General features: G+C 46.1%; 2 protein-coding genes across 4 annotated transcripts in view; both read right to left on the bottom strand.

Moving 5' to 3' along the window:
• Positions 1-23,015: 23,015 nt before the first annotated feature.
• PFKFB3 (6-phosphofructo-2-kinase/fructose-2,6-biphosphatase 3) lies at positions 23,016-60,502 on the bottom strand. 2 transcript variants are annotated; one of them, XM_054988361.1, is made up of 16 exons: positions 60,047-60,502; positions 48,275-48,400; positions 47,081-47,177; positions 46,514-46,580; positions 44,100-44,174; positions 43,240-43,296; positions 42,127-42,251; positions 40,871-41,078; positions 40,280-40,426; positions 39,601-39,705; positions 37,742-37,871; positions 36,906-36,968; positions 36,235-36,299; positions 32,608-32,784; positions 30,902-30,924; positions 23,016-26,426 (listed from the first exon to the last, which is right to left on the bottom strand). In XM_054988361.1, exons 1-16 carry the CDS (start codon positions 60,123-60,125, stop codon positions 26,420-26,422), a joined length of 1,551 nt encoding a protein of 516 aa, XP_054844336.1. In that variant the 5' UTR covers positions 60,126-60,502; the 3' UTR covers positions 23,016-26,419. The 2 variants fall into 2 exon arrangements, with proteins under 2 accessions (XP_054844336.1, XP_054844337.1); XM_054988362.1 differs by lacking the exon at positions 30,902-30,924.
• Positions 60,503-120,987: 60,485 nt separating this feature from the next.
• RBM17 (RNA binding motif protein 17) overlaps positions 120,988-122,040 on the bottom strand; it is an 18,297-nt gene continuing 17,244 nt past the window's right edge. For both annotated transcript variants that reach the window (XM_054989384.1, XM_054989385.1), the window contains exon 12: positions 120,988-121,290. In XM_054989384.1, coding sequence (XP_054845359.1) covers positions 121,187-121,290 — 104 coding nt within the window. In that variant the 3' untranslated portion in view covers positions 120,988-121,186. The remainder of the gene's footprint in view (positions 121,291-122,040) is intronic.

The raw sequence follows: 122,040 nt of genomic DNA, 5'->3' as shown, positions 1-122,040 counted from the left end.
AAGGTGGCGACGGCATTACCCTGGGTGTGTAAGAAGGGGCCACAAGAACAAAGCACTGAGAGCCAAGCTACAAGCGACGCCTGACACAGGTTGGACACTTGTCAGCTTCCCTCATGTTTTGATGGGAAATGTAGGCATCCTGGTCTTGCAGCTGTAATGGAGAGCCAAGCTGTAAAACCAGGACGCCTACATTTCCCATCAAAACTTGAGGGAAGCTGACAAGCGTCCAACCTGTGTCAGGCGTCACTTGTAGCTTGGCTCTGAGGTACCCCTTCCTGCCCTCCCTCTCATGATCTGCCCAGGTTCACAGAATCAGCATTGCTGTCAGATGGCCATCTAGCCTCTGCTTAAACACCTCCAAAGAAGGAGATCCCACCACCTCCCGAGGAAGCCTGTTCCACTGAGGGACTGCTCTGTCAGGAGGTTCTTTCTAATGTTTAGCTGAAAACTGTTTTGATTTAATTTCAATCCATTGGTTCTGATCCCACCTTCTGGGGCAACGGAAAACAACTCCACCCCATCCTCTATATGCTAGCCCTTCAAATACTTGAAGGTGGTTATCATATCACCTCTCAGTTATCTCCTCTCCAGGCTAAACGTACCCAGCTCCTTCAACCTTTCCTCATAGGAGTTGGTCTCCAGACCCCTCACCATCTTTGTTGCCCTCCTCTGGACTTGCTCCAGCTTGTCTATATCCTTCTTAAGTTGTGGTGCCCAAAACTGAACACAGCACTCTAGGTGAGGTCTAACCAAAGCAGATTAGAGCAATACCATCACTTCACATGATCTGGACACTATGCTTCTTGATACAGCTGAAAACTGCATTTGCCTTTTTAGCTGCCATATCACACTGCTGACTCATGTTCAGTGTATGGTCTACCAAGACCCCTAGATCCTTTTTGCACTCACTACTGCCAAGACATTTCCCTCATCCTCTAATTATGGATTTGATTTTTCCTACCTAAATGCAGAACTTTACATTTATCCCTGTTGCAATTCATTTTACGTGTTTCAGCCCAGAGCCAAGCTACAAGTGACTCCTGACACAGGTTGGACACTTGTCAGCTTCCCTCAAGTTTTGATGGGAAATGTAGGCGCCCTGGTCTTACAGCTTAGCTCTCTATTTATTTGAAGTTTACAGAAACCCACACACACACACCCAGCGGAGGGGGAGGGGAAGGGGGCACCCATGCCTGCACTCCCCTCCTGACCGCATGTTCTCCCTCCCATAGACTGCCGCTCTGTAAACTTCAATTAAATGGAGAGCCAAGCTGCAAGACCAGGACGCCTACATTTCCCGTCGAAACTTGAGGGAAGCTGACAAGTGTCCAACCTGTGTCAGGTGTCACTTGTAGCTTGGCTCTCCGTTTTCCAGCCTGTCAAGATCATCCTGTATACTGTCTTCTACCGTATTTGCTACCCCTCCCAATTTAGTATCATCTGCAAATTTAATAAGCATTCCTTCTATTCCTTCATCCAAATCATTTATAAAAATATTGAACAGAACAGGTCCTAGGACTGATTGTAGCCAGACTTCCTTTTGTGCAGTAGCTTTTCTGTCTTGAAAGGGAATTTCTGTCTCTCTCTCAACTGATGAAAATTTCCCTTTTTGTTATATTATTATGTTGTTTTAATACTTTGTTACATATTTTTTTTGTTTTCGATATTATGTTTACTGTCTAATGTCACTTTCTGTTATATATTCTGCTTTGGATATTTTTTCTACAGTTCAATGCTATTTTCTGTTTTAATAAAATAATTTTAGAAGGAGAAGAAAAAAGAAGAAGATACCCCCGTGCTCTGTTTTTTTGTCACAACAGCCCTGTGAGGGAATTTATGCTTCAACAGAGCAATCGATCCAAGCTGCACAGAAGAGTGAGGATCTAAACTGTAGTGGATTTTAACTTTAAATCACCATTTAGGATGTTTCGAGACAGTAGGCATGACAGTTTTTAGGTTGTTGTGAAAATCTGTAAATATGTGTTTTTTCACTGCTGTAGCCAACTTACAGCCTTAAGAAAGATAACTGACGAGTCGATGGCTTTCTGTCCAGAATAAACCCCAGAACAAGTGGAACAGAGTCTGCTGCAATTGCCCTTTGAGACGTTCAGAGGTGTCTAAAATCAAGTCTTTAGAGAAAATGAATTAGATGGTTTAATAAAGTCCTGTGAGGCTGACATAACTGTGTCTAGATAAGATAGCCACACCTAAAACCTACAAATCTCTCAAATCTGGGTTGTGGTGAGACTATCTTATCTTTTCTGAAAAGCCTTGATAAGAACTTTAGAAACTGCATTTTATCATTAAATGCAAGGTAGGAGAAAGGGTGACAGACTTTTTTTTGTTTATTTACATATGCTTGTGTTTTCTGTGTGAATTTGTGACTCTCCTTTATTTAATCTGTTCAAGAGTAATTAGATGGAATTGAAATGGAGGTTTTAAAAGACTTCATTGAGTGATCCCTGAATAAACAGGTGACCTCTCCAGTTAGAAGATTGAAACCTGTACTGAAGAATGATTGACGAGACTGATCATTCTTCATACAGCCTTGTGTTTTCATGGTTAATACATTACTTTAAAACAGTCCAAGGGATTTTTTAGAGCTGCTGTAGAATAGTGATTACATGATATTATCCCCATAATACAGCTGGGGCTGAGAGGAGTGGCTTACCCAAGCCCATCTGGAGAGCTCAGGACCGTAGTAGAATTCGAACTCCTCTCAGCCCCAGCTCCCCAGCTGTGTTGTGGGGATAATAATAACACAGACTTTGTTCACTGCTCTGAGTGGGGCACTAATCTGTCTAGAAGAGTGGTATATGACTGCAGTTATTGTGGTTGTTGTTATTTACCTGTTTTTTAAGTAATGCTCCCCAACCATCAATGGGATTAACTCCCTAAGAACTTGGGTCTCCCAGATCTAACCAAACACTCTTGCTTAGTCAATATCTCTCAGCCTAATCTACCTCACAGGGTTGTTGTGAGGATAAAATGGAGAAGAGCAGGGCTTTTTTTCTGGGAAAAGAGGTGGTGGAACTCAGTGGGTTGCCCTCGGAGAAAACAGTCACATGGCTGGTGGCCCCGCCCCCTGATCTCCAGACAGAGGGGAGTTTAGATCGCCCTCCGCGCCGCTCGGCAGCGCAGAGGGAAATCTCAACTCCCCTCTGTCTGGAGATCAGGGGGCGGGGCCACCAGCCACGTGACCATTTTCAAGAGGTCCCGGAACGCCGTTCCACCACGTTCCAGCTGAAAAAAAGCCCTGGAGAAGAGAGAGCCAGGTATGCTGCTCTGAGCTCCTTCAGTGAAATAAAAGCATGTAAGATAGCGAGATACTAACTACTACACTACACTGCCTCATTGGGCTGATATTTTAGACCTCTTGTCTGAAGATGCCAAGGAGGTGGCTAATTTCAGGTCAAACCTTCACATCATATCACATTAAGCTGCTTTACCCTGAGTTAGAGTAATAGTTTATCAATGTCAGTGTTGTCTATTCTGACCGGCAGGCACTCTTCAAAGTCCAGGCAGAGGTCTTTCACACTATCTACTTACTACTAGAGATGGGCATGAACCCATACAAACCAAAGTTCATCACAAACCGAGCCGTTTTTTGGTTCGCGAACCGGTGGTTCATAGGAGGGCATTTCTGATGAACCACAACAAATCACTATGATTTTTAGAGCGGTTCATATGGTTCGTTTTTTGGTTCGTCGCTGCAGATAGCCTGGTGCCAATCAATCGGTTTCCTAGGCAATGGGGAGATGGGCTTTCTGCAGACCTTCTGTTGTCCTGGAAGTGATTTATTCACGAACCAACCAAACTGGTTCATGAACCGGGCAATTTCATGCCGGTTCGTGGTTTGTGAAATGTGACAAACCACAAACCGCAATGGACCACCATTTTCCTGGTTCATGTCCATCTCTACTTACTACCATTTAATTGAAAATGCCAGGGACTGAACCTGAGCCCTGCATGCTAGCTATTTTTTATTTATTTATTTATTTATTTATTTATTCATTCATTCATTCATTCCCCACCTTTCACCCCAATGGGAACTCAAGGTGGATTTCATAATTCTATTCTCCTTCATTTTATCCCCACAACAACCCTGTGAGGTAGGTTAGGCTGAGATTGTGTGACTGGCCCAAGGTCACCCAGCGAGCTTCTGTGACAGAGTGGGGATTCGAACCTAGGTCTCCCACATCCTCTTCCAACACCCTAACCACTTCACCCCTCTGGCAAAGCAGATGCTATAACACCCACATCCCGGGCCACCTCAATCTCGAGCCATCATCAAATAGAGGAACCAGAAATCCTCCGGCTGCCCAACCTGGAAAGAGCCCCTAGGACCTTGAACGCATGAAATTTGACATTTATTGATTTTGTTGATTTATATGAGCTTTCCTCAGAAGGAGGTGCAGGCTGTCGCTACTGCCTCTTCACTAACCAGACTCCTCCCTGTTAGATTCCCGTCAGCCCGTTTGCCCCTTGTGAGGCTTGTTTCCCAGGGGAGAAAAAGGCCGCTGTGACTGAAGTCAGGTTTTGCATGCTGCTCGTTCTTCTGCGGCCTTGGAGATGAGTCAGAGACAGCTGATGTGCTTGGCAGCACACAGGGAGGGTGGCAGAGAAAGTATGCTCCCCCCCCCTCCCCAGGCTTCTCTCGCCTGCAGATTGAGGGGGAAATAACCCAAAGGCTCTTCAGCCTCTTTCCTCTCCCTGGCCATGATGTCCATCTTTGAGGTTTCCAAAGTCTCTTCTCGAAAGCAGTATGGTTTTTCTTACCCCAGAAATTAGCATCTTTTTGCCCCGTTAGGATACAGCTGCCCTGGCCCACATTCGACTTACATCACCCATTTTCATCACTTCCTTGTGTCTGGCTTTTCCCATGATCGAGGCCGTTTCCACACGTCTTCTCCCCCTCCCGAAAAATGGCACAAAACTTACAGCACGACGTGCCTTCATGGCGCGATTTCCTGACATGACTTTGCTTCGTGGCACGATGACATCAGAAAACGTGCCATAAATCAAATTCATGATGGAAAATCGTACTGTGAAGGCGTGCTGTTCTGTAAGTTTTGCGCCATTTTTCGGGAGGGGGGGACGTCTATAAACGGCCCTGCTATAAGTCTGAAAACTTCTAAGGGGCATGTTTTTTTCTCTAAGATACTCCATTCTAAGAACTGATAGCCAGCATGGTGTAAGGGTTGGAGTGCCGGACAAGGAGCTGGGAGGTTCGAATCCCCACCCTGCCATAGAAGCTTGCTGAGTGAATTCGGGCCAGTCATATACTCTCAGCCTGATCTACATCACAGGCAATGTGAAATAGGAAGGGCAATACTGTGTGGTAACCAGAATACAAACAGAAAAACAAACCCACAGTAATAAGGTCTACAGACTCATACAATAATTATGCAGTCACACAAATGTAACAAAATAAGCCAAAACACTTTATATATATCTCTATCTCTATCTCTATCTCTATCTCTATCTCTATCTCTATCTCTATCTCTATCTCTATCTCTATCTCTATCTCTATCTATCTATCTATCTATCTATCTATCTATATGTCTAAGTTCAGGCTGCTGTTCACAGCTATTAAGTAAGCACTATAGAGAATGCACAAACCAAACGTCCTCCCCTGACAGGGTGTAAACGTCTCAAAAATCACTTTCAAATGTTGTGGAAGGTATTCCTTTCTTCTTGTATACAGTGGTCTATTCTGGAAACGTTCCTGAGACCAATTCCCCACCGGGAGAGACCACAGCTGAGACATCCAGCCCTCAGGGAAGATAACAGACCACCATGCGCTCAACAGGGCGCAAGCTGAACTCCTGTTTCGTAATCTCTTTTTCAAGAGCGCAGTGCAATTGGTGGTTACATTCACTCCTCCAATTCCATGTGGATCCCATATAACAGCTGTGAACAGCAGCCTGAACTTAGACATATATATATAAAGTGTTTTGGCTTATTTTGTTACATTTGTGTGACTGCATAATTATTGTATGAGTCTGTAGACCTTATTACTGTGGGTTTGTTTTTCTGTCTGATCTACATCACAGGGCTATTGTGAGGATCTTAATATAAGTAAGTATCATTGTATTTCACAGGAAGTATCTTTGGAAGTTTAATGAAGGGGATGGTGGGGAGAAATACTTTGTGTTTTATATATTCCGTTATAATATAACCGTCTTTGATTCACACAACTATGTTATACAATCTCTTTTTTCTTTCTATGTCCCTTTTATTATTATTTTGTTTTTCAAAATAAAAATATATTCTCAGTGTTATGATCTAAATCCACTTCAGCTTCCCTCCAACCGTATGTTTTTTGAAGCTACACTATACATCGAGGGGTCCAAACACGGATAGTTTAGCTCTACTCCAAAACAAGAAAAATGCTCCACCAGGTGTGGCTTCTCTTTGAAGTTATCACAAGAATGAGAAAACCAGCCAACCCTGACAGCGCTTGTTTTGCACTCATACTTTCTTAACTGTTGACGAAAACAAAATGTGTGGAAGGTGCGTCTTGCTCCAGGCATTTGGGCAAAATGGTTGTTGTGTCTACAACAGAGATGCAGTTGGGTTTCCAGAGCAGATAGGCATCTGCCAGCAGCGTCTCGTAGTTTGCAACCACTTTGCATTTTTGATCATAAGATCCTCACTTGCGCACTCAGGGCTGCAAAATTGGGATTGCCAACTTCCAAGTGGGGCCTGGAGATCTCCAGGAAGTGCAACATCAGACAACAATGATCAGTTCCTCTGGAGAAAATGGCTGCTTTGGAGGGGGGGGCTCAATAATGATGACGACGACAACAACATTTGATTTATATACTGTCCTTCAGTACAACTTAACACCCACTCAGAGAAGTTTACAAAGTATGTCATTATTATCCCCACAACAATCACCCTGTGAGGTGGGTGGAGAGAGCTCTGACAGAGCTGTGACTGACCCAAGGTCACCCGGTTGGCTTCAAGTGGAGGAGTGGGGAATCAAACTCTGCTCTCCAGATTAGAGTCCTGCCGCTCTTAACCACTGCACCAAACTGATTCTCTCTATGGCATACGTTCCTAATGGCTTCCCTCTAGGGTTACCATAGCCCCGGTGGGGGCAGGGGATCCCCTCACACCCCTCACCCCTCACACCCCGCACCCACTTACTTGGCCGGCGGGGGGACGCGCACCTTCTGTGTGCGCTCCCTTGTGGTGCTGCGCGCTCCCCTGCACAGCAGCCGCCTGGATCGGCCCAGTTTGGCCCGGATCAGGGCCTCTGCGGAGCACAGAAGCACTCCTACACTCTGCAGCGGCTCAAAACGGGCCCAATCCATGCCCAAATGGGGCCATTTTCAGTGGTTCAAAATGGGCCTGAAACGAGCCCATTTTGGCCCGGATCAGGACTGTTTTGGGCTGCTGTGGAGGTCCTGCCCTCCGCAGCGGCCCCGATCTAAGCCCCTGAAGAACGTGGGCGCACTCCAAGGGGGGGGCACTGCATGATGATGTCACTTCCCGAAAGTGATGTCATCACGCTTGCGGGAACACACGCTTTGCGCGCGGGGGAACCCCCCCCCCGAAAGGTGAGTGCCAGGCCCCAATCACCCCGCTGGGAGGTTGCTAGCGCAACTCTAGTTCCCTCCCCTCATCAACTCTACCCTTCCAGGAAATCTCCAGGAATTTTCCAACCCAGCGTTAGCCACTCTACACAAAATCCAAATAGATTTTTAATTTTCTTCTAAGGTCACAGAGTTACTTACATCCTCTACCTGTGCCTGTTCATTTGTATCCATATGTGCAGAATTCTCCATTGTTCTTTGGCTCTGTTACTGTGCTTTTGACAGCAACCTCGTGCTGAGATAGTCAGCAGATGAAAACTTACCTAGCGGGAAAAACTGCCTGCTCAATTTCAGTGTGTTCAAAGAACAGAATCAGTCCCTTTGTTTGCCACAACCCTCTAAGCCACGTACTGGGGCCTGGAAGACTGCATGCATTTCTGGTTATATGCTTCCTGGTTATAAAGCTATAAAGTATAGCGTTATCTTAGGGTTGCCAGCCTCCAGGTTGGGGCTGGAGATCTCCTGGAATTACAACTGATCTCCAGGCCACAGAGACAAGTTCCCCTGAAAAAAAATGGCTGTTTTGGAAAGTGGACTCTATGATATTATATCCTACTGAGGTCCCTCCCTTCCCCCAAACGCCGCCATCTCCAGGCTCCACCCCCAAAATCTCCAGGAATTTCCCAAGCTGGAGCTGGCAACCCTACTTTAGCTGCTTGGTGGATTTTTTAAAGATATTTTGCCATCTGACTTTTGGAACCTAAAGACTCAGACACCGTTCTGCTTGCTTAGTGTTAGCTAGAGCAAAGGTAGGAGGAAGGGGTCTTTGGAAGATCCTGTCCTCACTGGAGCCTTGAAGTAGGGCTGCTAAAAGGGGAGGCTGGGGACACAATTCAGGAGGGAGGTATAGAAAAGATCCATAAGTGTAAAGAAGCAGTACTGCTGGAGGCCAGGATAATCCACACTATGGTGACTATGTATGGATGTGAAAGATGGACAATGAAGAAAGCGGTCAGGAATAAAATGTGATTCATTTGAAATGTGTTGCTGGAGGAGAGTTTTACAGATACCACAGATGGCCCAAAAGACAAAAAAAAGCACGTTCTAAATCAAATCAAAAAAGCACATTCTAAATCAAATCAAGTTTGAATTCTCCATAGAAGCTAAAACACTAAACGGAAACTATCATACTTTGGTCACATCATGAGAAGACAAGACTCACTTGAAAAGACAACGATGCTAGGAAAAGTTGGACTGACTCCATAAAGGAAAACACGGCCTTCAGTTTGCAGGATCTAAGCAAGTCTGTTAATGATAGGACATTTTGGAGGGTATTAATTCATAGGGTCGTCAGAAGGGACTTGAGGGCACATAAGAAACATATGGTTACCCATAGGGTTACCCATATGAGCTCCAGTTTGGTTTAGCGGTTAAGAGCAACAGGACTCTAATTTGGAAAACTGGGTTTAATTCCCCCACCCTCCTCCACTTGAGGATAGCTGGGTGACCTTGGGTCAGTCACAGCTCTCTCAGCCCCACCCACCTCACAGGGTGATTGTTGTGGGGATAATAATGACATACTTTGTAAACTGCTCTGAGTGGGTGTTAAGTTGTCCTGAAGGATGGTATATAAATCGAATGTTGTTGTTGTTGTTACCCTAACCCTGGGCATATTTTCAGATGCCGTTTGGATTGGGTCTGGGTGCAAGGTGTGGCCCAGAGGGGATTTTCACGGCTCTTGTCTTAAATGCTGTTAATGGCCCCTGCATTAAAAACCCTGAGATGTGTCGTTTTCAGCCCCCAGATTGACAATGCACTAAAAACTGTTTTTGAGAACGATCTTTTTTCCATAATTTAATGACGTTTTTTCCCATTCCAGTGAAGTCCAGCGGAGCAAGAAGTGACTTTGTGACCGAAGATCACAAAGCCCCTGGGGATTATCTGGTTTCTTTGGAAGCTGAAAAGAAGTAAAGTGTAAGTTCTTCAAAACAAGGCCTTTTCAAAAAATGTCATTTCTTGTTACCTTAGAAGATACTCGCTAAATTATTCCCCCACCCTTAGGCATCTTTCTTTTCTGATCTGCGAGAATCAATGTGAGTCAGGAACACGACCAAAGCCTCCGAGTCCTGACTGTACGATGACAATGTTCTCATTCATTTCAGATAATGCTTATTGAAATGGGCTGCCTTTTACGGGAAACACTTGCACTTTTTGGCAGGGCTCCGGAGAGCAACAAACAGTGCATTCCTATGCAGAATTACTCCACTTGGTCCAATGAAGTCAATAGGCTTACGCTGGCATAACTCTGCATAGGATTGCACTGAAAACATTGTAGGTTCAAAGTCAAAACACCATAGGGGTAACCATCATGGTACTTAACAATGTGCCAAGGTTCCCGGCTTGGGTTTTGAGATGTTCAGGGGAAAGGTGCTCACAGCAACATTTAACATAAATAAAGCAGGGCTTTTTTTCAGTGGGAACGTGGTGGAACGGAGTTCCAGCACCTCTTGAAAATGGTCACATGGCCAGTGGCCCCGCCCCCTGATCTCCAGACAGAGAAGAGTTTAGATTGCCCTCCGCACCGCCAAGCGGCACGGAGGGCAATCTAATCTCCCCTCTGTCTGGAGATCAGGGGGCGGGGCCACCGGCCATGTGACCATTTTCGCCTAGGGCGATTTAAACTTTAAAAAACTCCCCCCTTGTTCCAGCTGACCCAAAGTGACATCATTGTGCGGTCCTGAGTTCCACCACTGAGTTCCACCTCCTCTTTTCCCAGAAAAAAAGCCCTGAAATAAAGTATTTCCTTGGTCAAGGAGAGGTAGAAGTGGGTAGTCTAACTCATCTCCCCATTTCAAAATCAGTAGCTAACACTTGAAAAAATCCTAGGGAGTGACGAATCATTTGCCATTTTTAAAATCCAAAACCAAACCACAGTCCACATCATACCTTTTATTAAAATCACCTGCACTGGCATAAAACAGCATGCAAGCTTTTGAGTTCTCCGGAAGTCTTCTTCAGGCTGATTGCTACAATAGAAATTTTTAAAAGGTGGGAGAGAAAAACAGATGTTTGCAGCCATGATTTTGAAGGCCTCTTTTCTCTAGTAGGCAAGTAGATGTACATTTGGGTTCTTTGGTATCGCGTTGCATTCTAGTTCCTCGGGGCAAGAAAAATAAAAGGTGTCTCTCCACCGGAATTACAAAGCCCGGCAGTTTTCCATGTATCTTTCAGACACCAGAATTCATTTTTCCCCTATAGCAGCTTAATCTTCATAGCTAATTAAGTAAAGGTGCTGAGAATTAGAGTGCCAGCTTTTTTTTTGGCCCAGCTTCCTGTTTCTTTAAGAACATTGGTTTTATGAAAAGCTTCCCTTGCTCATTTCCTTATAGGAAAATAATAGCATGATGGGCCAGAGTATTTTGCTCCAACGACAACCCCTAGAAATGTCTGTTTAACAGAGCCCTACACCCCATACACAGGTCTACAATTCCCATCATGCTCTGGGCTGAAGGAATGACCATGAAACTCATTTATAACAATACTAACTGCACTAATATACTGCTCTTCTAAACAGATTAGTGCCCCACTCAGAGTAGTGAACAAAGTCAGAGTTATAATTATCCCCATAATACAGCTGGGGAGCTGGGGCAGTAGTGGGATTTGAACCAGCAGTTTTGATTCACAACCTAACCACTTACCCAAGGCCACCTGCAGAGCTCATGGCAGTAGTGGGAGTTGAACCAGAAGAGTGCTGATTCACAGACCAGCCACTTAACGACTATGCTACAGCAGCAAATGTTGTATGCATGCTACAGATACAAATAGGTCCCCATGACAGGTACCTTTCATTTTCCAACCCTGCCAAGATTCTGCATTTTTCCTGGGGTAGATTTCAGGATTTCAACCTTCACAACATGTTTCATAGACATGTGCACCATGCCAAATGCCAATGCTGTGTGCCTGTTTGGTGCCTGATGAAATGTTAAGAAGAGACTTGAAAGGTTACCAATTGCCTGGAGGGTGAAAAAATGCCCTTTCCCTTTAACAGAGACAAAGTGCAGTGTTATTTACCAGGTAACGGTATTTACCCAGAGGCCATGAATAGCATCAGCTGCTGATCTCCCAGTATTAAGCCTCTGTTAAAGGGAACAGGGCTTTTCCCCCAGGCTGGTTGGCAACCTTACCTGGAGCTAAGCTGTCCCTGCTTGCCTTTTGCAAGCAAGCCAGAAATGGATTTCCCAGCTCTCCTCTTTTTGCATTTTGATCCTGTCCCGAGTCCTGATTGCATTCTACCCGCTTAACAGATGAGGGAGAGCGCATGAGTAAGATGCTACCTCTTTGGAAAATTGCTCTTGCAACCCACGTAATTCACTCCTGCTTCTCCATCCAAGCAACTACCCTCACCCCCCCCCTTCCACTGCAGCAGGCCATCTCCTGATCTCTCAAGATCCAATTAGAAATCAGCGGCTGACTTCAGCTTTGGCAAAAGGCGAGCCCTGAATTCTCCTCATTGGCTTGGCATAGCCTTGCAGCAGCCAGTCTCCGGGGCAACAGAGCACCGGCACAGCCCACGCTCGTCTCCTGTGGTCCTTCCTCCCTTAAGGTTGCTTGAGCATCCTTAACCCCTTTGTCACTTGCTACAAGTTAGCGGCCGCTTGGGGAAAGGGGGAGTTCTTTTTCTAACAACTAGTTCTTGGGTAACAAATCCTTGTGGGTGCCTGGCAAACCGAGAAAGACTAGATCCAGGTCCAGTAGCACCTTAAAGAACAACTAGATTTCTAGGGTATGAGCTTTTGAGAGTCAGAGTTCCCTTCATCAGAAAAAACTAGTTTCAGGTGGGTACCTGTGTTGGTCTAGAAGAGCAAGATTACGGTCCAGTAACACATTAAAGACCAACTAGAATTCCTAGGTATTTTCCAGAGAGTCAAAGCTCCCTTCTTTAGATACATTTAGAAAAGAGCAAGAGTTCAGTAGCACCTATAAGACTAACAACATTTGTGGTATGAGCTTTTGTGAGTCACAGCTCACTTCTTCAGATACTTCTTTAGAGAAGTGGAAGTGCGTAGGGTTTTATCCAGCCAAAAGATGGGAAGGAAATTTAAATGAAAGGTGTAAAGTAAAGTATTGTAATTAGCTTGATAGAGTAGGGGTGTGAAAAGCAGAAAAGCAGGATATGTTATGAACAAGCTGACAAAATCATTTCTCTCCGGAGTCCATTCCCCCATCCCCAATTCCTTTTCCAGATGAACTTATATCTCTATGAAATTGGTACAGCCAACTTTCTTTCTTTCTTTCTTTCTTTCTTTCTTTCTTTCTTTCTTTCTTTATTTATTTATTTATTTATTTATTTATTTATTTATTTATTTATTTCACAAACAACTCTTTTCTGCCTATAATCCAGAGGAGTTAGCTGTGTTAGTCTGTAGTAGCAAAATAGTAAAGAGTCCAGTAGCACCTTTAAGACTAACCGACTTTATTGTAGCATAAGCTTTCGAGAGCCACAGCTCTCTTCATCAGATGCATTCATCTGATGAAGAGAGCTGTGGCTCTCGAAAGCTTATGCTACAATAAAGTCGGTTAGTCTTAAAGGTGCTACTGGACTCTTTACTATTTCTGCCTATAATAGCTGCAGGACAGAATTAAAGGATGTAAAGTTTCCCTTACCACTTGATCTGCCTGCCTGGAGTGGGGCAGGGAGAAAGCATTGCCTTGAAATTTCTGCATGTCACACACATGGGTTCTTATCCATGGCTTGAAGACCACAGATCTAAGCTGAAAACCATTGTTGCGCCTTATGGCAAATACATATGAATGTGTCCTGTTCTCACGCTGTTGGTCTGTCTTGCACAGAATCACCTATCCTGATTAGCTGCAGTTGGCATGAATCTTGGGCAAAAAAAAGGTTTCTTCTGGAACCAACTACCTGTCCGTCTTTTGGAGATGCTGGGGACCGAACCAGGGACTTTCTGAGTGCAAAAGAGATGCTGTACCACTGATTCACAACCCCTTTCATGGAGAGACACCTTCCCTGAACAGTTGTCAATTGGGCAAGGGGGGGGCGGGAAATATTAAAACAAGAGATTCACACCAACACAAGGAGGGGGCAGAGAAAGGACTTTCAAAGCGAGAAAATGAAATTATTTTATTCATATTACAAGAACAGGAAGCAGAAAATGAAAGGAAGTTTATCCCTGATGTAAGACAAAGAGCAGTGGTTTGAAATGCGTCTGGTGATTTTTGCAGTGGTTGTTTTAAATCAGTTGATTTTCCCACCGCACCTGTGGGGTTAAAAAATAAATAATAAAAAAGCTCTGTTACTCACTGAAAGCTTCCAACCTGCTTCCCTAGACCCTGGTAATATGGACAATCTCAAAAGAAAGCGCAGAAGGAGGGACATACTGCAAGACAGACACTCAAGCCCCTTCTGTGTTAACGTGGCATAATGGCTGATGTGTCGGACCAGGATCTGGGAGACCCAGGTTCGAATCCCACTCTGTCATAGAAGGTTGCTGGGTGACTATAGGCCAGTCATGCACTCTCAGCTTAACATGCCTCATAGGGTTGCTGTAAGGATAAAATGGAGAAAAGGAAAATGATATGAGCCATTTGGGGTCCCCGCTGTAGAGAAAGATGGGGTATAAATGAAAATAAATAGATGAGAGGAGATTACTTCTCCATGTAGCACAGAAAGCCTGAATGGATGAGGGGGCACTCTGGTCTTCAGTAAAAAGACAAACCTCTTATATTTTTAATAATTGAGGAGGGTGAAGATGAAATATTATATGCACAAATTCAGGAGCTATGGTTTCAGCCCCCATGTGCCCTCTTTTAACCTTTTGGGTCTGAATTTGTCCTCTGTTACAGCTGCCACTGACCCGCTTCCTGGTTACTGGACAGGGTTATCAAATGTCATTTCTTTTCCCCCCAAAGCAGCTGATCTTAGCATTACATAAGCTGACAGCTCGCAAACACAGTCAAGGGAAAGGAGGGGACAAACACCATTGAACGCAGGCGGGATTTTCTTTCTTCTGTTTTGCTCGCCAGTTATTTTGGAACGCCAGAATGGGACGGGTGAGGCGAGGGCTTGTGACTCTCATAGAGACCAGGGCGGTGAACAGAGGCCAGACCTGTCAGGAACTGGAGTTTGGAAATCCCCCCCACCAATAACAAAAAAACACCCTTTCGTTAATGCCCTAAAACAGTGTTTTCCCAAGGATGTTGTGGGTACCCCTGTGGGCTCGATGAGAAAATCACAAATGGGACGCCAGCGCTTCTGAAAGACAGCAAGATCTGGCTGGCGCTAGCTCCTAAGCATCGCTTTGGCCCACCTGTTCCAGCTTGAGGATTCTGATCTTCCAGACAGTTCCTCTTTCTTGTCTCACACATGGCCGCAAGGGTGCGGGAATGTCGTTCCAGCAGAGGTTCGCTAAACTTCGGTTCTTGCTAGGTTTAGGAGACAGGCTGAAATGCCTTCTCTTTGGTGATCTCCCATCTCCTTTTTATATACTTGATGGGTTTATATGTGTGTGCATGTTATGTGCCGTCACGTCACCTCTGACCTATGGCAACCCTATGAATGAAAGACCTCTGAAACATCCTATCATTAACAGACTTGCTCAGATGCTGCAAACTGGAGGACATGGCTTCTTTTATTGAGTCCACATCTCGTTTTAGGTCTTCCCCTTTTCCTACTGCCTTCTACTTTTCCAAGCATTATTGACTTTCCCAGAGAATCTTGTCTTCTCATGATGTGACTCAAAGAATGATAGCCTCAGTTTTGTCATTTTAGCTTCAAGGGAGAATTCAGGCTTGATGTGATCTAGTACCCACTTATTTCTCCTTTTGGCCATCCATGGTATCCGCAAAACTCTCCTCCAGCACCACATTTCAAATGTTTTATATATGTACATTTTTTTACTCTCGTAAAAATTGATTGCATTTTTATAAATAATGGGATTGTGAGCTGCCTTGCAGAGCTGGAAGGTTGAGAATGCAAGGTACGTTTTAATAAAATAAGTAGCCTCCCTCCTGGGAAGGGGCCGTGGATTCCTGCACAGAAACTTCTAAATTCAGTCCCTTATGTTTCTATTTAAAAGGATTAAGTAGGAGGGGAGGGGAAAGACCTGCTGGAGAGCTGCTTCCAGCCAGAGTTGACCAGGCGGCCTCAACATGGTGCCGATAGGTCCCATAGCACCCACCGACATCTTCCCTGGTGCCCACCGAGCGTTTTTAGAAAGCAGGTGGTGCCAAGTAGAGCTCTTGCCCAGGGTTTCTGATTGATCACTGATAGGGGTGCCAGACCCCCGGTGGGGGCGGGGGATTCCCCGCCATTGCCCCCCACACCTCACCCCCACTTACCTGGCCAGCGGGGGGGGCCGCACACCCTCTGTGTGCGCTCCCCTGCGGAGTTGCACACGCCCGCGGATTGGGCCCGTTTTGAGGCACTGCAGAGTATCTCAAAATGGGCCCGTTTTGGCGCAGATCGGGCCCGTTTGGGGGTGCTGTGACATGCAGGAGCACTCCTGCGCGCCACAGCACCCCAAAATGGGCCCACTCCAGGCCAAAACGGGCCTGTTTTGAGGCGCTGCAGAGCTCAGGAGCGTTCCTGCATGCCGCAGTGCCTCAAAATGGGCCCGATCCGCGGGTGCGTTTTGGGCCGCTGTGGAGTGTAGGAGCATTCCTGTGCTCCACAGCAGCCCCCAATGCGAGCCCCCACAGAGCGTGGGCATGCTGGGGGGCACTGCAGGATGGCACCATTTCCCGGAAGTGATGTCATCACGCTTTGTGGGAGCACGCGTGCGCTTTGTGCGTGTGCACCCCCCATCGCAACCAAGGTAAGAGCCAGCCCCCAATCCCCCGCTGGGAGATTGAGGGGGCCTGGCAACCCTAATCACTGAAGATCTGCTCGGTAGCGTAGATTAAAATAATGTGTTTTCATCAGCAGCTGCCACCAAAATGTTGCTCTTATTCTCTCACACTCCTCTTTCCAAGTGTATTTTAAAAATTCTCCCTTGCACTCGAACTTCCTTTGAGTTTCTGGCTCCGCCTCCTGTGACAGCCATTTGGTGGTTGCCGCCACCTCCCACGGCAGCCATATTGTGGTTGCACCCACCCTCTCGTGTCAAAATTCAAATGGTGGAGACAGGCTCAAAAAGCTTGGGGATCCCTCTAATAGCATTCATGGACCTTGATAGACCAATGGCCTGATTAAATATATGTATGTGTTCGGTGTGCAGAAGAACAGGGGCTATCTTGTTTGTCCACAATCTGTGCCTGCCCTTCTGTGAACTGAGCAGCACAGTCTCCAGTCGGCTTCTGCAGACTGGCTCTATCTGTATCATGGTGAACTAAGGAGACCGTTAGACTGAAGGAGGAAAAAATCCCTCAGTGGCAATTAGCCACAATGACTAAATGTGACTTCCATGTTCAGAAGCAGTAGCCAAGGGGCAATAATAGGGAAAGGCCTAGGGGTGTCAATTGCCTGGGGGGGGGGGGAAACGTCACATCGCTTTAATAGAGGCTTGATGAGATGCTATTCACCGAGACAGATTATTTACCACCATGCCACAAAAAGCTTCACTGCCCATTTTCACAGGGCATTTTTAGGGCTGGTAACCCTAGAAATGTCTTGGCTGCCATGCCCTTCTTGGAGGCCTTCTGCAGATTCCTGATGGGTTGCTGTGTGAAACAGGTTACTGGGTTCGATGAACATTTGGTACCACAGCACAGTGGTTTTAGAGGCAGTGTTGTGTAATGGTTAGAGTGCCTGACTCAGATGTGAGAGACCTGATCTCCACTTTGCCATTGATGATCAGGCCAGTCACACACACTCAGCCGAACCTACCTCACAGAGAGGGTTAAGTCAACATCCACATGAGGTTCTCCTGTAATGACAACTGCTCTCTAGATAGAGTTGCTAGCTTCCAGGGGGTGAAAAGGGGAGGGATGGCAAACCCTGTAACAATCTGGTATGAAAGAAAGGGCAAGCCCACGGGGAATACAATGAAACAATGCTTCACAAAGTGTTCAATTTTTAAAGTGCCAGTGCTGTATAATTTAAACATTCATACATATTTGTGCAGTTCTTTCAGGAACAAGAATGAATCCAATATACAGAAAGTGCATTCAAGATTATTGCAACATGTCCGGGTGTAATAAAGTTTATATAAATTTAAATCCTTGCGTTAGTCTCTTTCCTTCTTTCTGGTGTCCTTTCCATGCACAGAGCAAACGCAGAGGTGGGAGAGATGTAGAAATCCTCCTCAGGCCCAATCTGGGGCCGGCTTAGAAACCACAGATTTCGTGTCCTCTTCTATGGGAGCACTGCCTCTGATTCCTTATGGTCGGAGATTCTCATATTACATCAACCGGATAGGGTGGCCGTGAATGCACTTTCTGTATATTGGATTCATTCTTGTTCCTGAAAGAACTGCACAAATATGTATGAATGTTTAAATTATACAGCACTGGCACTTTAAAAATTTAACACTTTGTGAAGCATTGTTTCATTGTATTCCCCGTGGGCTTGCCCTTTCTTTCATACCAGCTTCCAGGGGGTGGCTGGAGATCTCCCAGAATTACAAGTGATCTCCACGTGACAGAGATCAGTTCCCCTGGAGAAAATGGCTGCCTTAGAAGGTGGACTCTATGGCATTATAACCAGCTGAAGTCCCTCCCCAAACACCAGTCTCCAAGCTCCATCCCCAAACCTCCAGGAATTTCCCAACCTGGAGCTGGCAACCCTATTTTTAGATGACACATAGAGACAGAAATTCCTGTAATGGCTGCTTTGGAGGGTGGACTGTATGGCATTATAGCCCACTGAAGTTCCTCCCCTCCCCAAACCTACCCTCAAATCTGCAGGAATTTCCCTCTCTGGAGTTGGCAGCCCTACAGACCATTTTGGCTCAAGCGCTGTAACCAGACAGGCCAAATGGCTTTGCAAGCTCCCTCAAGCAACCTGTCCCAGGCCCCTCTTGGGGCACACAGCCTTTCTTATCTCACAAACTGGAGCCAGCTATGAAGCCCCAGCCCCTCTCAAAAGCAGGGGCAGATAAGCTTGGCAAGACAAAAGAAGAGATGGGGCGGGATTCACTTCTCAAGACAGAAAACCGCTCCTGCCGTGGGTAACAAGATCCCAAGTAAAAGGAGTCAAGTTAGAGAAGAATACAGCTGGAAGGAGTGGAGGATAGTCTACTAATAAGATTAAGCCGCTACTTTAACTCCTCCAGAAGGCCAGTTGGGCTGCATGGATTTTGAAGACCTTTTTACCATGTCAGCTTCCCCACCCTATTTCTTATTCAGCAGTTTTCCAATGGTACAAATTGCCACGAGATCAGGTCAATCAAAAGCACCAAATGTGCGTGTAGGAAACCCAGAAGACGATCTTGTCACCTGGAGGGAAAACAGAAAGTTGGCCGAAATCAACCAGATCTCTATGAAACGTGGGATTTGCATCTACAGTGTGCATTTTTACATGTACGCAAGAGACCCAAACATTTTGGCCCAGCATCAGTTTAGGTCACATCTACACACTCGGAGTGCATGGCTTAATCGTCCTGGGACTGTACCATTTCAGAATGCTGGCAGCATGTCCCCACATGCTTGAAATCTCCCCTACTCTAGAAAGCTAGCACTTCAGAGTGAAAGAGACAGGATAGTCTTGCAAGTTTATTTTCTACATTCATGCTGCTCTTGAGGTGTTGGGAAACATTCAGATATGCATATCTACTACCTATGGTGGTACAGGGAAGTTTGTTTTATCAATATTCGGAGGTTAGAGAGGGAGATTAGAAGTGGCTTCCCATTACGGACTTTTGAATGAAGAAATGCCACTTAGTCGGGTCTGATCTCCTGCCTGCCGCCTCTGGCCCTGTATGTGCGTTCAGAAATGCTCAAAACTGCCAAGACGGGGGATTAGCAGATACTGCGTCCTGAATCTCTTCTCTTTCACCACCAGTCCCCTCCCCTCTCCCCAAGTTGCGCAGATCCATTGCTTCCTTCAGGATTTAAACATTTCATTTGGAAGAACCTTGCTTTGCGTTTGTTTAAACCGAGGGTCTTTTTACAAACTTGCATACCATATGCTGATAACGTCTCTCCCTCCCCTCCCATCCTTTTCAAATTGATTTTGTTCATTTAAACTCCCCCCTCCTCAGGGGTTGATTCAGGACTGCGGGGTGGGGGAGCTTTTTGCACAGTTCAGAAGTGCCATGGGGAACTCACTGCTACAAGATACAGCAATGGCCTTCGGCTGGATTTAAAAGGGAATTCAATAAATTCTGGAAGCAGCTTATCACTGGCTGGGGCAGTGTGTCTTGTGGCTGGGAGAGGCAACGATGGGGGCGGAGGGGAGGCTTTCTGCCCTAGTTATAGATGTTCACTAGGTGAAACGGTGGAATAGATGGACAGCATAGAGACTCTTCTGATCGTTGCATGGGCCTCTCCTGTGGAATCTCTTGCTCCAACTCAGCGTGAGCTACCATGTAATATCTGCACTAACCCCCTTGTCCTTCCTACAGTCTCTATCAGGATTCCCTTAATAGAACAGGTAACAACAGACCGTATTAGAGAAGCAGCTGTTTGCCATTACTGTTGTTCAGGGCTTTTTTTCTGGGAAAGAGGTGGTGGAACTCAGTGAATTGCCAGCACAGGGTGCAATTCCTGGCGGGAGGTGGTGCCCCTGGTACCACATTCACATGCGCAAAGTGCGCGCATGTTCCCGGGACCGCGCAATGACATCACTTGGGGTCAGCTGGAACAAGGGGGGAGTTTTTTAAACTTTAAGTCACCCTCGGCGAAAATGGTCACATGGCTGGTGGCCCCGCCCCCTGATCTCCAGACAGAGGGGAGTTTAGATCGCCCTCCATGCCGCTGGTGGCCCGGAGGGCAATCTAAGCTCCCCTCTGTCTGGAGATCAGGGGGCGGGGCCACCAGTCACGTGACCATTTTCAAGAGGTGCCGGAACTCCGTTCCACCACGTTCCACCTGAAAAAAAGCCCTGCTGTTGTTCTTTTGTGATGTCCAACCAGAAAGGAGCATACTGAAAGCATTCTGTCGGACAGGGGGCAATACCTGGTCCCACACCAAAGTGCATTCTTTGTCGTCTGTGTCTGGTGGGTAGCTTTGTTGGTTTGTAGTAGAATGGCAGGGTTTGAGTCCAGCTGTAATGGAGAGCCAAGCTGCAAGACCAGGATGCCTACATTTCCCATCAAAAATGAGGGAAGCTGACAAGTGTCCAAACTGTGTAAGGCATCACTTGTAGCTTGGCTCTTAGAGACGAACAAGTGTTTCATGGTATAAGCTTCCACTCCCTTCTTTGTAGGTACAAGGATCTCCAATCCTCCCTGTATCTGAAGAAGGGAGCTTTGACTTTCAAAAGCTTACACCCTAAAGTCTTGTTGGCTTGTAAGGTTCCACTGGACTCAAATCCTGCTGTTCTTTGTAGTCAGGTCACCCCCATAGCAGTCCCCCCCCCCCCGGCAATAGATAGAAAGGTAGGAAAATTACTAGGGGAATAGGAAAGCTTGAAAGCTACTGTCCCAGAGCACAGACTTGTGAAATGAAGCTTTGATAAGGTTCTCTTATTGATAACAATGCTACGTCTATTCTGGAAAAGGACAAAAGAGCCTTGAATTACTTCCTAGGCAGCCAAAGAAAGGCCTAGCTGAGGAATTCGGTAACCTAGTTATAGCCAAATTGCTCTTATCTTCTTCCCCCGTCCTCTCTCCCCTCCCAACAGCCTGGAGAAAGAGAGAGAAGCTACCATTGTCTTCAATGAAAACAACCTTCAGTTCGCATTCTGGTGTTTAGCAACCAAGTGGAAAAGTTGTTTTTCTCCAAAAAGCTGAAATGAATCAGGCCCTGCATTCAAGCCTCAACCCCACCGGATAAGCTTTCTTCCAAACCCCTTCTGCACTGTGTATCTGATTGGGATGATCAAACCAGTTGTTGAGGTCTGTTCTTTTCCAAGGTTTTACCATTCAGGTTGAACTGAAACCATCAACCCAGAGACGGTGAATGGAAAATTCTGTATTTCATTGCCATGAATTCGGGGGTAGTGTGATGGGAGACAGAAAGCCTGAGCTTGGGACTGGCTGAGATACTTACACGGACTCACTACAGAGCCTAATTTTTTCTCCAGACAAATTGCATTGTACTTTTACATCCTGATGTCCTCCCTCGTAACCCTCCTCGCACCATTATATAAAGGCTCTCCATCCCTACTCGGGTCTGAAGGGAACTCGACTCTCAAAAGCGTACACTCTGAAAATCTCTCTAAGTTGCCACTGAATTCAAACCCTGTTGATTGCATGGGGTAGAGTGGACAGATAACTTTTTCTTATACTAGAAGTGGAAGGCATCCAATGAAGTTGAGGGGCAGAAGATTCACCATGAACAAAAGGAAATACTTTACAGGAAGAGTGATTAAATATGTGGAATGCACGGCCAGAGGATGTAGTAATTATCTCAGGCTTTAAAGGGGGATTAGACAGATTCGTGGAGGACAAGTTGATCGGTGGCTACTGGCCATGGTGACTAAAGGGAACCTCCACTTTCCAAGGCAGTCAACCTCTGAAGTCCAGCCCCAGGGGACAACATCAGCGGAAGGCCTCAACCTCTATGCCCTGTTGTTGGCCCTCCATAGCAACTGTTTAGCTACTGTGTGAGATGAGATGTTGGACCAGGGGGACTGCTGGCCTGATCCAGTGAGGCTCTTATGTTCTCTGATGATGTCACAGAAAGGCTGAGCAGGCAGAAGTTTCTCTGGTTGGCACTGGCTGAAGAGTTCACATCCTAGGGAAGGAGGTTTAGAAACAACAGTCTAGCAAAGGAGGTGAGAAGGCAGCAGGTTAAGCCCATCCAAGAATTCCAGGGAAAATGGAATATTTTTAGATTATGTAGTTGAACAATTAAGAACAACTATTATAAAATGTATCGATAGCTGGAGAGATTTAAATAGTAGCAGGAAAATAGGAATATATATGATTTAATTAATGGCAATTTGATTCAATTTACAGTTTATTCAACATTTCATCTCTTATAGGATTTAGATGTGTTTAGATTCATATATAACCCAGACTGAAGTTGTGGATGATTGTAGAGATATGATTTGGGTGACTATATGATGCAGTTATGTTTTTTATGTATATGTTTGAGTTTATTAACTGAAATAAAAACATTGAAAGAGTGAAGGCAGCAGGCCACAGGAAAGGGGGTATTGGAAGAGTTAGAAAAGAGTATACCCCAGACGAGTGAGAAAAAGCGGAGAAGGGCAGAGGGAGCGAGTGCCAGGTCACTCGAGTTCTCTCGGTGATTTGAAATAACCAGCCAGATCTTTGGCTTCTGGCTTCTAGTTATATTTGGAGTCTATATAGCATATGAAACATCGGAGGCAACTGCAACTATGAATCCCTGGGTGGGGAGACTCTTACGAACAAACACAAGACCACCACTTTCTATTTCAAGAAGGTATTTTATTGGTCCAGCAACAGCAAAATATACAAATGTCCAAAAGGCAGACCCGTTATATAAGCTGGCCCAGTTTCATCTCAGGCAAAAAAACCCCTTCCTGATTCGAATATACAGAATTAACATCGCACAAAAAAGTAAAAAGGAAAAAAAAACCTCGCTCCTCTCCCAGTTCTGCAACATTAGTTAAATAAATAATTAGCACTTTGCTATCAAAAATATGATAAAAATATAAATTCAAGTATCAAAGGAAAAAACACAATCAAAAAAGAAATCATTGGTGTGGTTCTAAATGGTGTTCCCCACCCACCCGGCAATATCGGGCAAAACCGCAAAATCAATGCCCCCTCCCCTCTCCTTCATTCAGATTGCCAGAAGCAAGAATAATCCAGTTTCTTCCGGGATTCCTCCCTCGTATGAGTCCGTAATATTTTATCTTTTCCTCCATTCACTTTTATGTAAAAGCAAGTGGAAGAAAGACTGGGTAAAATAGCTTATCGCAGGAGAGGTAGCTAGACATAACGTGCAGTTTGTCAGCCACTGGTTTATCTAGCTGGGGCAGGAGAGGGTGAGAAGTATACGCTATACGCAAGATACAGTCCTTTGCCCTCTAAAAACTTTTCTCTTTAAAGAAAACAAAAAGACAGATAGAACTCTGCAGTTAAGCAGCCGTGTGGGGGGGAGAAAGTAACTATGCACTCACTCAAAAACAAAAAAACCCAACACACAATAAAAATAACTAAAAAAAAAAGTGTTCCTGCAACTGTACACTAATATAAACATAAGCCTCCATTCATGGCACACCACCCCTCCTCGCCCTTGTAAAAAAATTCACTAGTCAGACATGGCCCAAGTATGGTTCACCACAGCAGAGCCTTAATAAAAACCATATGAAAAGTACTTCTTGTGGCATAGCCCTAACACTCAAGGCACTGGTGTTTGCCTTTTGGACTCCGCACTCCTCCAAAGAAGCCACTGCACTGCAACCAAGTGAGTTCGTTCCACCTGTTAAAAGTCTTAACTACTAAACCTTACCTGAAGCAAGAACGTTACAAAAGGGAAAAGGGAGTGGTGTTTTCCCCCCACACCCAAATTCTGTGTTGATGGGGCTGGGAGAGCCTTTCGGTCCCACCACCGAACTAAGAATCGTTCATGACGTATCCCTAGTTGGGGAGGATACCATTTTCGAAAGGCCCTGTAAGCGAAAGGAGATGCAGATGGCTACAGATCACTCCGGCAGGTATCAAAAGAAAGGCAGAGACTCCAGCGCAAATGCCATCTAAGCAAAACCCAAAGAGAAGTTCAAAAAATGGGCTTTCCAAGGGAGCTGATGAGAAATTTCAGCTGATCTCCAGAGTACGTTAGGGACTTCCCTTGGGGTTAACTTCATGGCCTTCTTCAGAGTGTAACATTTGAAAGTCAGGGGCAGATCCACCCCCCCCCTCCCCAAATCAACAAATGAGAAACAGTTAGGAGGAAAACACATGGGTGCAGCTGAGCGAGATCAAACTCTCTGCAATGGTTTTAAGGTATGGAAGCGCCCCAAGAAAAAACAACTATCCATTACAGCCGGCAAGCTTCCACTCCCTGACAGGCTGTGCAACATACAAGGAACGTGGGTGGAAAATGGGCATACTTTTGTCTGACAACAGCACTTGCTTCAGCTCGGCACAAGGACACAAATCTTTATCCAAAGCAGCTCACACCACGCAAAGTGCACAAGAAACCGTTCTGGCATGTCTCATGTGGCTTATATGAGCTTCCCACACCCAGCCCAATTTGTACTGTATGTTACTTTTCTACCAGTGGAAAACCAGTAAAATCTAAAACAGCTGGGGCCAATTCATGTTACAGAGTCCTCGGATCTCCCGTTAGTCTAGAGAGTTAATTCCCAGGCACGGGTTAACCCAGTTTGTATTGGGATCATTGGGACAGGGACAGGAGAGTTACAAGCCCCAATAGAGTAAATTACAATTCCCAACAGGGTAAAACAGCAACTCCCCAGAACCATTTCATTTGGGTGCAGTGGGGAAGCTTAACCTCCATCTTTCCCTGTGTACCCATAGCAGACACATAGGGACACAAAGATACTGCCTGTTAACACATCATCTGCCAAACACATGTCTCCCAGTGAAGCACTGTTTGAAGAAGGGGAGCTTGCATGTTGGGCAAACTAGATGGACATGAGATAAAGCCCTGTGTGAGCTCACACAAGCTCACCCCAACATGGCCACAGTGAGCCCTGGTTACTGCAGCGAGGCCAAGACACACCTGAATTGCCACCTACGTTCCAGAAGTTTTCAGTGGCGTGGGGAAAACGGTCTGCGCTCACTAGCCCTCCCTCAGCTCAGACTGAAAACAAGCCAAAAAGATCCCTGCACCTCACCACACACGAAATCATCACGTGATTGAGTCCCAGCGCAGCCTTAATCGTGCACCTAAAGCAGGTTTGTAACACTAGATTCTGCCTGGGTGGGACATAAAAAGCTTGTAGGAGACAGAGGAGTTAATGGGCAGGGAGGTAATTTATGAACTGAGTGAAATTCAGATGTGTCCCTTAGAGGACTGCCCTTGTGCATACCTGGTGCAAAAAACACAAACTCCTATTCATATAAACTATCACTTCCTCCAGTTTACTGCAACACAAAAGTTATGTTACAAGTTACTGAGTGGTCTTGAAAAACCAGTTATTGGGGGATCTCAAGACAACGCAAATCTACACGATACTCTACATGTCCCTTTAATATTCAGAATGTGATACAAATTTCGTATTTTTTAAATCAATACAGAACTTTTTTTTTTTTTAAGATTTGGCAGGGGGCAAATCCTGACATCAGAGTACAGGATGGTGGTTCATGTGAACGGGTAAGATCTAATGTGTCCGTGTGACAATGCTCTTTTATACTTATTTCTAAACTTCATTTCCCCCACCCCACAGCCCAATATTATCCGTTTATTTATACACTGCAAGAGGAAAAGAGTGTCTTCCTCCCATCTCTCCAAGGCAATGGTGCTACAAATAACCTCCCCACCAGCGCTATTTAGGACGTCTGGCGTGCACAGAAGTACCTTTCAGCCCAGCAATTGTCTATCAAGCTCCAAAGGAAACTAAAATTAATTCAGCCTAAATATCAGATGTTGGATCCACATTTATAATCCAGCGAGACGTTCTCCTTCCTTCCCCTCCCCGTGTCTTTTTTCTCCTGCCTCCGTTCTGTTCCAAGTCCAAACGGGCAGATGATCAGCTACAAAGATGGTCAACAAAAACGGTTGACCCTCAAGTCAAGCGGAGAAGGACCGGAAATGCAAGCTTCAGAGACGGACGACGCAAATGGAGCCAGATTTTCCTCGAGAGGCTTTGGAAGCATCGCCTGAAGAATTTCAAGACTACTTGTGGGAGATATTCAGGTTCTGCAAAGGAAAAAGAAGAAAACGGTGAGCTGATGGTTTAAAACAAAGCACCAAAAAGAACAGAAGCAAAAGATGCTGCTTTGCATGCAGAACAACCAAAAGATAGGTTCCCTTGGGAGGGCAGAAGAGAGAAAGACCGTAATGACCACGTTGAAGGGCAGCCAGGTCACAGCGCAAACCATGAGCAACATTCATAATTGGCCTTCATCTCCTCCCCAGCCCTTGCTCTGAGTGCTAATCTTGGTCTTCTCATCAGGTGAGCTCCTTCCCACATTGAGCTCCTCTTCTTGCTAAACCCCCTGTCAACTTTCATCCCTGCTACTAGGGCTGCAGAACTGGTTCTATCAGCGGCGCTTGGAATTTGGATCTGGACTCAAAAGCAGGTTGAGATTCTGTTGCAGGTGGGTCATGAATGCTAGGAAGGAGGTAAGAAACAGTCAGGGTGCCAACTAACCACGAATACTGCCTGTGGCTCAATGGTGCTTGTGCATAAAGGACTAAACGCCAGCACTTGTTCAGCTCCGAGTCAAGGCTGGATGGGTGCCATGAAAGTGATACCACCATGTGAGAAGAGAACCCTCTCTAGAGTTCTGTGGAACTAATGGCTAAACAGGATTCTTTCGCTGCTCTGGATGACTGGAGGCTGATAGGTATCGGACACGATTTGATTGGGTTAGGGATGGAGAAAAAACAGTCAAGGTGGTTAGAATGTTGAGCACGGAAGAAGATAGGTTTATCTGGGCATCAAGTGCTTGCAGCCGCATTTTGGGATATATATGCTGCGGCTACAGACGAGCATTGTCCGACTCCGGTCTGCTTGAGTTGTATACGTGTTAACACAAGAGGTACTGCAGAAAAAACAAAGCTAATTCTTTTCTTACAGGGGAGTCGGCCTAATAACAAGCGTGCCCATGAATATCCTGCCAAGTCAGGAGGCTCAGATTTTTCCAAGCCATCCCAACTGCCAGAAAAACCAAGGCCCAAGTCAATGCCTAGTTGTAGAACCAACGCGGCTACTGTTGTAACACAGTTGTGTGAAGGAATCCACAAAGCTTGAGGCCAAACGGCTTCAAAGCCCTACAACTGTGGATGGCAACGTCCGCATGCTACAAGCTGCCTCTCCAAGCAGCAATCTTCTAGCACCTCCAGGTTTACTGAGCAAGATCTGGGTCCAACAGCACCTTAAAGACAAGCTAGATTTCCGAGGTTTCAGCTTCCGAGAGCCAAAACTCCTTTCATCAGATTCATATCAGACAAAAGGAGCGTTGACTCTGGAAAGCTGAAACCTTGGAAATCTAGTTGGGCCTTTAAGGTACTATTGGACCCGCATCTTACTCTTTGACAGAATACCAACATGGCTACCCACTTGAAACTATCTCCAGGTTTATTTTGACCCACCACATTTTAAGAAGTGGCTCTAGTCCACATGGCTATATACTGACTGCTGTAGCGCTGGCTATTGAGAAGAAGGATGGATCTATTTTAGGGGCTCAAATATGCCGATGCTTACGGTACATGAGGATGGGATGTTTCAGCCCACACTTCCTCCCTCTTCTAACTCTGACAGACCCAAGTTTAGTCTTTGGCATCACTAATTAAAGAGTCACAAATGGCAAAGCTGGGAAAAGATCTCCGGAGACCTGTGTAGAAAGAACAGATGCATCTGTTGATGGGTGCACCTGAGAGGATGAGAGGAGAAGCCCTGGAAGCTGCCATTTTGAAGTTCTTTTACAGCTGTGAGTTCAAATCACCTTACCTCAAGCACAGTTCATGCACACAGCAGAAGGAATGGCAGAACAAATAGCTCCACTTCAGGTGGTGTGTGTAGGATTGAATTTGGATTCTTCCAACAATGCTAGCTTTTTATTTTTTTTATTCAGTTCATCATTCTGCTGTGGGCATGCACAAGCCAGTCCCAAGTTGCAGCATCACTGAACAACAATTCTGCATAACTCTAAAGACGACACACTTGATACCCAACAAAGAGCTACTCTGCTGAAAGATAAAACAGCACATGATCTAATTTTGCATCTCTTGAAGTTGGCAAAGATAAGCTTGGGGGAAATGGGTTCAATCACAAGACAGCAAAAAGATGCAGAAGGTCTTGGGACAGCAAGCAATAGGGGGATCAATCCCAGTTTTCTAAGAAAGCAATATTTCAGGGAAGGGACAGTCTAAGCAGCAGCTAGAGGTTGGTACAGAAATAAGAAACACGCGCCAAGAAACTCCAGTGCGAGGAAGATGCACAAGCCCAGGCCAAGGTATGCCCGCATACCCCCCTTATGCTCACACGCACGCACACATACACCCAAAATTGTCTTGAGCAGCTGTTATTCCAATGAGATCACACCAGGCTAGGGAAACCACAACACGCACAGTGGCAAGCTGTTTACCTTGAAAATGTTAGTAAAGTGAAAAGTTTGAAAAAGTGGCAAACAGGCCGTCTTTCAGCATGGAAAGTGAAGGGATAGGGAAGACGAAAAAGAAAAGAAAAAGTGGTGAAGGAGGGCAACTTGAATTAGGATGAACTGTAGGATGAACTGTAAGGAGTGCCCCAAAATGGGGTTCTCCACAAGACAAAGTGGCATGCTGGGTTTGAACTGATAAGAGCCTTTTCCACATTCATGTTTCCTTATAGTGCCACTTTTACACCAAAAATTAGATCCCCTCAGTCCATCTAGCCCAGTAAAACCTAGTAGGGCTTCTATCCTGCCCCTTTCTTCAAGGAGCTGATGGTAGCAGGCATAGTTTCCCCATTCTTCTCCATTTTATCCTCACAACAACCATGCAAGGTAGGTTGGACTGGGAAAGAATGACTGGTCCAAGCTCAGCCAGTGAAGTTCACAGCCAATGATGCATTGGAACCCAGAACCTACGTGTCACAGTTGACACTGTAACAACTATACTGTACTGTAGCAGTAGAAAAGCACAAGAGACCAGTAGCACCTATAAGAGTAACAACATTTGTGGTAAGGTATGAACTTCCGTGAGTCACAGCTCACTTCTTCACTATGCCACACTGGCTGTCTATAGGGGGAAAGGGGAAATAGAAGCGATGGCTGCCTGTTAGAAGGTGGACGCCACCAACTGAGTGGCAGGAACACGATGTCCCAGGCTCGCACGTCTAGCCATGCACCAGGGTCACCTCCTAAATGAGAAATAACGGTCATTTTGGCCCTTAACATCTTGCGCCCTTAACAGTTTAATTTCCCCCTGCTCAGTTTATTTGGCTTTTTAGGGAAGCACTTAAGCTAAACAAGAAATACAATAGAGCGACGGGGAGGTTAGCATGGAACCACCATATCATGTTCAGCCAGCATGGTGTAGTGATTAATGTCAGAATAAGAACAGATGTCCAGGTTCAAATCTCCACTCAGCCAAGGAAGCTTGGGCCAGTCAGCATTATCTACCTCTCAGGATGGTTGCTAGCATCTAATGGTGGGGAGGAGAATGAAGCTGCTTTTTGTCCCCCATTGGTGAAACAGGTGGAGTATAAAAGGACTTTTAAAAAATCAAAACATGTTATTGTTGGGAATATGAACTGGCGCACGTTAGGGAGGAATCGGTTTATATACTTTAATATCCCTTTGGATTGGACAAACCAGCCAACCTCTGCGCAAAAGAATAAATGGACACAAATCTGAAATTAAAAATGGCAACATCCAGAAACCAGTGGGAGAACACTTCAATCTACCAGGACATTCCATCAAGGACTTAAAGGTCACTGTAGTTCAACAGAAACCTTTCAAAAACAAAACCCAAGGGAAGCTGCTGAATTGGAATTCATATGTAAATTTGACTCAGTCAGGCTGGGATTGAATAGAGACTATGAATGGTTATCTCATTATCAGAAGTAACTGACTTCCTTAACAGAAGCAAACTGATCTCCATATCAGAAGCTACTGTTTGCATCTACTCCTCCCTCCTCTCTCCACCTATATATCTGACCAGTTTCTTCTTGCCCTCCATGCATCTAATGAAGAGAACTGTGATTGGCGAAAGCTTATGCTACAATAAAGTTGGTTAGTCTTAAAGGTGCTACTGGACTCTTTTTGATTTTGCTACTACAGACTAACACGGCGAACTCCTCTGCATCAATGACCTTTGGATCTGTTATTTCCACCAGAGCTTAGAGGGTTATGGGTGGTTAATGTAGATAAGCCTTCAGTGTAACAGTCTTAAGCAGAAAAATAAGTATTAAATCAGATTCACAAGACATACAGCATTGAGCTTCGCTTCTCTCCCCAATACGTTAGTGTTTGCAGTTGCCAATCTAAAAATCCTCCAGTCAATGAACAGAAGCCATTGTTTCGCTTTTCTACCACGCTCCAGAAAGAAAACGAAGCCCAACTTTGCATGGATATCAATGAAAGAGAAGGAGCCACCCAGGAAAAACTCAAGTGCTCAGGGCAGGAAAGGAAATATCAGGCCAGCCAGGCAATCGAGAAAGGAGTCGCCCCCAAGAAGATACTTACAGGCAGGCCTTCCCCAGTAAAGGCTGTAAAGAAACAAAGAGAAAGAAAGAAACGGAAAAAGAAATCAGTAATGGGGCACAAAGCAGAGGGGGGAGAGACCAAGGAGCAACAGAAAGATCACGCAAAGGGTTAATCGGTTTGCGAGGGAGAGATGAAGAAGGGTGCGAGCCTCCCACTCACGTGGTCATCCATGCCCCCCAAAAACCCCCACACCAAAATGCCAACAGGCCAGCCTTTGGCATCACAGGGCCTAACTACGTGACACAATCTTCTGAGGTCCACTTCCAGGCCCTCTCAAGGAGACACACCTTGGGGAGTCCCCCACTCTGAAAGCTTAGATTCTCAGGAGTGGTGGTTTTAAGCCTTCCCTCCCTGCTCCATTTATCCAACGTGAAATGGCCTGAGGGAGTTGCTATTTGCCCTGTTAGGGAAACTTGCATTAATGGGAGAGCAAGATTGGGATCCAGTAGCACCTTAAAGACCAACTAGATTTCCAAGGTATGAGCTTTCAAGAGTCAAAGCTCCCTTCAAAGATTTCCAAGGTATAAGCTTTTGAGAGTCAAAAAGTATGAGCTTTGATACGCGAAAGCTCATACCCGGGAAATCTCGTTGGTCTTCAAGGTGCTACTGGACCCCAATCTTGCTCTTCCATTACAGACCTAGAGGTCTACTCATCTGAAACTTGTATTGTTGGCTACATTGGAGGACTAGGAAATGGCACAGGCCCCTAATCCACCAGTCCAAATTGCCCCCATATGCCTGAGAGTCTAAACTTCAGCTGGGAACTCCTAGCGTATGCTTGCTTTCCTAGACAGTGTATTGGCAACAAGAATCTGCCTCCCAAGGATTCCTGAAGTCTTATTCTCCCTTACCCATGGGCCAACTGCGAAGTATACGCCTGAGATTTGCTTCAACAAAGTCCAGCAGATATTCATACCAAAAAAAGTGGTAAGAATCTCTGTTTTTAGAAAGATATGGCTGTTTTGTTTTATGTATTTATAACTTGGCTGTAACCTTTCAAAGAAACTTTGAGGTGTACCACAAAAGCTAGTAAGACGAACTATATCTATTAGGTATATCTCCTGCTCAAGGTGCCCTGACAGGAGTGCCAGATGAACACAAGAGCATCACTTTGTGCAATTCCCATTTGCTTCAATAAAGCTTGGGTAAAGAAGTTGCTCAAAGCTGGTTTGTTTTAAATCATGGCCGATCTACAAATTTCTCCTAGACAAGCTTCATTGACCCAAATGATACAAGCACCAAGTTTCTCATAGTCGACCCCAAACCCCAGACATAGAAAGTAACTGCTTTTAAAAGAAAAATCGAATAGGAAGACAGTAATTCTTTAAAAGAGTGGAATGGCCAGACCCAAGAAAGGCTTGGACATGGAGGACAAGCCAGTGTCGCTAAACTGACTGTCGTCAAGGGTTTGAAGCAGTCCAAGCTGATCACGTGCGCCGTTTTTATTCCAACATAAAGCCGCATACTTTCACACAATCACACGCAAAAGTCTGCCCGGCACTCGAGGCCAGCTCTCAAAAGCGCACGAAAGGATGATCTCAGAGGAATAACGCCATTCCGCAATTACGGAAATCCCTCGGAAAGTTTAAAAGCAACGGAACACACAAGCGCGGACAATAAGAGCCACGGCACAGCCTCCACCACCACACGGAAATGAAAACCATCAATGAAAGAATGTAACCAACTTGTCCAGGCAGCTGCGCGGGCACCTCCTCGGGCCCACAGATGGGGAGAGCAGCCGAAGCGGCGGCAGCCACATGCTCCTCAAAGCTGTTGATGCGCGGCTTTTTGGTGGGCTCGGGGCTCGCTAGAGGGGTGACGCTATTGCGTCGCATGAGGGCGTTAGGTCCCTTCTTTGCATCCTAAATTAGAGCGAGACAAAGATAAAAAAAAAGGAAGAAGGCGATAGTTATGAAAAAAAGCAGTTTCTTTTCTTTAAAAAAAAATACAAGATGGGTTAATCGGTTCGCCAAATACACACACAAGAGTGAAGGCCCAGAAGGTGGGATAGAGTTCCCTATTATTGTTATCCTGTCACTATTACTGCAGTTTACACACACATACACACACACACACACACCCCAGAGGCCAGAAATACATTTTCTTTTGGCGGACAAGACTTGGTGCATCATGGGAGATCCCACATCCATCCCCTAAAGCAAGGCGAGGATCCGATTTTCTTTTAAAGCAAAATGGAGAAAGCAGGCAAGAGGAAATTGATCCTGCCCCTTACTGTTTTCTGTCATTTTAAGGTTTTGAGTCCTGTCCCACCCAGCCCTGACTATTGGAAGGGAGCAGAGATGAAAGAAAATTCCAAAAGGCGCTGGAGTTCGGAATACAAGATGAGATCAAAGTTTAGTTCCCATTTTCTCACACATGCTTCTATAAAAGAAAGAGATAAATAAATCCCAGCCCTGCTTTAGACTCTAAAGTGCAGATATGCACATTGTCCATTCCTCAGTCACATCGAATATGGCCTTAAGAAACACTGGGTCAGCAATGAAACCTTAGCCGGTAGCTGAATTTACACTGAAGAATTTATACTCAACTTATACTTTTCTTCTGACTTGCTAGAAGCGAAATCAGGAAGCTAACGTCTCACGTACCTGACTTATTTCTGCTCAGTACAAAAAAAACTACAGAAGCTACACGACCCGACACACTAAGGCAACAGCAAACAAAAAGCCCCAGCCAAACAGCAACAAGTTCAATCGCCCTGACATTCACATCACACCAGAGAATTCAGAGCTGGAAGAGGGGCCTTGGAAATCATCTGATCAGTACAGGAAATCCAAACCTAGCACATCTCCCAAGAGATGGAGGTCTAACCTTTGACTGAACATCTTCCAAGAGGGTGAAGGCAACTCACTGTTAAGGAATTTTCTCCCAATGTTCAACTGAACCGCAGCCTTCCCCTCACTTAAGCTCATTAGCTCTACCCTCGCCATCCGGAAGTCTTGGCCCTCTTTCATGGGTCAGCCTTTCAGGTATCGAAGGAGCTCCATAACATCCTCCCCCATCTCCTCTTCTCCAAGTTAAGCATACTCAGGTCCTTCAACTTCCTCCCACAGGCCTTGTTTTCCAGACCTCTCATCCTCTTCTTCAAAGCCATTCCAATTTCTCCACATCCTTCTTTTAAAAAACCCCGAAACCGGACACAACACTCCAGAGGAGATCTGACTAATGTGGATTAGAAAGGAACGACTGCTTTTCTTCTTATCTAAAACAGGGTATAACTCGTGTTTGTTTACAACTCAACCTATTGACTTGAGGAACCCTCAATGCAGCAAACTTTGATGAACTTATACATAAAGGCCTCACTCATATCCGCGAGGGAACCCAAAGCCAACCAAAACTTTCAAATGCCTTGTTAAATTCTTATAGAAAAAACAAAGCCTTTGATGGCTTTCTGGAAGTTTAAAACAGAGAGGGCATTCCACAGCACCTCAGAAGAAGTTCTAGACAGTCTAGTTTCTGTGAAAGAAAGAACTCGTTTGGTGATCTGAGGACCAAACCAGAATGGGCTTACCCCATTCCTACTCTGTTCCCCAAAGGGTCAAGACGATGGGAGTGCAGGGATTAGAGGTGGGCACAAATTGAAATACGAACCAAAGTTTGTGATGAACTGGGCCGGTTGGTCATGAGTCAGCCTCAGCCTCCACTAGCCACCTTTCCTCTTGCCCCAGAGCGTGACACAGTTCATGGTTCGTGAACCGTTGGTTCGTGGGAGCGCATTTCTGACAAACCGTGACAAACTTTAGATCGGTTGGTTTGGTTCATGGTTTGTCACTTTGTGGGGCTGTAGAATGGCCCCCTTGACAGTCAGATGCCAAACTCACAGGGAGTCTTCAACAGGCTCTTCTCCAGCCACCCTCCCAGTTTGGTTAAGATTGGATTTCAGATGTCCAAATTATACACCCCTAAAGCGGCTGCCCCCAGGAAAATTCCATTGTCAAGTGACTTGCATTGGTGCCACTGAAATACATTGCAGCACCAAGAAGTTGTCATGAAAACATGGGATGGAGTTACAGAATCTTCCTCTGAGGACAGCCCCTGGGAGCAGAAAAACTGTTCTGGGGCTGGAATGACAGCCACCACAGTGGAATGACTTGTATTGGCTCCATTGAAATACACTGCAGCACCAAACGTTGCAATGAAAACATGGGATGGAGTTACAGAATCTTCCTCTCCACCCCAGGTTTTCATTGCAATTTTTTGGTGCTGCAATGTATTTCAATGGAGCCAATGCAAGTCAATTGGCAATGGAACTTTCCTGGGGCAGCCATTTTGGGGGTGTATAACTCTGACATCCGAAATCCAATCTTCACCAAACATGGAGGGTGGCTGGAGGGGAGCCTGCTGAAGACTCCCTGGTATCTCTGACTGTCAAGGGGACCGTTCGACAGTCCCCGGAAGTGACAAACCGTGAACCAAACAAACCGGTTCGCGAACTGGGACAAGTTCGTGAAAGTTCGCGAAATGTGATGAAACATGAACCGCGGTTTGCGGCATTTTCCTAGTTCGTGCTCATCTCTAGCAGGAATAGATTTCTAACTCGAGAAGATGATAAGCCATGACAAAAGATACAAAGCCACCAAGTACGCTGAGCCACAAGTTCAAAACAAGAATCTTTTAAAAGTAAAAACTTAAAAGCTAAAACCTGTTCTAAATATTTCTTTTGTTTCCAGTTAAACTAACGTAAGGTAAAGGTTAAAGGAGACCCCTAAGATAACAACAAACAAGGTAGGCCGGGCCCACCTTCTAAAGTAGCTAGGTAGGCCAAGCCTACTCCAACTTCCACAGGTATTCTAGCCTTGCACATGATCCATCTCCCATGCTTCCACCTGACATCGCAGGGTACACCATTCTTCTTTAATAGATTTTAACCTCACAACAACCCTGTGAAGTAGACTAAGCAGAGACTGATGGCTCAAATGAACTTCGTGAATGTGCAAGGATTTAAACCCAGATCTTCCCAGTCCTGATTTGGCACGCTGGCAGCTTACTGACAAAATATAATGTCACTCGTGTTGGCTTCAATGTCCTCATCAGCTTAAAAACACACTTCCAAAAATGGAGGGAAGACTAAAAGGCAGGAAAAGGAAAACTAAGTGGGTGTCCGGTTATAAGGGTGCCAAAGAGAAGTTTTCTGAAGTCGCTGCTGCATGCAAGGCGATTGAAAATACTCCAATTACCTTCCAAGTGAGAATGACTCTCGGAGACAAATGCCACCTACAACACGGTCATTCGATCTTAGAATGGTTCTCTACAAAACATGGGGGCCTACCCAAGATGGCCAAAAGGCCTCTTACCTCTGGCTTGTCTCGATGGGTGTTCACAGCTTCAATGTTCAAAAAAATAGATTCAACTCTACAACCTTCCGATTGGAAAACAAAACACAAGACAATTATTCACAAAGCTTAGCCGATAAATTCGAAACTAATCAAGTATATTTTTTAAAGTAAGATCTCCTCCCCCCCCCCCCCCGCCCGGTATGTACTACTTGCAGAAATAGGCAGATTTCATTCGTTCAGCCTCTGAGCTTATGGCAGACCCTGCGCTCACCTTTTAGAGAAGCTCTGCAATCCCCCACATGCATACACCACATAGGAACTAGAAACTTGATCTTTTCTATATGAAAAGCAATCCTCAAATTTGATGGATGCCCCCAAAGCAAAATTCTGCAGTTTTGCCAGATCTTGCATGCCAACAGGCCTCCCGGTATATTATGGGAGCTGAAGGGGACATTCCTATTGCTGAGGAAGGAACCAGACCTCCAAGAGGGAAAGGGAGGCTGTCCTCGAGGTGCTATGGAAAATTCCCCCTGAGTTGCAATAGCTGTCTCCAAAACCTCAGGGCATAAGTGTTGCCCCCCCCCCGAACATAGAGGAAGAGGGATCATCTCTATAAAGATCGTGGCAAGGCAGTTCGGGATGGGGATCTCAGACTTCTGTGTGCCCCATAAGAGTTTGGAGAGACTCACCATAGGCCACGGGGGTCAACTTCAGCACTGTGTGGAGGGGGCATTTCAAATAAGGCATCTCCTCTGAAAGAAGCCGAGACAAGGACAGGCGATCAGTGGAACAGCAAAAGGCATTTTAGGCATACCAAAGGAGGGCGGGGGGTGGTGGGGGGAGGTTGGATGTATTAAGGCTGAGTTTGTGGCGGGAAGGCAGCATGGCATAGCCTGATCGCATCAGATCTCAGAAGCTAAGCAGGGTCGGCCTTGGTTAGCAACTGGATGGGAGACCTCCAACAAAGACCAGGGTTGCAGAGGCAGGCAACGGCAGACCACCTGTTAGTCTCTTGCCTTAAAAACCCCAGCAGGGGTCACCATAAGGCAGTTATGACTTGATGGCACTCTCCGCCACCAGCAGCCAAGCAAAAGCCCCTTTCCCTGGGACTTCGCAATTTTACTGCAGTCTACGTTAAACTGAGCTGCTCCCGGCGTCAGCACTTAAAAACTTTACAAATATATTGTAGTTCACAGAAGCTTACAGCACAATAAAACGGTTAACTGTCCCAGTGCCACAAAATTCACAGATGTTAACAACAGTTCCTTCTATACTCTAACAACAACTACTAATCTTGCGGTACCTTAAAAGACTAACAACTTCATTCGGGGACAAGTTTCCTCAAACCACAATACTTTTGTTAGTGTTTAAATGCGCCACATGACTACCGGTTTGGCTGTGGCAATTTACATGGCTAACCCTCTGAAAAAATGAGGACAGGTCAACGGGCCCCTCTCTTGGCTTAAAAGCATACCTATGCATCACACAAACACCTACAAACAAGGGATCAATGCAACCCCCTTACCGGCACTCTTGTCAAGGAAATAGGCCAACAGGCACCTCATCACGGCCTGGTGACAAATGACAAGGACGTTCTCCTGCCGCTCGAGTTCCATGATGACCGGCTCAAGACGCTGCACCAAGTCTTGGTAGGACTGCGAGAGAAACAACCTTGTGAAAAGGCTGCTGGGAAAGAGACGTGGAGCTCACCTAGGCATGGCAGTACCTTCCATGTTGGTTTCAAACAACATGGTTTCCTTTCGCAGATTTAGCTGGCAGGATTGTTTTATTGCAGAGGGGAACTGGATGGCGCAATTTCTTCCCCAGTAACAAACCAGCAGGGGAGGGGTCTCCCCCATAACAAACCAGCAGGTGAAAAAAAAAGGTTCTCATGATATCCCCCCACACAAAGCACTTCTGGCAGCTAAATTCACACAAAAAGGTTCATAATTTAAAACCGCCAAGAAGGAACTTGACTAGCACAACCGTGCTGGGAATGGAATAAAAAGCCTCTCGTTGGCCACCACAGCCCTGATCTAAATTGAATGAGGCAGCATGGGGCTGCAAATTTGCCTTTAAAAGAACAACAGTCACCTGTACCGTCTAATTTGTGCCCAAGCCTGGCTTTCAAAACACGCCCCTGCATGTCACAGATGCTTGTTTTTCTACCAGTTACCAAGCTCTAGAGACTAGAGTAGTATTTTAAGGAGCCCTCAGGAGCTCTGAAAATTCACCAGGGTGAGGAATAAAAGAGGAATGAGGGAGACGCGGTGGCCCAGCTGCTTAGAACGGACTTGAGGCCTTGAATATTCTCTCCCCCCAGCCATTCAGCTGACTTCATTCTTTAGACTGAGGGGTGTTTTTAAATGTTTGCTCAGCTAAACAAGTTCATGAAAAGCATAGAATTTGAAGAAGTTTGTGGAAGCTCCCTGAGCAACACATCCTCACATGAACAAACACCTTCCACACCATGAGATGCAGCTGTAGGTTCGAACCCAGGACCTCAGCAGGTGGCCTTGGGTAAGTGGTTGGGCTGCGAATCAGCATTCTGCTGGTTCGACTCCCACTACTGCCATGAGCACAGCAGGGCGAGCCACTCCTCTCAGCCCCAGCTGTACTGTGGAGATAACAACAGCACTGACTTTGTTCACCGCTTGGAGTGAGGCACTAGTCTGTCTAGAAGAGCGGTACAGAAGTGCAGTTGTTTTAATTAACTGAGGGGAAGCCAAAGGCAGTGCCTCAAGAAATTAGATGCTATTCTTTCAAATTCAATTTTCCAAATCAGGCAGTGCGTTCATGTGTGGTGGCCCACAAGCCCAAGCAGGCCCTGGATGCTCATCTGAGCAGCTGACCCAGGAGGGAGATTCTTAGCCACTGCAGAATGACCTAAGCCCGCCCTGCTATGCATCCTTTTGCCAACATTTGCACAGATAGAAGAAGGAATTGCTCCAGCTAGCAAGATGTGAAAATGAAGTTCAACCATTTCTGCTACCAATTAGACTAGAAAAGCTCAGAAATGTACCCATCTGGGTTCTGCCACTCCGGAAATAATTCCATTCCTAAATTCGGTCATGAAGTAGTTCAATTTTACTTAAAAAAAGACAGAGAGGTAGGAATTGGCCTGGTCTATCCAAGCCAGCAGCAGAACTCCTGGTCTAACCCACAATGTGTCCCTCGGAAGGCACTTGTCCCCAGGGAATCAACCAGCTAATGTCCAGAACGCTTCTGAGCTATACCCAAATTTACTGTAGCTTGGTCCGGTGGCACCTTAAGAAACCAATAACATTTTCAGAACATAAGCCTTTGAGCTCCCACACAAAAAAAAACTATTACAGCAACATCTCTGTTCGCAACGGTTTAGGCACTCCGGTTAACAATACATACCTCCCCGGATGGATAACGATAATAATATTTGTCCTGGTCACGCAAAGCAAACTCTTCTGGGTACTTCTCCTTGATTTCATCGTAAGTCATCTCTTCGCACACCCCCTACAAGAGGGGAAAAAAGCACCTTGCTGCTATTTGTAACAGACTGGAGGGGGAAAGATGCCACACAGGTAGACCCCTTCCCTTCAGCTTCCTGAAATGTGACCAGAGGTTAAATATTGTGGCAAAGCATGGGTATCAAGCTAGTAAAATAAAATTATAAGGTATCTTAGTTTTTTTTACTGTTTCTGTGATTGTTGTATTATAATCCTGATGTTGTTGATGTCAATTGCCAAGGCTGTGAGCTATCATAATAATGATGATATCTTAATAAATGCAACTAATACCCTCCCCCCTACACCGGATAAAAGGATGTTAAGTGGAGACGAAAGAGAAACAAAAACTTTTCCACTCAGTGATCCATGAAAGGTTTCCAAGGAGTTCATGGCAAGTTCCCCCCCCCTTCAAAACTATCTCCACAACCAACCTGTGGGGTAAGTCAGGCTGAGAAAAGAGTGACTGCCCCAAAATCACTGAGCTGTCCAACAAATCAGGGATTCAACCGTGAACCTCTGGTCCTAGTCTGACACTCTAACCACCACACCGGCTTAGTTCAATGTCCAAGCAAAACTCTTACCGCATCAATCTCATTCAGGGCCTTCCACTGTTCATAAGGCAGGTCCAAGGCTTCGGCCGTTTGGATCGTCCTCTTCAGTTGGCTGGTCCACACTTTGAGGTCTTTCAGGTTCTGCTCCTGAACAAACCGGTTCAATGCGAAGGAAAACTAGAACGGGAAAACGAATGAGATAGTTACGGCCTTCCGCTCCATGCCCTGTAACTTTCTGCCAGTTCCCCTTGGAATCTCGGACAGTTGGCATCTCCCCTCAGATGCCACCTTGCGGGGAGGCATCTCCCCTCTCTCCCCATGGGTTGTTTTGATGACTAACAAGAACCCAAAATTCAGTTGGAGATCAACGACTGAATTCAGAATAAAGCATACAAACTTTTCTCTGTTCTTTGCATCCATATGGATTTGGACCGAAATGTGAACGAGTCTAGGAATATTTTTGTCATGATGCAACACGTGCTCGCTGATGAGCCCCCATTCACATTGGCACAAATCCAATCTCAGGCATGCTTCCAACAGAGTTCAATGGGGTTTTCTCCCAAGTAAGGCCACCCAGGATTTCAGCTACAGCCTCTCTAAAAGGGTCTCTTCCACCATTACCTTCTTGCCTCTGCCGGAGAGCCCCGAGTCTCCACCAATCTTCCCTTTGAGGTTGTATTCGCTCTCACCGTGACGGCACAAGTAAATAGTGCGGGGCTGGACGTGGATGTTCATTAGGTAATAGACAATTCGACTTTGGATGTGGTCCTGGACCCTGTTCACCAAGTATCTCCGGCCAACGTCGATCACTTTGATCAGCGACAGCTCTCTGGCGAGTAAGATAACAAACCTCGGTGAAAAATCAAAGCCATCCACCCTATAATACGGCAAACTTTTTTTAGAAGTGCAAAAACGCATGTGGGACTCAACTTGCCCACATTTGTGATTTCACAAAACAAGCAGATAAAGTCCAGAGGTGTTTGGTGGTCACTAGATGTGTATCAGTGTTAAGGGGTGTATGAAATTATACCAAGAACTGACAATAACAGTCCGATCCTATGCAAAAAATGCATGGGTAAGCCATACGACCAAGGATAGCCACGCTGGATCACACTGAATGGTACAGCATCGTTTTCCATACAGTGGCCAGCCAGATGAACCCAGGAAGGCCTATGAATAAGGCACAGGAAAAAGATAAAAACTCCTTGCTGTCCCCAGAACTGGTATACAGAGGATTACTGTCTCATGGCCACTGACAAATTTCTCTGAATTTGTCCAATTTTCTTTTAAAACCAGCAAAGCTAACGGCCCTCACCACATCCAGTGGCAGAGAATTATGCCAGTTAAAGTGCACCAATTTCAATGGGCTCAGGGTATACCGATCTCCGCACACAGGAGCAGAATAAATTCCCTTCCTCCGACTCGGCACTCAGATTTTCAGGTACCACCCGGATCATCTCAATTCCCCAGGGAGTCTTTGAGTGGAAACTGGTAAGGCAGCCCTCCTCCGCAGGCATGGAGGCATTCTTGCAGGCGCACATGCACTCTTGTTGCAAGCTCACAGAAGAAACTCTTAGATCTGCAAACATCCTAAAGATTTGTCGGCTTTATTGTTTTCGATTTCAGTGCATTCCTCTGACACCCAGCAAGCACAGAAGCAGGCTGGTTTTGACAAACTTCTAAGCAAGTACGCATAAGTGACAAAGCATACATTTATCGAGGGGGGGGGGTAGCTTTGTGCATAGGGTTGGACTAGATGACCCTTTGGGTTCCTTCCAGCTCTGTTTTTATCAATTGTTTCTAAAAGGAAACAGAGATGTTCCTGCTGAGCAACTGGCAGGCCAGTGTTTTTGCCTTTTCGGTTTAAGTTCCCTTACCGATCAGAGTCATCTGGGTCCAGAGGTTGGTAGCTCGACTGGTAACAACTGATCCTCTTCATAAAGTCTTCCATTGCATCCGCTGAGTTACAGTCCTTATAATCTGGGCTGGAGAGCTTGACTTCCTAAAGCAAAATGCAAAGAAAAACCCCGCGGGAGCATGATGTCCACTGAAAACCAAGAAGGTTTTATCGCTCTATTTATCAAAATTTACACCCCGCCTTTTTGCCCTTATAAGGGTCCCCAAGGGAATGGCTGACAGTGTGTGCTTAATAAAGTGTCCGAATCATCAGACTATTTCAGGGCCTAACTGGGACTCTCGTTTCAGGGGTGCACATCAGTACCCCAAGCCCTCCAAAATTCTGCTTGGAGATCAGGAGACTCTCACAAAAGAAGTTGAAGGATGAAGAGAGTGTCTGCAGTGGGAGAGGGGAAGTTAGGAAAGAGCACGCAAGGCTCATTCACCAAACGGGCACTTCAGGGTTTCCAACCTTCAGGTAGTGGCTGGAGATCTCCTGCAATTACAACTGATCTCCAGGTGACAGTGATCAATTCCCCTTAAGAAAACAGAAAAGAGTCCAGTAGCACCTTTAAGACTAACCAACTTTACTGTAGCACAAGCTTTCGAGAATCACAGTTCTCTTCGTCAGATGCATCTGACAAAGAGAGGTGTGGTTCTCGATGGCTTATGCTGCAATAAATTTGGTTCGTCTTAAAGGTGCTACTGGACTCTTTTCTATTTTGCTACTACAGACTAACACGGCTAACTCCTCTGAACCTTAAGAAAATAGCTGCCTTGGAAGGTGGACTTTATGGCATTATGCCTAGCTGAGGTCCCTCCCCTCTCCAAATCCTGACATTCACAAGCTCTGCAACCTAAAATCTCCAGTAATTTCCCAACCCTACAGCGCTTCCATCAGCAGAAACAACTTTTATTGCCCTTTTTACCCAGAGAGCGAAGGCCGTACTGAGTCCAGGAAGACTCAGCGCTATGCACGCGGAATGGGCCTGATTTGTGAGAGCATTGTCAGTGAGCCATGCTGGCCTTCAGCTCAAAATGCACTTCTGTGCCGAACAAGACCCTGTCACCGAAGAAAGGCAGTCTGTTCTTACCATAATGTTGGTGGCGACGACATTTGGGTCGTTGCAGATGGATTCGATAAAGAACACCTGAGGGGGCCAAAATAAATGCCCGGTTAAGAATTTTGTCATGGGAAACGAGCAAAGGGTTCTGTGCCCAAAGACACAAAACAATGAACAATTTTTCACATCTGCCATACGAATCGGGTACCAAGGATGGAAGGGTGGCAAACAGGGGTGGGTGGGAAACTAGGGGTGCCAGTTTTTAAACTGGTCTGTTTAGCTGTCCCTTTAATATCAGTTTGATCTGCAGCAATTATCGAGTGACACTGTTGAACTCCATGCCATGAAAAACTTCCATTTCTGCATATTCCATTTTACAGGGACAGGAATGTTTGTCCTAGCCAGCTAGGAACCTTAGGGGAACAAGTACTGAAAAAGACACAAACTCAGGGCCAAGCTACAAGTGACGAATGACACTTGAACGGCAAGTGAACAGGCTCACGTGTATTCCTCCCTGTTCACTTGTGCTCCACTTGCACTCCACTCAGGGCCAAGCTACAAGTGATGAATGACACTTGAACGGCAAGTGAACAGGCTCACGTGTATTCCTCCCTGTTCACTTGCACTCCACTGATCAAGTGGAATGCAAGTGAATGGCAAGTGAACAGGGAGGAATACACGTGAGCCTGTTCACTTGCCGTTCAAGTGTCATTCGTCACTTGTAGCTTGGCTCTCAGTATTCAAACATTTAAATTGCCATTTTTGCTCAAATATGAGTGGGGGAAGAGAATAGATCTATCCCTTGGAGTAAAAATGTCCAGCAACGACTCTGTTGTTTCATTCCTCTGTGAACCACCTCAACACAAGCCAATTATCGTTCAGTTACTCACTTTGAATCCATTTTCTTTGGCAAAATGTAGGATCATTGCTCTTCTGTCCCGTGTTGTATTGGTAGCATCAAAAACCTTTCGGGGGGAAAAAATAGAATGTTAAACAGATTTGCACACTGCTGATTTATAGCTTTAAGTATTTTTTATGTATTGTCCTGGTAAAGAAAGATGAGGTATACATACACTTCAGGAGAAGTTCTCCAGATAAACAGCCCTCAATTCTAATCACTGATACATTTCCCTTTCTCTACTCATTTTATCTAACCCCTTATTAGAGTTTAGAGTACACAAAACACCAAGAAGCAGATCCAAGCATGTACGATTCTTACACCTATTTTTCGCAATTCCAGCACAGCACAAGAAAAGAAAACACATGCACATCTGCTTCAAATCAGATAATATTGACTGCGGCCATCTGTTGCCGGTTATATTGTATGAAATGCTGAATTGCTGATTGTTTTTTACATGCTTTATTGGTTTTATGGAACATGTGATATTTATTATGGTTTTAAATGATGTGATCCGCCCTGAGTCCGCTTGCATGGAGGGCGGAATAAAAGTCCAAAATAAGTATCTAAATAATAAAAACAATGTGAAATGAGCATTCCATAATCAAATCCTTGCTTTGAAAGTTACATCAGAAGTTATACCAGTCAAGGAAGTATTTGATTTTCAGGTAGCCAATGTGGCGTAGCGATTAAAGTGTCAAGACTAGAATCCGGGACACCCAGTTTCGACATCCTGCTCCATCATGGGAGCTTGTTGGGGGACCTTGGGGCAGTCACAGACTCGTGGCTTAACTCACCTTGCAGGGTTGTTAGGAGGATAAAATGCAGGAGAGGGGAACAAAGTAAGCTGCTTTGAGTTCACATTGGGGAGAAAAGCAGGGTATAAATGAAGTAAAATAAGTAAATCATAGGAAGCCTTCCACCGCCTCAGCATTTAAAAACTTTTATTTCAATTTGTCAATTTTCTTCATGGTAGTTTTATAATAATAACAACATTCGATTTATATGCCCTTCAAGACAACTTAACACCCACTCAGAGCAGTTTACAAAGTACGCTATTATTATTATCTCCACAACAATCCCCCTGTGAGGTGGGTGGGGCTGAGAGAGCTCTGAGAGAGCTGTGACTGACCCAAAGTCACCCAGCTGGCTTCCTGCGGATGGAGTGGGGAATCAAACCCGGTTCTCCAGAGTGGAGTCCCGTTCCTCTTAACCACCACACCGAACTGGTGTAGTTCAACTTGCTAGTTTAAAAAAAAATTGTATAGACATATTCATTAGGTTGAAAACAGAATACGTGCAAAGTAATCTCAATCCGTTAAACCTCAGCAAGCGGGAACCAGCCCAAACAAAAGGCCTGTGAAAGTTTTCCAAAAGGAAAATGAAAAGGCCTGTTTTGGGCAAATGTTCTAGAAAAGGGATGAAATGATCTAGTAGGACCTCTTGGTTGACAGGATGGGGATCCAGGGGATAACATCTTCTGCTGTCAGGAGGGTCTAACCAGCTGTGTTTCCTAAGCAACAACCAGCAAGGTTTTAAAAATTAATTTTTGCAACAGGTGAGTATGACCTTGCCAAAGTTAAAAGCATTTGAATCTCACCAATTTCGTTGAGAGTCAAGTGTGTGCCAAACTCTCCCTCCTTGAAATTTAACTTGGGCTGAGCCTTGCCCAACTTATTTTGTTACTTATCCACAGCTGTTCTTCCGCCAAACATTGCAAAAGCATCATTTATATTTACTGAAGTTAAGACTCGGCCTTCCAGTTTGTAAAAACCTTGCAACGGTGCAAATAAGATACCAAATCAAAAAAGTCAGGGAAGTGTTAAATAGACGGTAATTCACAGAGAGAACATTGGCAGAGTTCTATGAGGATCACTGTCCACTTGTTGGCTTCTCACAAATAAAATAAAATTTAATAATGGACTAGGAAATTTCAGTCTGATCCATCAAGGATGTTTGCATACACCTGGGCCGTTTCCAGACGGCTTACCTGGCTCCGGAACGTTGCGCCATCTTGCGGGGAAAACGCGAAATATCACGTTTTCTCGTGCGACGTTTTGCGGCCCCGGAACGGCCCTAGACAAGCATGAACTCTCAGGGTGACTAATCACAGGTGCATCGCAAGTTCACTCAGACGCCTCATGCTCTCACCACGTTAAGATCCTGGATGTGAACTCTTGTTTTGGGCCTCAGCACACGTCAGTGGGCCACGGAATTAAAGCAAACCCAACTTAAAGAGCATGCAAAAATAAAGTTTGCCTACCCAAGTTAATAGATACATAGCAAGGCCTTATCACTTCTCACACAGCTTTGCACATGTGGCCTAATCAGGAAGCAGCACGAACGCTGCAGAAACGGGGCATTGTTTCCCCCACCGGCAGGTCCCTGTCTTAACAAGCCACTTACCGCAATCTGGCCACCTTCCTCGGATAAGTAGAGCTTGACATCTCTCAAAGCAGATAAGGCACATTGCCTACGTGAAGGAGAAAAGCAAAGTAAGGGCATTTTTGAGTGTACTTGGAGGGCACCTTGTACTACCCCCCTCCCAAGAAAACAGAACCATCTCCAAGTCGCCACCAATCTGGATGTTCAAATTTTGACCTGGATTCCAGAATTGGCAATCTGCAGAAGGTTTAAACGGGCTCTGAGCCAGCCATTGAGGTTGTCCCTTTGTCCCCCTACCCTGACTATTCCCACAATGTGACATTTGCCTGGACAGTCATGAGCCCCGAGCTGTTGCGCAACTATTTTTGCCACTGGATCTCAGTCAGAAAAAGTACATTTTGGAGGCTTCTGGCAGTCAACAAGCAAAACAGCGTCCACCGCTATAGCTTACTCCCTCAACCTGTTTGCCCAAGAACAAGGATGTTGACTGAGGCCACCAGGTCAGGGATGGAGGGACAAGCATTGAAATCATATTATATTGTTAGCTTTCAAAATAATTAATTGCCCCAGAAGCAATCAGTCACTCACTTGCGGACTTTCATGGCCTCCTCATTGTCGGGGCGGAAGAAATCATAGGAGCTGTAATGTTTCACTACTTCGCGGCGGTATTCTCCGACATTAAACACTGCAAAGCAATGCGGGGAAAGGAGACAGTCAGTCCTAATGCTCCAGCGAGATCCATATACATACACAAGGCCTTTCTGTCTGAGCACACAAGTTGTATATATTGTAACCTAGGCAGGTTGTGTGTTCTATCATGACCATGCACTCGCCGACTGAACTGAAGCAACTAAGGATATTCTCCGGTTGAGCAGGTAGGAAAGGTTTTGTGAATCGGACTAGTAGTTTTTTTTGGACTTTTACAGTACAGATAAACATATGGACTAGAAACATATTTTTAGACTACTGTGCAAGAACAAACAAGAGACTGTTAAAGATCAGAATAGCTCTCTTACCTGTCACCCCTAGCATTGACTTGTACAAGTCACAGATCTCAAGAGGATCAGGTAAAACGAAAATACAAAACTTCCTTGTTTATCGCCATCCAGCCCATACTGTCTACTTTTTCTGAGCTCCTTGGAGGAAGGGTGTAATGGAAAGGTACCAGACAGATGGAACTGAATGGGGTGGGGACTGAACGTGCCCCGCTCTGCATGCAAAGCAGATGCTCTGTCCCGGAGCTATGCCTTTCTCCTTTGAAGAAACCCACCCTTGCCTGTCCTCTACAGGGGGCATACCTGAAAAAGCCCCCAGAGCCCAAAACCCTGAAATGTGTTATGCCAATTCTAACCTAATCCAGTTATCCCTGAACTCGATACGCAAGTGAGGAGAGATTCTGGGCAAGCATCTGTCATGGATTGAGGTCTTGCGGGTGTCCCCTCCTATCCTATCTAAGATCTCTGCCTCTTCTATGACTGCCCTCGGCTATGCGTTTTACCCACAGCTATGACTTATGCAGGTCTTTTATTAGTATCCAAAGTAGCCTAGGTATAATGGCGGCGGAGTATTTTAATATGTTTTAAATCTGTTTTTAAAGTTGACGATTAATTTATTGTGTTTTAATGATGATGTGAGCCGCCCTGAGCCCATTCGTAGGGAGGGTGGGATATAAAGTCAAATAAAATAAATAAATAAAATAAATAATGGATGCACGATGAACAGTCATCTTCTATAATCCCACAACCGCTGAAAAGGTGGCATGAACTACCCTAGAGCCCTCACCTTTCGTTGGAACGCCAATCCAGTTGAGGTAGCGGGTCAGCTTCTTAGAGATGTAGGTCTTCCCACGAGCTGGGAGGCCCACCATCACAATCACAGTGGGGGAATTGGTCAGCTGAGGGCCACAAACTGCAAGGGGAGACAAGACGACAACGCTCTTAAAAAACCTTCACAACCGTTTCAGCGCTGTGTTATATAAGAGACCAGAGGCAACATGGTGGAGCGGTTAGAGCATTAGGCTAGAACTGGGCAGGCTGAAGTTCATATCCACATTCAACCATAAAGCTCGCTGGGTGACTTTGGACCACTCATTTCCACTGTCTCCCTAACCTTCCACACAGGGTTGCTATGGGAAGGAGGACAGAAAAGGGAGGTGGCCCAGAGACCTATTGGAGGTGGTATAGTATAGTGGTTAGAGCACACAGCTGTCATTACCTCAGTTTAAATCTTGCTTAGGCATGTCTTGGCCATATGGGGATGATAGTAATGCCAGGCCTACCAAGATAATGCACATGAAGTGCAATGCGCATTCAAAAGCATGACTTAAATATTAACGATTATTTATATTTTTCAAAAAGGAAAGAGATTCAGCCCTTTGCAGGTTCTTCGACCGCTCCATCCAAGCCTTGCGACCAAAGAGGTTCCACCAGACGTTTAAAGCTCCACATCTGTCGACAGCCGCTGACTCATCCATGCAATGCGACTGCCACGCAGGCACATGCCAGGCAGAGACCATAGCTGCAGAGCCACTGGGTAAAAAACAAAAAGTACGATGCAGTGGTCCAAATTCTCTGCTGCTTCCCCCCTCCTCCAAACACACCTTACAGTTTGTGAAGGCCTCTCCGCATGTGGCAAGCCTTTCAAACTGATATACCAAGTGCAGATGCTGGTACCTAATCAAGCATCCTTGAAAACTGCCAGAGGGTGGAGGGAAAGCGTTCTTCAACTGGCCCTTTTCCACCTCACAAAGCAACACAAAGTTTAACAAAGCGCTCCAAGGCATTTCCAGAGGGCAAGTGGGCTGATACTCGGAAGAGAACAATGTAAGCTACTACGGGTCCCCATTGAGAAAAAAGGCACAGAATAAATGAAGTAAAATAAAATTGCTAGAGAATGCCCCAATAAGCCTTTATTAAAGAGACAGGACATGTTGCTCCAGCCAGCTGGCAACTCCAGGAATTCCTCAGACTAGAAACATTTCTCAACACAACAAACATTCTTCGCATCTCCTCCTTGAGTGACAACATTCCGACAGGGGGCACGTGAGCTCCTCGTGACCCTCCAAACCAGGCCCTGCCCACGTCTCTGTACCAACAACAAACAGCTCGTGACAGGAGAGCAAACTGGGAGAGGACTGGCTGAGCCCACCTGCTCCGCCAGGTAGGTAGCAAAATAACATAATTCAGGAGGGGTGAGAAAGAGCTGGGCACGTGGCACACCACGATGTTGCCCAGAACGCCAGAGGGAGCGTTAGAACGGAGCCCGAGGCCAATTCCACAAGACTCCCCACCTTTTCTTCGTTGCATTCCAAGCACCTTTTGTAACAGGGCTGGCTCGGGAACAAGGTGTACTAAACATCTCCAAAGGGAAAGCAACCTCTCTTTGATGCAAGGCCCAAGACATCTGCAAGAAGTTTCAGGATGCCGATGCTTTAACACCAAACATCTCCAAGGCTGTAAAGCAGATCAAAGATGGAAGATGCTCATTCCACGGCACCAGGCCTGGTGCATTGTTTTTCAGGATGCGCCTGCAGAAATCGAGCATTAACAGAGCGCCTCACCTAGCGTTTACCAACAGGCTAATTTCCAACAGGTGTGACCAGTTCCTTCCTCTTCTTGCCTGTTGCCATTTGAGGGCTCCCCCCTCCCAAAGAATTGAAGGAAAGGTGAGTTTAAGTGTTTGATGCCTTTTCAAGCAAACGCATTTCCCGTGTTGTGCCTTTTAAGACCTTTGCAGGACTAGGTTTGTAGGCACTTTCCTTTTGTGTGTGTTTGTTTATAAGTCAAATCTGTATCTCTCTGTATTTTATATGTAATTTTAAATGGCCGTTTCCGCACATCTTACCTGCCGCCGGAACATCGCGCAAAATGCCTGGAAGACCGTGAGATGCTTTAGGCTGATCCGGCACTGGGCAGGGGGTTGGACTAGATGGTCTGTATGGCCCCTTCCAACTCTATGATTCTAGGAGTGTCTTCTTGCGCAAAATCACGCCAGGAAGACACAATTTCACGCAAAACTCCCGGATGACAGCGTCTTCCTGGTGCAATTTCATACGAGAAGATGCTGTCTTCCGGATGTTTTGCGCGATGTTCCAGCGGTAGGTAAGACATGTGGAAACGGCCAACGTTTTAATTATCTATTTGCTGCCGCGGGGACCCTATTTTGGGTGGAAAGGCAGCATATAAATTATTGAAATCTTTATTGTTATGCTACCGTGTTTTATCCTGTTTTTGGTGTAATCCGCTCTGAGCTCACTTGCGGGGTGAGCGAACTATAAATCCAATAAATAAATTAAAAAAAATTAAAACAAGTAATATTCATCCAGGGAGGGGTTCTGTGGCTTCAAAGCAGCACCACTGGCGTCCATTTTGCCATCTTTCTCTCCTGAGAAAACTTCAGTCAGAGAAATCTGCACGCCTCAGAGGAATTTTCTATTGGCTCCACCCCCTTGACTTGCTCCACCCCTCGACCCTCTTCGCTTTGCCCCTGAGCAAACAGGTGCTCCCTTCCTTCACCTCAAAGGTCGTGCCCTTGGGTAAGTGGACCCTGGACCAAGCTCTGTTCCTTTGCAGATGTTTCAAGAGTTTGCAATCCTGGCCTTACCCAAGGATAGCTGAGCTCTAAAGGAGTCTGATAATGGAAATCCAGGGCAGGACAGATCACTGGACTTGGACAAAGGCAACCTGGCTTCAGATCTCTGTTCAGCCAGGTAGGCTTACAAAAAAATCTCTCTCTGCCTCACAAGATTGTTGCAGAGATGAAAACAGGGGTTGTGGGCTGGCTTGGAGAACTGGACATATGGGTCTAAGCAAGGCTCATTTCGAGGGGGAATGCACAGAAACACAGTTCTAGCAGTTCCCCCAAGAGGTGACATGTCATGTGGCCCCGCCCACCTGACCCTCAGCCATTTTGGGTCCGTTTCAGGCTGGACTGGGGCAGAAACGGCCCGGATCGGGCCTCTGACGGGTGGTGGATCACTCTCCCACTCAGCAGCGGCCTGATCCTGACCATTTTGGGCCCCTTTTCAGCCATTTTCAGCCCCTTTTTGCCATTTTGGGCTGAATTTCGGCCCTGAATGGCCAGGATTGGGTCCAAAACAGCCAGGATAGGGGATGCGAGGGGGTGTGGCATATGCAAATCAGTTATGCTAATGACACACTTCCGGTGATGGCAAGAAACGTGGCATATGCTAATGAGTTCCTCCAGCTCTTTTTCTATGAAATGACCCCTGCTTCTAAGCCACAGCAGGTCTTTGTTTTTCCCTTGATTCTATACTCTTTTGTTTTCATAGGCACATAGGAAGGCAGGTGTGCACTCCGCTCAAGAGGAACGTTACATAGCATCCTTGAATGTGTACATTGCTCTCTGTGGAGCAGGGAGGAAAAAGAGAAGCGAAGACAAGCCGTCTTGCTCGAGCACACGCCACTCCCCACGTGCCTTTGAGATTTTACCAGGCACTGCCCACTGGACTGCACACCTAATCTTTGGTGGGGCAGGGCTAAGGGCTAGAAACTTGCCTTGGACAGAAAGCTGAAGGTCTTAAGGGTGCCAGATTCTGCATCCAGTTTCAGCACTTGTACATGGCCATTACGGAATCCAAACAGCGCCCTGCATGGAACTTGCGGAACAGGAAGCTTGGAAGGCAGGCAGCTAAACATTCAGGCTACAGCTTTGAGTAAAAGCTGGTCTGCTGCAGATGGAAAACACAACCGCACCTAAAAACCCCAAACACTTTTTTTAGGTCCTTTTGCCCTCCAGCATCACTAGGTTAAGTGGTTTGTTAAGTGAGTCACGCAGATTGAGCTGACGCAAACTACCTAGGCTCAATGAAACGGCATGTAACCTTTTTTAAGGCAGCCAGACAGAAGTTGGAAGGGTTTCTCCCATGATCCCTAACCCCCATCTGTGTGTGCACGTGTGTGCAAGCAGATGTATTTTATTATTTGTGGATGCTTGGGTGAACAGCCCAGAGGAAGTCCCCTAGAAAGAATGGTGAAAGGTGTGAAAAGATTAAGGGCCAAGCTACAAGTGATGAATGACACTTGAACGGCAAGTGTATTTCTCCCTGTTCACTTGCCCTCCACTCAATCCACTTGCCCTTCAAGTGTCATTCGTCACTTGTAGCTTGGCCCTAACTATTAAAACTTAGGAGGCCTCTGAGCATGACCAGAGAGCAATCAGCGATTCCCAAAAGACTGCAGCACATCACCAGCCACTTGAGAGATTAGGGGAAGGGATGGGAAGCCGGAAGGTACATTTTGCCCTTCAGACTTTCTGAAAGGTCCTTTGTATGCATAGCCCATGGTAGCTGCTATTCATTTCTGCATGAATCCAAATTGCACTTATATGCCAAGCACTATGAATACAGCCCAAGGCCTGGCTCCATTTGACCAATCCGCTAGAAAGTAAAATGACGCCTGGGTGCCGGATCAGCACTGACTGGAAACTCCCCTGTGAGAACCTGCTCTACTGGCAGGCCGGCCACGGGCACTCCTGCCAGACCCAAGACTATCTGGAACAGCGTTACGTTGCAATATAGCCAGCATCTGCCCACTGCAATGCCAGCCACAATTAAGACTTTGGGGGCACCTAGAGAGATTCCTAGGTATCTGTCACTAATGCACACAAAGAGTTGTGTGCAACCTTGATGACGAGGAACTGATTCAGCACAAGGAAGCTTCATTTACAACAAGCTATTAATTTATGTTATTTACAGTCTTCCTTTCTCGCTGAGACTCGAGATGGATCACACTGTATGAGGCAGTACAGTACAGTCCGTTTCACAGATTTCAATAAACAACGCAAGACGGTCTTATAAATGCAAATTTGCAAACCAGCAGAAATCCAATAGAGAATTAGAAAAAAAAACATTGAAACAGAACATGAACTATTATGAGGGTCCTCTACACATTTATACAGGAGCTCACTTTTTTTTTTTTTGCAAACACGGTATGTTATTTAATGTGTTTTTCTATATAATTCTAAAATGAATAAAGGAATTGGGAATCTCTTTAAAAAACAGAAGGCTTTCTGGCACCCCAAAAACTAAGTCCCCCCCCCAGCATCCATTGACTGCTAGTCACTTCTTCATACGGCAGGGTCTGTTTGCATATGAGGACCTGAGCTCTATTTCACAAAAGCTTCTGACAGAATACATTTTTATTAGTCTTTAAGGTGCCACAAGTTCCCTGTTTACCTTTGCTGTAACGGACTGACCTCACTAACCTTCTGAGATTCCCCAATTCAACGTACTAGATAAGAGTCTCTTTTTGCAATTAACGATTTTGGAACATCTTTCTACTAATACAGTCTTTGACTACGGGGCTCGTTTTCAGGCAAGGGAGGGCTGCGGGCTGTGTTCAGAAATGCAAACTCTGCAGAATGTAAAATCAAAAAGAGTCCAGTAGCACCTTTAAGACTAACCAATTTTATTGCAGCATAAGCTTTCGAGAAGGAGGGGGGAGAGGGGAGAGAAGGAGAGGAGGGACAAGATGCAACTAGGGGGGAAGCAACCCCCTCTCCCCCCTCCTCTTCTGTATTTGACCAGTTTGTATCATGCATCTGACGAAGAGAACCTGATTCTCGAAAGCTTATGCTGCAATAAAATTGGTTAGTCTTAAAGGTGCTACTGGACTCTTTTTGATTTTGCTACTACAGACTAACACGGCTAACTCCTCGGGATCTGCAGAATGTATACGTCTTTGCACATAGGGACTCGCTCGCCTAAGAGGGAACGCCTCCGACAGACCCCCTCCCCCTTCCCCCGGTCTCTGCCCATTAAGCCAGCATTAGCGTGGCTTTGGAAGACTTGGTAGAACTACGTGGGAGACGTGCCATTCCACAGAAAATGAATGGATCGCCGCTAGGAATCCTGACTAAGGCATCACTCCGCAGCCAGCCAACCTCTCCGAAGGAGGCGGGGCTCGGAACTAGGCACGCTGTATGCCACACACACACACATCCAACTGAAAAGGCATCCCGGGTCAATAATCTGGGGGATGCTTTTTAAGGACAAGTCATTGCCTCCTCCATTCTATTTGCATCCGATAAGAACCCCCCAGCATGAGTCCAAACACACCTTTCCTTCATTATTCTGAGCTGCCTTTGTCTTTATCTGGAAGGGATGCTCCCATTCTTCGGAAGAGGAGGAAGAAAATTAACCCTGCCCTGACTGGCAGATCTGATGAATCAGCAGAGCAGAAAAAGGAAGGAAAATTTCAGGCTTCTCCAGATACAAAAGAAAATGATCTTTTCACTCGAGTGAAGATGTAAAGGGGTGAGGGCTCTATAACCGAACTAGATAGGAACTGGCTATTTAGAAATTGCTGGTAAAATTAGCCTCAAGGGCTCAGAATAGAGACCTTTTGCTGGAAAAAATGTAGCTTTAAGCTAGGAGGGCTACCAAGGGATATCACTGCTCTTCAAAGTAAATGGTAACTAGGATGTCTAGATTTTTAAAAAACGTATCTTTGCTCTCCACACAGCCTGATGGAGACAGTTTCTGGAATGCTCACCCAAGGTTTGAAATATAAAATAACCCAGCAAGCAATCTTATACACCTGCTTCAAGCCCTTTTCCTTCCCCCTCTGCAATTCTTCCCTCTTTTGCAAAAAGCACAGACCCCTTCCAATTTTTTATCTGCAACACACATCAAAAAGCCCCACCTCAAATGGGCAGTTAAGAATGCAAGCCTCAGCAAACATAGCAGGCGGCCAACCTCACGGAACTCCGTGGGACTTGGAGCAACTCCAAACAAAGTCCATGAGAGCTACTTTAGAGTAAGCATGATTAAGCCCTGAGGTGTAATAGGTGTAATAGGTATCTATGAACAAGTCAACTTAAAGAGATTTTCCCAGGATAGAACTGATATCTCAGAGGAAAGGGATTTAGACATCTATTTAAAGTAATGGCTTTCTAATACACATTTTATTCCCTTCCACCCTTCCCAAATTAGATTAAAGAAAAAAAGTAACTTAAAAGACAGTTGACACAACCTAGCCAGAGTTTAAGCACTTTTAAGTTCCATCAGCTTCCGTAAAACAGTACATGTACTCAGAAGTCCCACTCGGTACCTAATAGGATCGTAGCCTATTACTCGTGATTAAAAAGGGATATTTGGCTAAGTTCTGTAGAATTGACAACAGGTGCTAATTATTGCTAACACAAGAGGTTCCCCCTCTCCCCCAGTTAAGAACACCATTCCAGGGCCTGATCAGCATAGGGAGGGGTAACTCTCTCTCCCACACCATTTTCCCAACTTGGAATAGGTCCCATGGAATTGCCATTTGCCCTCCTGGAACAAATTCTGTTTGTATGTTTAGCTCCACAAAGCAAACAACAACACGCACAGAACAGTTTCAGGTCAGGAAAATTGCACCGCGTGGGCAAGGATTACCATCGCCAGCTTCAATAGCAACAGAAAATCTGAACTGGTATCTCAGAAGAGCAGAGCTGAATTTCTCTCTGTCGGGAGACGCAGGCAGTTCTAAGACTCTACCACAATGAGTAACACCATTCTCAAGGACTGCCAGCTCGCACAGAGGCAGGCAATGGCAAACCACCTGTTAGTCTCTTGCCATGAAAACCCCACCAGGGGTTGCCATAAGTCAACTATGACTTGAGGGCAGGGTTTCATTTCAACCAGTACAGCACATGTGCTCCTTCAACTGCAAAAAAAAGAGGATGACAATTGAGTGATTAGCTGTGATTACGCTGGGAATGGTGCAGGGCAGGAGAGACCACACACGCAGAGGAAGCAAAAAAAATCTCAAGAGGACAGGGTGGGCAAAATGCTCAGGGGAAGAGACTGCATCAGGCACACTTGCTCTCTGGACTGTGTGGGAGTGGTTAGAGTATCTGGCTAGCATGTGGGAGACTCAGGTGCGAATCCCCACACCACCAAGACCTTGGAAAAGTCACACACTCTGTGTAGCCTACCTCACAGGGTGGTTGTGTAGATAAAAATAGAAGCAAGGAGACCCATGTGCGGTGCTTTGGGACCCCACGGGGGAGAAAGGTGGGGTATAAAGGAAGTACATAAACAAGCCTGCCTACTCTAGAAGACCATCCACTGCAACTTAAGAACTCTGCCTTAGCTCAATTGGTCCGTGTACCTGAGTATTGTCTACTCTGACTGGCAGCTGTCTGGAGTCTCAGGCAAAGAAAGGTCTTTCCTATCATCTGAGACCTTCTAGCTGGAGAAGTCAGACGACAGACCTTGGTACTTTCTGCATGCAACACACTCCATGCACACTTGCCTGATACAGGGGCAGACTTTCTGGCTGCAAACATCTGAAGCTGCCTCATACCTTCGCTGACCACAGGGCCATAGGACACAATAGAGCCCACTCTGACTATACTGAGAAAAGAAACAACACCCATCCCACTGAAATACTTTTTTATTGCAGACACTGGGGATTGAACCAGCGATCTTGTGTGCTGCCATGGAGCAAATACCCTCTTCTGCTTTTAATGAGGGAGATACCTTCCTTTAAGGCCAACACACCCAGCGGCAAAGCTACGCATGTCAGCTGGGGGAAATCCAATAGACTTCACATGGCTAGCCTTTCTCCAAAAATAATCCTTTCTAAAGTATAAAGGAATAGAGAAGCAAAGAACTTAAGCCCCATTTATCCTTCCTCTTTAATCCAATATGCCTTTCTTTAAAAATATCGTCACGTTGGCAAACAGGCCCTGAGCAAAAGAGAGCCACTTCTTATGTCATTTTCATGCAGGACTATCCCTCCCTCCCGCGCCCCCCGAAAAGTTTACCCACAGCTAAGCACGTCCGTCAATGGAGCCAACGCTAAAAGGCTAGTGGGAAAGGAATGAATGAATGAATGAATGAATGAATGAATGAATGAATTCTGCAGTAATCCTCCGACTCGCATCCCTCAATGAAGTTTGTTTTTTAATACTGATGCTGGAATTGCAACATTTGGGGGTGTTCACACCCCCTCTGGACACTTAACGTTTACATTTATTCATAGCTTTCCAGTCTTACTGAGGCTAAAGACAGATTGCGCAAAAAATGCACAACAGCACATGGCCTCCAATAAACAATGCCATAGGACCGATGAGAAACAACGCAAAGAAAAATAATAAAAGGGTAAACTAGAGGGAGACACAGTGCACAACTTCAGCCACTGAAGTCAGGTCAGGATTTCCACAGGAAACCCCCTAGGACTTTGTTTAATGGAACCAGTAAGGTTCTGAAGTATTACCTGGAGTACTTGCAGCTAACATAATAAGGGATCCAGTGCTGGAGTATAGAGGTGCCCCCCCACCCCGCCCAGCCCAATCTGTTTTAATGAAGATCTCAGGGCACAGGATTTGCTCATGCAACTATACTTGGGTTCAGGAAGGATGGGATTGCCAAAGGGAGTACAGCCAATGGCCTTGGTAGTAGCTGCCAACTCATGCAGCTGGGCTCACTTGTTTGAGACATCTGGTGCTTGCTGCGCTGTGCCTACTTTCTGTTGGTGGCACATGAGGGTCTGGATTACAGAGGGGGTTCAGCAGAAGGGGGTGAGTTCATGGGCAAGAGAGCATGCTTATGTAAAAGGGCCAGATTACGTGATCTCTTGAGATGTCCAAAAAAAGTTTACCAGTACAAAAAAAAGTCAGTGCAATTCCATAGAACCCATTTCCCTTTTTAAAAAGGAAAAACCTATATAGAAAGCAAAAGGTTCTCATTTATCCTCACCACAGCCTTGTGATGCAGTCCAGGTTAATGCTCCATTTCTAAAATCAGAGACCTTCAAGGCTTCCTAAAATCCCTGCCCACATTCCCCTTGTGCACAGGTGTGTGCGGATGGGAGAGGCTAAAAATCAAAAGCCAACTCAAACGCAACAGACACTGGATACAGATGTGTCCCTGTTGCACCAGATACATGCAGACAGGACCTCCACCCTCCCCTGGAGTTACAGCTTCAGGTCTCACTGTCCCCTCCGGGTGTCTTTAAGGGAGAAATTAAGCCCTCCAGGGACTCACAATCCCATGAAAACTACTCCACCTGCTTAATTCCTTGGCTGCAGTTAAAGGCATAAGGCTGGAGCCAGCGAAAAAGGGCCAAGCCCACTCGACCACATCTGAAACTGCCTTATATGGAGGCAGGTCCTTATGCATCCAGAAGAGGAAGGTCTACTCTGTCTAGTGGCAGCAGCTGCCCGATAAAAAGGAAAGGTCTTTCTCCCATCTCTCAATGGAAAGCAAAGCGCCTGCTGCTCTCTCCCACTATTAGGGCTCTCCAAGTGGAGAGAAAGGGGGGAGCTCAGCTGCGGCAGGGCTGGGGGAGGGAGGCGGGGAGGTGCAATGCGACAAGCCCCCTCCCCTCCCGCCGCCTGATCCTTCCTTCCTCCCACCCTGGTTTCCTCCAGCCCAGAACCTGATCCTTTGCAAGAGGCAAGCGAAAGCTCCGGCATGGCTTTTTGCAAGCGACCACTGGCTTTCAGCCTCCCGTGCAATGCAACGTCGCTGAAGATGCTCCATTTGGCAGGGGAGGCGGGCTGCAGAGGAGTGGCAGCGCGCTCGTCAGGCACGTTCCGCTTAGAGTTACCAACTCCAGTGAGAATCTTCCGGGAAGCCTGGGGAAGGGGAGGGCTCTCAACAGGATTGGGAGAGGGGAGGGCCCTACGCAGGGTATAGTGCCATAGAGGCCACCCTCCAAAGCAGCTATTTCCTCCTGGGGGAACGGATCTCTTGTTCGGAGATCAAACTAATTCCGGGAGATCTCCAGACCCCGCCTGGAGGGTGGCAAGCATCGCCCGCCTGGCGGCCCCAGTGCGATTTACGACAACGTCCCCAGCAGGGGAAGCCCGGCCCCGGCCCTCCGCCTCCTCCTCCTCCGGCCATGCGGAGCGTGCAGCGCATCGCATCACCGCCGCAGCTCCGGCAGCAGCGCCGAGCCGGGCGGGGGAGCGGGCGTGGCGAGGCCGAGAGCATTCCAGGTCAGCCACATGGCCCGGCGGGGCGGCCACTATGGCGCGGGGCGGCCTGCCCGGCGGGAGGCACACGCGGGAGGGGGGCGGGCCTCGCACGCCGCCCGGGCGGCGCGCAACAGGCGAGGAAGCCGAGCCGGCGCGGGGCGCCCCGGGCAGTCCCTTGCGCACGGCGGCGCGGCAAGCCACTGCCCCCGGGGGCGCCAGACCGGGCCCTCGGAGGCCGGCGGGGAGAAGCCCGCTGGGGACCCGCGGCCCCGGAATCTGCATCCAACGGGGTTGCCAACCTACAGGGAGACCTCCTGGAATTACTGCTGTTCACCAGGCTGTGGAGGAAGCGCTGCTTCGGAGAGGAACTCTATAGCATTATAGCCCGCTCGGGGTCCCCCCTTAAAAATCTCCAGGGATGCCCAACCTCTAGCCGGCAACCCCAGCTCACCAGCCAGCGCGCTCCGGACGCGCCTCCTCTGCCGGGGGCGGCGCTGCTCCCTCCAGCCCTCCGGAGTCTCCCGCCCCCGCCCCGGGCAGCCCTCCTTCCGCGGCTTGCAGCGCGCCTGGCATGGTGCGGATCCGCGGCGAGCCCCCTCCCCGGGGCGTCGCGCCCCCTCTACTCACGTCGGTGCGGCAGCGCCGGGTGATTGTCAGGCGGCAGCCAGATCTTCTGGATGCGGCTTTGCGTCAGCTCCATGGGCATTTTTTTGGCAATGGTCTGGACGCGCTCCGGATCCACCTTGGGGCGCGGGGGGTGCAGCGGAGATGCGGAGAGAAAGGAGAGACCACAAAAAGGGGGGGGGCCTTTTCCCCCCACCTGCCTTCTTACGGGAACTTTCAAAGTCTTTTAAAGGTTCTCTGAGCTGAGTCGAGTCTCGAGGATTCTCGGCTGTGGTTTCTTTCTTTTTTTACGCGCAGAAACCGGCTTGGGAAAGTTTCCCTGGGAGAGAAGCACCGACAATTCGTTTAAATCCAAGGGGACTAAGAGGCGAGAGCCCTGGCCCGGGAGGGTGGGGCTGGCCGGTCCTGAACGGCTTCCAGGTGCCCCTTTCCCTGCTGCGCGAAAATAGCTCCTCACCGATTAACCAAGAGCGAATCTCTCCAGGCTGCAGCCCGGACGCGGCTCTTTCTATAGCCGGAGACCGGCCGGCAAAGCCTACGTCACTGCCCGCCTCCTCCCCTCCGGCAGGGGCGGGGGGAATTCTTGCGCTCACGTCCTGAAGGAGGCAGGCGGGGAGGCGACGGGCTCACGGTATCCCACTGCTGCCCCCATCTGTCAGCAAGCTGAACTGAAAACGGGTCAATGAGGTTATTTTAGACAAAGGAAAAACTCGCCCGTTGGAAAAAAGGGGATACCTTTCTGGCATAAGAATAATATGCATCATCTATTCCTTCCATAAAACATGGATGCAATCTACCATTTGACCTCACTGGTTTTCTTAGGAGAGCAGCCCAGATTTATGCAGCGGCAAACTTTGCTCAAAGCACAGGATTGGAGCTGGGAGCATCTTGCTTAATTTTCCCATGGAATTTAAAACGCAGCATTTTGGATCATCTTTGCCCCATGAATTCAGCATACAGTTTCATATTTGTATTCATTTTCATATTCGTAATACATGTCTTGGATTTCACCTTTGGAGACGTTTTGAAAAATGATCCTTAATTTTCAGGTAAAATACCAGCTTTTTTAGAAAATTGAAAACCTCACCAATTTACATTTATATGATATATGAAAACTTCACCAATTTATATTTAGCTAAACCTCACCAATTTAATATTTAGCTAAAAGTGGATCCCTCAACTTTAGGAAGTTTGGTGCAAATTTAAAAATATTAGGGACTCCCAGTTTCATAGGAAAGGGACCCTTGTTTAAGAAATCGAAAACCTTCCCCCAAAATTAAGCAGCTGGTTTCTGTGAAATTTATATATTTATTTTTAGTCCACCTTTCTTGCTGAGATTCAAGGCGAATACCATACTTTGTGCTTATATAGATTCAAAAGGACACATTTATCCCACAGATGAGAGTATTTGCTCCTAACTATAGCATAAAATAAACTTGAGCATTAGATCTTCCAATACGCTCCTAGCCAATACGCTCCTAGCAGAATTTAATCTCTCACAAGGCCACACAGCCAAATCCTATGCATGTTTATTCAGAATTTGTTTTTCTCATTTTGTCTTCTGGTATACAAAAACAGGAAGTTCTGATAAAACTGTAGCAATTTAGGCAATTTATTTCAGGATTGAGGAGGCTTTCAGATGAATCTTGAAACAACATTGCTAGATCAATTAACATGCCTGAGAAAACTGAAAAGCTTGTCTGTGCTTATGAATGATATCTCTGAATTAGAAATGGTACTAAACCATCAGTAATCAGGCAAGAGCAATCATAGAAAGGCCTTTCCAGGAATGAAAATGTGGCCATATTAATTTGTGAAGCATCCACAGACATTCGCCCTGGCCTACCTGACAGGGCTGTTGTAAGGATAAAATAGAGATTAGGAAATTGCATACATTGTCCTGAGTTTTTTGAATGCATAGTGTGGGATTAAAAGTTACTGGCATGTCCTCCCGGCTGCTAGGACTGATTGCAGGGCCTTCTCGGTGGTGGCACCTCAGTTTGCTGAATACTGGCCCCAGAGGTATTTGGTGGGTCCCTGCTTTGGCAGCTTCTGCACAACAGCTGAAAGCAGATGTATACATCTTTATTTTCTATTTCGACCATGGATATAAGGCAGCTTTTGCTTTTTTTTTTAACTACTGGTGATTGTCTCTCACAGAGCTTAGGGTGAAAGACTAGATAGAAGTTCTTTTAAAAGTTTTAAACAGTGGGTTCCATTTGTCATTTAATGTCATTTCTTGGCAATAATATCCTTTGTCTGGTTCAATGCCTTTTGCCAGTCAGAGGAACGATCCTCTACACCCATTGCCAGGCCTTGACAAAGAAGCAGGGAATAGCAGACCAACTCAGATTTGGGGGGTATATGAGAAGAGCACCCAAATGCTCCATTGTTTCTTGCACGGCTGTTTTTGTCTTAATCACCGGGGACAGCACTATTTGCATTCTTCTGCCTCGGGCATTAAAATGTCTCCTGTATCATTGCAGATGGCATCAGGGCACAAGTCTCGGATCATGTTCTACATCGCTGCAGCCCGTACAATGTATAGCGTTACCTGCTCAACTGCTAGGGGTGGCTAATCAGACCCTGATTTTTTTAATGGGAGAAAGGTTAAAATGTATCCCTTACTACAACAGCTATACTGCTAAATAACACCGATCCTAACATTCCAGTTATATATTTTAGTGGGATCAATGAAGAGCAGACAGGGTGGCGCAGGGGTTAGAGTACGCTCTAGCGGTGGGGAACCCCAGATTCAACCCCACCCTGCCACGAAGGTTGCTGGGTGGCTTTGGGCCAGTTTCTCTCTCCCTCAGCTGAATCTACCTCAAAGGGGAAACTACATAAACCCCTTGGCTTCTTTAAAGAAAGAGTGGGACAAAAATGTAAATGAAGTGCTACATTCAGAATGCAAGTTTCTCCGGGCATGGTCCAGTTCTTCTTAAGACTGTGAAGCACCAGCAGTGTGCAATAAAATAAAATTCCTTTGAAAGTAGATGGCTGGAGTTGTACATTCTCCTCACATGGTTATTTCTTTGTGTGTGTTATGTGCCGTCAAGTTGCCTCTGACTTACGCGACCCTATGAAGGACCTCCAAAATATCCTATCATTACAGACTTGCTCAGATCCTGCAAACTGGAGGATGTGGCTTCTTCTATTGAGTCCAGCCATCTCATTTTAGGTCTTCCTCTTTTCCTACTGTTTCCCAATTTTCCTAACATTATTGACTTTTCCAGAGAATCTTGTCTTCTCATGATGGGACCAAAGTACGATAGCCTCAGTTTTGTCATTTTAGCTTCTAGGGAGAATTCAGGTTGATCTAGAAACCACTTTTTTGACTTTTTGGCAGTCCATGGTATCCGCAAAACTTTCCTCCAGTAAGGACCTTTTTTTAAAAGAAAATGCAAACCGTAGCATTTGCAAAAAACCCCAAGTGCTATATGATCAAACAGTTTTTAAAAGCTACGAGAGAGAAATCCTAAAATAAATGTTTGACACAAAGGAAGCGTCATTCATTTTCTGATGTGCTGCTTGCCCTTTCTGTAGGATTGCATCCACCAACTCCTGCCTGGATGCTCTCTCCCAACGCCTGAGAAAGGTGATCTATTTTGCCAGACTAAAGAGATCTACAGAGAGATAAAGGCCTTCCTGTCTCAGTAAGGAAAACAGGCGAGCCCAAGAGAAAGAAAAAGCTATCAGCTGGGCTCTCTCTGGCTCTGGCACGTTCCTCACGTCCCACATGGCTTGACTGGCGAAGCCCGGCCTGCCTGTCAATCACTGCTGGATGCTCTTGTTGCTAATCCCACAGCAATCAGGGACCAGTTTTCCTTCTCGCTCCCTTCTTGGTCCGATCACCAAGCAGGCACGAGTCCCTCTCATGCTCAGAGATGCCCTTCTCTCCTGCTCCTCCCAGGGATTTGCTGGAGGGCAAAAGCAGAGGCGGACATACCATAGCATGATGTCCAGAAAAAGGCACAGCCGAGTTTTGATTCCCTCCCTCCCCCACCCTCCTGCTTAAGTAAACAGAGCATCGCTTAGCATTGCTAGCAGCACAAACTTCCCAAATAACAAAGAGCCCAGGAGCACCTTTAAGACTAACCGACTTGATTGTAGCATAAGCTTTTGAGAACCACAGCTCTCTTTGTCAGATGCATTTGATGAAGAGAGCTGTGGTTCTCAAAAGCTTATGCTATAATAAAGTCGGTTAGTCTTAAAGGGGCTACTGGACACAGCTAACTCCTCTGTATCTATAAATTTATCAATACTCTCTTTCGGGGGAAGTTCAAAATAGAAGATGGCAGACTTGATTGCTAACAATTATTGCCAGTGAAGGGGTAATCAAGGTAAGCCGCACTCCAGAGTCCCAGAAATCTCATCCTTCTCTTTCTCGCACACCCCATAGCTAATTTATTTTTATTTCTTTTGTGTTTTTTAAATCTCACCCTTCCTCCAAGGAGCACAGGATGGCATACTTACGTCTCTCCTCCGTCTTATCCTCACAACAACCCTGTGAGGAAGGCAGAGACAGAATAAACAGTCCATGGCAAACCAAAAAGTTTCCTGGCAAACCGAGACTAGAACCTGGGTCAGATCCTAGACCCAGACTAAGTACTAAACCACACAGACTCATCAAGCGAGCCTGCCCAACTAGTGACCTTTGTACTCAGGGTGGTAGTCACAGACCCTATCCACCCTCTCCTCCAAGCATCAAATACGGCTGTTAAAAATTTATGTCATTTATTTATCATTTATGATCACCATCAACCATAGATTACAGTTTCTGCATCGGATAGGGGTGACAAATACATTTCTATCCTGCCTTCAAGGAATTCAGACATTCCCCCCCCCATTTTATCTTCACCCCAGTCCTGCGAGGTGGGATGGACTGCTGTTTATTGGCTCACAGAGAGAGCTTCTTGGCTAAGTGGAGTTTCAAACTGCAGCAGTCAAAGGCCAATGTTTTTACGTCTGTATTTAGACGGTGGTTGGGTTCCCCCCACACCCTTTTTTCCCCTTCTTTGCCATTTTTTTTTTAAAATTCCTCCATCCACTATGTCACACAACCTTCAAAACCTGTAAGGTGCTGTTAATTGGGAGGGGGTTGCTTTGCTCCTTGGTGTCTAGCACCTCTGCAAAACAATGCTTTCTCATTCCAATTTTGGAAGGAAGGGGGTGAGGTATGAAGTAAAGTCTTCCATCTCATCCTGGACCAGGGATAATTTCCTGTAAATTAATGGCTGATTTACGGTCTGAGATAATGAATAGTTCTGCCTCTTTGCTGAGCAGCTCCAGTCATTAGTTCCCAGGAAATAAACCATCAGCGAGGACTTAACTACAAATGTCCCTTTTCTCTGGACACAGCCAGTCCCTGGAGAAATATTGCCTCCAGGCAACTATGAGAGCCAGAATTAAATACAGTCTACAAAACAGCCCAATGTTCCTAACTCCACTATATTCCAATCCTAGGCATGTCTATTCAAATGTTAATCATACACTCTTCAAAAGGCACTTACTCCCAAGTAAGCCTTAAGGAACTCGGAGCCCCAGCCGCTTACAATCCTGTCCCAGAATACCCATTACATTTTTATCCCACCATACTTCTAGGGACCTCAGGATGGTGTGGAAAGTTCACCTTGCCTCCATTTTACTTTTACAACAATCCTGCGAAGGTAGGTTAGGTCGAGAGAGAGAGAGAGAGAGAGGCCCACAATCTCCTTTAAGGCCGACTGAGGATTTGAACTCGGCTCTCCTAGAGACTACTACACCACTTTGTCTCTTCTGACTGCACCACATTCCACCTTAAAATCCACTTTTACTGGGGGAGCAGATAGAGTACGCCATGGGGAGTGGACCAGGATTCCTATTCCTGGTTTGAATATTGCATCTTTGGGCTGCTTGCCGTTTCTCATCCTAGCCTGCCTCACAGGGTTGTTATGAAGAGAAAATGTTACCCTGAACTCTTTGGCAAAAGGGCAGGTCACAAATGTGATAGATGGATAGATAGGTGGATGGATGGGTGTCCAGGCATTTGCTTATGCCAGCCCTGTTCCTACCTCCTGCCCTCCTGCCAATAAAATCAGCTTTACCCTTAGGGCTGTCGACTGGGGAAGAGGGGAAAGATGTCCTGTCCCTTTAATAGAAGCTTCATGCTATTTACCAGGTGATGTTATTTACCTCCATGGCTTGAAAAGGTTCCCCTGCCCATTTCCACACATTAAGCCCCTATTAAAGGGACAGGAAATCTCTCTCCAGGGCCTGCTGGCAATTCTACCCACAGTGTATAAACACGGAGGGCGGGGGGTGCGGGGAGATGCCATGAAAATATTCAATAGGTAAGTTTACAATAAGGATATCATCCCCCCCTAAAAAACAGTAACAGTCTCCCAGAGCTGCATTTCAACAATGAAATTTTAATTCTGAGGGGACATTAAAATAACATTTGAACTCTGACACACTGCCAGTTGTCAAATTTGTGTGACGTTTCATATTGCCAGTACTGGCCGCCCTGAGAGAGCACATCGTGTCCACACAAACCACATGGTAATTGATAAAGGCCATTCACTCTCTCTCTCCCTCACCTATTCCTTCACTGGAGGCCTTCCGAATGCCTTAAACCTCGGATTCTGGCCATTTCTAATGTTAGCCCTCATTTTTGACGTATTTGGAATAATATCAAGCTGGACACTTGACCTTATTGACTGACTATTCTACTTGTCCCTGTGTGTTGCTGCAAGGACGGTTCTACTAGGTAGTCACTGCGTTTAGTATGCCACGTGAAATGGCTTGAATTTTGTTTCATCGTTTCAGCTCTGTTGGATTTTTGCTTGGTTTCCAAATGTCTGCAACCCACAGCCTATTTGTATTGTTTATTGAATGTCCCAGTCACGGATCGTATTGAGTTACACTGTGTAATCCGCCTTGAGTCTCAGTGAGAAATGCAGGCCGTAAATAACGTCAATGAATAAAATAAAAAAAAAATATTTCAGGCACGGTGCCTCTCTTGATCACAATAGAGCAGAAAAGGGAGAAATCCTGTTCTTCCCTCCTCTGAGTTGCAACTTGAGGTCGTCCGGTCCAGATTTCCTCTCAGCGCAAACCGGGCCCAAGCCCTTCTTATTTTATTTACTATTTATTTATTAATGTCATTTCTAGTCCGCCTTTCGCTCTGCGATTGAAGGCGGATTACACGGTGTGAGTCGGTACAATCAATATCACGATATTTCATGGGTATACGATATACATGCAATTTGCAAGCAAGCAAGCAAGCTTTAACAGAGCTTAAGCAAATTCTATATCAAGTCACCCCATTGGCTCAGCTAGCTCAATACGGTGTTGGGAAGTGACACTCGGAGGTCTCCGGTAGAGGGCTTTCCTAGACCAGATGGCATCCTCATTGCCACCACAAGGACACCACCACCATTTTAAAGCCATTTAAACATTTTGCAAGGGCCTGATCCTGATTGGGCCTACATCCCACCAGTCTTGTTTCCTCCACTCACATTAGGGTTGCCAGCCTCCAGGTAGCGGCTGGAGATATCCCGGAATTGCAACTGGTCTCCAGGCCACAGAGATCAGTTCACCTGGAGAAAATGGCTACTTTGGGGGGTGGACTCTATGGAATTATGCCATGCCAAGGTCCTTTCCCTCCCCAAACCCCACTTTCTCCAGGTTTCACCCCCCAGATCTCCAGGAATTTCCCAACTTGGAGCTGGCAACCCTAACTCACATGCGTTTTCAAGTGCCGAAGCACCTCTGAGAGGCTGCAGCCATCTAGGCGCTTGATAAGGCAGAGGGAAAGGGGGAGAGAAGAGCACCTCAGCCCACCATGCTGCCCCCCCCCCCCGCATTTTAAAATGAATTTAAAATGGCGGTGGCATCCCCATGGCAGCGGCAAGGATGCCATCACCTCTACTTTGGCCCAAAGTGACATCTTTCCTAAGATTGCCAACTGCCTGGAGAGGAAAATGTGCTGTCCCTTTAATGGAGGCTTACTGAGATGTGATTGACCAGGTGATTTTATTTGCCTCCATGCTTTGAAATGCGTTGATTGCCCATTTCCACACATTCAGCCTCTATTAAGGGGACAGGACATTTTACTCCGGACATGTTGGCGACCCTACTATTTCCCAGCCCCTGTTACTTTAGACCCTTGTGATACTACAGACTGGATACCACTGCAAATGGCTGTTAAAAGAAGGGATTTCCATCACAGAAGCCCCATGAAACGCTGCTCCTTGGGGAAAGGGAACCCCAGAAAAGGCATAACGGAGGTCAGAGTTCTGCAGCAGGGAAGAGGAATCTGTAAAAATCCTCCCCTTCTGTCAGCAAAAATTTCCCATGGGACCCATCTGTAGAAATTGAATATGGAAACCTCTGCATGAAAAGAGGGAAGTCTGCCATGGAGCCAAACTCCCTCCCCAGGTCATAGAATTATAGGGTTAGAAGGGAACTCCAGGGTCATCTAGTCCAACCCCCTGCACAATGTAGGAAAGTCACAACTACCTCTCCCCCCCACACACACCCAGTGACCCCTGCTCCATGCCCAGAAAATGGCAAAACACCTCCAGGATCCCTGGCCAAACTGGCCTGGGGAAAATTGCTACCTGACCCCAAAGTGATGATCGGCATTACTCTGGGCGTGTAAGAAGGGGCCACGGGAACTGAGCACTGATGCAACCCTTCCTGCCCTCCCTCTCATGATCTGCCCAGGTTCAGGTCAGTTCAAGGTATTTCACTTCCCCAAATGGGTACTTCAGGCATTTGCTTCAGACCAGGCTAGCGGTAGGGGTACCAGGTGGCCTGGAGGGGTGGGGGAAGCCCTGTCCCTTTAAGAGAGGCTTAATGTGTGGAAATGAGCAGTTGAAGCTGTTCATCACATGGAGGAAGATAAGATCACCTGGGAAAATCACAGCCCATTAAGACTCTATTTCCAATAGGCCTGCTGGCAATCATACCTGGAGGTGGCACAGCCCTACAAGGCAAAACTGGGTGCACCTTATGCCCCCCACCTTTTCCAACATGTCACAACCACAAAGAGCAAGCTGAGCCCCAGCAGCCTGGCGGCACCTCAAGGGTTTGCCTCGGATTCCAGCCAATGGCTATGCAAATACCGGAGAGGTGCAAGCAAGATCCAAATATCACCTCTTCTTGCACTGGTGCCAGCTGGGGGGTGGGGGGAGCTGAGACCTAGGAGGGTGTTGATGGACTCTCCTTATTGTGGGATCCTAAGCTGCTACTTGGGTGTCACTTGCACTAAGGAATGACCAATCATTTTCCCAGCTGAGGGCCGTGAGAAGTTTTTGCTCTGCTGTTATTCTTTCGGGGAAGTCCCCAGCGTTACTCAGTCTCAGTGTCACATGCTGCTGTTCAGAGATGTATCACGTAAGGTGAATTGATGCTTAGAAATGGTTTCACTTTGCGCTGCAGGGAAAGGGCTGTGCTGTGGAGGAAAGAGGAAGCGAAAGGGAGCCCCAAGGCAGAAGCTGTTCCACCAATAATAAGAGCACCAATAATAACGAGAGCCAGATCGATGTAGTGATTAGTGTCAGACTGGGATCTGGGAGGTCCAGGTTCGAATTCCCACTCTGCCACGGAGCCCTGCTTGGGCCAGTCACACATTCTCAGCCTAACCTACCGCACAGGCTTGTCATGAAGATAAAATGAAGCAGAGGAGAACGGTGTAAGATACTTCGGGTCCCCACTGAGGAGAAAGGCAGATTATAGACAAAGTAAAATAAAAATAAAATAAGTAAGAGAGGAGGTCGTGCAAACAAGACCTTAATGGGCAAACAGATGTGTCTTTTCTGCCCAGTCTAGGGGACTGCCTCATCACAGGGTTTTCAAGGTAAGCGACTAGCCGAAGTTTACCTTTGCCTTCTTCTGCGCAGTACTAACCAGGGTTAGTTGAAGTGACACTGCCGTTGTCTGTGAAAGATCCTTCGCCAGTGTCACCTTCCGCTACTGCTGCTATTTCCTCGCAATAATGCCAGGAAAAGTGGAAGGCAGTAGGAAAAGATTAAATGTATTTGGACTGTGGCCGGAATATGTCATTATTGACTGTATTTAATGTATTTAAGACTGTATATTTATTGACATTTATTATATCTACCATATTCTCTGGAAAAGTCAACAATGCTAGGAAAAGTAGAAGGCAGTAGGAAAAGAGGAAGACCTAAAACGAGATGGCTGGACTCAATCAAAGAAGCCACGTCCTCCAGTTTGCAGGATCTGAGCAAGTCTGTTAATGATAGGATGTTTCGGAGGTCTTTCATTCATAGGGTCGCCATAACGCAGAGGCAACTTGACAGCACATAACACACACACACTAGGGGACTGTACTGTAAATATGAGCCATTGGTACCAAGTAGGGTTGCCAAATTGGGGTTGGGAAATTCCTGGAGATTTGGGGGTAGAACCTGGGAGAGGTGGGGTTTGGAAAAAAAAGAACCTCATTAGTTTATAATGTTAGAGTCCACCTTCAAAGTTGCCATTTTCTCCTGGAGAACTCTGGAGATCACCAGGTCATTGGCAACCCTAGTGCCAATGCAAACACAAATATCTATGTCCAAGTGCCAGACCCTGCTGAATTAGTTTCAACATTTCCTTTGTTCTTTATAGGTCCAAAGGGATTCCTAGCCAGGTTTTTTGGATTGGCCGACAGAGCCATCTATATAAGCCCTTCCACGGGCATACTAATGGCGTCCCTAATTTTAATGGCAAGACTGAGAGTTTGGGATTGCTGGCATTCCAGCCAAGGGAGCAGTCTTCTCCGGGAAGGGACTTTTCAACTGGCTCAGAACAATCAAGGTCCTTCCAGTATGACTGTTTGTAAAGAAGATAATTCACTGTTCCGCTGTGATGCATTGTAGGAGCTGGGCTTTAAGCAGTGCACAACAGGCGCCGGTCAAAGGCCTTTGAAGGAAAGCTCAAGGCTACAGCCACCTCACAGGGATGGTGTGTGGCCTCTGCTGCCACGGAGGAAGGAAGTTCAGTTAGGTAGCCTCAGAGATGCCTTCTCTCAGTAATGTGTTTCTCTCTGGTGGGATGAGGAAATCCGTGAAAAACAAAGGACTCACTGTGCCAATTGCTTGGCAGCAGAAGTGGGAACAAGTAACACACCATCATCTCTATGGCAAAGGTTGCCAGGCTGAAAGATTTCAAAAGAAGCCTTTAAAATCTGAGAGAAGACTATCAATAGGGGAGCACTTTGTGCTTTAGGGGGAGCCTTCGGGCTCATATTTACCAGCATTTTTGGTTAAGCCAGGAGTGAAGGTGTGTGATGGAATTTCCCAGGCTTTTCGCTGCCCTTGATACGGCTGAATTTATGCAACTGGCTCAAGAGAGAGTGGTGCTCCTTGCAGTAGGAGGGGCAGTACAGTGTAGGGTTTAGAGGAGGGCTGGGAAAACTGGTTCAAATCCCCACTCGTAGGCCAGTCCCTCCTCTCTCCACCTAACCTACCTCAAAGGGTTGTTGTGAGGACAAAGGAGGAGACAAGAACTACATGTACCACCCGGAGCTCCTTGAAGAAAGGACTGGATAAAAATGTGTGTGTGTTCAAGAGACAGAGGTAGACAGAATGGGCTACTAAATACTAGGCCTATCACCTTATTAGAAATACCATTATTCTTTGCAGGATTACTCCAGCCTAAGTGCCTCGATTTCATTTCACCAACTCTGCCTAGGACTGCACTGCCAGTCAAGTAGTTACAGATTGTATCTGTATAAATATGCATTTGATTATTATTATAGTTCTAAATATAATATAATATATATTAATGTAATAAATTAAATTAAATTAAAGGAGGGAACAAATTTGGCATTATGCCTCCACCTCTACCTCCACCCCCCCACCCCCACTATCAGAGATTATCCCTCCTGGCAGCTGCAGCTCACCATTTTTGGAAGTGCTCGTTGCAAAATAAATTTTCTGCAGTCTCATTAATTAAGGACAGGGCTTTTATTCAGCGGGAACACAGTGGAACGTAATTCCGGCACCTCTCGAAAGTAATCATGTGCCTGGTGGCCCCGCCTCCTGATCCCATTTCCTCCCTGCGTGCAGCCCAAGGCACCCGACTCTTTCACGGCATGCTAAACCTTAGTGGTGGTGAAACAGGAGCAGGCCCCACACCCCAGCTTTCTGGGGAGGGGCTACCTCTACTGCCACTTTGCGCTGAGCGGCGCGGAGGGCAATCTAAACTCCCCTCTGTCTGGAGATCAGGGGGGCGGAGCCACCAGCCATGTGACCATTTTCACCGAGGACAATTTAAACTTTAAAAAACTCCCCCCTTGTTCCAGCTGACCCAAAGTGACATCATTGTGCGGCCCTGAGTTCCATCAGTGAGTTCCACCACCTCTTTTCCCAGAAAAAAAGCCCTGTCTCCAAGAATTTCTCAAACCAGACTTGGCAACCCTAGCCAGGACTTCTCCTACAACACGGGAAGAAGAAGGGATGGGACACAAGAGGCAGAAGATATTTGAGCTGAGGAACTGTCAGGGTGGGCCATGCGCTGCAGATCTCTTTTAATCCTGTTTGATATCTGGCAGGATAAGACCCTGGCTGATTCTGCACATGTTGGATAGTGCACTTCCAATCCTCTTTAGAGATCGTTTGGAACTGAATTTTTCATGTGTGAAACAAAAAATCCACTTCCAAACGATTGCTAAAGTGCATTGAAAGTGCATTATCCAATGTGTGTGGAATCAGCCCCTCTTCTCTCTAGCGCTAGTCTTCTCCAGGTGAAAGGTGGGAGAAAAGAGCTGGGTTGTTTGCATTCCAGTTTGTTTCTTGGCTGCTATCAATGATCCAGCTGTTCGTGATCTCGACAGTTATGTAAAACCCCAGCAACCGCCGTCCAGAGGTTATACGACTCCAGCTCTTGTTTCCAAGAAAGGGTGCGAGCAAACAGGTCTTCGTTTCACGTACAACTGTCTGACCTTTTAACTATAAGATCCATTTTCACTACTGTACAACTCAGAAATCCGAGCCTGCAGGCTGACGAAATGAAAATGTTCTGGTACAGACCCCACGATGTCACTAGGTTTATCGGTTTGTTGTCATGCACAGCAAAGCTTATTTGCTTGCTACATTTCTACTACCAATTTCAGTTAAAATGGCATGCAGTCCATAGAACCAAAACCCCCAAAAATAAATACATAAAGGCTGCAATCTCACAAACAATTCCTTGGGAGGAAGGCCCGTTTGACTCAGCAAGGCTTACTTAACATAGATGTGTATAAAATAAGGCTGCAAATCAAATAGAAGCAGAAATCAGAATTTATTCCTTAAGGTTGCCAACTCTGGCTTATGAAATTCCTGGAGATTTAGAGGTGGAACCTAAGAAAAGTTGTTCCCTTTGCATACTGTTTTAGCATCCCAATTACCCCCCAATATAGCTTAGCTCAAAGATTTCGCGTTCTTTTATAGAGGTATATTTTGGTCCATACTGAGCCACATTTTGCTCTAGAGCCACAAGTTGCAGATGCCTGCCCTAGGCACTGCTAGTTCCCACCTGAAGGCCTCAGGCAGTGAGGTATGTGTGTGTTATGTGCCATCAAGTCGCCTCCGACCTATGGCGACCCTATGAATGAAAGACCTCCAAAACTTCCTATCATTAACAGACTTGCTTAGATCTTGCAAACTGGAGGACGTGGCTTCCTTTATTGAGTCCAGCCATCTCATTTTAGGTCTTTCTTCTCTTTTCCTACTGCCTTCCACTTTTCCTAGCATTATTGACTTTTCCAGAGAATATGGTAGATATAATAAATAAGTCAATAAATACACAATCTTAAATACAGTAAATACAGTCAATAATTACATATTCTGGCCACAGTGCAAATACATTTAATCTATTTTTTAGTCCAATAAAGGTTCTCCTTCCAATTAAACTGCTCTTCTTTTGCTGAGACGCCAAAATGAAGATGTTTAAACTGACAGGCACTGTTGATGACACACGGTCTAATGATTCTCAAGAGCGGAAACTAATTGTCCTTCCGTTCTTTCTGTTCTTACTCCAGGGCCGTTTCCACACTATTTGCCTTCATCTGGAACGCCACGGAACGTTGCAAAAAAACCACGAAAGATAGCATCTTCTCACACGAGTTTTGCGCTATGTCGCGCAAAACTCGCGCGAGAAGACACTATCTTCTGCTTTTTTTCGCAATGTTCCACAGTGTTTCGGATGAAGGTAAGTAGTGTGGAAATGGCCCAGGTTGGACCATCACAAGAAGATGTGAAGAATATCTACCGTATTTATTGAACAATCTTAGGAACACTGTTGGGTCAGTAGTTATTGATATGAGTTTTGCAGAAAGACTGATGACTGTATCATGATTATGTTTGCACTTGACACTTTAATTATACATGAGAGTTTCATTTTAAGACACTGTAGGTAATTGATTGATTGTTGCTTCGGTTGGGTGGGCTGACGCCCTGTTCTAATTTACGTTCTGTTTTCCCCTGGAGCAACCTCCAAGTGGAGGCTGACAACTGATCTCCAGGCCACAAAGATCAGTACCCCTGGCGAAAACGGTCATAGATCCAGAAGGAGTTAGCCATGTTAGTCTGTAGTAGCAAAATAGTAAAGAGTCCAGTAGCACCTTTAAGATGAACCAACTTTATTGTAGCATAAGCTTTCAAGAGCCACAGCTGTCTTCGTCAGATGCATGGAGGGCATGCATCTCCATGGAGAAAACGGCTGCTTTGGAGGGTGGACTCTGTAGAATTATAACCTTGACCCCCCCCAAACCCACCCCCTCCAGATTCCACCCCCCAAACCCACTACAAGGCCAATCTCAGAGGATGAACTGTCCACCTGCTCTGCAGATGTGTCTATGTTCAAGAAAAAGAGCAACGAAATCTTTTCTGGGACAGAGTAAGCAGAATGAGGCTGACAAGGTGGGTACCTTGGAGAGGAATACACATCCTCTCAGGGAAAGGTATAAGAACCTAAGAAAGATCCGATGGATCAGAACAAGCCAGTCAGGCAGTTTTCCACAATACCCAGAGAAACCATTGCAGGAAATCTATAAATAACATCGCTTACCTGTTTCTCCCCAGCACCTGATATTCAGAGTTATAGTAGATTGTATATTGATTGATCCTTGGTTGTTTAAATCTGTTTGAACTGTTGTATTTGCAGGTTTTAATTGTTATCTAAGGAGGGAAGGCAGGATGGGATTTCCCTGTCAGGTCAGATCTCGGAATCTAAGCAGGGTCGGTACTTGGATGGGAGACCACCAAGGCAGGCTCTGCAGAGGAAGGCAATGGCAAACCCCCTCTGCTTCTCACTTGCCTTGAAAGCCCCTTGCTGGGGGTCACCATAACTCAGTTGCGACTTGACAGCGTAAATGTATATAACTGCTGTCTGGTTTATTTTGGGATAAAAGAATGGTGCGACACAGTTTAGAGCCCACTTTTCTCCCCGGTGAGGACCCAAATCCAGTTACAACTAGGGTAGCCAGCCAGGTTCCATTAACCTGCCAGTGGGAGGGAAGGGACTCCGCACTCACCTTCTCTATGTCCGCTCCTGCACGTGCATGATGATGTCACTTCCGAGCGACGTCATCACACAGGTGCAAGAGTGAGCGCACGCTTCGCAGCGGGCTGATTTGGGCCCCAAACAGACCCAATTTGGCCTGTTTGGGGCCCAAATCGGCCTGCAGTGAAGAGCAGGAGTGCTCTCAGGGTGGCGTGATGACGTCACTTCCAGGAAGTGATGTCGCACCACCCCGGGAGTGCTCCTGGGAGGCCCATTCTCCCAGGTGAGTGGTGGCAGGGGGCTGAAGGTGGGAGCAGAGGATCCCCCGCTCCCACCAAAGGACTGAAAACCCTAGTTACAACACCCTTCTCCCCTCCATATTATCCTCATAACAACAACCCTGTAAAGTAGGGCCGATTCCAGATGGCCAGAAATTGTGGTTTTTCTGCGGAAATAGTCGCTTACCGGCCACGCGTTCACTTTCGTCTCCATCCACTTTGTCTCGCAGCGTGCCGTGCCGTCCCGCTTCCGGATGTTCGCACGGCCAACTGAGGTACCCGGGATTGGTTGTTTCCTCCCCGTCACAGTTGACGTCGGGGGCCTTCATTGGTTCGCATTTCGGTTTTTTTAAAAAAAAAATTTACGTGTTTTGCGCAAATGCGCAAACGCACAGGTATGCGAATACGCAGCATCAACGTTTGTGCACTTTTGTGCATTTGTGCGCATTTGCACAGTTTAATGTGCGCAAACGTGTGACTGTGCAAATGGCGCCTGGTTTAAAAAAAAAATTAAGGGAATATTGTTGCCGGCCGGCCGGCAAAGGAAGGAGGGAAAGGGGAGGGCGTCTCCGCGGCGACGAAGCATCCAGAAGTGTGCAAACCCGCAATACCGCGTTCACACCATCCGCTTAGAGAGCGCAACCGAGCGCCATGGACCGCAGGTAAGCCGGGACGGGAAATTGCGGGTTTTTACGAGTGCTGTCACTGAAAAAGCGAAAGCACTCGCTTTATTTGTGCCCATCTGGAATCGGCCTAGGTTAGACTGAGAGAGAATGACTGAACAGAAGATACCCAGCAAGCTTCGATAGAAGACTGGGGATTGGAACCTGGATCTCACAGATCCTAGTTGGAAACTCTAACCACTAGGTCACGCTATCTGTCTGCCTGTCCAGGAGAAAAGGCAGGCTAACAATGCCTCAAAATAAATAAATAAAATGGCTCACTTTACAATAAGGGCCCTGTTAAAAATTAACTGCTGACCCGGGGTCTCTCAGCCATCCAACAAAGAGACAGGCTACCGTCTTTCATTTGGAGGTGGGGGGGTTTTCCCCAGAAGGGCTGGTGGGTCCTCAAAAAAGTCTGGAATAACCCCCTGCAGCCAGGAAAAGAATTTCCAAGGCAGCCTTTTGTCCCTCTTCCCCTCCCTTCTCTTATCATTCTGCCTGACCAGGTTGAGTTTCAGGTTGAGGCAAAACTGCTTCCTGCCCCTGCATGGAATAATGTCTTCTTCTAAATATAGGCCCAGGCTGTGCAAATTATATGTTGACACAGCCCGGCCTCCTCCGTAACAGGCTCCGCTGTTTAAGTCACGCTTGGCCTGCTGCTTTTGAATAAAGCCTTTGCTAGTCGAAGGGTATCAGATATTAAAAGCTGGTGCATCGCAGTATCGTAGCTTTTATCTACAGAGGCTGTTTCCAGCCCTCCTTTGAGAGACCGCGGCTCTCTGCCAGGAGCAAACTGGCCGCTGCGAGAGCAGGCAAGAGGGTTTTCTTTTTGCAGTCGTTATCTTTGAAGCGATAAAGCTGGCTGATTAAAAACGAGGCTGGTAAATTAACAGACATGCCCAAGGTCACGCAGAAAATCTTTGGCTGAGATAGCAAATAAAAAGCAGGTTTCCCTCAAGTAACACATTTAACCCACCGCCTCGCCACTGTGGGAATATGTGGGACAGTCTTGCAGTGGCTGAGCTCCTTTCTCCACAGTCGGGGATAGAGGGTGGCACTTAGGGAACAGATGTCCGCACGCCGTCCTTTGGTGTGCGGTGTCCCTCAGGAGGCGATTCTTTCCCCAATGTTATTTAACATCCACATGCATCCCTTGTCCAGGGGAGCTGTAGTTCTGGGCTGGGTTGTCACCAATATGCAGATGACACCCAGCTGTACCTGTTGATGGACGGCCAACCGGACATTGTACCAAATACCTTGGCCACAGGTTTGGATGCCATGGCGATATGATTGAGGCAGTGTCGCCTGAATCCTCTGAAGACGGAGGTCCTGTATATGGGTCGTGGAGTGGTGGGTTTAAGGATCCAGCTCCCAATCCTTGGCGGAGTGCAATTAAGACCTTTGTCGATGGTGAAGAGCCTGGACGTGATCCTGAATGCCACGCTTTCAATGGAGGCCCAGGTCATCATGGCCATTGCTAGATCTGCATTTTTTTCATCTTTGGCAGGTCAGGCAATTGGCACCATATCTCGTCCTGGAAGCTACCTTCGGTGATCCATGCAATAATGGTTACCTCCAGGCTAGACTACTGTAACTCGCTCTAGGGAGGGCCCCCCTTGGAAATTACAGCTGGCCCAGATTGCAGCGACACATGTCCTTACAGGGACTCCGTTTAGGGCACTCATCCACCCAGTGCTGTGCCAGCTGCACTGGCTCCCGGTTGCGTTCTGGATCCAGTTCACAGTGTTGGTTTTGGCCCTTAACGGACTGAGACCAACATACCTGTGGGACCGTCTCTCCCATTAGGACCTTGTGCTCTGTGGATAAGCAGTTACTGGTGATCCCCAGCCCGAAGGACGTTCATCTGGCCTCGACCGCAGCCATGGTCTTTTCGGCTCTGGCTCCAGCCTGGTGGAACATACTCCCACTGGAGATCTGGGCCCTGCAGGATTTGTTACAGTTCTGCAGGGCTTGTAAGACGGAGATTTCCACCAACTGCCGTGCTGTATACCCTGCCGCCCTGAATGCTGCATCATGGCTGTGCCTGTAATGTGTGTGTTTTAATATACTGCAGATTTTTACTATCTGATTCTTGTGCTAACTTACGGATTTCTGTGACTTTTAAATTCTGTATTTCTATTGTCTTTTTAAATTTTTAATATTTTTAATTATCGTGAGCCGCCCTAAGCCCGCTTGCAAGGAGGGCAAGATACAAATGTGATCAAATAAAATAAATAAAATACAGCCTTCCGATCTTGAGATGCTGGCCCCTTTCTTTAAGAGCTGCCACTGGAATCTCTTGCTGGATGCAGGCTGTGTGACACTGCTAGGGCTGCCAAGTTTGGGGTAGGAAATTCCTGGAGATTTGGGGGTGAAGTCTAGAGTGGGTGGGGTTTGAGGAGGGGAGGGACCTCCGCAGGGAATTGCTGCTATAGAGTCCATCTGCCAAAACAGGTTTCCCCCCACCAAGGAAACTGATTTCTGTTGTATGGAGATCAGTTTTAATTCCAGGAGATCCATCTGCAGATTGGCAACTCTAATCAGGGAAGGGGAATAGAGAGCAAAGTCTAAGCACTGTGCCCAGCAGACTGCGCAGGCGCAAATGCCACTGGAACCAATGGTTAATTCGTTGGTTTGCAGCCGCCCAGGCTGCCAGAGGTCTTTTCCGCAGCCCCAGCTCAAACCTCAACTGCCACATGGGATAACGGCACATAACTGGCAGCTGTGGCTTTTAATGAAATAGGCACCATCTCCAGGACAGGAGATGGCAACATCATCCTCTGCTTTAGACAGCTGTGAGGCAAAAAAAGAACCAGCCGACATCGATGGCAAAGCCGTGGGCCTGCCCAATTAAGTCAAGAAGCCTCCCTGGCTCCTGTCATTCCACAAACTACATAAAACAGAAATGTTCAGGAGGAGATTTTTGTAAAGGGCATAGGGCGATATTATAATGGAATAATTCAGGAAGGTGATTTAATAAAGGGGATGAGACTAAGGCCTCTCTATACCTTCCCAGCAGGAGCAGGGGGACCTAGCACTTACCTTGTGCTTCCCTGTAGTTGCTTGTGTGATATCACTTCCAGGAAGTGACATCATCAAGCCAGTCATGGGTGTGCTCCCACACTTCACGTGAGGCAAATTCAACCCATCTGGGGCCAAAATTGGCCCCAGCAAAGTGTAGGAGCATACCTGCAGTTACACAACGATGTCACTTTGGGAACTGACATAGTCATGCCCTACCCGGAGCGTGCCTGGTGCACACTTTCCCAGGTTGCCTGCCAGTGGCGGAAGATCACCAGGGAGTTTGCCGGTTTGCAACTGGGCAAACCCCCGGGAGATTCCCCACCACCAGAGGGCAACTGGGAAGACTCAGGGGGACTGTGGACTATACTATATATTATCAGTTGGCTGTATGTATTCTCTCGGTCTCATTGCATTGTTTTATATGTAATAACGTTTTCTGCACTGTGTAGCATATCATGTCAAATACTTTACACTTTGCTTCCCATTGACGTAATCTTAGTCCTATTAAGTTGCATATTTGAAGTCGCATCCTTTTGACTGCATTGACGCAAACTGCGTAATTCGCCTTGAATCTCAGTGAGAAAGGCAGACTATAAATAACACAAACAAATTTGTGTGTGTTTTTAAGTTTCTTGCAACATATGGGACAGTGCTTAGCATGTTGACCTGATCCACCAGCAAAACCGGATGATGGTGATCGGCCATTCAAACAGGAGAGAAGTCGGTCCAAGATCCCCCTACTCTCCATCCGTCAGCTAGCAGAGTTTGTTCTGATTTCTATTAGAAGAACCCTGCTGGGTCAGACCAAGGGTGCATCTTGTCCCAGCATCCTGTTTCCCAAAGTGGCCAACCAGATACTCCCAGAAAGAATATCTGCACGAAACAGAGGCCAAGCCCTCCACTTTTCATTTCCCTCTCTACACTGATTTTCAAAGGTTTGCTGCTTCTAAACATGGAGTCTCCATTTAGGCATCATGACTAATAGCCATTAATAAACCAGTCCTCCAGGCATTTGTCTCACTCCCACTTAGGCACCTTTGCAAGTGGCCATAGTCGCATCCTGTGGCCATGAGTTCCACAAGTTGTATGTAGAGTCATGAAATACTGTCTTTCATCTGTCCTGAATCTTCTGCCCATCAACTACATTAGATACCACAAGTTCTAGTATTTTAGGATGGAAAGGAAACGTTCACTCTGTCCTTTGTTTCACACACTGCATAATTTTATGAACCCCTCTCCCCTTATTTGTCCTTTTTCCTAAACCAAAAAGCCCTGAACTCTTTAACTTCCTTGTAGGGTAGGCATTCTAACCTCACAATCATTTTTATTGCTCTATTCTACACCGTTTCGAGACTGCTTTGGGGTCAACTAGCATCACATACAGTATTGCTGTTGAACACTTTGAAATTACAATTTCAGAGGCGTAGCTGCATTAGTCTATCATAGCAAAATAAAAGAGAAGTCCAGCAGCAACTTTTCACCATGGTGAAAATTGGAAAATTGATGACTAGTATGGAGTGGTAGCTGCATGAACCTTTGACAACTGTGTTCTTTGAGAAAGAGCTTGGAAACGGATACAATGGTGATCTGGACCTTCTGTTAGAATACTGATGTCACAGAATTATCAATGTACACCTAAAGAATACACGCAAAGGTCTACTTGTAATCTGTGAACTACACAGTTTATTGGAACTAAATCTTGGACTATACCCAATTCCAGTTGGAACATAAGGCGAGCTTGAATGAAAGAATTAGTGTGTACATGGTGCTAGGAAGCATTTGCACTTTAATACCTGTTGCAATATTAATAGAGCACTTGAAGCACTGGACACTTTATGTATTGACTTTGGAGCATATATGATGCCTGCCAAATAATTTTTCGTAGGACTGGTTATATGTGGTATAGTTTTCTGTTAAATTATGCAACTACTGTAAATAAAATAGGGAGACATTGTTATTGCACGGGAAATTGTGTTTTGTTGCTGCTGCTTTTATCTGTGTCCAAAGCAGATTCTAACAGAATTCAAACTAATTACACTAAGATATTTAAACTTACCCATTTTTAATAAAAGGAGCCATTAGCAGCATTCAGCCAGCCAACAGAGGCTTGAACATCCAAAGGAATGCAACTAGGAAGGTAGCTTCCCAGCTGCCACCAAATCATAAAAGTCATCTGACAAAGAGAGCTGTGGCTCTCGAAAGCTTATGCTACTATAAAGTTCGTTAGTCTTAAAGGTGAGACTGGATTTAGCTAAAAGTGACAGAAAACAACCAAGTCTTCCACAAGTGCATGAAACAGAAAGAGAAGGCACCAGGTGAGTCCAGAGTCAGATACATGGCTAGGTGTAGGGTTGCCAAGTTCCAGGTGGAACCTGGAGATCTCCTAGAATTTCAACTGATTTCAAGTTAGTTTCCCTGGAGAAAATGGCAGCTTTGGAGGGTGGATTCTATGGTATAATATCCCTGCTGAGGTCTCTCTCCTCTCCAAACCTGCCCTTCCCAAGCTCCACCCCACCCCCCAAAATCTCCAAGAATTTCCCAGCCCAGAGATGGCAACTCAAGGCCCAAAGGTTTTGGTGCCCTGGACAAATGCAACCTTGATGCCCTTCACTCTGTATAGAGAAGGGGGGAAATAGGTCTAGAATGAACCTTTTTTTCTTTCATTTACTTGGAATTTGAAACAAACAGTGTCAGAATATATATGAGTATTTCATAGTGGTGGTTGTTTAAAAAAATTCATTCAGTCTAACCATTTTTGCGTTGCTAGTCTCTACCAGATATCAATTTGTGTAAACATGTTAAACTTTGCTTTGGGGGCTTCTGGGAAGTGGGCAATACATTGAGACAAAGTTCTGAACCTGTTTTGGGTACTGTGTTGAGATGGGGGCCAGACCAAGAAGTCTGTCTTGCAAAACAACACAAAACAGCATGTGAGCCTTGCGAGGTCTCCAGAACTCTGCGTCAGATATAGGTCATGACCGGAAGCCCGATGAGGAGTGCTGCAGAACTCAAAAGCTGGGTCATATTAGTTGCTCCTAATAAAAGGCAGGGCTTTTTTTCAGCGGGAAAGTGGTGGAACGGAGTTCTGGAACCTCTTGAAAATGGTCACATGGCTGGTGGCCCCGCCCCCTGATTTCCAGACAGAGGGGAGTTGAGATTGCTCTCCAGAGGGCAATCTAAACTCCCCTCTGTCTGGAGATCAGGGGGCGGGGCCACCAGCCATGTGACCATTTTCTCAGAGGGCAACCCACTGAGTCCCACCACCTCTTTTCCCAGAAAAAAAGCCCTGATAGAAGGTATTACATGCAGATTGCCAATCTACAGGTTGAAAGATCCCTGGATATGCAGGGGCGGAGTTTGGGGGAGGGAGGGGAGCTCGGCTGGGATATAATGTCATAATATCTGAAGCTGTCATGTTCTCAAAGCAGAAAGGTAGTCTCGAGATCAGTAGTAATTCCTGGAGAACTCCAGCCCCCATCTTAAGTGTTGGCAACTCTAAATAGGGTTGCCAGCTCCAGGTTAGAAAACTCCTGGAGATTTGGGGGTAGAGCCTGAGGAGGGCAGGGTTGGGGAGGGGTATAATGCCATAGCGCCCATCCTGTTAAGATGCCATTTTCTCCAACGGAATGGATCTCTGTAGTCTGGAGATCAGTTGTAATGCTAAGAGATTTCCAGGCTCCAACTGGAAGCTGGCAATCCTGTTTACCCGATATTTCTGGTCACTGTTTTATTCCTATGCAACACTGATATTTTTTTTTAATGATCTTCAATGCATTTGTTGGGAATTGTTTTACTTGATTTGAACTGAACCCCACCGTGTCAAATAACCTAAATGATGTTTTTAAAAAGACAAAGGCACATAGGGAATGGCCTCTGCAGAGAATCATGAATGTAAAGAGACGGTCATCTGGCAGTCAGTGGTGTAGGGTTGCCAACCTCCAGGTGGGGCCTGAAGTTTGCCTGGAATGGCAACAGACGAGAGATATAAACCCCCCTGGAGATAATGGCATCTTCAAAGGGTATACCATAGATTCTAGGTGAAATCTCTCACCAAATTCTCCCCTCTGTGTACTGTTATTGTTGAAATGAATACAAAAAAATATTTTTTTAAAAAATTCTCCCCTCTGCAGGCACCAGCCCCAAATCTCCAGGAATTTCCCAGGGCAGATTTGGCAATCCTAAATATTACCCCAAACTCAGATCATGTAGCTGCCCTGCGACCTCCTCCTCCCTCTTGCTAAGCATAGAAAAGGAAAGTAAGCAGAACTGGCTTGCCAAAATATGCCTCAGGGAAAACCATATGCTCATAAGCACTCTCCCCTATCCAATTACCAAACATGCCTCAAGGCTGTCCCTACGGAGAACAGGTTTAGAAGCTGCTCTCTGGTTCCCGTAGACTTTCTTTCTGCAACGTTTTTCAAGCTTCCTAGCTTCATGAACCTTTTTCCCTGTCTGAAATATCCACGAAGGAACCCTTGCCTGTTGCAAAGGATTCTGAGACAAAGTGAATACATTTACGCTCCTAAGAATAAATTGGGCAACTCCCACTAGTACAAAAGCAGAAAAATCAAGCAACCCAGCATCCCCAAATATGACTTTTTAAATTAATTAAAAGGGGGAGAAGGGACCCCCCCCCACGCACAAATGGCCTAATGATAGGGTTGCCAGACTCCAGGTAGTGGCTGGAGATCTCTCAGAATTACAACTGGTCTCCGGGCCACAGAGATCAGTTCACCTGGAGAAAATGGCTACTTTGGGCGGTGGACTCTATGGAATTATGCCACGCCAAGGTCCTTTCCCTCCCCAAACCCCACTTTCTCCAGGTTTCACCCCCCAGATCTCCAGGAATTTCCCAACTTGGAGCTGGCAACCCTAAGGTCTGAGTATATTTCAAGAGGGCCCAAATGTAGAGAACAGCTGAGAATCAGTTAAAAGGAGAAAGAGGGGAGGGAAAATCAGTCCACTCCTGTCCCAGAGAGCTTAGAAAATCCTGAAGGGTAAATTCTGGGAAATATCCAAAATGTTCCCCCTGCGATTTCACACACACACACCAGCAATAATTCTTCATATTTACACAGCATGTTTTAATGTTTAAAGTATTTCAGTATCTGAAGAAGGGAGCTCTGACTCTCGAAAGCTTACACTCTGAAAATTTTGTTGGTCTCTAAGGTACCACTGGACTCAAATCCTACTGTTCACATTAAATTATCAAATAATCCTTAAAATGGCGTATTTTATTATGCTCATAATTGGGATGGAGGTGAAGCTGGAAGCAAAGAATTCACGCCAGATGTGGGATTTGGAGTGGCAACTGGCCTCACTAAGTCCCTAGGTCAAATAAGAGTGTGCCCTTGCTTAGAAGAACACACCTAATACTGTTCTGTGGATAGTCTTTTTGAAGACTCTGAAACAAAAGGATCTATACTGAGCTCCCAGTACATGAAAAAGGTGGGGTGTGCAGACTCTAACATTGTGTCCAAGCTTCTCTGCACAAAATGTGAATGGCCGTGGCATCAAAGCAGTGGGCGTTTTGCCAGTCTCGCAGCCCTTGCCACCCTCTGGATCCAGTCTGCTTAACTTCTCATCAAGGAACCCCCTGGTAAGTGTCTAGAAAACCCCAGGGGGTTCTGGAAGTCTCAAGAAGTGTCCTGTTCATATAGTTGCTGAAATTGTTGCCATCTTTCAGAGGCATCCCACCCACTGACCCACCTCCAGCAATATTTATAAAACTCGCGTTTAAAATCACTGAGCACTGAGATTCAGATAGGAAAAAAACAAGTGAAATGTAAAGAAGCAAAGAGCCGTTTCGAATCTAGCAGCCTTCTATAATCCCATTGATATCTGCAGAGGGAACTAAAAAGCTCTAAATGTCCTCCAAAGGAAACCTTTGTGGTGCAATGCACATTACAGGGCAAAGACGATTTGCTGCCCAGTTTTGCAATGTTCGGATTACTAATTTGACTTGATACAAAACACTTGACGTTCCTTCCTGCCTCTTTTTTTTAAATATGAAACTGGTGAAGAATTCTAGATTTTTAGAAACTGAACAAATGCAGACATTTAATTCAAAAAGAGAGCAAAACACAGAACTTCAGGACTGTCCCATGTCAGAATGCTGGTGGAGAAGAGCAGGTCTGAATGCTTCTCAGAAGGCCCTTCTCCTGGAAAACTAGCATGTCAGGGCAAAACATTCTGCATAGATGCTTCCCCAACATTCCACAAGACGATGGGTTGGATCCCAAGGAGATTTTCCGTTGATGAAGCAATTTTCACCAAAAACTGGGGAATGTGGGGTTGGGTGAGGAGAGAGACCTCAGTGGGGTATAATGCCATAGGGTCCCCCTTCCAAAGCAGCCATTTTCTCTAGGGGAACTGATCTCTGTAGACTGGAGATCAGGGGTAATTCCAGGAGCTCTCCGGGCCCCACCTGGAGATTGGCTACCCTAGCTCTGTATCAGCATTATTTCTAACACCGTGGCGGAGACAGAACTTGGGACCTTCTACATGCAAAGCAGGTACTTTACCACTGAGCTACGGGAGCTCCCCACACGGAGAAACATCCGACAAGATTTCCTTAGGCCCTGTCGCGTGATTCTTTAGTGTCCTGCGACTTCACCCTGGTCTATGATTTTGTCATACTCTTCTCTCCTTGCGAAATTGCAAGACTTTGTTAATCTGCCTATAACTGTTTCGGGGGACAGCCACAGTCCTTGAACTGTGACCATTTCTGGAGGAATATGCAAAATGGGAACTTTTCTTTCCCACCAGCAGAAGCCTTCTAGGAAGAATGTGCAAGAGTCTCGTGCGCAAGCTGTTTACGCAATGTATCTCGAACAAGACCAAGTTCAGAGAACGTCAAGTTTATTGCCGTACTTGATCAGTTTAGAAAGAGGGTTCTGGAAGTAAATTATGACCACCAGAGGAAAAGATGTTTCCACAAATGTAAAGCAAAGCTATTTCATCACATCTGGGGAGAGATGCAATGACTGGAAGGGGTGAACTTCAAGAGTCTTGCAAGGTCATGCTAGGGTAGGGAATGAAATTTTTTCATAGAACAAACATACTCATCATCCCATCACACTGGTGTCAGGAGCATTTGCTTAGCAGGAAATATTCTCTGGAAGCCCCCTTAAAGATCTAACTGTAGAACAATTCCTGAGGTCCCCATCTGATCTCTTACACATCAAAAAAACTGGCTTACCATCAGGGGTCTCCAACATTGTTAAGCCTATAAGCACTTCTATAATTTTTAGAATGGATTGTAGGCACCACCACAAAATGGCTGCCATGGGAGGCAGGACCTATCACAAATAGCTGCCATGGGGTGGGGACAATCTATAAACATCTGGACGTTCCAAACCAAGCACCTTCCTTTGATGGAGTCAAATATTTCTGAATGAGCATTCCCTGGGCTCTTCCGAAACGCCTCCTGCTCCAACAAGGAGGAGGAATATCAGGATTTGCTCTTTGCTTTGGAGAAGAAGCAAGAGAACACAAGGAAACACATCAGCAGGCCCCAGAGCATCCATGAGTGCCATGTTACGGATCCAGAGGAGTTAGCCGTGTTAGTTTGTAGTTGCAAAATAATAAAAGAGTCCAGTAGCACCTTTAAGACTAACCAACTTTATTGAGGCATAAGCTTTCGAGAACAACAGCTCTCTTCGTCAGATGCATCTGACGAAGAGAGCTGCAGTTCTCGAAAGCTTATGCTACAGTAAAGTTGGTTAGTCTTAAAGGTGCTACTGGACTCTTTACAATGTTATGCCCCCAGCCACCCAGCACTGTAACTCTTCCAAAAAGATTGCTTTGAGATCTAGACCCCAAAGTCTGATCATAAGGAAACCCTCCATCATATTACCTGAACCATCATTTTATTTGGCATATCTTCATGCCGTCTTTAGTTATGGGTCCCTCAAGCTGGATCTCTACAAAAGGAGGTCTTTCCTCAGCAGCCCTCTGTTATTCTCTGAGGGGTTTTCTGCATTGTGACCCTCAATCTATATTTTCTTTGCTGTCCATTTGAACTCATATCAGAATCAGGTTTACCACAGACCTTGGCCATTTCCACACACGTTGAATAATGAACTTTCAATGCACTTTCGTAATCCTTTAGAAGCGGGTTTTTTGTTCCACACATGGAAAATCAGTTTCAAATGTTCACTAAAGAGTATTGAAAGTGGATTATCCAACGTGTGTGGAAGCAGCCCTTCTGTGCTCCTTCCCTTCCTCCATAGTTTTCAGAAATGCTACACTGAAGACGGCGTTTTCTGGACAAAGGTTTTTCTTCATCAGCGGCAGCAAACCACCACTATATCGCTATATCACAGCACTGTGCCCCCTCCTCCCCCTTAAATGTGCAGGTGGGACAGTCACCTTCCTGCCATTTCCATTTTGAATTTACTGGCCAAGATATTAGTTAGGACTTAAAAAAAACATAACTGGTGGCTGATTCTTTGCTTTGTTGATATCATCCGGGTCATGGGAATGTTGAATGGAAGGATAGGGGGCAGGGACGTGTGAGCACGACATTGCATGTGCTGTTATGATTTTACCATAGAGTTTCCACTGATTCCTAGAGCTACCCTCCATCACTTTCAGTTTTCTCCAGAAGTGATGTAATAGTGCACACAACTACACTATTTTTCTTTTCCCCCAGTGCTGCTTGGAGTGGCAGTGAGCAATGGGACCTGGAGGGATAGGATCCCCAACTGAAGGACTGGCAAGCCTACTGAACACACTGCTACTGATGTTCAAGTTATTACCCTGTCCCTCAAAAACTCTCTGCATTTTCTGCTTTCTGTCAGTCAACATTCTCTGGCATAAAGGAGGGGTGTGTTTGGCATCTCCAGCACATACTATGAAGTTATTTGGCTGGTTCTTTTAGTTACTGTCCACCAATGATGTTCACACGTGAACAAATGTGACTTAGAATCAGTTCTGAGGGAAACATGAGAATAAAAGTGGTCTCCAAAAATCTGCGGGAAAACTCAGTCAGGACAAGTGTGAAGGGAAAACAAATGGCTGAGACGAACACATGGGCGCTCAGAAAAAAACTGCAACACTTTCAGGCAGGAGCTAGAGCAATAACACTGTGTGGAAAATCCCTCAATGTGTCATTCAGTAGAGAGGCACAAGGGATAAAAGAGACAAATGTATACTTGGATTTTAAAAAAGCTTTCGACAAGATCCAGGATAAAAGGACAGGACTTCTAAAGGATAGGGAAATGTTTAAAACAATACATTTACAGTTTTAACAGGGAAAAGATGAGAACAACCAGGTCCCTTTAGAATCTCTTCTAGTTCTGCTGTTACTTAACTTGTTATTCATAAGAAATCTGGAGTCCAATATGAACAGCAAGGTAGCCAAATTTGCAGATACTAAAATTATTCACACTCTGTGTATCCTAGTTTCTGTGCTGGGGGTTGAAGGGGCATATGAATGAACATTTGAAGTATTTTAAAAATCAGAAATTATATTTTTGTCCTGTGCTGGGGGACATTGCAATCCCAAATAGAGTTACACCCTTCTAAGAACACTGGAGTCAATGGACTTAGAAGGGTATTACTGTGTTCAGGATTTGCACTATATATTTGTTTGTTCATATCATTTCCTTCAGTTTTCTGAGACTCAATGTGGGCCGTTTCCACACTACTCACCTTCATCCAGAATGCTGCAGAACGTCATGAAAAAAACGTGGAAGATAGTGTTTTTTCGTGTGAGTTTTGCGCGATGTTGCGCAAAACTCGCACAAGAAGATGCTATCTTCCATGGGTTTTTTGCGACGTTCCACAGCATTCCGGATGAAGGTGATTAGTGAGGAAACGGCCGTGGATTACAGAATTTAAAAAAATATAATGAAGACGAGCATAATATATATATCAAACACTGCAATAAAATGGGTTACAAAATTAAGAGAACAAAAGAAATAACACTCCATTTATTCTAGCCATCAAACAGTACATTCCCATTTCCATTTTAAGGGAATATTCCAATCCAGAAACATAATTTTTGCGACCAGATTTTAAACAGAAATCTTGATGACTGTGCTCCCATCTGGGGAAGAATTGCCCTGGGAGGGACACAGTATTTTCCACTTTGAATAAGAAGAAAATGAGAAATCCTGTGCAAGAAATTAGCAACAAACAGCACATTGTTATTTTAAAAGGATGCTAAGACTCCCTCCTTATGTTACCCATTGAAATGAAAATGGCCATAGGTTTTGTTTTTCCCACCCTTTCTCCAAGAAGTCAGTTTTCTGGCAAGCAAAGATTTGAATGCAGGTAATCGGGGCTTTTTTCCAGCTGGAACATGGTGGAATGGAGTTCCAGAACCTCTTGAAAATGGTCACATGGCTGGTGGCCCCGCCCCCTGATCTCCAGACAGAGGGGAGTTTAGATTGCCCTCCGCACCATAGTGTGGCACGGAGGGCAATCTCAACTCCCCTCTGTCTGGAGATCAGGGGGTGGGGCCACCAGCCATGTGACCATTTTCGCCAAGGGCAACCCACTGAGTTCCACCACCTCTTTTCCCAGAAAAAAAGCCCTGCAGGTAATAAATGTCTAAGAGCGGAACTACAAGCGACAAAAGGCACAGGTTGGACACTTGTCAGCTTCCCTCCAGTTTTGATGGGAAATGTAGGCAGCTTGGCGGAATGTTGAACAAGTGACAGTTGAAAAGTCCATTGGACAGCAGTCGGAGAGCCAAGCTGCAAAACCGGGACGCCTACATTTCCCATCAAAACTTGAGGGAAGCTGACAAGTGTCCAACCTGTGCCTTTTGTCACTTGTAGTTCCGCTCTAAGACCAATACTTTAAGCACTGTAGTGCAGGTTTTCCACATGGAGCCTGGGCTCTTTCATGTTCCCCAAACGAAGCAGGAAAGAACCATATTGCAGAAGATCTCACATGGCAGTTTAACACGGCCTGAGCATGCACAGAGAGAGAGAGAGAGAGAGAGAGAGAGAGAGAGGAGATGGGATGGCTGGCATCTTAGAAACCTAGAGCTATAAGGGTCTTGGAAGCCATGTGTTCTAATCCCCTGATCAGCACAGGAAATCCAGAGCTGGAACATCCCATAGAAATTGTTCTCCATCCTCTGCCTGAAGACCCCCAATGAGGGAGAATCCACCACCCAGCACGGAGTAGTGGTTAGGCTATCAGATTAGGATCTTGCACACCCAAGTTCATGCTCTGCCAAAGGAGTTTGCTGGGTGAACTTTGGCCCGTCGCGCACACAGCCTAACCTACGTGACAGGAGGATTTGAGTCCAGTGGCCCTTTACAGACCAACAAGCTTTTCAAGGGTGTAAGCCTTTGAGAATCATAGCTCCCATCTTCAACCTAGCTTACACCCTAAAAAAATTGTTAGTCTCTAAGGAGCCACTGGACTCAAATCCTGCTGTTCTATTGCAGCCCAACACGGCTACCTACTTAAAACTACCTCACAGGATTGTTGTGAGAATAAAATGGAAAAAGGGAGAACAATGTAAGCTACTTCGGGCTCCTCACTGAGGGAAGAGTAGGTATAAACTAGTTCATTAGTTCTTCTGCCAAACCGTTCTTCCTGTTTGGAGATTTCTCCTAATGTTCAACCAAAATCTACCCTTCATCCCATTTATATCCGGCAAACGTGTCTAATGATATTTTTAAGAGAACAATTTTCTTCCTCTGCACTAGAACAAAGCTGATGAGCCATACATTCAGGACAGACTGAAGGAAGAACTTTTTTAGTTGATGAGTAATGACACTGTGGAATTCACTACCAGTGGATGTAACGACAGCCCCAAGCACAGACGGTTTTAAGAGACAGATGGATGGGTTTTAGTCACGGGGAATAAAGGGAAACTCCATATTCAGAAGCAGTCTACCTCTGAAACACAGTGTTAGGAGGCACCGCCCGGGCAGGCCTTGGCTGTATGCCCTGTTGTTGGCCCTTCATGGCAACTAGTTGGCCACTGTGGAAAAAAAACGAGGATGCTGTTCAAGGGCCAAGCTACACATGACGAATGACACTTGAACGGCAAGTGGATTGAGTGGAGGGCAAGTGAACAGGGAGAAATACACTTGCTGTTCAAGTGTCATTCGTCATGTGTACCTTGGCCCCAAGATGGAACCCAAGGACCCCAAGATGAACCCCAAGGACCCCAAGATGGACCCCAAGATGGACTCTTCTTATGTTCTTTAGTTAACAATACTTAGTATCTGTATGGTGCTTTCAGTGTTCAAAGCACTCCACATAGATATTATTATTATTATTATTATTATTATTATTATTATTATTATTATTTATGTAGATGACTGGGGAAGGCAATGGCAAACCACCCCGTATCAAGTCTACCAAGAAAACGTCGTGATGCGACGTCCCCCCATGGGTCAGTAGTGACTCAGTGCTTGCACAGGGGACTACCATTACCTACTTATTATTTATGTATTTATTTAAGTTATAGTCCATCCTCCCTGCAAGCAGGTTCAGGGCGGATTACAGTACACAAATACAATAAATAAAACAGTAAAATCACAGATTCATGAGGTCCAAAACCCAAGTTCAGCAGCATAAAATACATTTCCACAACATAAATTCCCGATGTTCCGAGATGGGGTTCCTTTCACCCTTCCCTGCAACCCATATAAGGAGAAGAGAGGGGGTGGAGACATGAGTTGATGCTCAGTTGGTCACTACTCAGGCGTGGGGGCAGACGGTCCTACTGCCCCCCCCACTGGTATGACTGGAATGATCTCTACAACAGCCCTTCAAGGTAGGCCAGCATGTTCCTATATCATAGATGGGGGAGATGAAGCTGAGAGAGATTGTGTGTGTTGCCTAAAAAGCCTTCTAGTGAGTCTGTGGCTGAGACAAGACTCGAACCAGCAAGTTGCTGGATCACCAGCGTACAGCGCCAGCACACCTGGGGCCCCCTCCTGAGACGCCATTGCTGTAGGCTTTGCCAAGAACCAGGTTTAACTGTGACCCCGCAAGCAGGCCTGTTTGAAGAAAGGCATCCACCACATTCCTCCTCCATTCCCTCTTAAAGTTCCTTCTGGCAGAAACTCACCTCTGGTTCCTCAGGCCCGGTTGCACTCATCCTTGTCAGTTAAATCAGTCAAACAGTCCCCCCCCCCCCCAACCTGGCCAGGCCGATTCATCCAATGATGTCACAAGGCCCGCATTGCCATGGCAACTAGCCAAGCCACCTTGCAAAGACAGTTCCCTGGTGATGTCAGATTATGACTCAGGTTTGCAAAAATGTGTGGAAACGGTCATCCTGCGGTGTCTGCTTGCCACATATCTGAAGTTCTTTCCATTTTTTGAGCAGAGAATTAGTCAGTGGGTAGTTACAAACAGGCTTCTATTTACAAGATCATTATATGGGTAAATGAAAGGTGCCCCCCCCCCATTCCTCTTTCTGGGACAGCCTGTAACTTTATCTGTTTTCTTGTTGGACAGCAATTTTGTTCATTCCCATCCTGTCAGCTTATGAAATTCTTGGCTTCAGACCTTGAGACAGAAACCCATACCCCAGTTTACGCAGCCAAATGTATGCCCGGGAAGCCGTAAAGTCCCCAAATAGCCACACCCCAAGACATACAGCACAATCTGTGCCCGGCCCTCCATTCTGAAACCAACCCGACGTCACAAGTGTTGTCCCTCTCCAAAGGCCAAGGGTGACAGAGCCCGTTTAGTAGGTTTTAGAGTCATGGCTCGACTCCCACAAGTGTGACGTCAAGGGCACCCGTCGGCATTTCATCAGCTGCAGCCAAGTTTGACACCTGAAGAACATGCAGAATCCAAAAAGTCCCTCTGAAGGAATTCTGAGTGGGTGGGAGCCCTGCGAACAACTCATTCTGCCCCTTATCATATGCCCACCTGCAAGGGAGTTATCTGGAACTGTTACAGCCCTAGGACATGATTTTATTCATTCATTTATTTGTGTCATTTATAGTCTGCCTTTCTCACTGAGACTCAAGACAGATTACACAGTGTGAGATTCATACAGCCAACATCAAGAACATTTCCATAAACAATGCCATAGGGTAAAGAGATACAAATTTACAAAGATATTGCATTAGCAAGAATCCAGTTCAACACAGTGGTGAGGTCTATGGTCCCTAATTCATTAGCAAAGCATCTGAGACCCCCTCCCTACAATACAGCCCTCCTATCTGAGTAAAAAATCATTTATGAATAATTTGGCTTTGCGTCGTTTGCGGAAAGCCAGGAGAGTGGGGGCTCTCCTGACCTCCTCAAGCAGGCCATTCTGCAGGGTAGGGGCCACCACAAAGCCCATGTATGGGCTGCTGTTCATTTCACCCATGTGCAGGGTGGCACCTGCAGGAGACCCTGTTTGGAATCAAGCCTTGATGTCAATTAGCTTTGCAAACACAGAATTCCCAGGCTATGCCCTCCTATCTGTCTTTCAGGGTGATAAAAACTCAGATTAACAATATCGTTTCAGACGGGTAGCTGTGTGGACTGCAGTCAAAGAGCAAAATCCAGGTCCAATAGCACTTTGAACACCAACTAGATTTCCAAGGTATGAGTTTTTGAGGGTCGAAGCTCCCTTTGTCAGATACCAGATAACTCTCGAAAGCTCATACCCTGGAAATCTAGTTGGTCTTCAAAGTGCTGTTGCACCCAGGTTAACGATATGTTTTCCCCAAACAGGGCAAACAGCAGCTCCACATAGCCTAGAAAAGCAACACAGAGGGGTGAGTTGGGGGTGCTAACCTTCCCTCTCCTGTGCTGTGATTCCCTAAGATGAATAGGAATCTTGCTCCCCTGCTATTTCCAAAGTCGGAAAAACATTTGCAAGTTCTGACACAACAGTTAGTCCCCACCCCCGCCCCCCGCCCCCCGCAAAGCAACCTTGCTCCCAGACTCTTACGGAGTATTCATGGCAGATGGGACACCATTAATTTAAAAAATATATAACCCCGGCTATCTGCAACCAACTGTTTGAGGAGGAAGTGGATCCATTGAGGATCCATTTGCTCTTCATGCACTTTGCTGCAGATGAATAAATGTGGAAGGGAGCTTTCGAGGGGAGGTAAATTTGAACACCCCTCCTCTACAGAAGTGCCCTCCACACACCAAATATGAAAGACCAAGCCAATCAGAAACATTAATCGTCCCTTGATGCTTTCCAGTTATGGAGCTCCCTTTCCTTGGAGTTCCATACAGCCTCCTTCTCTACAGCCCTGCCAGGACTGTTGGTGTAGTGGTTAAAAGCAGCAGGACTCTAATCAGGAGAACCAGGTTTGATTCCCCACTCCTCCACTTGAAGCCAGCTGGGTGACCTTGGGTGAGTCACAGCCCTCCCAGAGCTCTCTCAGCTCCACCCACCTCACAGGGTGTTTGTTGTGGGGATAATAAGAGCGTACTTTGTAAACTGCTGTAAGTGGGCATTAAATTATCCTGAAGGGCAGTATCTAAATCTACTACTACTGCTACAACCACCACCACCACCATCATTATTATTATTAGATGATCCCTTATTGGCACCATCCGTTTATTGACATAACTTGGAAGGCACAAAAGGAGGCATCATTTCCAGTGGAGCTTCACACAGTATGGAGCTCCCTCCACTTGCACACTCATTTGTACCAAAGTGTGTGGATATTTCCTGGAAGGGCCATGGAACCAATGGTAGAGCATCTGTTTGGATGCAGAAGGCTCCATGTTCAGTCCCTAGCATCTTCAGTTTAAAGTACCAGGTAGAAGGTGACGTGAAAGACCTCCACCTGAGACCTTGGAGAGCAGCTGCCAGTCGGAGTAGGCAATTCTGACCTTGATGGACCGATGTCCTGATTCCGTACGGCAGCTTCATGCGTCCATGAGACCATGCAAAATTTATTTCATTGAGTGAAATTTATCACTGGATACCTCAGACAAATGGGCTGTAAAGCTTTCATTTTGTGATCCTTTATGGTTAATTTCATATATTGCTGTTTCTTCATTTCGGCAGTGTAAAAAATCCAGAGGAAAATTAAAATTAAAAACAAACACAAAGTAAAGATGATGTCATTTGTGGGAATGTTTCCAACAGGTCACAGGCCTTGACTAGCAGCTCACTTCCTTCTTTGAAAGGAATTCCAAAGAGAGGTGACTCATAACTCACCTGACTTAATTTTTTTTTTAAATACACCAGGGTTTTGCATATGTAAGAAGAATAGGAAATGATAAGAATTAGTCCTTCAGCCCTCAGCTGCATTTCTTTTTCCATTTCTGCACTAATGGAAAAAGACCTGGCATATCCCCATTTGCACAGCGGTGGATATACTGCAAAGATAACTTCTGAAATCATAGAGGAGAGTTTCTTTACTCCCTCCCTTTTGAGGCATTTCTGGAACCTCTCCTCTTGGCTTTTCCTCTTGGTTCAGGTATTTAATTCTGACTTTCAGTGGTTTAAATTCTTCTGAGTTCCTGTGGTTCTTTGCCGGGGCAAAGATAGGTTGCCTAAATTATTAGGTAATTGTTTTGATCCACTGATTGGAGATGTAGCATTACACAGCCCCATTATATTTTAATTGCATGTTTATTTTAATGCTTTAACCCCGGTCTTTCATGCATGAAATTTCCAAATCAGTATTGTCTACTCAGATAGGCAGCAGTTTTCCAGGGTATCTGGGCAAAGGTCTTTCACATCACTTCGTGATGCCAGGGACTGAGGGCCAAGCTACAAGTGACAAATGACACTTGAACGGCAAGTGGATCGAGTGGTGCGCAAGTGGAGGGCAAGTGAACAGGGAGGAATACACTTGCCATTCAAGTGTCATTCGTCACTTGTAGTTTGGCCCTGAGTCTACAATCTTCTGCATGCGAAACAGATGATTTGTGCCTTACAGCTCTTCCATTTTATTCTCACAACAACCTTGCGAGGTAGACAAGTCTGAGTGTGTGTGACTGGCCCAAAAGCACCCAGCAAGCTTCCAAGGCAGAATGGGGATTCAAACTTGGGTCTCTCAAAGCCTCGTTGGACACCCTAAACATTACATCACACTTACTCAAACAATACAAGTCAACACAGCCATAAAATCAAGGGAACCAAAGAAGAACAAGACACCATTTCCCAAGGGCAGGCGGGGAGGGAAGCAGAAATGTGTGTAATATCGATTTGCTTACTTCAACTGCTTGGAGGGTGTTCTGTAACAGCGATGTCTCAAAAATATTTGCTAAAATACATCTCTCGTAACAAATGTCCTGTGAGGCCGAGAACAGCAAAATTCAAAACAGCAAGCTCTGTTCTTTGAATTCTAGGAAACAACCTTAACCCATGTTTATGAACGAAATTCACCCAGTGCCCTAAAATACCTCGAAAAACTAAAACCGCTGTGATTTTATGCAATATTATGCAACTGGAGGGGAGTTTGACGGGCTGATGCCTGAAAGGAGAGGGGTGTTTTTTGTTTTTTAAAAAAGGGAAAGCAGCTGCAGCAGCCCAGCTAGGACGTATGAAAAATATGTTTTCTCTCTCCAAGCGCTGAGCAAAAAAAGTGCTGCACGGCTTGTTTATCAGGTTCACTCGTTCCCAGAGCTTCTTGGAAACCGCTCCTCCATGAGGGAGCCATGTGAACGCGGCGCAGACCGACAATAAGCAGGCATGCCTCTTTCACATGGCCACGTTGCTGCTGGGAGAGCTTGGTTACAGAGAGGTCAGGCAATGCAGAGGGAAGAAAGAGGAAACTTCCTCCCTCTGGCCACGCAGAAGGAGCGTGCACGGCACAGTCGCAGATGACTGGCCTGCTATCTGTGCACACAGGTTTTTCCCAGAGGCCCAGCTGTTTACCTACATACCAGACTATTGCAGAAATGGTTTTTGAGGGTGCCTCATCAGCCTCTTCTTGGCTCCGTGCAAAGCTAAGAGAGGCACTCAGGGAAGCAATGCAGGACAACAAACCTAAAGCTTCCCACACTCTAGTCACAATAAAGTCAAGCAGGGCTTTTTTTCTGGGAAAAGAGGTGGTGGGACTCAGTGGTGGAACTCAGGACCGTGCAATGACGTCACTTTGGGTCAGCTGGAACAAGGGGGGAGTTTTTTAAAGTTTAAATCGCCCTTGGCAAAAATGGTCACATGGCTGGTGGCCCCGCCCCCTGATCTCCAGACAGAGGGGAGTTGAGATTGCCCTCCGTGCCGCTCCAGCAGCGCGGAGGGCAATCTAAGCTCCCCTCTGTCTGGAGATCAGGGGGCGGGGCCACCGGCCATGTGACCATTTTCAAGAGGTGCCGGAACTCGGTTCCACTGCGTTCCCACTGAAAAAAAGCCCTGAAGTCAAGTATGTGAACAATCGAAACAATTAAATATAGTGCAAACTTCTACAAAATACCCATAAACCTATATCATATAAATCACTATATTAATACTGCTACGAATGCGTAGCAGTAGCTGGTTACATCAATACACATTTGGGACCAGACATTTGTGAATAAGGTCTTCCCTACTAAGGGCTTGCTATTTGGAATATTTATTTATAGGGATACATTGTATATGGTTTAAATTGGGAGTCTGGTTGCCATTTGTTAATGGTATGAGTTTTCCGGTCAGTTCTGGTTTATGTGTGTGCGTCGAGGACTGGATGACGACATGGTATTGTATTTGTATGGAAATTTCATCGTTCTATACTTGTTGTTATAACTGTATTAATATAGTGATTTATATGATATAGGTCTAGTGGGTGTTTGTATTTTGTAGATGTTTGCACTGTATTGAATTGTTTCTATTGTTCATATACTTGACTGTATTGTGTGACTAGAGTGAGGGAAGTCTTTAGGTTTGTTTTCCGTAATGTAGTGGCCACAGTGTCGGACAAAGATCTAGGAAATCTGGGTTCAAATCCCCCTCCTGCCATGATAGCTTGCTGGATATCCATGGGCCAGACACACGCCCTTAGTCTAACCTACCTCACAGAGTTGTTGTGAGAATAAAAGCAGAGAAGGGGAGAACATTGCAAGCTGCTTTGAGATCCCAGTAAAGAGAAGATTGGAGTATATGGGAAGTAATAATAGTAACAACAGCAATGTGCTTACATACCGCCCTTCTGGACAGATTAGTGCCCACTCAGAGCAGTGAACAAAGTCAGTGTTGTTATTATCCCCACAATACAGCTGGGGCTGAGAAGAGTGGCTTACCCAAGGCCACCTGCAGAGCTCATGGCAGTAGCAGGAGTCAAACCAGCAGAGTGCTGATTCACAGCCCAACCATTTACCCAAGGCCACCTCTGAGCTCATGGCAGTAGTGGGATTTGAACCAGCGGAGTACTGATTTGCAGCCCAACCACTTAACCACTATGCTACAGCAGCATCCATGCAGCAGCATACAATAAAAGGTGAAACATTTACATGATCTGAAGAGAAACCAGAATATAAGTATAAACCAGAATATAATAAAACTAGAGCATAATAAAAATAAGTACCCCACATACACACACAGAATTTTCAGTGGGATCAACTGAAAATTGATCCCTTTAGCGGCCCAGAAGCCTCATATTCTGTCATCAAAGCACTAATGTGAATGATCCAGACCTTGGTTTTTTGGCAGCAAGGAGAAATGCATTCCACATATGCTCAGGTGCAGCTTTAGTGGCTTGTTTGCATGTCCCAGAGCAGAAGATGAGTTATAGCAGAAGACAACAAAGCTTCGGCATGGATTAAGGCACCGTAGGTTGCAACAGGAAGTGTGGAACTTGCAGGGGCTGTCTCTATCTCTTCATTAACAAGTCCCACCTGTTCAGGAATTTTGGTTCTTGAAACAACTATTTATTTACGTACTTCATTTATACCCCACCTTCTCCCTTAATGGGGGCGCAAGGAGGCTTACATTGTCTCCTCTCCTCCATTTTACCCTCACAACAACCCTGGGAGGTAGGTTAGGTGTATATGATTCATTCAAGGTCACCCAGCGACCTTCAGTGGCAGAGTGGGGATTCGAACCTGGGTCTCCCAGATCCTGGTCCAAGATTCTCACTGCTATATGTCTATAAACTGGGGAAGGAGAAAGTTCACTGCCCTGAATATGGCTACAGTTAGAATCACAAAAATAAATGTTAGAAAGGTCAGACTACTATAAAAATCCAATTTTACAGTAACTATAAACACCTTCTCATTTCCATCTAGGCTGCCTTGGGCTATATAACATGTTGTGCCAGCCCAAACAGTGAGAATTCTACATACAGCGTCCCCAGCATTCCCACCCCCCTCCTGTGCAAAAGATGACCATTTGGATTGGGATTATGGCATGGGGGACTGTCTTAAATCAGGTTGCCAAGTCCAGGTTGGGAAATTCCTGGAGATTTGGGGGGGGGGGTGGATCCTGGAGAGGGTGGGATTTGAGAAGGGAAAGGGCTGCAGTGGGATAGAATGCCCGAGAGTTCACTCTTCAGAGCAGCCTTTCTCTCCAGGGGAACTGGTCTCTATTGCCTGGAGATCAGTTGTAATTCCGGGATATCTCCAGCTACCACCTGGAGGCTGGCAACCCTAGTCTTAAGTATCCTCCGCACACTGTTTTCCAAACCCTAAATTATTAATCAAAGCTGCAGTTTACCTTATTGGATGATGTTTGTCCCAAAGAGACAACTTGTCTGTCCTGACACAAATCCCAAGTTTGGTTTCAAGTTGGCTGCATCATGAGGCAATTGCTGTTTGGATTCTGCACAGTGCAATAGGACCGTGGGACATCAGCCAGGTAGCCAAGGCTTTATGCCTCAGAATGAAGCATTGGGGAACAGGGCTTACACTGACTTCTTTCCAGGAAATACCCTTTCCCGAGTCCCAGAGGCATCTTCATTGTTTGGGTTGTTGGCTGCCATCTTGGAGTAAAGAGTAAATCCAAACTTCTAGGACAGTCATTTAATAATATGCATGGGAAAGTCTTAATCCTACATCTGTCCTATGGCACACACATTAGAAATGTAATGTGTCCCCGCCAAAACATACACACAAAGGAGATGTACCATTAGCACAAGAGGGGTTCACCCCTTCCTTCCACGACATTTTATTTAGATATTTTAATGCATTTTTATTCCACCCTCCTCCAAGGCACTCAGTGTAGCAGGTGTTGTTTCCCCCTCTATTTTACCTTCACAACAACCCTGCGAAGTAGGCTGCCAGTGAACGATGAGCACAAGTTTATTCTGCAAGCTTCATGGCGCCCATGTCACCACGATCCTAGACTGATGCTTCCCCCACAGTGCCACACTGCTTCAAAAGATGGCGCAGTAAGGAAAAGGTAGACCTGCACGTCTTGTGAATAGGGTTGCCAATCTCCAGGTGGCACCTGGAGATCTTCCAGAATTACAATGGATCTCTAGACTGCAAAAGTCAATTCCCCTGGAGAAATCAGCTGCTTTGGAGGGTGGACTTTACACCCTACTGAGTTCCCTCTTTTTCTCAAACCAACCCTCCCCAGGCGCCACCCTCTGTCTCTAGGCATTTCCCAACCCAGTGTTGGCTGTCAGGCCTCCCGCCATAGAGGCATCCCGTGGTAGCCCTCCTTGCAGTGGTGGGAGAATTTTTTTTAAAAAAAATGCCAGTGTCATAGGCACAGTGATGTCACTTCCAGCAAAAACCCAGAAGTGACACCGGGTAGCTCTAGGAATCACTGGAAACTCTATCCTAGAGTTTCCGACATCACTTCCAGGTTTCTGCCAGAAGTAACGTTATGGCAATGCCCCCCATGTCCCTCCTCCAAAGCTTATGCTGGTTGCCTAGCAACCTTACTCACATAAGATGAGCCCCAGGAGGGCCTTTGTGCAGTGTCCCAGGTCTAACTCTGACAATTTTTTAGCTTTCCAAATAAACACACCACTAGGACACGTGACCTTCAGACTGGTGGTTGAAGGAAGCAGAGTTCCTCTTTCTGGTCCCCGCAATGAATAACCTTCAGGAAGTTCTTGCACGTTTCTCCTTGATACCAAACACACACGCACACATCCTTTCGCTTCTTCTCTTTGCAAGTTTGGCTTAAAATGGAGAGACTGAGCACACCTGTCGAGCACAGAGGTGTTGTGCACCCTCCAAAGCAGCCATTTCCTCCAGGGGAACTGATCTCTGTGTGCTGGAGGTCAACTGTGGTTCTGGGAAATCTCCAGGCCCCTCCTGGAGGCTGGCAGCCTTATACTCTTAAGCTCGCTTCTGTTTGTGTTTCAGCTTCAATATCCCACCAGCAATATGGGGAATAGTAACACCAGCCTACCTTGCAGGGGTGTTGTAATGATGACACGGTAATGCACGAGAACACCTTTGAACACTGAAAGGGTCATAAAATTGCTCCACAAGAATAGTTGTAACAGGTCATTCAGCACAACATGCCATATATCAGTCGAGAAACAGCATTTTCCCACAGAAATAAATCAACACCTTTGGGGGAAAAAATTGATCCTTGCAAATTTTGAAATGGCAAACATTTGCTCCTTTTAACAGCAGGGTTCTGTCAGATTTTGGAGAAATCCAGGACCTTGGGCTCATGGACTCGGCAGGGAGGGGCAGCCCAAAAACCAGGCTTAGTTTCAGGTTTTTTAAAAAAAAATATATATAAATTTTTGCTTGCCCCTGCTCTAGGGGTAATAAAAGAGGGCAATAAACATCCATTAGGCCCACCGCTCTTTCCTAAAACAAACCCAGAAATCACACAAACTGCTTTTGGTGTTGCTTTTCAGTAGCTTCAAACAACTACCCACACCACAATCCTGATGCATAAACTTGCCCTAAGGCAGTCACAGAGGCATTGCTTCAAAAACAAGCCCGGCGATATCCGCCGATGGTTGTAATTTTCCATACGATATGGCTTGCTTGAAGTTATTTCCTAACATCGCCGAAGTCACACCCAGTTCTTGCTCTAAAACAAAACATCCCACTGGCTTCCAGAGACACAGTTTATATAAGATAGATGGTGGAGGGGAGAGTCCAGATATGGCCCTTGCTGCATGCACAGAAAGGTTGTTCATGCAATTAAGCAACGGAAGCATATTTTGCAGGTAGAAACCGTAAGGCATTGACAGCGAAGATCAAATGTCTTTACTTGACCTCCTACTAAAGTTACATGGCAGTGTGTGCGCGCATGTGCGCACACACATGCATCTGCACATGGGTGAAGCATACGGGAAGTTAGATCAGCACACTGGAAGAGCAAATTGGCTCATTGCCAAGAACGGGAAACCCAGACAGCATGAGTCATCGCAAGCGTGGCAAGAATTAAAAAGATACCCTTTTCCAATTATAGCACCTCTGCTTGACAAACGCACCAAAAACAGAAAGAGGGAAAATCGGCTTCTTGCACAGGACAGCTTTCCAAAATGGGAGGGGGGAGAGCAGGGTTCCAGTTTCATTGTGTCCTCCAACAAATCTTCTAACAACTGACAGCAGAAAACCAATGCATTGTTTTGGGCAAATGGCTCATCAAATGACACTTGGTGATTTCAACCTAATCTACCTGTCAGAGCTGTTGTGACGATAAAAGGGAAGGAAAGATGCAATAGGCCCCCACCACTGGAAATAACAGACTCCAGTTTCAGAAATCCAGAGGGGTTAGCCATGTTAGTCTGCAGTAGCAAAATAGTAAAGAGTCCAGTAGCACCTTTAAGATTAACAACTTTACTGTAGCATAAGCGTTAGAGAACTGTGGTTCTCGAAAGTACCCAGAAACAGTCTGCTCCAAGACAAACCTAAAGGAACTAACAACAGAACACCACTGGTTGTCACCTATAGCTCCCAGCTCAAACACATCCAACGTATCATCAGTGAGCTACAACCCATCCTGGAAAATGATACCTCTCTCTCAGAAGCCCTGGGTGGAAGACCTTTCCTTGCCTACAGACAGCCCCCCAGTCTTAAACGACTTCTCACTCACAACCATGAAGCGGCCAGCAGAGTCACCAGCACAGGTACCAGACCCTGCAACAGACCCAGATGCCAGCTCTGCCCCTATATCTACCCAGGGAATACAATTACAGGACCCAATGGCATCAACTACACTGTCTCTGGCTCTTACAGCTGCTCATCCTCCAATCTGATATATGCTCTCATGTGCCAACAATGTCCTTCTGCTCTGTACATTGGACAAACCAGCCAACCTCTACGCAAAAGAATAAATGGACACAAATCTGACATTAGAAATGGAAACGTCCAGAAACCAGTGGGAGAACACTTCAATCTACCAGGACATTCCATCAAAGACTTAAAGGTCGCTGTAGTTCAACAGAAACCTTTCAAAAACAAAATCCAACAGGAGGCTGCTGAACTGGAATTCATATGCAAATTTGACTCTGTCAAGCTGGGACTGAATAGGGACTATGAATGGTTATCACATTATCACAGGTAACAGATTTCCTTTACAGAGGTGGGGTCTGGGGGAGCTCAGTGGCACCTAGCGTGGGCTTTCGGGGACCACAGATCACTTTGTCAGATGCATCTGGCAGGGAGAGCTGTGGTTATCGAAGGCTCATACTGCATTGGAATTGGATGGTCTAGCTGTTTGGCTGCTACAAACTAACAGGGCAAACTCCTTTGAAGCCAACTGATCCACACACCAAAAGGAGATGTTTACATATACTAGCAAAGGAATGTTTTGATTGCTCCCTCCCCCTTCCTCCCCCTAATTGCCTCTTCTCTCTCCTCCTCTTCTCCTCCCTCCTCTTCTGTATTTGACCAGTCTCTGTATCAGGCATCTGATGAAGAAAACTTGATTCTCGAAAGCTTATGCTACAATAAAATTGGTTAGTCTTAAGGGTGCTACTGGACTCTTTACTATTTAGCTTCAGAAAAACTCTTTCACTCTTCCCAAATAAACACAGTTGGCTAGAATGTTTCCCTTTACCACCATTCCCTTTCTTTTTAAAAAAAAATTTTTTTGCTTTATTTTATTCATGTAAAGAGAACATTTAAAAAGATCGACTGCCTTTTTCTTAGTACAGAAGCTGCATTGAGCAAACCAGGTGTAGGAATGGCAAGGGACTTAGGTGCTTGGAAACTGAAGGGTTACCAGTTTTGGGTTGGGAAATTCCTGGAGATTTGGGGGTGAAAGGCTGTGGAGGACAGAGTTTGAGGAGGGGAGGGAACACAGCAGATTATAATGCCATAGAGTCCACCATCCAAACCTGCTATGTTCTCCAGGGGAACTGAACTCTGGTGATCAGTCATTCGAGAACTCCAGGCTCCACCTGGAGGTTGGCATGACAACCTATTTTTCCCCTCAGGCTACTTCTGTATTTTGGGAAATATAGTTTTGGATTTTCCTGTTTTCTCAGGTGTTTTCGGTCTCTGCTGAAATCGGTTTAAGAGGCTTTCCAAAAGGAATTTGGTAAATAACAGACTCCTGGTTTTTGAAACTACTCCACTGGCTTCTAAGTGGGTCTTCAGACCCAATTCAAAGGGCTGGTTTTGATCTTCAAAACCCTAACTAGCATCTCTCAAGGAGCACTTTTTCCCCATGTGAGCCTAGCCATCCAAATCCAGAAGCTTTTTGTCAGAAAGGTGGAGGAAAGTTAACACAGGACAAGGCCTTCTCAGTGGTGGCATGACGTTGACTGAAAGCAGAGTTGCCAACTCTGCCCTGGGAAATTCCTGCAGGTTTAGGGATAGTGCCTTTTGAGGGGAGAATATGGGGTTGGATTTTGCCTAGAATATATAGTATATCCTAGAGCTGCCATTTTCTCCAGAGGAACGAATCTCTGTAATTGGGAGATCAGTTATAATTGCAGGAGAACTGTAGGCCCTACTTGGAGGATGGCAAGATCCCTAGATCTCCAGGGATAATAATAACAACAGTCAATTTATATACCACCCTTCAGGACAACTTAATGCCCACACAGAGTGGTTTACAAAGTATGTTATTATTATCCTCACAACAATCACCCTATGAGGTGGGTGGGGCTGAGAGAGCTCTGATAGTTTTACTGGCTTTCAAGAAAGAAATTAAAATTCTAGATATAAGATTTCTGGAATGAATTGACTGATGAATAATTTTTGTTGGATGAGTCTGCTGCCAGATGACTAGATTGTTTTAGTCTAGGCCACTTTCACACTGCCTACCGGCCACAGAACATCGCACCAAGCTCCCAGAACGACAGCATCTTCCTAGCATGATTTTGCACGAAATCGTGCTAGGAAGACGCTGTCATTCCGGGAGCTTGGCACGATGTTCCGTAGCCAGTAAGCAGTGTGAAAACGGCCCTAGTCGTCTACTTTATAGACACACTTTGTCTGAAAACAGGATATAAATGGTGCAAGCTCCAAAAGATAGAAAAAGATTGCACATCTCAACCAGCCTGTTAAAAAGTCCGTTTCCCATGCACGCAACTGCAATTTGAATCATGCAATTTGAATCATGCAAGATGTGAAGACGAGATTTAACCCTCCAAACACTGTGTTTTTATTAGCATTTTGAAAGAAACAAGGGGCATGCCTGTATAAAAGGCAAGTAACAGAATGTAGTTCTGAACCAAACTGCAATCTACTCCTTCTGGGAGGTGGTCTGTGATCCATGTCATGTCTATTCTGCCCCTAAATAGAATCAATTCCAGAGGAGTAATCATTTTAATCTGTTGCACTCCAATTAACGAGTCATGTGGCATTTAGAGAGTAGTGATTGTGAAGTTTATGACACACTGAATGCATTATAGTCTTTACTGGGCAACTAGGCTCTTTCTTTAAAATCAAAATCTTATCAAAGGCCTGAGAAACCCTTTTTACAAGCTTTAGCCCCAGGGTTGCCTGACCAAGAGGTGGGGTGATTAAATTAGTTTGAAGCTAATTTGTAAGTACAAGCGCAATCCAGGTATATGATTCTTTCTTCCATCCAGGTGTGAATCTCTCTCTCTCTCTCTCTCTCTCTCTCTGTTCTTTATCTCCCTCCAAACTCAATCTGCAGTCTGAAAGATGATAAACAATCAGCAAAGTAAAGTGAGGTACAGGAAATCTTGAAATCCTCTATTTGTTTTTAGAAGGCAAAAGCAACAACAGCAAAAGAGATGACTGTAGCATGGGGGAAAGGAAGGTAGCTACCATGGTTTATTTGAATTTCCTGCCCCAAGGCTATGACTCCTTCTGCTTTTTTTAAAACAAAAACAACAAACCTGAGAAATCCAAATCACCAGCCTCCCATAAAACTTGGGCCAGAGCATTTGGGAAAGGGTATCAGCTTGGGATGCAAGCAAGAATGGATTTTTAAAAATTAATATTCGTACTACTGCTCTACCAAACTACAAACGTTCTCGATGCACTTAACATTAAAGCTGCCTTAAAACAGATACAAAGCAAAGTTCTGTTGAAGAACAATAAAAGCAAAGGTGCATCGTGGATGTCTCACATGGCAAGAAGGAAAACAATCTTTTCAGACAGAAAAAATAATAGCAGGGGGAAATCTAGGCTGAATTCTTCTCCCTGGCAGGCCAGATTTCTAAAGGAAAGGTTACCGCTCATAGGAAAAGTGGTCAAACATCTACTTTTAAATTAATATTAATTACAGCCTAATCTATTTTATTTATTTAAAACATTCATTAGGGCTCTTTCCTCCAGAGGTGCTTATGGTGACTTATGGTATAAAATATAAACGTCATAAATATATTTTTTTAAAACAACAGTTAAAAACAGAGTTAAAACACAGTTAAAATATATGAAATAAACAGTCTTCAGCTGCCTTCTGAAACTAGAGAGTGAGGGGGCCAAGCGCATCTCCCGGGGAGATTGTTCCACAATTGTGGGGCTGCCACCAAAAAGGCCCTCTCCCATGTACCCACCAACCGAGCTTCTTTGGTCAGTCAGTCAGGTCTCTCCCTGCGATCTTAACTCCTGGGCAGGAATGTATGAGAGTGGGGTTCCCAGGTCCTCTTACTGGTGGGAGGTGGGGAGACCTGGCTCTTACCTCCTTCTTCCCTTCGCAGTGACGATGCTTCCGGTGATTTCACTTCCGTGATTTCACTTCCGGTGGCACGGGTGGGGGGGGGGGAGTGTAAGCACCTGCTTCACAGCAGGCTGATTTAGGCCTCAAATGCGCCCAATTCGGCCCATTAGGGGCCCGAATTGGCCTGTGGTGAAGCACAGGTGTGCTCCCAGGACAGCGCGATGACATCAGTGATGTCGTCACACCACCCCAGGAGCATGCCCAGAAGGCCCATTCCCGTGCCTTCCTCCCCCGCCAGCCAGGTAAGTGAAGGCAGGGGGTGGAGGGTGAAAGCAAGGGGTCCCCTGCCCCCACCAGGGAAATGGGATCCCTATATGGGAGATACCCTGGTCCCAAGCCATGTAGGACTTTATTTTTTTTATTGATTTTAATAAGAATACATACATATACACGTAGACATCACATCAGGGGATATCAAACACAACCGCATAAGAAATCAAAGGCGATAACAACAACGAACTATATATTATATTCATTTTCCATCTCTACACTTCCTTCCTCTTTATGTCTTGTTCTCATTTAAAACCTAGTTTTCCTGGAAGGCTACCCTGCTTAATTCCCCATGTAGGACTTTAAAGGATAGAACCAGCACCTTGAACTGAGCTCGGGAGTAGATTGGTAGCCAGTGTAATTGCTGTAATATTGGGGTCACATGTTCCCAATAGCTGGCCCGATCTAGGGTTGCCAGGCCCTCTCCACCTCCCGGTGGGGGACAGGGGCGTGGCACTTACCTTTGGGGAGAGGGGTATGTGTGTGCGCAGACCGCGCCCCCCCCCCCATGTGCGATGACGTCACTTCAGGAGTGACGTCTTCGCGCAGCCCTTGGGCAGGCTCGTTTTGGGCCGCTGCGGAACACTCCTGCGCTCCGCAGCACCGGAAATGGGCTGTTCTGCTGTGGATCGGGCCCGTTTTTGAGGCGCTGCAGAGCGCAGGAGCGTTCCTGTGCTCCGCACCGCCTCAAAATGGGCCTGACCCGCGGCAGAACGGGCCCATGTTGGGCGCTGCGGAGCGCAGGAGCGTTTCTGCGCTCTGCGGCGGCTCAAAAACGGCACAGAGAGCAGAAGCGTCCCTGCACTCCACAGCACCTCAAAATGGGCCCAATCCACATCAGAACAGGCCCGTTTTGGGGCGCTGCGGAGCACAGGAACACTCCTGCGCTCTGCAGCTGCTGAAAACGGGCCCGGTTTGCAGTGGATCAGGCCCATTTTGAGCTGTGCAGAGCGCAGGAGTGCTCACGTGCTCCACAGCGGCCCCAGTCCAGGCCAAAATGGGCCCCATCCCGGCGGCTGCGGTACACGGGAGCGCCCCGTGCCGTGGGGGAGTGCACAAGGAAGGTGCGCGCCCCCTCACTGCTCAGGTAAGGGGGGGCGGGGGGTGGGGGGTGGGGGTGGGGGATCCCCCACCCACACTGGGGGTCTGGAATCCCTACTCCCATCAGCAGTCTAGCTGCTGTGTTCTGCACTCGCTGCAGCTTCCATACCAACTTCAAAGGTAGCTTCAAGCAGAGCACATTTCAATAGTCCAGTCGAGATCTAACCGAAGCATGGGTCACCATAGCTACCTCGGACTGAACCAGGAATGGATGCAATCGACTCATGAGCCAAAGCTGAACAAACACACTCCGGGCCACCCCAGCCACCTGGCTTTCTAAGGTCACTGCTGTGTCAAGACGTACTCCTAAGAGGCGAACCTGACTTTTGTGGGGGAGCATAACGCTAACCAAGATGGGAGATCTCACATCCCTGGTCAGCTATCCACCTGAAACAATTCTATTTTTCTACAACTGATATGGCTAGCAAGCTTAAATGCTGATTTCATTCACTTCATCACTGATTCTATGGCTTTATTTTGCTTTAGAGTATTTTGATTACTTCTTTAGGGTGTTTTGATTACGTCTGCGCTTTAGGGACTCGCTGATTGGCAGTTATTTGCATTGTCATTCTTTAAATTCTGTTCCAATTTTTATGCTTATCTGTAAGCTGCCTGGAGTGCTTCTTTTTCTTTTCTTAGTAGAAAGGCAGGGAAGAAATCCCCTGAATAAATCAATAAACTACACACCGATTGCCAGATAATGACTTATCTAGTAGACACATACTCCTCCTTAATTCCTTATCTGTGTGTTCCAAGACCAGGAAATCTCACACCCAACAAGCAATGCTTTGATTAGCTGTTAATTCAGCCCTCAAAAGCCAGGAGTTGAGTTAACGCCATATGCCACAATGTAGGATCAGAGATTAGTATCACGTGCATAATTGTAACACATTTGATGGGTTTAGGATGATGCTGTCCCGTATGCAGCGTCATTTTTTCCTTCTTGGAAAGAATTGGCAGTACCACCAAAGAAGTCATTTCAGATGGACGATTGTTTTATGCAGCAGCAACAAAGTGAAAGAGGAATCCAGCAGCACCTTAAAGGCTTATCCCCGTATCCGCTTTCAGGAGTTGGCTCATGTCTTCCAACGCATCCGAGGAAGTGAGCTCTGACTCACAAACGCTGGAATTGGGGCTGCCAGTTCCGGGCTGGGAAATTCTTGGCGATTTTAAGAGTGAAGCTTAGACAGTGCAGGGTTTGGGGAGGGGACAGATCTTTATATGGTATATAATACTGTGTAGTCCACCCACCAAAGATGCCATTTTTTCCAGGAAAGCCTTGGAAGTGGAGGCATCTCAGCAAGGTATAATGCCATAATGCAGGGGTGGGCAAATTGCGGCACATGCAGCCCACTAAAGAGTTTTTTGTGGCCCGCCAAGACAGTCAGAATCTCAACAAGCAATCTCACTCCTGATTTCAAAAAAATTGTAGAAAAGTGTGATAGGGTACATTTGTCTCATTAAACTGATTCTAATTAAATGTGCTTGCAGCTATAGATGATGTGAAATTAGCACAATAAATAAATTGAATAAAACTACCACTATTTTATTTAATTTATATTAATTGATTTTTATGATACAATTTATACCTTTTCTGAAATGCAAAGTTAACTAATGAATGCAATCGTTTTAAAAGGTGCGGCCCTCCGCTAACCTCCGCTCCCACAAAGTGGCCCCCGAGCCAAAACAATTGCCCACCCCTGCTATAGTGTACACCCTCCAAAGTGGCCATTTTCTCCAGGATAGCTTAGGTGGGTAGCTGTGTTGGTCTGCAGTAGAACAGCAGGATTTGGGTCCAAGGGCACCTTAGAGACTAACTAACAAGCTTTTCAGAGAGTCAGAGCTCCCTTCTTCAGACACAAGTAGGAATTTTCTCCAGGGGAACTGATCTCTGTTGCCTGGAGAACAGTTGGAATTCCTGGAGATTTCCAGCCACCACTTCAAGGTCGTTGGCAAGACTTGCTGGAATATGTTCGGTGAGTCCTTTTGGTGCCACCAGACTTCTTAATTTCAAACGAGAGTGAAACGTTGAAGTCTAGCGGTCTAAGAATCACCAGAAGATATTACTAAGGTTAAACTCTCCCCAGGGGTTCCACTGAATGCACGGGTTAGAGAAGGTAGAGAAAGATGTGTTTTTCTCCCTTTCTCACAATACAAGAACTCGTGGGCACTCTATGAAATTATTGAGCAGTCGGGTTAGAACAGATAGAAGAAAATACTACTTTACACAAAGGGTGATAAACACATGGAATTCGTTGCCACAGGAGGTGGTGGCAGCTACAAGCATTGCCAGCTTCAAGAGGGGACTGGACAAATATATGGAGCAGAGGTCCATTAGTGGCTATTAGCCACAGGAGATAGATGGTATTCTCTTTGTGGGGAGGTGGTGCTCTGTTGTCTTGGTGCTGGAAGGAAGGCAGTGGGAGGGCTTCTGGTGTCCTGGCCTCACTGACAGTCCTTTAGATGGCACTGGATTTCTAGCCACTGTGTGTGACAGAATGTTGGACTGGATGGGCCACTGGCCTGATCCAACATGGCTTTGCTTATGTTCTTATGTTCTTATGAATTCTTCGGAGACTTTTTGTGTGTGTGCTGGGTAAGCAGAAAGTACCAGTTAAGAGAGATGTTTTTGTTAGCAGATTTGCTCTGTCAAGGTTAAAGTAACAAAGAGTCTGGGGACATCTCAAGAACTAACCAAATATCGTGGCCACTTTGTATTCTGACCAGCTTGTCAGATGCATTCAACGGAAGGTGGGCCCTGGCTCACAAAAAGGTTCTGCCCCCATAAATATATTTATTTACTTACTTTATTTGTAGTCTGCCTTTCTCACTGTGACTCAGTTGATTAAGACTTTTAGGATGCCATAAATCACTTTGTTATTTTGGCTGCAGAAGATTGAGTTTCCCTTTATCCCACCCGTTTTATTTGGCTTCCTAGGGATGTCAGTCACCCGCAGGGGCTGGGGATCCCCCACTCCCTCCTTCCACTCCCTGCCCCTGCTTACCTGGCTGGCAGGGGGAACGCGACACCTGAGGCATGCCCCCAGTCAGCGCGCCAGTCAATGCGGCATGCTTCTGCATGCCACAGCGGCCCAAATCAGGCTCCGCAGTGGTCCAATTCGGGCTGATTCAAATTGAGCTCGATTCAGCCTGTTGGGGAGAGTGGGAGCACTCCCACGGCAGCCCCTGACCCGCACAATGGCATCAATTCCAGGAAGTGATGTCATCACGCAAGCCAAGAGCACGTGCGTGCTGCAAACGTGCACAAAGAGGGAAAAACTCAGGTAGAAGCCTGGCCCCCACATCTCCTGCTAGGGGGCCAGGGGGACCTGGCAACCCAATTTATACCCCACCTTTCCCCCCAACGAGTATCCAAAATGGTTTTTACTACATTCTCCTCTTCTCCTCACAACGACCCTGTGAGACAGGTTAGGTTAAGTGTGTGCGACTGGCCCAAGCTCATCCACAGGGTTACCAGATTCAGGAGTTCTCTAGGCATTCCAACTGATCACCAGACTATAGAGATCCATTTCCCTGGAGAAGATGGCTGCTTTGGAGGATGGAGGATGGTGGTATATCCTGCTGAGGTCCCTCCAAGAACCACCTCTCCTTAAATCTCCAGGAATTTTCCAACCTGGCGTTGGCAACCCTCCTCACCCAGCTTGCAGAGTGGGGATTGGAACCTGGGTCTCCCAGATTCTAGTCTGACCGCTACACCACACTGCCTCTCTGTATTTGTCTCATTGTACAAACCAGGCCCGATGGCTGTGTAGGCTGTGCTATTCAAGCAAGGAGCCGAAGCTACGTGATCAGTGGAATGCATGCAGCTTTATTAACATTTAAAAGGACCAACAAGGATTGCTGAATAGCAATTTGGGGCTTGGGAGCAATTCTCCACCATAGGAAGCCTGTACAATCAATCAATATCATACCAAGTCAATCCATTTATCTGCCTATCCCAATACCATTTCTGCCTTTGTCTCAGTCATAAGAACATAAACAAAAACCCCATTGGATCAGAACAGCGGTCCATCTAGATCAGCATCAACTCACACAGTGGACCACCAGTTACATGGGAGGGCCAACAACAAGGAACAATAACAACAATAAAAAACAACAAAAACAACAACAGCAAGCAATTTATATACTGCCCTTCAGGACAACTTAACATCCACTCGGAGCAGTTTACAAAGTGTTATTATTATTATTATTATTATCCCCACAACAAAACACCCTGTGAGGTGGGTGGGGCTGAGAGAGCTCCAAGGGAGCTGTGACTGACCCAAGATCACCCAGCTGGCTTCAAGTGAGGAATCAAACCTGGCTCTCCAGATTAGAGTCCTGCCGCTCTTAACCACTACACCAAACTGGCACAGAGGCCAAGGCCTTCCCTTGATGTTGCCTCCTGGCACTGATATTCAGGGGCTGACTGCCTCTGAATCTGGAGGTTCCCTTTAGTCACCATGGCTAGCAGCCACTGGTAGCTGTAAAAGGAATGAGACAGATTCATGGAGGACTATCTGTGTTTGTGGCCGTTGCTACCTCCGCTGGCAGTAGGGATCCCAGGCGCCTGCCGATGGCGGGCAATCTCCCAACCCTTTGCTTGTTTGCCTGCCAGTCAGGAGGTTTCAAGCTGTCCAGGTGATCTCCCCCCACCAGCAGGCACCCCGGGCACAAGTGCGGTGCACGTATTCCTGGCAGACATGAGCATGTCACTTCCAGAAGTAACATCATTGCACCAGCTGCAGGGGTGCTCCTGCGCTTTGCTTGGGGCTGATTCCCGCTGCTGGGAGCGCACCTGTGCTTTGCGTGCACTCAAAGAGGACTGTCCCAGTAAGTGCCAGATCCACCCGCTTCCACCAGGAAGGACCTGGCAATCCTAACTGGCAGTGTGTTCCACAATTTAATTACTTGTTAATTTTTTTTAAAAAAATCCTATTCCCTAGAAGAGTGGAGTTTGGGATATCGGCTTAGGGATCTCTCCACTCTTACTTGCATTTGAAAACGGGAACTCTCAAAAGCTCATACCCTGAAAATCACGCTGGTCTCTAAGGTGCCACTGGACTCCAGTCCTGCAAGTGGGCAAGGAGGCTTCTGTACAGCATAGAAGAGGAGCCCGCCTGAAATGGTGCATTATAACCCACCCACCCACCCCCCGACTCAGCTGGAATTAGAAATCACATCAGATCTGAGAAGCAATCAAGGAAAGGGGAGGGCAGCCTTTGATCCTGCTCCACAAAGAGGACAGGAAGGGCAGGTCGCAGTGACAGAAAGCAGAGAAACCGGCCTCACCTGGAGGCCCGAAGTAGGAAGCTCCGCCTTCGGAGCGGGGGCGGGGGGAGATTTAACACCTTACCTTTCCGGAAAGGCATAGCTGCAGGTCTCTTGCGGCTAGGCGAGAGGGGGAAGGGGGCGCCGAGGACTCAGTGGCAGAGGCCGATCTCCTGGGTTCCTTGCACAGCTGTCCCGGTCGGAGGCCCTGCAGACAGGCGCATGGCGAAGGAAATTGACTAATTTGGTCAATTCCTCCTGGCGGCGTCATTGCTTCGGGTTACGAGGGAGGAGGAAGCGGGTTTCGCTTGGCAGGCGCTAGTTAAAAGGGCCGCTTTTTAACTCTTGCCCTGCTGGCCCCGGTTCCAGGGCTGTTGAGGAAAGAGAGGCGAAGAGGTCTGCCCCTCTGCAACTGGCCCGCGAGCCCATCGGCTGCGGTGCGCAACGCGGCAGTATTTATTTATTATTACTGTTATTATTGCAAAAGTGCAATGCAAAGCCGGTCTCCTTTTTCTTCTTCGGAGGGGCTGCACCTTCTGAATGACTACCTGCCCCCAGGCAGCGCCCCCAAGCACACGAACCTCTCCGAGGAAGGGGGAGAGGGATGGTTGTGCTGGAGTTACTTTTTCTTGCAGTCGATGCAAGTATTTATTTAATTATAGTTCGCCTTTCTCACTGAGACTCAAGGCGGACTACAGGGCGTGAGATTAGTACAGTCCGTTTTAAGGACATTTCAATAAACAGTGCAATAGGGTCTGTAAATGCAAATTTGCAGAGATTTAAATCCATGCTATGCCACCAAACCACCTTGTAGGAAAGGGGGAGGGGTATTGTTAAAGGTAACAATAACCACCTGACAATATTCAACAATAAACGCTTTTAATCGTTAGATTGTTACAGGCACCCCCTTCCAAGGTTGGCAGTTAGCCTGGAGGAAAAAAGTCCTGTCTTTTTAACGTTTAAAGTGTGGCCTTAAATGAAAGCGGACACTTTTCATGCCGTGCAGGTAAATAAAATCACGTGGTAAATAACATCTTGTCAAACCTCTATTAAAAGGGACAGGTCATTTTTCTCCACGCTACTTGGCCACCTTACCTCCAGCACGGAGATTAAGAGCTGAACTACAAGAGACAAAAGGCACTGGTTGGACACTTGTCAGCTTTCCTCAAGTTTTGATGGGAAATGTAGGCATCCTGGTCTTGCAGCTTCGCTCTCTGACTGCTGTCCAGTGGACTTTTCAACTGTCACTTGTCCAACATTCCGCCAAGCTGCCTACATTTCCCATCAAAACTTGAGGGAAGCTGGCAAGTGTCCAACCTGTGCCTTTTGTCACTCGTAGTTCTGCTCTAAGTGTGTGCAAGTTGCAATCAATTTATAGCAACACCCCAGCAAAGGGCTTTCAAGGAAAGTGAGAAGCAGAGGTGGTTTTCCAGTGCTTTCCTCTGCGGAGTCTTTCTTGGTGGTTTCCCATCCAAGTACCAACCCTGCTTAGCCTCTGAGATGTAACTAGATATGATGAGATCGGGCTAATCCATGCTGCCTTCCCTCCCATAAGGAGTTTAGGTGGCATAAAATAGGATCTTCCGCTTTATCCTCGCAACAACCCTAGGAGGTGGGTTAAATAGAACAATCAGATTTAAATGTGATGCTAGAAAAAACAAGAGATCTAGTCCAGGGTGGCCTTTGCCCCTCAGAAGTCTAAATTGGGCTTATTATCTTATGCAAAGCAGCCGTTTGTGCCTATTTAGAACAGCCAGGCTATAGGCCTCTGCTAAGCTAATTAAGCAGGACAGCAATATATGGGTTCTCAAAAGGGAAAGGTAGAAAGAACATAATCGTTTTTAAATGGCATGCTGGGCATGTGCCGGAAAAGTCGATTTTACGGTTATGCCACTTAGCTCAGTTACAAGAATAGAAAGGCTGAGGAAAAATCAGGCCGGTAGCTGGTCCGTAAGTAAACACAACTTCTTCAGCAACTCTTAAGAACAAATCAAGTAACTGCGCATGTTTATTGTGTGGTTTTTGGCTTTAAAGACACTGATGGTATCATCAAGATAACTTTTTCCCCTTCGCACTCATTGTATCTAATGTGTTTTCTGCTGGTGCCTTCATCAATCAACATTCGACAAGATTGAAAAGTTTGGCGTTCATTTCCAACTTCCACAATGCTGGGTGTTGTACAGAACACTGCAACTTGGACCTTTCCAGCTGGACAGCTGCCCTAGTCTGTTGTGAAACAGGAGTCCAGGCCCGCCATAAATGTTTTGACGCTCACTGCCTTGCCGACCCCATTTGGGTGGACAGGCTGCATAGAACTGTTTTAAATTCAGTAAGACTAGTCAAAATTCATTTCAGCATCAGCTTTTGAAAGCCATAGGACTCTTTGTCCGGTGCAGCGACCGGGTTCCCACAACTGTGATAAAGGAGAAGAATCGCCTCCCTTGCAGTCAGCAGTAACGCGCAAGAGGTGAGGCTGCGGCCACAGCGCATGTTAGAAGAGAGGGAGGCGTTTCTGGGCTTCAGAACAATAACCGGAGGCAAAAAGGCACCGTGGGAGGAAATGGACACAAACAGCACCGAGTGCAGAGAGAGCAATGAAGAGGGGCTGTGGAGTTTTAGACTCCAGTCCTGCAGTCTGTCTATAGAGGGATATTTGAGCATGCTCGATTCAACATATTTGGAGCCAGACTAGATGAAACTTCAAAAGACCAGTGACTGCAACTCCAGTTTTTCCAGTCCAGTAGCACCATAAAGACCAACTAGATTTCCGGGGTATGAGCTTTTGAGAGAATAAGCTCCCGTCTAATGGAGCTTTGACTCTCAGGTCTCAAACCCTGGAAATCTAGTTGGTCTTTAAGGTGCTACGGGAACCGAATTTTGCTCTTCTATTGGAGAACAACACAGCTACCCACCTGAAACTAACTCCAGTTTTTGTTATTGTTAAGCAGCCACAGTGAAGTTCTTGAAGGCAGGCCACTGTACAGGAGGGTTGCTGCTACCCCTGTGCTGGGGCAAAACAGGCTGGGTGGACAAACTGAGAGCCAAGCTACAAGTGACGCCTGACACAGGTTGGACACTTGTCAGCTTCCCTCAAGTTTTGATGGTAAATGTAGGCGTCCTGGTTTTACAGCTTGGCTCTCCATTACAGCTGCAAGACCAGGATGCCTACATTTCCCATCAAAACTCGAGGGAAGCTGACAAGTGTCCAACCTGTGTCAGGCGTCACTTGTAGCTTGGCTCTCAGCTAATAGGGCCTGTCTCTCCTTAGCTCTGCCCCAAAGCAAGCTGCTCTTCCAAGGCAGTAGCTGAACAGGAACTTTCCCTATTCCATTAAATGGGCAGTCTGTGTTATGCTGATAAGAGAAAATGGCAGAGGGGGTGAAAGGCTGAACATTCACATAGGGGCTGGTTGCAAACACACACAGACACACACACACCTCAACTATTACTTAACAAACATGCAGGAGTCCAGTATCTGGCCCACCTTGATTCTTAACAGAACCGGCTTAGAATGTCAAGAAACTCTTGCAATGTATGCACAACAATTCCCCCCCAAGCATTATTTCAGCAGGGTAATTTTAGGCATTTTAGCATATAAATACTGTAGGGAAACTGCTGAGCCCCATGTCTTCACCCTCTGTCTGGCAGTCACATTGTTCATGGTGAGCGGTAAAAAAACAATTCCACGGTTGTTGCTAAACCACGTTCCAACAAAACGGCATTTATGTTTAACCCAACCCTACTGCACTCTGTACGGTCACCTTACAGCAATCTCAAATTGCATTTTGAGCAGGAAAGATGGTTTGCACTATATGAAAGATTCCAAATCCAGATCATTAGCAAAGTGTCCGTTAAAACGATAGATACAGAGGAGTTAGCCTAATTAGTCTGTAGTTGCAAAATAGAGTCCAGGAGCACTTTTAAGACTAAATATAAAGTGGTGCTCCTGGACTGTTTACGATTATAATTACAGGCAGGGACACTGGGGTGCAAGGAAAAGACATCTGTGGGGGAGGGGGGCATGGCAGGTGTTTGGCTGTGCATAGACCAAGTTCCTATAGGATTTGCCATCAGAGGGATGCTGTGGAGATAAATCAGAAGAGAATGATGTAAGCCGCTTTAGGTCCCCATTGGTGAGAAAGATGGGGTCCAAATAAATAAAAAGCCAGGAAACCAAGCACAGGGGGTGCTTAACCAAGCGTTCCCCCAAATGCAATGTTAGCCACAATTTTTATTCCCTACCCTGCAGAGTGGATTGCAGTTACACAGGATAAGGGAAAAGGGTGTATTTGAAGAGACCAGTAGACTGGATACTGTGTCCCTATTAAACACAGCATCAGGGGCAAGAGTTCGGCTCCACCTTCCAGGCTACAGCCTGTTTGCTTGATACTGCAAACTGCATGGGAGGTATCAAGAATCTCTTCTTTAGCACTGCTCGCTGTTGTACTTCCTGGTATGACGTCAGGGGCATAACGGAACCCTGGGTTGACTTTCTGCAGTCCGTGTTACTGCAGCATGCTGCATGCATGAATGAGGATGAGACTCCCAGCAACCCAAGCATTCAGTTTGGGAAAACGTAGTTTCTAGTCCTCAAGGTAACAGAACCAAACCAATAGTATCTGAAGAAGGGAGCTTTGACTCTCAAAAGGTTATACCTTGAAAATCTTGTTAGTCTCTAAGGTGCCACTGGACTCAAATCCTGCTGAACAAAAACGGCAAGGCTGGACTAGTCTAAGCAGGAGTGCCCAATTCCAAGAGGAAAAGTGCTCTCTGTGTGCAGGGGCGGGGGGTTAAGTATTCTTCCCCCCACGCTTTTAAATCCTTCCTTACCACTTTTTCTGAAGCTGTGGCAAAATGCCAGCTAGGGAAAGCAAGCTCAAGGAAGAATTAACAAGCTCCGTATTTTCCAGTTGTTTAGTGGTAATCAAGTCCTGCTGCCAGATCTTTCACATTTATTTCTCCCGAATGGTGATCCGTAACAACTTACATCATTCTGTTCTCCTCGATTTTAGCTTCATAACAACCCTGTGAGGTTGAGAAGGCTGACAGTGTATGACTGGCTCAAAGTCATCCAGCAAACTCCCACAGCAGAACGAGGATTCGAAACCTGGGTCTCCCAGACCTTGGTCACGCCACCTCACTGGCTCTCCAGCCAAGCTACACAAACATTTTACTAACCTACTTAAAGAGCAGCAATTTCAAATGTTATAAGCAGTAAACATGGACTTTCCGCCATATGCAATCAGGCCAAAGGGGTGTGCCATATATACCTGTTTTTACACAGCTTGTTGTATCGACTCTTCAAATTCTGGTCTTGATTTTGTCATTCTGCCTCTATACATTGCTATACACCCGAGTCCTAATGTTTATTCCGGTCTCTGATGCTAATCCTAACAAAAAATTAACCAATTCAATCATGGAAATCGGGTGAAATTTAAGGCTTCTTGCTTCTACCAAGCAACCTTGATCGCAAGCAATTCCAAGTTCAAGTAACAGTAGAATCAGATGACACTTAGTGGAGACAACAAAGACTTGGTTGATGTGTTGTAAGAGAGGACAAAAACTGAGTTTCCGCACATCCGTCCACATTGTCCCAGAAGAGGTGACAGCATTTCATTGCTGATTAGAGGAACCGACAGAAGTAAGAAAGAGTGCTTTCAAAATTAACTAGAAGTGAGGAATTATTAGTGGTCAGTAACTGAATACAGAACCAGCCTCTTGAAAATGGCAGCTTTCCCATTTTGAGAAAAAAGTAAGTTTTCTGTTTTCCAATAGCTTCTGATAGACCTGAATGCATACAGACAAATGCTGAAAAACTGAGATGTTTTTTGTTTGCAGTGGAGGCCAGAGCAGGATATCTAAGGGGCAGGAATCGAAGGCACTTTGTTTTTCTGTTTCATGGAGGGGGCAATGTAAAAGGGAATAATGAGTTCAAGTCTTATTTATTTAACAGGCATTCAACTATGCTGAGGAAAGGGTGGATTACCTTAGTGCAGCCCCAAATTTGTCATCCTGTGTAAATCAAAAACTCGGGTAGTTGAAGAAATAATTACTGCTGCAGTCCTAGCCCTCCTACAATAGCATCTGCCCCAAAAACATATTTGCAGAGTAAGTCAGTTTGCTCTGAATGCAGGTCTGCATTCACCTTGTTCTCTAAATTCACTGGAACAGGATCTGTGTGTCTTCATTCTTGCTTCTGCTTTGGAAATTGCTGCATCTTTCCTTAAATCAGGACAGGATGAGAGGACTAAATGATTACCAGTGCAATCCTACACAGTTACCCCAGTCTAAGACCACTTGACTTGAGTAACTCTGCACAGGATTACACTGTAAATGGATGGGATACCAAGGAGTAGAGGAATTGGGAGGATAAATGCTGCAGTTGGTTGTTCATCCAGTGTGGAAGCCCAGAATATAGTCACAAAAGGCAGGGTGGAAATCTTGGGTGCACAGAAAACAAACAGTCTCATCTAGTATCAGTCCTTGGACATTAGGGATGGGTAGAAAGACATTTTTTAAAAGGCTGCCTGCCTATATACAACCAGAAACACAGGAAACACCAGCCCACACTTCTGACAGTCTAGTCTCCTAGGAACATGAAGGTCTGAAGCTGCCTCGCACAGAGTCAGCCTATTCAAGCATCGTGGCAGGACAAGTGGTTGTCCCCAAAGTCCTTGGCTGACATATTTTGCCATCGTTAGCCCTAACGTGGAGATGCTTGGGACTGAATCTGGGACCTTCTGCACGGAGAGAACCTTCACCCAGTCTGTGGGACCGTGACAATGCTGCAGACTGCTGTAGGGACAAAAAAAACCCCATCCGCTTTCACTGCTACCCCACCAGCGTTCCCAACAGGAACACAAAGGAGGCAAACCGTTACCTCGTCAGCAAACTGCTAATGCTAAGAACATTCTGGAGCAGCAGAGCAAAACACGCTGGATCTTCAAGGGGAAGGGGAAAAAAAACAGGCTGTAACTTGAAAGGGATTTTATAGTACAGTAAAAATAAAAAAAACTGTGTCCATCGCAACAAACATGAAAAATCCATTCTGGGATTTCTTCCAGTCCATTTTTTAGAAGAGAATCGATGCCATTTTTCGCTGTTCTCAGCATACAGTTAGGAGGGAGGGGAGGATGCCCAACAGCTGTGTGTCCTTGTGGGGAGGGGGGTATTAGACTTGCTCAGCGAGATCCAACACTCTGAATTTGTCCAGGTTGTAGAAGCAGGCCTTCACCACTCGGCCTCCAAAGTACCTTCCATTCAGGTCAACCACCGCTGGAAATCAGGCAGAAAATATACTGTTAGACACTGGCTTTATAAAGTAGCAAATTAGCTAGGGAACCACAAGTTGAAGGCTGTGGACCCCATTCTGCTAAGGTCTGGCACTCCCCCCCCCCCCCACACAAGATGCTTTCCAGTTGGCGCAAGAGCCCTCTCCCGGATCCAATCCCATACCAGTTTATAAGGAATGGGGAGAGATGGGGAGAGGAGGCAAGGAAGAGGGAAGGAAGTAAATGAATTCAGTTTGCTATGCTATGCTAAGCAGAAAGTATAAGTAAAACAAAGCTAGGTAATATATGATGCATAAGTCCTGACCTGGATAGCCCAGGCGAGCCTGATCTCGTCAGATTTCAGAAGCTAAGCAGGGTCGGCCCTGGTTAGTAATTGGATGGGAGACCTCCAATGAAGAGCAGGGTTGCAGAGGCAGGCAAGGGCAAACCATCTCTGTTAGTCCCTTGCCAGGAAAACGCCACCAGGGCTAGGACTTGAGAGCATTCTCCACCACCATAGGATGCATAATTTCCCCCATAGGGTCTTTTCACATTCTTACATGGGAAGGATTAAAAAACACGAATGGCCGCTGTATCCAGTCATTCTCAGAGAAAAGGGGGACGGCTTGTACAAGGATCACCAGAGTGATGCATATTCAGGGATGGCGCCAGGGTTTCTGGCACCCATGGCTGCCCCTATGTGCACCCCCCCCCCGGACTGTGTGATGACGTCACTGTGTGTGATGTCATCACA

Source organism: Eublepharis macularius, chromosome 9 (assembly GCF_028583425.1).
Source record: "Eublepharis macularius isolate TG4126 chromosome 9, MPM_Emac_v1.0, whole genome shotgun sequence".
Classification (NCBI taxonomy): domain Eukaryota; kingdom Metazoa; phylum Chordata; class Lepidosauria; order Squamata; family Eublepharidae; genus Eublepharis; species Eublepharis macularius.
This window is presented reverse-complemented; position numbering and strand designations above follow the sequence as displayed.

Coding starts and splice junctions, on each gene's coding strand:
- PFKFB3 (XM_054988361.1), bottom strand. CDS start 60,125: ATGCCCATGGAGCTGACGCAAAGCCGCATCCAGAAGATCTGGCTGCCG. Junction 36,300..36,905: donor GTTGACCCCCGTGGCCTATG/GTGAGTCTCTCC, acceptor TCCAATCGGAAG/GTTGTAGAGTTGAATCTATT. Junction 30,925..32,607: donor CCGCGCAGCTGCCTGGACAA/GTTGGTTACATT, acceptor GTTTCTTTACAG/CCTTTACTGGGGAAGGCCTG.